At 36.5% G+C, this 144,179-nt stretch overlaps 1 protein-coding gene across 3 annotated transcripts; it reads left to right on the forward strand.

Annotated features, from left to right (window-relative positions):
• The first annotated feature begins 13,691 nt into the window (after nt 1–13,691).
• TFEC (transcription factor EC) lies at nt 13,692–121,094 on the forward strand. Of its 3 annotated transcripts, none has more exons than XM_040260141.1 (7): nt 13,692–13,822; nt 52,882–53,133; nt 98,402–98,516; nt 101,163–101,219; nt 113,025–113,100; nt 119,320–119,467; nt 120,348–121,094. In XM_040260141.1, the coding sequence occupies exons 2-7, from the start codon at nt 52,954–52,956 to the stop codon at nt 120,726–120,728; spliced, it is 957 nt and encodes a 318-aa protein (XP_040116075.1). In that variant the 5' UTR covers nt 13,692–13,822; nt 52,882–52,953; the 3' UTR covers nt 120,729–121,094. The 3 variants fall into 3 exon arrangements, with proteins under 3 accessions (XP_040116075.1, XP_040116077.1, XP_040116078.1); XM_040260143.1 differs by having other exon boundaries at nt 13,692–13,790; XM_040260144.1 differs by lacking the exons at nt 13,692–13,822; nt 52,882–53,133 and adding an exon at nt 83,151–83,438.
• Nucleotides 121,095–144,179: the final 23,085 nt, after the last annotated feature.

Consider the following 144,179-nt stretch of genomic DNA (forward strand, 5'->3'; position numbering starts at 1 on the left):
ATACTTTTAGAAATTGTAGATTACAGTTTTATTTTGAGAAAATAATCAAGCATTATGTGGCACCTGAGGGTCCTGAAATTGGATGCTAGTGGTTTTATAGTTCATGTTCATAAGGAGGCCCCAAATAGCACTCAAAAGAGTTTTGTTTCATTGTGTCATGATTCCCACCTATATATTCTACTTCAAAGAACTCAGTAATGTTTAGTTCGTTTTATGAGCCTCAGTAGACTGAATATGCATTAGAAGTTGACCTTGGATTTGTCAGGGCATGAGTGAACCCACTGGTGACCTCTCATGACATTTTTAAAGTACAACATCTCAAATAGTCCTACTCTGTTAAATCATTTTCATATGGGTTTCTTTTCCTTCTTGTTCTTAACTATTACTTATAGGTAAAACTGTACTGTTTTTAATACTTTTTCTTTGAAAAATAAGAAATGGTTTATATTTAACACATTTTGATAAATGTAAATAGAAACCTCAAATTTAATCATAGATTGTTTAGCAAGATTTTCTAGGTAAGAGACCTTTATTTTTATTTAAACCTTTATGTACTATGACTCAGTTTTAACAATTCATGTTTAGACTACCATCTTCTCATAAGAATTTAATGAAGAATTTTTAAATGATTTTTACCATTCATAAACTTATTCTTCTTTGTATAACCTTCACTTATAGTGCATATAGTTTTTCAAAAACTTTGGTCCTCTGTTTGTAGAGTGTGAGGCATCTATTATTAATGAAATATTGGTAGATTTTCTTTCCCCTGAATTGTCTTGAGAGATGATGTTCTCTTACTCAGAAAAAAGTCCTTCAGAATGAGGTATTCTTACAAAAAAATCATTATATCCACATATGTTCATAAGACACACTATTAAATTTAGTAGTCCCATCACATGTAAGCTTCAGATATTGTTGCTTTAATGCATTCCCTCACTACTTTGATAAAAGCCTTAAGATGTTGCCACTAGTTCTTTGATGATTTCCTCTGATGTTACAGTATCTTTCTTTTTTTTCTCCAAAAAGTCTGTTTTGCATAAACATGAGAAGTCAAGGCAGTTTGAGTTAACGAGTAAAAAATTCAAGTTTTTGCAACAAAAGTACATATATTTGTACTTAGAGCCCTCTTTCTCAATGTAAGAGAAGTTTATTTTCTATTTCTAGAAAATATGAATCTTTAGGTTTAAGAGAAACCCAAATATGTTATTCAAGTTTATAATTTTGAGCTTTATTCAGCTATTTCCCCATTGAATTAATGAGATTTATTAATGGAATTAGAGGGGGAAGAGGTATATTGACCTAGATATTGACATAGTTGTTTTCCCCATCACCCTTGCCTCATTCCTGAATGAGTCCTGCGTTCTGTTGGATTCAGAGATGGATGAATTTGTTTTTAATGTTTAGTTCTAGCTTCCAAATAATTTTGTGGCAATTACATTTAATAAAATGCCACTTTTAATAGATTACTTATTACATCCATAATTAGGTTTAATAATCCTGTATGGATGCAATATTAACAAACTAATAATCAACTTGTTTGTCCATTTGAACAACAAAGTTCTGCTTTCAACTAGACTAGTTAATAACAAGGTATTGTATACTTGAAGTTTGCTGAGAGTAGATAAGTGTTCCCTGCATTTAAAAAAAGAGTTAACTGTCAGAGGCAATTGGATATGTTAATTCTTTTGATCATGGTGATCAATCCATAACGTATATGTATATCATATACATTTTTAAGAGCCAAGTATCATCTTGTGTGACTCTCTTCTATAAAAAAATACCATTCTACCAACTCTCAGTGGTACCTGTGAAATTTTATTCATCTCATTGTGCTAAGATGCCATTTTTTTCATTTTGCCCCCTATATTCTGTGACTTGATGGTATAAACATCTAAAATCTAAATTTTGCATCTGATACATTTACTTGTATTTTCTTTTCTTTAAAGTGACATTTACTAGGCACCACTTTAACTATTGTTTTTTCCTTGTCACACCTGTTGTATTTCTCTAATACCCAATCTGTTGCTTTATATGAACTTGTCAACAAAAGGTGAAGTTGTAGAATCTGCATATGGTTTGAGAGATGCATCTCTTGCGCTTTGCTTAAGGAACTGACTGATTATGAAGCTTTGTCTGAGGAGTAAGAGTCACCAACAGCCATGTTATTGTGTGCTCTTTGTTTCAGCACTGTCGTCCAACACAGGGAGTATATGTGTGAAAGTGCTACTTGCTCAGTTCTATCTGACTCTTTGCAACCCCTTGGACTGTAGCTTGCCAGGCTCCTCTGTCCATGGAATTTTCTAGGCAAGAATATTGAACTGTGTTGCCATTCCCTTCTCCAGGGGATCTGCCTGAACCAGGGATCGAACCCAGGTCCCCGGCATTGCAGGGGTATATTTTATGACTGAGCCATCAGGGAAGCCTAGAACCTGTGAAATCCCTGGGTTTTACTAAACTCAGCCCTTCCTGCTTTGAGTTGAAACCAGAAAATGAAGTACAGTTTTCTACATGATTAGCAAGATCCATACACAGGAGGTGGAGAAGGAAATGGCAATCCACTATTCTTGCCTAGAGAATCCCTTGGACACAGGAGCCTGGTGGGCTGCTATCCATGGGGTCGCACAGAGTTGGACACGACTGAAATGACATAGCATGCATGCATGCATTGGAGAAGGAAATGGCAACCCACTCTAGTATTCTTGCCTGGAGAATCCCAGGGACAGAGGAGCCTGGTGGGCTGATGTCTATGGGGTCGCACGGAGTCGGACACAACTGAAGCGACGCAGCAGCAGCAGCAGCATACATAGGAAGAAAAAAAAAAACAAACACTTCTCAGCATACTATTAGTTGTCATAGATTTTCAGAAATATTGATACAAGCATGATCACTGCCACTTATTAACTATCTTTTTCTCTTATTTAATGTAGGAGGTTTTCAAGGGGGTGAATTTTCCAATCTTCTAACTTTATAATTTCTGAAGTATGTGACCTTTTAAAAAACTTTTAAATCACTGTATTCCATATTCAAGTGAAAGAACCTAGCACATAACACATGTGACCCAAATTACTTGAATCTAGAACGAATATCTGAATAGAGTTGTATTTATATGTTGTAATACTTGGCCAACCTTCTGTAGCATTTCAGTTGGATTTGTTTTTCAGCTGCTCAGTCATGTCTGACTCTTTGCAAACCAGTGGACTGCAGCACACCAGGCTTCCCTGTCCTTCACTATCTCCCAGAGTTTTCTCAAACTCATGTCCATTGAGTCAATGATGCCATCCAACCATCTCATTCTGTTTCCCCTTTCTCTTCCTGCCCTAAATCTTTCCCAGCATCAGGATTTTTCCAATGAGTCAGCTCTTCACATCAGGCCAAAGTATTGGAGCTTCAGCTTTAGCATCAGTCCTTCCAATGAATATTCATGGTTGATTTCCTTTAGAATTGACTGGTTTGATCTCCTTGCTGTCCAAGACTCTTGAGAGTCTTCTCCAGCACTACAATTTGAAAGCATCAGTTCCTCAGTGCCCAGCTTTCTTTATGGTCCCACTTTCACATCCATACATGACTACTGGAAAAACCATATGTATATATGTATATATACATATATAATTTTCTACTTTTTCCTCATTAGTTATAGCAAGATTACCAGAAGCATTACCATATGGGAAATGTAATAAATACAAATGTTATATTGAAAGAGAAGGCAGCTGATATAGCTTACACACAGTGTAATTAGTATGTTTACATGCTAGTCTAGATATACTCAGTTATTTATGTTTCAGCAAACATTTCATTATATTTAACATATCCTTCTCATTTCAGTGTTACAACAGAAGAGAGATATTCAAGGATCCTGGGAAATTAAGTATTAACATTCCCTTGAAGGAAACCTCTACTTAAAAAAATATAAATTTTTTATATTTAAAAGTTTATATTTATATTTAATTTTATATTTCCATTTTAAATTTCCTAAGCCATGGCAGTATATTTAATTTATCCTAACATTTGAACTCTGACAAAATAAAAAGTGAACAGTGCAATGCGAATTCTTTAACATTTGGCATAAAAATCACATGCTCAGTCGTGTCCAACTCTTCACAGTCCCATGGACTTAGCCCAGCAGACTCCTCTGTCCATGGGATTATCCCACCAAGAATACTGGAGTGGATTGCCACTTCCTCCTCTAGGAGATCTTCCCAACCCAGGGATCAAACCCAGGTCTCCTGTGGTTCCTGCACCGGCAGGCGCATTCTTTACCACTGAGCCACCTGGCAAGTGTAAAAGTCACAATTCCTACAAGTGCAGAAGCCATGCACGGATTCTGGCACATCTGGGTTAATTCCCTAATGGCAAAGGTGGGGACGGGAATGTGGTATGGGAAGTGTAGGATGGTTTTCATTGGTCATGATGTTAGTGGCTCTGTGTTGTGAATGTATGACTGCACATTTGTGCTTGCCAGGTTCAGTGTCATCAGCTGAGGACCTCAGAGCTGACCATCACAATACTGTGCAATGTAAGCATAATCTGGGAAGAGAAAATAGGTAAAATTGAAGTACTTAAAACGCATTTGTAAAACAAAAATAGTATTAAAATATCAGGTCTTTCTATTTATAATTTCTATTTTATGTGCTCTGTAAAATTTGAAGGGGAAGGATATTTCCTTTGCTGACTTGTGAATTTAACTTGCTGTTTCTCTTCTGAGCCCAAATGAGATGAAAAAATCTTGTTAATACAGAATATTAATCCTCTCTCTCGTTCTTCAAATGTGCATGTCTTTCTCAACTTATGATGGGATTGTGTCCCAATAAACCCATTGTGTGTTGAAAGTATCACAAATCAAAAATTCATTTAATAACCTAACTTACTGGACATCATAGCCTCACCTAGCCTACCTTAAACATGTTCAGAACAATTACATTAGCCTACTTTGGGGCAAGATCACCAAACTCAAAGCCTAATTTATAATAAACTGTCAGATATCTCATGTTATCTATTGAATGCTGAACTAAAAGTGAAAAACAGAATGGTTTCAAGTGTATCAGTGTTTATCCTTGTGATCACGTGGCTGACTGAACTTTCTGACTAACTGATGCTACAATCATCTGGAGAGAGCAGCTTACCACACATAGCTAGCCCTGGCAAAGACCTGATCTCAAAATTTGAAGCACAGTTTCTACTGAATTTGTGTTACTTTTGCACTATGGTAAAGCTGAAAAATCATAAGTTTAACCATTGTAAGTTAGGGACCATCTGTATACATTAAAAAAAAAGCTTTAAATAAAAACAAATTATATGGCTAATTCCTAAAACGTTATCCATTAAATAAGACTATCACTTAATATCCATTCAAAAAGCCTATTCCTACCAGTGTCATCATTTTCTTGGCATTTGTTGACACCTTTATGGAAGTCCCATTAGTCTCATTTTCTTTTGTCTTATTCTCACATCATGATGCACCTACTGACCAAAGTGAATTTAAATACCACTGGCACTTCTTGTCCCCATGATTATGAATTATCCCCAAGAGAACATTTATACCTGGCTTCAATCTATTCTCTGTGTTTAGGTCACATCTAGATTTTGTAGATTATTTGAAAATTCCTGTCTTACTTGAGGAACAAGACAATCTTACTTCCCCTTTCCCACTTCTATTTCTTTTTCTTTTACTTTGTCAGGGTGTAGTTTTATCATAGTTAAAAATGTCAACCAAAAATTATAAGTTAAAATTAAAAGTATGCTTTGATGATTCTTTTTTTGGTATGCATGGGTATTTTTTCATGGGTAAAGGAATTTTAAAACCCCTCCAAATGAAAATAAGAAAAACATTTATATATGTATACTTTATTTCTGAGCTTATTATGTTTCCAGGTTCTATTCTTTTAAAATTTATAGTGTTGTTATAAGTATTACAGTTTCCTCAGGAAAACTTTATGTTTTTTTTTATAGCAAAATATGAAGTTACAGTGTCTCATATTTTTACACTCCTTTGAAAGATGACAGTTCTCTCCTTGAGGGTAGATTCTGGAAGGTGTTTTTGACATAGATCTTAAAAAATGTAATAATAATACTGATAAACACACATATATTCATACAGAAAGTTTTATTTTAGTTTTTATCTCCCCAAATCATGATAATCAAAATTATCATCTCCATCTTTCTGTCAATCCACTTCTTCCTTATTCCTTATTCCTGTAACTACTCTCTTTTCTTGTTTGTATTTATAATGAGTTTCAGAATATAGCTCATAGCTTTTGTTTGAAGGACTGGATTTAGTTCTTAGTGATATGATAGAAGGACTAAATTTTACTAAAGAGTGATTCCCTGGGAAAAAAATGTTGATAATTTGGTCTATTAGAAGAGTTTTATAGTCACTGGTCCTAATGACAAATATTCCAGTTCTCTCAATATATGGAAGGATTGCAAGTTAATTTCCTTTGAAGTAGACATGATCATTGACAGCTTTGGTCAATGAATGATAAACAGAAGTGATGGGTGTCACTTCCTGCAGAAGCTTTAAGACCGTGTATATGGTTCACTGCATACAGTTTGCCTGCCTCAGTGGTTTTGAAAGCATATATGGAGATGGAACCTCTATTATTCTTTTACCCCTATTACCCAGGGATTGAACCCAGGTTTCCCACATTGCAGGCAGATTCTTTACCAGCTGAGCCACAAGGGAAGCCCAAGCATACTGGAGTGGGTAGCCTATCTCTTCTCCAGTGGATCTTCCCAACCCAGGAATCGAACCGTGGTCTCCTGCATAGCAGGTGGACTCTTACCAACTGAGCTACCAGGGAAGCCCCTTGCATTATCCTGGGTTCCTAAGTAACTGTATGTAACAGAGTCCTCCTTCTTCACCCCCGCTCTTCCCTAAATCCACGTGCATACAAAGTTGCTTCAGTTGTGTCCTAGTCTTTGCGACCCCATGGACTGTAGCCTATCAGGCTACTCTGTCCACGGGATTCTTCAAGATTATCAGAGTGGGTTGCCATACCCACTCCAGCCTCAATCCACGGAGTATAAAATAATGTTTTGTTTTTAACACTCTGGAATTATTTGTTACCACAGAATATCTTTCCTCCCTTGTCTAGCAGAGAACAACTGTACAGTTTTTGCAGACTGTAAAAGAATTGTCGTTTCTCTTGTCTCTAGGGAGCTGTAGTGTCAATCATGGGAAATACCATCTCATTTGGAACTCCCTAACATTACAAAGGAAGAAGCTTTATACTTTTACTTATTTCATGGATAATAAATACATTGTCTTGTTTGAGTATAGATTAGATGGTAGCCTCCACGAAATATTTTTGATTTCTGGAATTTTATATATATTCTTCCCTTCCCAATTTTGAGTTTATCTTCCCTCTTTACCTTAAGGATTTATTACCTTCCAAATGCAAATATTTGGAGAAAGAAAATATTTTAAGTCTTATTAGTCATTTACACCTTGGTGGATAAAGTACATAATGAAATAAGAAGAGAGTTTCTTAAAAATAGTTTTAGATGGTGGCAAAGTAGGGAGATGATAAAGGATTATGGCACCTATCTGGCAAAAGGGAGAAAAGAGATTGCATGTTCAAGACAAATTTTGCCTACTTGATAATTTTTAGAAGAACTGGCTCTTGTTTAATGCTCTAGTGTATGCCAAGATTAAATATAAGCTCTAGAGAAATCTTAAAGCCCTTGGCATCATAGAAGAATTAAATTATATTACTGCCTTAAGTTTCTAGAGACTCCCTGTTCTTCAAAACTGATTTGTTGGGGACAGAAAAACTTGTGAAAGGCATTTGATTCTCCATTTCTCATGGAGCACTCATGCACTTCTGCTGACACTGTGGAATGATGAGTTAATGTTTCTAAAGTTCATTGAAGTAGAAGAAGAGTGTTTTAGAACTGAAAAAGCACTACTATTACAGTTGTATATTTATACTGATTTTACAATGTTTCACAACCCTTGTGCCTGGTGTGTTTCTTGTTAAGGACATCATAACTTTCATCGAATAAAACTTAAATGCAGTTTTAACAGATATATTAAAAATTTACATATACTACACATGCTAGTGTGCTAGTGAAGCAATAGAAATCTAGATACATTTCAGTGTTATATTTTAGTGGGATGAACGCCTATATGTTAGGTAGTCTGTAATTCTTCTATGATATTGGAATTTAAGATCAGCTTTGATATTTAGTGTTTATCTTAAAGTGCTATAAAGGCAAAGTTTGGAGTAATCACATAAAACCAGGGACCATTCACTTTCTAATTTATGCACTTCTCCAAACTGGTAATGAAACCTGACTTTCAAATAATCAATATGAATTATTTGGCAAATGACTTAATGATAATATTAGTCTCTGTAAAAGGAAATTTTCTATTCATGCTGCTGCGGCTGCTGCTGCTAAGTCGCTTCAGTTGTGTCTGACTCTGTGCGACCCCATAGGTGGCAGCCCACCAGGCTTTCCCATCCCTGGGATTCTCCAGGCAATGACACTGGAGTGGGTTGCCATTTGACATATAAATCCCAGTTTTATATACTCATATCTGATTTTGTTTGTTTATTTTCTATGGTAATATTGATTCTGAAAATTTTCACCAAACTTCTTAGGGGAGTTATATCTTTTCTATGAATTTAGCTTTCTAAAGGAGAAGTTAGATATCTTCAGGGTTTATCAGGCTGGAAGTTTTTCAAAAATTAATAGTTGTCTTAAACTAGGGTACTTGCTGGTAAGAAAAAAGACACTTGTGGGCATAATGGTGTATATGAATAAAATCAGTTGCCATTGAAAATAGTTTTTACCAATAATCTTTTATTTTTGAGACTTCTATGAAAGCAAGCTGAAGTTACAATGAATGCATTGTTTTCCCTTTTCCTTTTTGAAGAGCTAGTATGCTAACTTCTTGTCTGCTTTCTGCTTACCTGTAAAACTATTTTCTGAGTCCATTTCCAAAAAGTACATTAGCTGCCATTTGGCAAACAGCATTTTTTTCCCTCTATGATCTATTTATATGTTTTTAACTTAAATATTATTTATTTTAGATATTACCTATTACTTATTGCTACCCTAGAGCCCCCAAATATGTTTGATTTTAGAAACCAAGCATTCTCTACTTTTGTGGCATTTCTCATTTCAATATCCTGTTTCCTCACAAAATCAGGTATAAGAAAACAATCCATTTATTCTTTACATCATTTTTGTTTGCTATTTCATATATTGCTATTTTTCTGCCTTTAACTAATTTAAATAGTGGAGAGTTTATCTTCCAAATTCTATTTGATTTTTAGTCTCCTTGAGGATAAGGATCACAGCAGCTTGTCTGTGTAGCATACTGCCTGATACATGGTAGACAGTCTGCTGCTGCTGCTGCTAAGTTGCTTCAGTCGTGTCTGACTCTGTGTGACCCCATAGATGGCAGCCCACCAGGCTCCTCTGTCCCTGGGATTCTCCAGGCAAGAATACTGGAATGGTGGAATGGGTTGCCATTTCCTTCTCCAGGTAGATAGTCAGTAGAAGCTTATTAGTGACTAATAAACAAATATATAAAGTACTGATTTTGATGGAGAAGCTATTGTGAAGAACACAATATTCTTAGTACCTAACATATACTGTCTACAGGACTGTGTGACAGGACTAATTCTAAGTACTTAGAACATATGCTGTCCATGTTCTGTCTACACTTTCATATATTACTTATCATCTCAATCTTCCAACCATCTTCAAGGGAAGTTTGTCAGAAGGCTGCCCTCAGTATGACAGATTCTGCTTTGCTAAGGTGTAACTTGGGCAGGATATGCTTGGGATTTAATGTTCCCATGGAGGCAGCCTAAAATCAATGACTAATGGGTTTAGGGGTCTAAATATCCCAGGTCTTTTTTCCCTGCCCAGAATAAGTCTAAGCGTTTTACATAATTTTCAGTGTCATGAAACTAAGAATTACTAATCAAAGAAGAGAATATTATGATTCAATTCAGCAATATATTTTCAGGTAAGAAGATAAACATACTGATAACACAGTGTAACAATTACCTACATATTATATGATTAAAAACTATAGAAAAAAATCATATCCTCAGGTTTTTTTTTGTTAGTCATTAAAAAATATTTCTTTTTAAGAGAGGTTTTAATTTGTATGTGCTCAAATATATTAGACTTTCTTAATATTTTTCTCTACTTTATGGGTTAAAAATAGTCACATTTTGGAGGGTGATTTTTAAAGTTTTATGTTTGTATCTTTAAGATTTTGAAATTAAATTTTTGGTGTAGTAGAAGTATGGGTCTCTGTCTACTTCTGCCTCTTTCAACACTTTGTTAGCTGTTTACCCTTAAAATATTTATTGAGAAATATGTTTCCTACTGATGTGAAATGCAATCTTCAATATATACTAAATTTCTAAAAATTTAGGTTTGAGTTTTCTATCTACTATATGTTAGCAGCAAGCTGTTTTAATTAGTGTAGTTTTACAGTATGTTCAGTATCTCATTGGTCAAGTCCTTCTTCACAGTATTTTTTATTTTCAAAATATTTTGGCTATGTTTTTCATTTTTTTTAGTAAATAATAATAGAAATACCAATAGAATATAACTAGAATTTTGAAGGATATTATATTGAATTTTTAAATTTATTTGTAATTAAAATATACTGACTTTAATACTTATTATACTTAGATGTGTAAAGTTCCATCTTTTCACCCACTCAAGAGCATTTAACTCTTATGTTTCAAAGGAAGCCTATAGACAGGAGGTCAGATACAATCTAGACTTTGAAAAAAAGGAGAATCTTGCATTAGGACATTCTAAGCAGAAGGAATTCATAGAATTCTTAGTAGTAGGGCTTCCCTGGTAGCTCAGCTGGTAAAGAATCTGCCTGCAATGCAGGAGACCTGGGTTTGATCCCTGGGTTGGGAAGATCCCTTGGAGAAGGAAAAGGTTACCCACTCCAGTATTCTGGCCTGGAGAATTCCATGGGCTATACTATACAGTTCATGGAATTGCAGAGTCCAACAGGGTGACTTTCACTTTTACTTTCAAGTAGAAGGAAGGAAGGAAGGAAGGAAGTTTATGATGAAGCTTGAAATCCAGATTTAGATTTGGTTGTGAGGACTTTTATATACTATTCTAGAGGAATGGGAATCGTTTAGGCAGTAAGAAGTTTCTGATGTCTACCACTAAGGAGAATAAACTGATCAAATCTGTGATTTAGAAAGACTAATCAAAATCACTGCAGATGGTGACTGCAGCCATGAAATTAAAAAACGCTTACTCCTTGGAAGAAAAGTTATGACCAACCTAGACAGTATATTCAAAAGCAGAGACATTACTTTGCCAACTAAAGTCCGTCTAGTCAAGGCTATGGCTTTTCCTGTGGTCATGTATGAATGTGAGAGTTGGACTGTGAAGAAGGCTGAGCACTGAAGCATTCATGTTTTTGAACTGTGGTGTTGGAGAAGACTCTTGAGAGTCCCTTGGACTGCAAGGAGATCCACCAGTCCATTCTGAAGCAAATCAGTCCTGGGTGTTCTTTGGAAGGAATGATGCTAAAGCTGAAGCTCCAGTACTTTGGCCACCTCATGGGAAGAGTTGACTCATTGGAAAAGACTCTGATGCTGGGAGGGATTGGGGGCAGGAGGAGAAGGGGATGACAGAGGATGAGATGGCTGGATGGCATGAATGACTTGATGGACATGAGTCTGAGTGAACTCCGGGAGTTGGTGATGGACAGGGAGGCCTGGCGTGCTGCGATTCATGGGGTTGCAAAGAGTTGGACATGACTGAGCGACTGAACTGAACTGAACTGAATCACATGGTTGGGCTCCCCTGGTGGCTCAGAGGGTAAAGAATCCAACTGCAATGCAGGAGACCTGGATTCAATCCCTGGGTTGGAAAGATCCCCTGGAGGAGGGCATGGCAACCCATTCCAGTACTCTGGAGCATCCCCACTGACAGAGGCATCTGGCTACACTCCATGGGATCACAAAGAGCTGAACATGACACAGCAACTAAGCACAGTCATGTGGTTGGTTCCACTGAACACCAGTGCTCCTCCAGAAGCTATTTTGGGGACTGTGAAATCACCTCTTCAACATAAATTCATGTATGGTTGAAAGGGGCTTTTATGATTAACAAAAGGTGCTTCTCTCATCCCTGTTAGGAATTGTGAACCAGGAACCATGAATGAAGTCCAAATATTTATTTCTTATTCTAGCACAGTATCATACATAGTAGCATACTATCCCTAAATGTTTTGGTGCACAAATTATTTTTAAAATTAAAACTATATTTTAATATAAGTAACAAATATATTTCTTATATAAAGTATAGAAGCTATAGGTAAACAAAAAATTTTAAAATATCTTAAGTGTTCTACTGGAACACCATTAACATATAAGCACCATTAACACATTGGTGACTTTTGCTTCAGGTGTGTGTATCTATACATTTCTAACTTTTCAAAAACCAAAATGTATGCCTTTATAGTAATAGAGTTTCAGCGCTTATGAATCCCACAAATGTGTTTTAAATTATATTTCTATCTAAAGTAGTTTCTAATATGATAAAATCTCAGTGTTTCTCTTTCTTAAAAGTGTTTCTTAATTTCCAAAATTAATTTTATTCTGAAATAAGTATTTACTCCTTCCCATCACCTTAACAGATTTAAATGTATCAGAACATCATCAGAAATTGTAAAATGGCTCAAAAATTATTGATGATGAGAGAACTTTTAAAATTTTTACTCAATAGATTTGCAGTTCTTCATGGAAGACACAGTGTTGAGACATTGTTATATAGCCTTCACTGTTTGACAAACATAAATATCAATTTAATTGCATGATTTTTATAAAACACAAGGGTAGGAGGAATTTGAATGTAATCTTTGCATGCAACTTCAGTAATTATACTATATGTAATGATGTAACTATTATAACATAAATGCAAAATTTCATAGCACAAATTGTAGTGTAGGAACAAAGATGTATCGTTAGATTTTTACTTTCATGTAGGTAACTGATAAAGGAAATGAGACTTCTTTAGATGTTTCATTTATAAAAGGCAGTGAGTGAGTAACTGGTACTCATGCCCCTTAAAAATATAGATCACATTGGGATATTAATAATAATAATAATCTTGTAAGCTGAATTAAATATCTTCCATCCACACAGGGATATAAAATATTCCTGTACAAGATTAAAATTATCCTAGAATTTGAGGGCAAAATCATATGTAAGGAAAATGTGATTATATGAAATATGGGAAAATTGATGGCCTAAAGCAGAAACTCAAAATCTATTAATACTCTCAACAAAACTGCAATTCTTAAAAACTGGAAATCAGTGCAGGTCGGTTTGTTGAAGAAATATTAAATGTGAGACTTAATATGTTGCAATAAATATGGGATCTTAGTCTACTTTGATAACAACCATTTACTGCTTGTGCATATTCTGGGAAGAAATGTTGATTATGGGGCAATGGGATCAATGAGAGCTTTTATTCTAACCACATTACTGTGGAGTCCTTTTGTTGAAGTGCTGTTTCTCAAGTTGGTTGCATATTTCAGATAAAGAAAGGAAGTCCCCAGCGTGAAACTGCTGTGTCATTTCTTCTTCCTTAACTGAAATTCCAACCGAGGTTCAGGAAATGCCCTAATGAGCCACTTCTCTTTTCTCTTTCCTCAACTAAGTGGATTCCAACCAGCCCAAACTATTCATTATTCATGATTAGCTCGTTTACTTTGGTTGTCTCTTTTAGCATGGTGCTTATGTTATGAGAAGAGTGATTATAATTTGTTGCTGTTTCTAAAGGTAATAACACTAATAGAATTCAATCATTGCTGGTAGGTAACCAAACTGACAAGTTAATTTTCTGTACTTTAAACTGTGAAAGAGGAGTCTAATCAATACCTGCTTTACTTTGATATGTGTGGCTTACTGATAATTATAGTTTTATCTTGTATGATCACTGGGTATCAGGATGTTATAGTAGTTGAGCTGTGATTTTCTGTAATTTGGGTAAAATATATCTAAAACTCTATTAATGCCTTATTTTAATCAAGATGTAGAAATCACTGTTTTATTTCATAAGCAAAGCAATTTCTTCTTTCAGTTTAATATTCTAGAGTATTTACTAAATTGGAACATGATTTGACATTTTATTGCATCTTATATGTTATTTTATGAGTAAATGTTAATTTCTGTTTACATTTTAGCAATGTATATTTTATTGGCTTTTAAAGGTAAGAAAATATGAGTACTCTTCAGAGCAGAAATAATATCAGATAGTACTTTAGCATATGCTATTTTTCAAGCATCAAAAGTTATTCTGTTTTTTATTAAATTTGAATCTGAAAAATTTGTATAAGACATGTCAAATATCCCAAAGCAATAACTTTTTATTATAATAGTTTTCAATTACTTTATTAATCATAGTTTTTAATTGTAATAATTAGCAGAGTTGTAGTAGGGACTGGAAGATTATATATATATTTGTATATATATGCACACAAATACACATATATTTTGTACATATTTGTTTATATGAATTATAACCCATGCTTTTAGTAACATCGTAAAATGTTTAATTGGGAATAGACATTTTGAGAAGATAAACTTGAGATAATCTTTAATTCATTTTAGATAACTTTTTAGTAACTTATTTACTAGAAATTCATTTAAGTTAAGAGACTTTAAAATAACCTTCACAGTTCTTCCCTATTCAGGCTGTGTCAACAAAACAAAGTGAAACAGAATATGGAGTTCATTATCAAGATTTTTCAGACAATTCCGCTTCACTTCTATTTTAGGTGAATCTGTGTCTAGCTTTATACTTTCAAGTAAATTTTGAATTAATATTAAATTTTCTCCTTTTTTGGTAGAAGCTACCTTAAATAGGCCAAACTTTGTAATCTCCAGTTTGAGAATAAAAACTTTTTTTTAAATCTATAAACCAAATGGAATAGAGATAATTTTCATGTTGTATGTCTTTGGTTTGATTACCATTACTTTTCTTAAAAGATTTCTATTTCATTATGAAGGAGTAGAATATTTCAATGTATGTGTAATTTTGTTGAATTGGAAGTTGCAGCTCATGTCAAAAATGAAAAAAACTGAAAAAAGTTCATTCAAAATCAGCTTAATTTTAAAGACTGTGACACAAGGATTTATTATGTTTTAGATAACCAAAATAATATGAGATATTTAAATCTGATGGAAATTTCTCTTCAGTCCATGGAATAATCCAGACAAGAATATCTTAGCATTAGTGACATTTTCAGAAATTGTAGTAATTTTGAAAGTGGAAATCATTTTGAAAACAGTGGTTTGAATAGTTAGAAAGGAGAAATAAGAAAAGGGGAAACTGAAAGAAATAAAATATTCTTATACAATAGTTTCAAATAAAATAATGAAATATGATTCTAAAGAATAACTATGGATACTAATAAAGCAGTAAACATACATGTGGAAATATAGTGGATTCTTTATTAATCAATGTATAAATAAAATTCAATTTTATTTTTCTAAAAATAAATGTACAAAATGAAATTCACTCAACATGCCAGATTCTTCACAGAGGCAAATCTGATTAATTCTTTATAGTAAAAAATGTTAGATTAAGCAATGGAGTGATAACAGATCCACAGAAGTGATGTTTACAAATAGCAGATTGCAAAATTTACACTGTTGGCTAAAACAAAACAAATGAATAGTGCAAATGAATAATGCAAAATAGTTGCTGAAGTTTTATTGATTACATTTACCAAGATCAGGAAGAAGAGTCAGTGAAGCATGGATAGCCGAGAATATATGTGGAAATGTAAGAATCACAAGTGTTTTTGAAAACATAACCTGTGAGGGGAGACTTTAACAGTAGTTTTGTAGAAAAATGAATATTAATAATGTACAAAAGTATTCTTAATTTTGTGTAGATATGAATTTCCAGCCTGTTAAGGAAACTGTAAGTCAGTGTGTAGGTGTTTGGAGATATACGAAAATTTGCAGACATTATTTTGCTTGTGAGAACTTAGCTGATGATAGATAATTTTGCAATTCTATTAAGTTGTATCTATTGGAGCATGGAAATCTTGTCCCATTGCCTATCAGCAAATAAGAATGGTATGCAAATGTATTGTAGGTGGAGCTAGTGGTAAAGAACATGCCAGCCAATGCAGGAGACATGAGAGATGTGGGTTCGATCCCTGGGTCAGGAAGATCCCCTGAAGGAGGATATGGCAATCTGCTCCAGTGTTCTTGCCTGGAAAATCCCATGGACAGAGGCGTCTGGCAGGCTACAGTCCATAGTGTCACAAGGAGTCATACAAGACTGAAGCAACTTAGCACATCTGCTAAACATTAGGAAAATTGAGGGATCTGTGTTATTGAAAAGTGAAATAGTAAGATAGGTTGTAGAATTTCTTTAGATGACCAGTTTTAAGAACAGATTGGTTAAACAAAGTAAGTCCTAGGTTCTAATTTTGTTATTGTTCCTAGGATACAACAAGAGGTTGAGCTTAATGACCTTAAAGCCTATTAGGATGCTGTTTTTCTTTTTATCACTTTAAGTTTGAAAGAACATGTGGGTTTCAAAAATAGAACTAAAAAAGGCAATTGAAGGGAATGAGTCTGGGAAAGAGATTGAGTTTTAATTCGAATTCCCATGTCTCCTTACTTCATTCCCAAGAGTTACCATGGAAGAGTATTTCCAAATAATTTCTTGTCCTTCCTGAAACCCTCCTCCTTAGCCAGTGTACTGGAACAGATTGTGATTCACTTTCTAGCTTCTTCCACTGGGCCACAGAATCCTTCTGTTCCTCCCTTTCTTTATTCTTTCTTTTGCAAACATGTTTCTAATACAGAAGTTTATACATACACAAACAACTAATTTCTGAAAGATACTTAGCTTCCTTAGATGTATTTCCAAGTAAGAATTTGAGCCAGGGTTATCTGTTCAATCAGGCATTTGACTGTATCTCTTTTTACCTCCACTGGTGAAAACTGGTTCTATCAAACATCTTTCCATATGCTCCAAAAATCTAGACCACTACCTATTTGTCTTGAAAATCTGTCCATAGACAGGTGATGCTCTCAGCTAGTGCTTGCAGGGAATCCCTCAACAGCTAGGATTTTGACATTCTCTGCTACCTTTGATCTTGTGCAAATTCAAATAGATTTGAACTGAACTACTGAGGTCTGCAACAGAAGTTTGTCAGTAGAATTTTTACCATTAGATTTTAAGGTCTGATAAACTTTTAGCCTTCTCCATAGTTAGTCTTAGGCTAAGAAACATCTGATCCTCTAGTCATTCTCTCAAATGTTTCTCTCCATTTTGTCATTCACTTGTCCTCTTCTAAAGCTTCTGATTGCCCTGCATGTATGTAAGGTACTTTTCACATGATGGATGATTTGCTCTTTCCATCAGAGCAGAGATGTGAAAAGCATGAGATATTCAGAGGTCTTTGATTAGAGCTTGGAATCATTGTGGGGAATAACATAAAGAAGAGCTGGAGAATTAACATAGGAGCAGATCATAAGAGCTATGCTTTTAAGGGTTATATGATTTTAACAAGAGTAACTTGATCTGATTGTGTTTTAAGCAAGGTTATTTCTGGCCATTTGGAACATGGATTGGTGGGACGAAAGACCAAAGTCATAAGTTTTAGATTTTGTTTATAGCGTCCTCTTGTATTTTAAGCCAGCAAGGACAAGTGTGGAGGTAATACTTTGTAAAGTGGTTGATTGTACCTCTGGCAAGAACAGAAGACAAAATCTTTGCTAAAAATATGATAGAACGTACTTCATAAGAAAATCAAAGGTGATGAACTGTCATTTTCTACTGTGGAAGTTACCACTTAAACTGAACATGAATTAGCTCCCAAACAGTGGGCCAAGCAAATATTTGCGAATGATTCAGTGATTTCTTTGTGGTTGCTTGGTTTAGAGCTGATAGAACACACTGTAAAATAGGAAGTCAGACGTTCAGCATTTTTAGCTTGCTACTAACTTGCCATGTGACTTTGAATAAGTCTGTGTGTCTGGGAGTGGGGAGTGTTTGCTGAATGTTTTAAATTGAATTAACATGTAGCATGGAGAGTGAATGAAGGGCTGAGGCTGAGCTTGAGTGTGAAGGAAGAGGGGTCTGGTGGTGTTAAAGTTTAAATCTCCCATGCTTGAGAGATAGTTCTGAATTTATTCCAGGGATATCAAACTTAGATTGGTCAAGAGAGCTCTAAGATTGGAAATCTAGGTCACAACCCAAAGGGAGGACTTGTCTGCTTCTCCCTATGGGGTCCCTAATCTCACATTTATGACAGATTTATAGAGCACAAAACATAACCAGGGATTACTATCTCATATATCCTCTCCTATGAAAACAGCCTTGGAGGACTCTGCTTTAGGACAGAGCTCTCAGAGCAAAACAAAATAGAGAACAAAGCAACTCTGCATAATTTGGCTTTTCGTCATAGGTCATATCTTCTTTTCCATATTTTCCAAAAATATATTGTCAGTTCATTCTCATTTCTATTTGTTTCGAGACCCTTCACTAAGTAGTATCTAAATTCATTTAGATTCAGCCCCACTCAACATACCCAGTGAAATATATAACACAACCTTTAACCGATTACTTAAGATGTATTTTCTTTTTTTTGTTGTTTTCTTTCTTTTTGTTTAATTTTACAATACTGTATTGGTTTTGCCATACATCAACATGAATCCACCACGGGTGTACATGAGTTCCCAATCCTGAACCCTCCTCCCACCTCCCTCCCCATTCCATCTCTCTGGGTCATCCCAGTGCACCAGCCCCAAGCACCTGGTATCCTGCATCGAACCTAGACTGGCGATTCATTTCTTACATGACATTATACATGTTTCAATGCCATTCTCCCAAATCATCCCACCCTCTCCCTCTCCCTCAGAGTCCAAAAGTCTGTTCTATACATCTGCGTCTCTTTTGCTGTCTCGCATACAGGGTTATCATTACCATCTTTCTAAATTCCATATATATGTGTTAGTATACTGTATTGGTGTTTTTCTTTCTGGCTTACTTCACTGTGTAGAATAGGCTCCAGTTTCATCCACATTCAAATGTATTCTTTTTAATGGCTGAGTAATACTCCATTGTATATATGTACCACAGCTTTCTTATCCATTCATCTGCTGGTGGACATCTAGGTTGTTTCCATGTCCTGGCTATTATGAACAGTGCTGCGATGAACATTGGGGTACACATGTCTCTTTCAATTCTGGTTTCCTCAGTGTGTATGCCCAGCAGTGGGATTGCTGGGTCATAAGGCAGATCTATTTCTAGTTTTTTAAGGAATCTCCACACTGTTCTCCATAGTGGCTGTACTAGTTTGCTTTCCCACCAACAGTGTAAGAGGGTTCCCTTTTCTCCACACCCTCTCCAGCATTTATTGCTTGTAAACTTTTGAATAGCAGCTATTCTGACTGGTGTGAAATGGTACCTCATTGTGGTCTTGATTTGCATTTCTCTGATAATGAGTGATGTTGAGCATCTTTCCATGTGTTTGTTAGCCATCTGTATGTCTTCTTTGGAGAAATGTCTGTTTATTTCTTTGGCCCATTTTTTGATTGTGTCATTTATTTTTCTGGAATTGAGCTGCAGGAGTTGCTTGTATATTTTTGAGATTAGTTGTTTGTCAGTTGCTTCATTTGCTATTATTTTCTCCCATTCCAAAGGCTGTCTTTTCACCTTGCCTATAGTTTCCTTTGTTGTGCAGAAGCTTTTAATTGTAATTAGATCCCACTTGTTTATTTTTGCTTTTATTTCCAGTATTCTGGGAGGTGGGTCATAGAGGATCCTGCTGCGATTTATGTCAGAGAGTGTTTTGCCTAAGTTCTCCTCTAGGAGTTTTATAGTTTCTGGTCTTACGTTTAGATCTTTAATCCATTTTGAGTTTATTTTTGTGTGTGGTGTTAGAAAGTGTTCTAGTTTCATTCTTTTACAAGTGGTTGACCAGTTTTCCCAGCACCACTTGTTAAAGAGATTGGCTTTAATCCATTGTATATTCTTGCCTCCTTTGTCGAAGATAAGGTGTCCATAGGTGTGTAGATTTATCTCTGGGCTTTTTATTTTGTTCCATTGATCTATATTTCTGTCTTTGTGCCAGTACCATACTGTCTTGATGACTGTGGCTTTGTAGTAGAGCCTGAAGTCAGGCAGGTTGATTCCTCCAGTTCCATTCTTCTTTCTCAAGGTTGCTTTGGCTATTCGAGATTTTTTGTATTTCCATACAAATTGTGAAATTATTTCTTCTAGCTCTTTGAAAAATACCATTGGTAGCTTGATAGGGATTGCATTGAATCTAGATTGCTTTGGGTAGTATATTCATTTTCATTATATTGATTCTTCCGATCCATGAACATGGTATATTTCTCCATCTATTAGTGTCTTCTTTGATTTCTTTCACCAGAGTTTTATAGCTTGCTATATATAGGTCTTTAGTTTCTTTAGGTAGATATATTCCTAAGTATTTTATTCCTTTCGTTGCAATGGTGAATGGAATTGTTTCTTTAATTTCTTTTACTACTTTCTCATTATTAGTGTATAGGGATGCAAGGGATTTCTGTGTATTGATTTTATGTCCTGTGACTTTACTATATTCATTGATTAGCTCTAGTAATTTTCTGGTGGAGTCTTTAGGGTTTTCTATGTAGAGGATCATGTCATCTGCAAACAGTGAGAGTTTTACTTCTTCTTTTCCAATTTGGATTCCTTTTATTTCTTTTTCTGCTCTGATTGCTGTGGCCAAAACTTCCAGAACTATGTTGAATAGTGGCAGTGAAAGTGGGCACCTTTGTCTTGTTCCTGACTTTAGGGGAAATGCTTTCAAGTTTTCACCATTGAGGATAATGTTTGCTGTGGGTTTGTCATATATAGCTTTTATTATGTTGAGGTATGTTCCTTCTAGTCCTGCTTTCTGGAGAGTTTTATCATAAATAGATGTTGAATTTTGTCAAAGGCTTTCTCTGCATCTATTGAGATAATCATATGGCTTTTATTTTTCAATTTGTTAATGTGGTGAATTACATTGATTTATGGATATTGAAGAATCCTTGCATCCCTGGGATAAAGCCCACTTGGTCATGGTGTATGATCTTTTTAATGTGTTGTTGGATTCTGATTGCTAGAATTTTGTTAAGGGTTTTTGCATCTATGTTCATCAGTGATATTGGCCTGTAGTTTTCTTTTTTTGTGGCATCTTTGTCAGGTTTTGGTATTAGGGTGATGGTGGCCTCATAGAATGTGTTTGGAAGTTTACCTTCCTCTGCAATTTTCTGGAAGAGTTTGAGTAGGATAGGTGTTAGTTCTTCTCTAAAGTTTTGGTAGAATTCAGCTGTGAAGCCGTCTGGACCTGGGCTTTTGTTTGCTGGAAGATTTCTGATTTCAGTTTCAATTTCTGTGCTTGTGATGGGTTTGTTAAGATTTTCTATTTCTTCCTGGTTCAGTTTTGGAAAGTTGTACTTTTCTAAGAATTTGTCCATTTTTTCCACATTGTCCATTTTATTGGCATATAATTCCTGATAGTAGTCTCTTATGATCCTTTGTATTTCTGTGTTGTCTGTTGTGATCTCTCCATTTTCATTTCTAATTTTATTGATTTGATTTTTCTCCCTTTGTTTCTTGATGAGTCTAGCTAATGGTTTGTCAATTTTATTTATCCTTTCAAAGAACCAGCTTTTAGCTTTGTTGATTTTTTCTATGGTCTCTTTTGTTTCTTTTGCATTTATTTCTGCCTTAATTTTTAAGATGTCTTTCCTTCTACTAACCCTGGGGTTATCCATTTCTTCCTTTTCTAGTTGCTTTAGGTGTAGAGTTAGGTTGTTTATTTGACTTTTTTCTTGTTTCTTGAGGTATGCCTGTATTGATATGAACTTTCCCCTTAGCACTGCTTTTATAGTGTCCCACAGATTTTTGGTGGAGAAGGCAATGGCACCCCACTCCAGTACTCTTGCCTGGAAAATCCCATGGATGGAGGAGCATGGTGGGCTTCAGTCCATGGGGTCACTAAGAGTCAGACACGACTGAGTGACTTCACTTTCACTTTTCACTTTCATGCATTGGAGAAGGAAATGGCAACCCACTCCCATGTTCTTGCCTGGAGAATCCCAGGGACAGGGGAGCCTGGTGGGCTGCCATCTACGGGGTCGCACAGAATCGGACATGACTGAAGCGACTTAGCAGCAGCAGTAGCAGTAGCAGCATAGATTTTGGGTTGTTGTGTTTTCATTTTCATTCGTTTCTATGCATGTTTTGATTTCTTTTTTGATTTCTTCTGAGATTTGTTGGATATTCAGAAGTGTGTTGTTCAGCCTCCATATGTTGGAATTTTTAATAGTTTTTCTCCTGTAATTGAGATCTAATCTTACTGCATTATGGTCAGAAAAGATGCTTGGCATGATTTCAATTTTTTTTAATTTACCAAGGTTAGATTTATGGCCCAAGATGTGATCTATCTTGGAGAAGGTTCCATGTGCACTTGAGATAAACGTGAAATTCATTGTTTTGGGGTGAAATGTCCTATAGATATCAATTAGGTCTAACTGGTCTATTGTATCATTTAAAATTTATGTTTCTTTGTTAATTTTCTGTTTAGTTGATCTATCCATAAGTGTGAGTGGGGTATTAAAGTCTCCCACTATTATTGTGTTATTGTTAATTTCCCCTTTCATACTTGTTAGCATTTGTCTTACATATTGCAGTGCTCCTACGTTGGGTGCATATATATTTATAATTGTTATATCTTCTTCTTGGATTGATCCTTTGATCATTATGTAGTGTCCTTCTTTGTCTCTTTTCACAGCCTTTGTTTTAAAGTCTATTTTATCTGATATGAGTATTGCTACTCCTGCTTTCTTTTGGTCTCTATTTATGTGGAATATCTTTTTCCAGCCCTTCACTTTCAGTCTGTATGTGTCCTTTGTTTTGAGGTGGGTCTCTCGTAGACAATATATATAGGAGTCTTGTTTTTGTATCTATTCAGCCAGTCTTTGTCTTTTGGTTGGGGCATTCAACCCATTTACATTTAAGGTAATTATTGATAAGTATGATACCATTGCCATTTATTGTTTTGGGTTCGGGTTTATACACCCTTTTTGTGTTTCCTGTCTAGAGAATATCCTTTAGCAATTGTTGGAGAGCTGGTTTGGTGGTGCTGAATTCTCTCAGCTTTTGCTTGTCTGTAAAGCTTTTGATTTCTCCTTCATATTTGAATGAGATCCTTGCTGGGTACAGTAATCTGGGCTGTAGGTTATTTTCTTTCATCACTTTAAGTATGTCTTGCCATTCCCTCCTGGCCTGAAGAGTTTCTATTGAAAGATCAGCTGTTATCCTTATGGGAATCCCCTTGTGTGTTATTTGTTGTTTTTCCCTTGCTGCTTTTAATATTTGTTTGTTGTGTTTGATCTTTGTTAATATGTGTCTTGGGGTGTTTTGCCTTGGGTTTTTCTTGTTTGGGACTCTCTGGGTTTCTTGGACTTGGGTGATTATTTCCTTCCCCATTTTAGGGAAGTTTTCAACTATTATCTCCTCAAGTATTTTCTCATGGTCTTTCTTTTTGTCTTCTTCTGGGACTCCTATAATTCGAATGTTGGAGTGTTTCATATTGTCCTGGAGGTCTCTGAGATTGTCCTGATTTCTTTTAATTAGTTTTTCTTTTTTTCCTCTCTGAATCATTTATTTCTACCATTCTATCTTCTATTTCACTAATCCTATCTTCTGCCTTCCTTATTCTACTATTTGTTGCCTCCAGAGTGTTTCTGATCTCATTTATTGCATTATTCATTATATATTGACTCTTTTATTTCTTCTAAGTCCTTGTTAAACCTTTCTTGCATCTTCTCAATCCTTGTCTCCAGGCTATTTATCTGTGATTCCATTTTGATTTCAAGATTTTGGATCATTTTCATTATCATTATTTGGATTTCTTTATCAGGTAGAGTCCCTATCTCTTCCTCTTTTGTTTGGTTTGGTGGGCATTTATCCTGTTCCTTTAGCTGCTGGGCATTCCTCTTCCTCTTCATCTTGCTTATGTTGCTGAGTTTGGGGTGGCCTTTCTGTATTCTGGCAGATTGTGGAGTTCTCTTTATTATGGAGTTTCCTCGCTGTGGGTGGGGTTGTATCAGTGGCTTGGCAAGGTTTCTTGGTTAGGGAAGCTTGTGTCAGTGTTCTGGTGGGTGGAGCTGGATTTCTTCTCTCTGGAGTGCAATGAAGTGTCCAGTAATGAGTTATGAGATGTCAGTGGTTTTGGAGTAACTTTGAGCTGCCTGTATATTGAAGCTCAGGGGTGCGTTCCTGTGTTGCTGGAGAATTTGCGTGGTATGTCTTGCTCTGCAACTTGTTGGCTCGTGGGTGGTGCTTGGTTTCAGTGTAGGTATGGAGGTGTTTGATGAGCTCCTATCGATTAATGTTCCCTGGAGTCAGGAGTTCTCTGATGTTCTCAGGATTTGGACTTAAGCCTCCTGCTTCTGGTTTTCAGTTTTATTTTTACAGTAGTCTCAAGACTTCTCCTTCTATACTGCACCATTGATAAAACATCTAGGTTAAAGATGAAAAGTTTCTCCACATTGAGGGACACCCAGAGAGGTTTACAGAGTTACAGGGAGAAGAGAAGAGGGAGGGGGAAGTTAGAGGTGATCGGAATGAGATGAGGTGGAGTCAAAAGAGGAGAGAGCAAGCTAGCCAGTAATCACTTCCTTATGTGCGCTCCTCAGTCTGGACCACTCAGAGGTGTTCACGGAATTATACAGGGAAGAGGAGAGGGAGGAAGGAGACAGAGGTGGCCAGGAGGATAAAAGAGGGGAATGAAAAGGAGAAAGACAGATCCAGCCAGTAATCAGTTCCCTAAGTGTTCTCCACCATCTGGAACACACAGAGATTCACAGAGTTGGGTAGAGAAGAGAAGGGGGAGGGAGGAGACAGAGGCGACCTGGTGGAGAAAAAGGAGAGTCTAAAGGAGGAGAGAGCAGTCAAGCCAGTAATCTTGCTCTCAAGTAAAAATAGGTACTGAAGATTGGGTTTTTGAAGGTACAAAATTGATAACCAATACCAAAAAGCAAAGATTAAAAATCTAGAGTAGAGGTTGGATTTTCAAAAATACAATATTAAAGAAAAGAAGAAGAAGAAGAAGAAAAAAAACCAAAGTCACAAGAATTATTTAAAAAAAATATGAAGTTTGCTTTAAAAATAGGGTCTTTTTTTTAAAAAAAATAGGTTATAAAAATGAAAATTAAAGGAGAAATAGAGGACTTAAAAATTAAAAAATGTTAAAAAAAGAAAAACAAACAAACAAACAAAAAAGAATGACCATAAAAATAGTAAAGATATATCTAGGACTTTCTCTGGTTGTTGTGTGGGCAGTGTGGGGTCAGTTCATTTTTGGATAGTTCCTTGGTCTGGCTTATATTTCTCAAGATCTATAGGCCCCTTCTTATGTAGTTGGTACTAATGACAGGCTTTTAATCTATTGTACCTGTCACTTCCAAGGTGGTTCCCTCTGTTTTAGCTTCTTCTGTTTGCTGGTCTCTTCAGTGTCTGATTTCCACCCTGACACACGGGGGGCAGTGGTGGACACATTTTTTTAGGCTCACTTGTTCAGTAGCACTGTGGGGAGGGAGGGATGCTGCAAACAAATAACACTGGCGTGTGCTTGCAGTGTCTCATCCATCCTGGGCCTGCCCCCGCTCATGGCACACACAGCTCAGGCTCTAGGTTGCTCCGTCTGAGGCCAGTCCTCGGCTGCATGCACCTCCCAGGTATAAGCCGCTCAGGCTCAGGCACTCAGGTAGTCCTCAGAGGCACAGACTCGGTTGGGCCTGTGTTTTGTGCCCTTCCCAGGTCCAAATAGCTCAGGTGTTTGGCAAGTGCGGTTGCTGCGACTTATCGCCTCTCCCATCCCTGCTGCTCAGTTTTCTGGGTGTACAACTGGCGCACCTTCTCAGGTGGATGATGACTGTCCAGAACCCCAAGAAGTCTTAGTTAGCAAAGAAGCCTGTTTGCAGTTTGGTAGTTAATGTCTCTCTGGGGCTGCTATTGCCCCCTTCCAGCCCTTCTGGCTCTGGCTGCCTGTCACCGGAGGGGGATGGTCTGCAGTCAGCTAATTCTGTTCCGTCCTTTGTTCTGTGTGTGGTCCTGGCAGTGTCTTATGTTAGAGCTTTTTGCATGGTAGCTATCCCCCAGTCTGGTTTGCCAGCCCAAGTTAGATCGCTGTGGTTCCACTCGGGGCATTTGGGCCCAATCCTTAAAAAGCAATGCAGCCTGAGCCTCCCTGCCCAGCCCCCACTTGCTAGTGGTGGATGCAGGCATCTGCGCTGCTTCTCTGCTGGGGTAGTTACCACTGGACTCATAATCTGTAGGGTTTAATTATTTATTTTTCCTCCCTGTTATGTTGCCCTCTGTGCTTCCAAGGCTTGCCACAGACTTGGCAGTGAGTGTTTCCTGGTGTTTGGAAACTTCTTTCTTTTAAAGACTCCCTCCCCAGGACAGAGCTCCCTCCCTACCTCTTTTGTCTCTTTTTTTGTCTTTTATATTTTTTCCTACCTGTTTTTTAAGACAATGAGCTGCTTTTCTGGGTGCCTGATGTCCTCTGCCAGCATTCAGAAGTTGTTTTGTGGAATTTACTCAGCGTTGAAATGTTCTTTTGATGAATTTGTGGGGGAGAAAGTGGTCTCCCCATCTTATTCCTTTGCCATCTTAGGACCACCCCCAAGATGTATTTTCCAAAGACAAAACAAACAGCAACAAGGACAACATAACAAGTAAAATATCCCATAATATTATCACACTGCTTATTTAACTTATATGCAGAGTACGTCATGAGAAACGCTGGACTGGAAGAAACACAAGCTGGAATCAAGACTGCCAGGAGAAATCTCAATAACCTCAGATATGCAGATGACACCACCCTTATGGCAGAAAGTGAAGAGGAACTAAAAAGCCTCTTGATGAAAGTGAAAGTGGAGAGTGAAAAAGCTGGCCTAAAGCTCAACATTCAGAAAATGAAGATCATGGCATCTGGTCCCATCATTTCATGGGAAATAGATGAGGAAACAGTGGAAACAGTGTCAGACTTCATTTTTGGGGGCTCCAGAATCACTGTGGATGGTATTGCAGCCATGAAATTAAAAGACACTTACTCCTTGGAAGAAAAGTTATGACCAACCTAGATAGCATATTCAAAAGCAGAGACATTTCTTTGCCAACTAAGGTCCATCTAGTCAAGGCTATGGTTTTTCCTGTGGTCATGTATGGATGTGAGAGTTGGACTGTAAAGAAGGCTAAGCGCCAAAGAATTGATGCTTTTGAACTGTGCTGTTGAAGAAGACTCTTGAGAGCCCCTTGGACTGCAAGGAGATCCAACCAGTCCATTCTGAATGAGATCATCCTTGGGATTTCTTTGGAAGGAATGATGCTAAAGCTGAAACTCCAGTACTTTGGCCACCTCATGCGAAGAGTTGACTCATTGGAAAAGACTCCGATGCTGGGAGGGATTGGGGGCAGGAGGAGAAGGGGACAACAGAGGATGAGATGGCTGGATGGCGTCATGGACTCGATGGATGTGAGTCTGAGTGAACTCCGGGAGTTGGTGATGGACAGGGAGGCCTGGCGTGCTGCAATTCATGGGGTCACAAAGAGTCGGACATGACTGAGTGACTGAACTGAACTGAACTGATGCTAGAAGAAGGAAAGAATTTATAAAATAAATGCATAAGCTCAAATATTAAGACCTCTTCTGAGGGATAAAAGAAAGTAGAATATTAACTATGATACTGCTGCTTGTGTTCAGTCATTGTAGGAGTTTTAGTGAGTATCAAAATCAGATATTGTGCATGAAATCATCTCTTCTCTTCCCTAGAGTTATCATCCACTGAGCTTTCATCATATACTAAACACTTTATCACCTTATTTGAGCCTGACATGGTTTTAAGGCAAGTCTCACTCTCTCCATTGCTGAAAAAAGTGAGGCTTCTGAAGGATAGGTAACTTTCCCAAAGGGACCAGTGGGTAAGTGATGGGGCAGCGACCTGAATCTAATTCTGTATGGGTTTTGTGTGTGTTCGTTGCTCAGTGATGTCTGACTCTTTGCAACCCCATGGACTGTAGTCCACCAGGCTCCAATGTCCATGGGATTCACTAAGAAAGAATACTGGAGTGGGTAGCCATTCCCTTCTCCAGGGGATCTTCCCTAAGTAAATTCTATAGTCTTTTCTGGGGAACTTTAAAATTTAAACTTTATCTTTGTTGTTCTACTTTACTCATTTTGAACAAGTTCTGATCTTTATAGCAGAGAAGGGGAAACAGTTCAAAGGACAAGGATTGGGGGAAATCAGAAATCACAGCTATTTTAAAAGTGGTTTCTAGGCTTAAACATGGATAATGAGGTCTTTGACTGCATTAAATTTGCAAAAATACCAGTTGTAGAGGTAACAAGGGACCAGAATAGATGGCTCTATTTCATAAAAGAAAGGGGCAAAGTGAAGAGACTCATTAATGTTGAAGCAGTAGATGGATAACCAGTGACAAATATCAAGTAGATATGTTTCAGTTTGGTCAGAGAAAGGTCATTGATTATTTTTGGTTAAACTGGTTCGCAGAGGCCAGGTTTCCACTAAAAAAGGGAATTAATTGCTTCCATTTCCCACTAATTGCCTCAACATTTCCCTTTGCTTTGTCATTGGAGACTTGGTCAGAGAGGCAAAAAGTCAAAAGTCAGAGTTTGATGGAATCTACATAAAAAGGGAATCTGAGGAGACCAAATTATGGCATTTGGTGTAATAACTATAATGATATTTAGCATTTTTCCCTGGGAGTGCTGTGGATTTTTAGAGACCTTTTCAATCTTTAATCAGACCATAGGGCACATTTAAGAGAGTTCACTGTTTTTATTTCCATCTAGAGAATAAGGCATCACAGAGAGATGAAATGACCTAGGGCAAGTCTCTTGAGATGTTAATCCTGTATGTTGGATTACAATCTGTATGTTGAGTTTTAGCTGAAAGGCTGGGCTTTCCCCAGACATATCATTCATTCATGCTCCTTCAGAGTTTAGACTTTTTGTACATTATTCTCTGAGGTTACTATTTCTATCAATGACAGAAAAATTACCAAAGAATATGCCATGAAATAGTTTTGATTGCATAGACTTGCTTAGTTTTCAGGCAATTAATTGATTCTTGAGCCATCTTCAATTAATGAGATCTTCTACCTCCTATTTTCTTACTTAATGAATCTTTAAAATCCTTTCTAGCTCTAACTCTTTTGGAATCTGTGTTTTGTCTTCCAGACAGTTGAAATTTTTTTAAAAAAAATTTGGAACTCAAAGTGACAGTGTAGAAAGTGGGGGGAACATGAGATCTGGACATGCCAGGTCAGTGTTCAATCATCCTGATTCCTCTGTTGTTGTTCAGTTGCTAAGTCATGTCCAACTCTTTGCAACCTCATGGACTGTAGCATGCCAGGCTTCCCTGTCCTCCACCATTTCCCAGAGTTTACTCAAATTCATGTCCACTGAATCAGTGATGCTGTCTAACCATCTCATCTTCTGCTGCCCTCTTCTCCTTTTGCCTTCAACCTTACCCAAGATCAGTGCCTTTTCCAATGAATCAGCTCTTCACAACAGATGGCCAAAGTACTGGAGCTTCAGCTTCAGCATCAGTACTTCCAATGAACATTCAGGGTTGACTTCATTCAGGATTGACTGGTTTGATTTCTGGTTTACTTCAGAGGTCCAAGAGACAAATGTTTCTCTCTAGGAAGTCCCAAACCCACAATATCAGCTACTCTTCTTTTCCAGAAGAACCAGAAATATGTAATTACTAATGAGATATTTATTATACTATAAGTTCTTATAAAATGTTCTATTAGAATGAGCATAGGTTTTAAAGCAAAATGACTAGGTTTGAAAGCCAGCTTTGTCATAACTAGCTGTGTGATGTCAGACAGGTCATGTAATTTGACTGAAATTCAATTTCTTCATGTGTAAACCTGATACACCCCATTGTATTTCAGGATTATTAAGTGAGAAAGTAAAGGTAAATCACCCAGCTCAATGCCCACATAGAATGGGGACCTAGAGACTTTATCCATATACTTATTAACATTATTATTAGGAATTATAATGATTTTAAATGATAAAACTATTAATTGGGAAATGACTTTTAAAAAAGTAAAGCCCTAGTATAGAAGAAGTCTGCTGTGTACTTAGTCATTCAGTCATGTCTGATTCTTTGTGACCCCATGGACTATAGCTCTCCAGGCTCCTCTATCCATGGGGATTCTCCAGATAAGAATACTGGAGCAGGTTGCTATATCCTCCTCCAGGGGATCTTCCCAACCCAGGGATTGAACCCAGGTCTCTCACGTTGCAGATGGATTCTTTACCAGCTGAGCCACCAGGGAAGTCCAAGAATACTGAAGTGGGTAGCCTATCCCTTCTCAAGGGTATCTTCCTGACCCAGGAATCGAACCAGGGTCTCCTGAATTGCAGATAGATTCTTTACCAGCTGAACTAACTGGGAAGTCCATTAAAGTACTAAAAGAAGTCTAGTACTTTATAAAAATCCTTTATTTGAATAAGATGCTTTCACAGTTATGGTGAACTTGAGCTGGACCATCTTCTGTTCAGATGCTTCTCTACAACAAATTCTCCTTACCTTCCCCCATTGAAAGTGCTTTACTCACATTAAGTCATTTAGTAATCAGAATGATTCTGGAAATTGATTGAGCTTCGCTGGTGGCTCAGAAGGTAAAGAATCTGCCTGCAATGCAGGAGACCTGGGTTCGATCCCTGGGTTGGGAAGATCCCCTGGAGGAGGACATGGCAACCCACTCCATTATTCTTGCCTGGAGAATCCCCATGGACAGAGAAGCCTGGTGGGCTACAGTCCATTGGGTTGCAGAGTCGGACACAACTGAGTGACTAAGCACAGCACACTGTGCCCAGTGTATAGATAAGAATAGATCCTCTAAGGCATACAACTTATCAGCAGTTTTGAAATTAAGGAGGCTGATTCCAAAACTTATAATCCTAAAAGCTCCTCTAACACTGCTTTGGAGACATCAGACTGCAGTTCAAGGTTATCATTTGTGCAAGATGAAAAAGTAAATAACCCTCACCCTCATTTTTAAATTAAGGAGCTTCTTGTGTGTGTGTGTTAGTCGCTCAGTCATGTCCGACCCTTTGCAACCCCATGGACTATAGCTCTCTAGACTCCTCTGCCCATGGAATTCTCCAGGCAAGAATACTCTAGTGGGTTGCCATTCCCTTCTCCAGGAGACCTTCCCAGCCCAGGGAATGAACCCGAGTCTCTTGCATTGTAGGCAGATTCTTTACGAGATTCTTAAAGCCTATCTTTCATCCAACAGAAATGATTACTTACACCAAGAATCAAAAACTGTTGTCAATAGTGATACCTATGTCACCAAACCCTGCCTTGGATTCTTTCTAAGTGTTTTTATTTAATTTCAAAAGGTACAACCAGCCCATTCTCCTGTCAGAACACATCTCAGTCCTCTAACCAAGAAAGCTGGGCATATGGCTTCTTCCTGCTGCTATGGTGCTTTTCCCTTGTCTGCCCCTGCCCTTGCCACCCTCTGGAGCCCCCAGCAGGCCCATGAGCCTGTTTCTCCAGTGCTGATGTTGGGCTCCAACTCTGAGGAGAACCCTAATTGTCAAACTGGTTACTCACAACTTTTTTGACTTGTTTCTCTTAAACAATGTAGCTTGATAAAACTCTTCAAATATATAAACAGGGCACACTTACTAACACAGGAAGAGCTAAGACTGTGTTCACAGGGGAAAGCTGGTTTGACTGTTTTGATTAACTTGACTGCTCAAGTCAGTCAAAAAGTAATCACCAGTTAAGCAAACCATTTTGACAGATTTTTGGCCCACTATGACTGCTTATTTGACTGGCTTGCCTGTCATTTTGAAGTGGTCAGATTGACTGGAGACAGTCTAACTGGAAAATTTAACTTTGGAGTACGTGGGTGTCTGTACACCAGAATCTACTTTAAATAACTTTATTTGAAATCTGTACATATTTTCCTGGGACCAGTGAGAGAAGTTTGAAAGTGACACATTGCAGCATTTGACTTTCTAGAGTGAGATGTCTTGCCACTTGCACAGCCTGGCAATATATTTATAGGTTACAAAACAATCACATTTCCCCGATGCAACATAGAATTCAATAAGATTGAAACTCTCCCCTAACTTGGCCAAGTCCTAGTAAGGCATCATATTCTCTTACTCCTCTGAAGAGTTGGTGATAGATGTATGACAGCAAAAGACTTCTCAGGTATCAAGTTACCAATTCAGTCATTAGGGACTTGTCATAAAGCAAAGTTGACCTTGCCACTAATAGTAGCCCTTCTAAGAATTTATGAGAGACAGAAAAAAACAAAACACCAAACAAATCTTTGAAGAGAGGCAAGAGAATCTGGTTAACATTATTTGAGCTGCTTTTTAAAAAGCAAGCCCCTTTTTATCTATCTTATGTTCCTTTAGGAAATTTACTTTGAAATGAGCTCCCAGGTTTGGGCAAGACAAAAACAACACTATATGGAAGGAAATAATGATTTATTTTCACATTATCATGTGGGATTTTATGGGAGAACATAATGAGGTTATAGTCTACTGTAAGCAAAATGTTTTGAAGTCTGGTTTATATTGGTTGAACATCTTAATATATATTTTTCGAGAATTTGAAATATCCTGTTATCGTTTGAAAGACATTCATGTGCTTCTCTTCAGCACTCCTAAAAAAGATCTACTTTTTCTCATGGAAATGTTTTGTGAATGTTCTGGATGAAGGTGCTATCTCACATGCCTTTATTAAATAAGATCAGTGGTAAAATAGCAATGTCTCTGGCTCTTTCTGTTCAGTCATCCCTGTAGCATTTGACTCTGTTAACCACTTATTTTCCTTGAAATTCTATCCTACTTCAGCTTTGTTATATGACTCTACCCTAATTTTCATTATACTTGAGATTTCTCTAGTCTTTCCTGCCCATTACATGTTCCTCAGGGTCCTTTATCTGGCTTCTGTCTTTTTAATTCTAATTCTTTGTTTGGTGTGATTTTAAGTAAAACCCCAGTTCAGTGATTTATTCTGAGATGGCCACCGAGTCTGTTTTTGTAAATGAACACATCTAGCTGTTAACTAGGCCTTCCTCTTGGACATTTTACTGTTACTCTGATTTCATTATGTCTAACACTGAAGTTATCATCTTTCCTTCTAATTGTTTGCCTCCATGTTTATTCTTTATTTTGATAAGTGCCATCTTCTCCACAATTTCTCATTTCAAATGGAAGCATTTAGGTGAAGCATCAAGGTGAATCTTCCTTCTCCTTCACCACATGTATAAATCAATAAGAAATCCTGTACATATTTTTAAAATTGTATCCTTTGTATTATGGATAGTATTTGACCTATCTTTAAAATATCAAATTCTATTGCCATAACTTGGGTCCTCTAGTCTCCTCTCCTGGAATATTACTAAAAACTCCCAATTGTTCTCCTGTGTCCTGGTCTTTCAATAATCCAGTCTGCATATTTTTACCTAAGGGATTTTTATGAAATACTAATTGATTATCTTACTAGCCTGCTAAAAGTCCAGTATGGCACATCGGGGCTGTCAGTACAAAGCTCGGGGGGTGTTTGTTCCTTTTTATGAGGTGACTTCTGCCTAGTTTTCTATTTTCACCTGTTCTCACGTATATTAAAGCGACTTATCATGCACACATACTATATTCAGATCACATTGAGGAATAAAGACAGGAGGGGAGGAAGGGGGTAGGAATGCAACATTTTGCTTTTATAACTTCTGCTATTGGAGCATTTTAATGACATTGAGAGGTTAATTAAACATATTAGATTTGGGGAGTTCATGATCTGAGCCACAGTCAGCTCTTGGTCTTGTCTTTGCTGACTGTATAGAGTTTCTCCATCTTTGGCTGCAAAGAATATAATCAATCTGATTTTGGTGTTGACCATCTGGTGATGTTCATGTGTGGAGTCTTTTCGTGTGTTGTTGGAAGAGGGTGTTTGCTATGACCAGTGCATTTTCTTGGAAAAACTCTATTAGCTTTTGTCCTGCTTCATTCTGTACTCCAAGGCCAAATTTTCCTATTACTCCAGGTGTTTCTTGACTTCCTACTTTTGCATTCCAGTCCTCTATAATGAAAAGGACATCTTTTTTGGGTGTTAGTCCTAAAAGGTCTTGTAGGTCTTCATAGAATCATTCAACTTCAGCTTTTTCAGCATTTCTGGTTGGGGCATAGACTTGGATTACCTTGATATTGAATGATTTGCCTTGGAAATGAAGAGAGATCATTCTGTCGTTTTTGAGATTGCATCCAAGTACTGCATTTCGGACTCTTTTGTTGACTATAAGGGCTACTCCATTTCTTCTAAGGCATTCTTGCCCACAGTAGTAGATATAATGGTCATCTGAGTTAAATTCACCCATTCCAGTCCATTTTAGTTCGCTGATTCCTAAAGTGTCGACGTTCACTCTTGCCATCTCCTGTTTGACCACTTCCAATTTGGCTTGATTCATGGACCTGACATTCCAGGTTCCTATGCAATATTGCTCTTTACAGCATTGGACCTTTCTTCTATCACCAGTCACATCCACAACTGGGTGTTGTTTTTGCTTTGGCTCCATCTCTTCATTCTTTCTGGAGTTATTTCTCCACTGATCTCCAGTAGCATATTGGGCACCTACCGACCTGGAAAGATCATCTTTCAGCGTCCTACTGTTTTGCCTTTTCATACTGTTCGTGGGGTTCTCAAAGCAAGAATACTGAAGTGTTTTGACATTCCTTTCTCCAGTGGGCCATATTTTGTCAGAACTCTCCACCATGACCTGTGTGTCTTGGGTGGCCCTGCACGGCATGGCTCATAGTTTCATTGAGTTAGACAAGGTCTTGGTCCATGTGATTAGATTGGTTAGTTTCCTGTGATTGTGGTTTTCAGTCTGTCTGCCCTCTGATCAGTTCAGTTCAGTTCAGTGGCTTAGTACCGACTCTTTGAGACCCCATGAACAGCAGCAGGCCAGGCCTCCCTATTCATCACCAATTCCCAGAGTTCACTCAAACTCATACTCATTGAGTTGGTGATGCCATCTAACCATCTCATCCTCTGTCATCCCCTTCTCCTCCTGCCTTCAATCTTTCCCAACATCAAGGTCTTTTCAAATGGGTCAGCTCTTCGCATGAGGTGGCCAAAATATTGCAGCTTCAGCTTCAACATCAGTCCTTCCAATGAACACCCAGGACTGATTTCCTTTAGGATGGATTGGTTGGATCTCTTTGCAGTCCAAGGGACTCTGAAGAGTCTTCTCCAACACCACAGTTCAAAAGCATCAATTCTTTGGCACTCAGCTTTCTTTATAGTCCAACTCTCACAACCATACATGACCACTGGAAAAACCATAGCCTTGACTAGACGGACTTTTGTTGGCAAAGTAATATCTCTGCTTTTTAATATTCTGTCTAGGTTGGTCATAACTTTCCTTCCAAGGAGTAAGAGTCTTTTAATTTCATGGCTACAATCACCGTATGCAGTGATTTTGGAGCTCAAAAAAATAGTCAGCCACTGTTTCCACTGTTTCCCCATCTATTTGCCATGAAGTGATGGGACCAGATGCCATAATCTTAGTTTTCTGAATGTTGAACTTTAAGTCAACTTCTTCACTCTCCTATTTCACTTTCATCAAGAGGTTCTTTAGTTTTTCACTTTCTACCATAAGGTAGATAGATTTAAGGGACTAGATCTGACAGAAAGAGTGCCGGAGGAACTATGGACGGAGGTTCATGACATTGTACAGGAGACAGGGATCAAGACCATCCGAAATAAAAAGAAATGCAAAAAGCAAAATGGCTGTCTGAGGAGGCCTTACAAATAGCTGTGAAAAGAAGAGAAGTGAAAAGCAAAGGAGAAAAGGAGAGATATACTCATTTGAATGCAGAGTTCCAAAAAATAGCAAGGAGAGATAAGAAAGCCTTTTTCAGAGATCAATGCAAAGAAAGAGAGGAAAATAATAGAATCAGAAAGATTAGAGATCTCTTCAAGAAAATTAGAGATACCAAGGGAACATTTCATGCAAAGATGGGCACAATAAAGGAAGAAATAGTATGGACCTAACAGAAGCAGAAGATATTAAGAAGAGGTGGCAAGAATACACAGAACTATACAGAAGAGATCTTAATGACCTAGATAACCATAATGATCACTCACCTAGAGCCAGATGTCTTACAGTAGAGGGTCAAGTGGGCCTTAGGAAGTATCACTATGAACAAAGCTAGTGGAGGTAATGGAATTTCAGTTGAGCTATTTCAAATCAAGAAAGATGATACAGTGAAAGTGCTGCACTCAATATATCAGCAAATTTGGAAAACTCAGCAGTGGCCACAGGACTGGAAAGGTCAGTGTCCATTCCAATCCCAAAGAAAGGCAATGACAAAAAATGCTCACTACCGCACAATTGCACTCATCTCACACGCCAGTAAAGTAATGCTTAAAATTCTCCAAGCCAGGTTTCAGCAATACATGAATGATGAACTTCCAGATGTTCAATCTGGTTTTTAAAAAGGCAGAGGAACCAAAGATCAAATTGCCAACATCCGCTGGATCATCAAAAAATCAAGAAAGTTCCATAAAACATCTATTTCTGCTTTATTGACTATGCCAAAGCCTTTGACTGTGTGGATCACAATCAACTGTGGAAAATTCTGAAAGAGATGTGAATACCAGACCACCTGACCTGCCTCTTGAAAAACCTGTATGCAGGTCAGGAAGCAACAGTTAGAAGTGGACTTGGAACAACAGACTGGTTCCAAATAGGAAAAGGAGTATGTCAAGGCTGTATATCGTCACTCTGCTTATTTAACATCTATGCAGAATACATCATGAGAAATGCTGGACTGGAAGAAGCACAAACTGGAATCAAGATTGCCGGGGGAAATATCAATAACCTCAGATATGCAGATGACACCACCCTTATGGCAGAAAGTGAAGAGGAGCTAAAAAGCCTCTTGATGAAAGTGAAAGAGGAGAGTGAGAATGTTGGCTTAAAACTCAACATTCAGAAAACGAAGATCATGGCATCTGGTCCCATCACTTCATGGGAAATAGATGGGGAAACAGTGGAAACAGTGGCTGACTTTATTTTTTGGGGCTCCAAAATCACTGCAGATGGTGACTGCAGCCATGAAATTAAAAGACGCTTACTCCTTGGAAGGAAAATTGTGATCAACCTAGATAGTATATTCAAAAGCAGAGACATTACTTTGCCAACTAAGTTCTATCTAGTCAAGGCTATGGTTTTTCCAGTAGTCATGTATGGATGTGAGAGTTGGACTGTGAAGAAGGCTAAGCGCCGAATAATTGATGCTTTTGAACTGTGGTGTTGGAGAAGACTCTTGAGAGTCCCTTGGACTGCAAGGAGATCCAACCAGTCCATCCTAAAGGAGATCAGTCCCGGGTGTTCTTTGGAAAGAATGATGTTAAAGCTGAAACTCCAATACTTTGGCCACCCCATAGGAAGAGTTGACTCATTTGAAAAGACTCTGATGCTGGGAGAGATTGGCGGCAGGAGGAGAAGGGGACGACAGAGGATGAGATGGCTGGATGGTATCACCGACTCGATGGACATGAGTTTGAGTGAACTCCGGGAGTTGGTGATGGACAGGGAGGCTTGGTGTGCTGCAATTCATGGGGTCGCAAAGAGTCAGACATGACTGAGCAACTGAACTAAACAGAAAAGTGAATCAAGCTAACTCAACTAATCGTGAGGAAGCAACTCCAACAGATTTTCCTTTAGAGAGTAGAGTCTACTGATTCATATACAAATATGGGAAACATTTTTTTCTAATGCCGGGTGTGGAGTTTTACTATCTTTGTATGCTGATAATAAAAAAAACATGTAATTGAAAAAATACCCTCCTTGTAATCAAAAGATGTGAAGTCAAATTCATTTTTCTGCCTTGTGATTGTGAGCGAGTCTGATAACCTGTTTGAGCTTCTTTATCCATAAAATGAGGATCAGTTCAGTTGCTCAGTTATGTCTGACTCTGCAACTCCAAGGACTGCAGCATGCCAGGCTTCCCTGTCCATCATCAACTCCCAGAGATTACTCAAACTCTTGTCCATTGAGTCCGTGATGCATCCAACCATCTCATCCTCTGTTGTCCCCTTCTCCTCCCACCTTCAGTCTTTCCCAGCATCAGGGTCTTTTCCAGTAAGTCAGTTCTTTGCATCAAGTGGCCAAAGTATTGGAGTTCCAGCTTCAGCATCAGTCCTTCCAATGAATATTCAGGACTGATCTCCTTTAGGATGGACTGGTTGGATCTTCTTGCAGTCCTAGGAACTCTCAACAGTCTTCTCTAGCACTACAGTTCAAAAGCATCAATTCTTCTGTGCTTAGCTTTCTTTAAAGTACAACTCTCACATCTGTACATTACTACTGGAAAAACCATAGCTAGAGGGACCTTTGTAGGCATAGTAATGTCTCTGATTTTTAATATGCTGTCTAGGTTGGTCATAGCTTTTCTTTCAAGGAGTAAGCGTCTTTTAATTTGATGGCTACATTCACCTTCTGCAGTGGTTTTGGAGCCCAGGAAAATAAAGTTTCTCACTGTTTCCATTGTTTCCCCATCTATGTGCCATGAAGTGATGGGACCAGATGCCATGATCTTATTTTTCTGAATGTTGAGTTTTAAGCCAACCTTTTCACTCTCTTCTTTCCCTTTCATCAAGATAAGGGTCTTTAATCAAATTATTGGTTTGATTCAACTTGTCTGATTCAACTTGTGACTGTGGCTACTATTATTTTGCATTCTGCAGCTTTCAACTAGTCTATGAGGTCCTGTGATCAGTCTTCTCAACAAATTAGTATTTCGTGGCTATATACTTACTGTAACAAAAAAATTTAAGTTGGAATTATATTTTTTTGATTCTAAAGGAGAACTGTTCTTCAGTGACAAAGAGAAAATAAAACTACAACTTTGTTTGAAGGTCTTTCATACATGAGAACACATTTACTTGGGGAATTTGTTTTATGTAAATAATGTAGTAACAGGTGCCTTTAAACCAGAGAGTCAAAAATAATTCTATGTACTAGTTAGGTAAAACAAATACAAGATAAATTTTACTTTTTTTTCCCCTCCAGAAATACTAGTAGTATCTGCAAAAGTTGAATGATGAAATGTACTTATGAAACAGAGCCATTTTCTGCCATTTGTCAATCATAATGAGTAATTTTAAAGTCTCATTTTCAATTAGATTATTTTAATATTTAACAACCTAAAATGCCCCAATCATATTCTTTAGAAAATGGTTAAGCTGGAATACTGCAGTTCTAATGATGACATTTTATTATGATAAAAATGACTTCATTAATTGATGACCATATATCAACTCATAAAGTAGATAAGGGATATAAAAAGTTTTCAAGCCTAAGACAATATAAACCAGTCTGAATTATTTAAGTTTTTTTTTTAGAAATAAGCATTTGTGGTCTTTTTATTTTTACAAAAATACATTTATTTATTGTAAATTAATCTAAAAAACTAAGTGGCTTGTGAATTTCTTTTGTAAGGTCTGCATAAGTTGGCAATATATTGATGTTATCCCAAATTGTACCATTAACATATACTAAAAATAAAAAATATATAATGCATTGTAGCAGAATGATACAAGAGATAACAAGTATTATAGGGAAGTTTGGATTTTTGTTCCAGATATTTCTATTTATAACTTTGGATCTATTTTAGAACATGTAAAATGTTTTTTTAAAAAACGAATTGATGACATTCCAAAATATTTGAAATACAGCCTTTGAAAGAAATCAGTCTTGTTTCTGTTTTATTTTCTGCATCCTTGAAAGAATATCCATAATTTCATAATGAAAATGATATCAAAATGTCACTATACAGAGGATGAAAAATAGTACATTTAAGCATTACATGAGAGCTTTAAGTTGAAAGTAACTGTGAAGTATAAAGCTTCATCTAAACACAATGGTTGATTTCTGAAGAAAAATGTCTTTTGTTTTATAACAGCTTTATTAATGTATATCAATGTTTAGGCCTTAATGAATTTAAAATTTTTTTTTTAGAATTTAAAACTTATTTTAGTGAATCTAGCTTAAATAATTAATTTGTATATTTTCACATTTACATGAAAAAAATTTAATTGCATGAGAAACTTTATAAACTGGAGTATTGACTTACTTAAATTTAGCCATAAACACTAAACCTAAATGTCTAATAGTATCAAAATAAAATTTTATAACTGAAAAGTTCTTTCATATTAAGGGAAGAATACATCTTTCATTTATTCAGTTGGTTTATTGAATTGGAAAGAACATTTCTTCACCTATTATTTCCCCAAGAGAGAATATGCTTAATTTTAATTTATGATACACTGTAATTTCTGAAAATAAAATAGTTAAATATTGTACTGAAGTTTTAGAAAATAATTGCAAAGGCCCAACTGAGTATTTATTTATGATACTATATTCTACCACAGCCTCCAGAATCCAAAACAGCATCCCATAATCAAACACTACTGTACCTTCAACTGTGCATATGGATATCTACTGTTAGAGGGCTAAAGAAGGGTTATAGCCTTGTTTCATTTCAGGTTTGATTTTGCCACCAAATGAGTTTGTGCCAAACTTAAATTAAAAAAACTCCCACTTTTAGAACTTTTTGGATTTTGGAATTGTAGTTAAGAGATATTAGAATTGCAGTGCTATTGGACTAGGAAAGTAGCTCTGTATTTACATTAAGAGATTGAATGCATAATTTTGGAAATAGGGCAAACTAATAACTATTTTGTTAAAGAGGATTTACCCGACAATGTAACACACAAAAACTTCAAATAAGCATTTTGCAAAATGTGAAGAAGAAATTAATGGAACCCAGGGGAAAAATAAAAGTTTAGAATCAGAATAGATTTCCCTATGTGTAATTAGAACTTGTGAGTTTACCACCTTTGACACTAGGCTGTCTTTTATCTTCTCTTCTGTACATCCTGCAAAGATCATCTTGGTTATCACTTAAGCATAAATGTTTTGTAAACTTTATTCACAACCCATACCTTACGTCTGAATTCCAGACCCATATATGCAGCTGTATACTTCACATACCCTCTTGGGTACCTTCTAAACATCACAAACTCAGTGTGTTCAAAACTAAACTTATGATTCTTTGTTGCCCTCAAAATACCCAGTCTTCTCTGTGAAGAGCATCACTATCTATTCAGTCACTTAAGTCAGAACCTCAGATGTTATTTCTTAATCCATTTCTAAACATCTCTTGACTCCATATATTTGTTTCCATGTGACTGACAACCCTTATTACATGACCCTAATTCAAGCAGCCCTTTTTTCTCTTCTAGATTCTCATATTTTGCCCCTCTAAAATTCATCCCACTTAACTGTTACTGCCATCATTCTTGTGATAAAGAAAATAAGATTTCTTTGTATACTGAAAATATTGCATGAATTGATGAATTGGCCCTACTGATCTTCCCAGCATTATAGCACACTCTGGTCTAGTTGTGTCATCTCCTTTCAGTGCATTTTTCTCATCTTATTTCTTCCCACCAGGGTCTTCCCACATGCTTCTTTATCTCCATGGAATGTTTTTATCCTATACTCTTCCTCTCCTTCCTTCTTACTCATCCTCCAGATCCAACCCTACCATTCCTTCTTTAGGGAAAATGCCCCTAACTTCTGTCTAGATGATCTTTTTCTACAGGATCATAGTCATGTGTATCTCTCCTGTCCCTCACTTGTAATACTTGAAAGTACAGATTAAAATCTGTCTCTTCCACCTGTTCATAAACTTCCCCATTGTTCCCACACAACTGGCTCTCTATACAGGCATATACATATTTATTAAGTGAATGAATCAGTGAAATTAATAGCAGAAACTATCATTTGAATGATTTATTCCCATTTTATCTAGGCCTTTCTGCTTGATTTTGTGACAACTTTTACTTTCATAGGGTTTATCACATTGTGTTATGATTATATTTTAGTTATCTATCTCTTCTAGTAGACTGTGAACTCTGAATACTAGGTTGTACCTATTTTGTTCATAATTACATCCCCAGGGCTTATCACAGTAGTGTAAAAGCTGATGTGTAGTAGGCACTCAAATATTTGTAGAATTAATGAATGCTAAGCCTGTAAATGCAATGTCATATATATTTTAAAGCATTATCACTTAAGTTATCTGCATTTTTCATATTAACTTGTTTCAGTTAGTGATGATATTGCAAGGTGACTTTAATGTGTGTGTGTGGCTGTTGTGTCATTTTGAAGTCAGTGGGAAGTGGTCAGTGTCTGATGTGATTCTTAGTTGATACTTATTGCTCTCAATTTCTAAATACACATATTCTTAAAAGACAGACAAACCACAGTCCTTTCTGGCATTTGTTCTAATTCTTTTAAAGATGTATGCATGTGTGCCTGCTGAGTCGCTTCAGTCATTTCCAACTCATTGCAACCCTGTGGGCTTAGCTCACCAGGCTTCCCTGTCCATTTGTATTCTCCAGGCAAGAGCACTGAAGTGGGTTGCCATTCCCTCCTCCAGGGGATCTTCTGTACTCAAGGACTGAACCTGAGGCTCTTATGTCTCTTGCATTGGCAGGAGGATTCTTTACCACTAGTGCCAGCTGGGATACAAAATGTAATTTTCCTGAGACGGTAACATAAAGTAAATCAGTGCAAGTATAGGTGGAGCTAGACGGAGTTGTTAGGGAAACTAACACTTAAAAAATATGAGGGCTTGTGGAGTGCAAGCATTTTTCCTGCTAGAATACTATTGAATTAGGAAAACTCTGCTTAATAATATTCATGCTTCTTTAAAGTCTCTTAAGTGTGGGCCTCTTCTAAAGACACGCCATTGGAATTATCCAAATTCAAATGATTGGGAGTGAAAGAATATGTTACAATCACATTTTATATTATTATCCATTAAATAGCTTTGGATTATATAATGTTCAGCTGAAATATGCTGACAGCTATTTAGAAATCTAAGTAAAACTTTTGATGAACCCGGCCTACTTTGTTCAGTAGTTATATCTCAATCAGACAAGCTCGACTGTATAATTTTAGGTTTAGTCAAGATGAGATTTATGGGTATATCATATCCAAAGACTGCTGTGAAGAAAGTAAGATTTGAAGAAATGAGTTATTAATCTTTGCTACAGAATATTAACAAATGTCATGTGGCTTTTATGAGTAGGTATCTGGAGGTAGTAGATTCATAAGCTCCCCAAAATAGATTTCTTCTTATATACCTCTGCTACTGGGAACATAATTAATAGTTACCTATTACTCATGAAATCCAAGCTTTTACTTCATTTATTAAACTCAACCTTAGTACAAAATTAGCAAAATTAAATAAGGACTGTCATGTTGTAGTGAATGAGATTGTCTGTCTTGCTTTTTTCTGTGTGTATATACATGCTTGTGTGTGTGTGTGGTGGTAGTACAAGTGTTTTTATTTACTATGACCAAATAGTAAATATGTATAAAATAAATATTTTTCTTGCTGAGCATGTTTCTGTTTCTGTTTTTGAAGATAGTCATGCCTGATTGGGTTTTTTTGGCGAGTCAAATTAATTATGATAAAATGCCTTGTTATTCAGACAATTGCTTGTGCGATGTTTGCCACCATTTTTTAGTTTTGATTTTCAAAAGGCCAGTACCCAGAAGGTGTTTCATCTCCTCCCAGGTTCTGTGCCCTCAGTTAAGATAAGTGGTCTCCAGGTGGATGGTGACACATAGGTCACAGACCTGCTTTCTGGAAAGGAATGATTTTCCCTTGGGACTAGCTTTAACACACAGTGCACTCTCATTGCTGAGTGAATGTTGAAAGAATTAGCTGATGGCTTTTATAATTATCTTATGATTTCTCTGTTAAAAGGTAACTTTTTAAAGAGGCTATCTTATATATATTTGCATAAATATGAATTATGTTTAAAAGTTTTTATATGATTTGTACCAATACTTAAGAATATATGATAAAAGTAGACAATATCATAGACAGAGAATCACAGGGTTGGTGAAGTCCTTCACAGTTTTTGTTTTTTTGTACAGCCACCCAACCAATTGTTTCTAAAATTTTCTCCCACAAAATACCCTTCCTGTTGCTATCCACTAGATAGGATCTGAAACTCATTGGAGGACTAAGTGAAAAGGTTATAGTGTGGCACAATGAAATGTAAATTGGGATAATTCATGTAGCAACCCACTCCAGTACTCTTGCCTGGAAAATTCCATGGACAGAGGAGCCTGGTAGGCTACAGTCCATGGGGTTGCAAAGAGTCGGACATGACCGAGCGGTTTCACTTCACTTCACTTCACTTCACGTGAGAATAAGAATGCCTCCTCATGGGAACTTCTAGCCAGAACTGCTTGCCTGGCCTGTATTACTCCACAGCTCTACTACCTACCAGGAGATTTTAAATACAAACATAAATAGGGCTGCATAACACTTTGTTAGTTTTAATTTCTAAGTTAATATTTATTGATTTATGTAGGTGAAACTATCCAAGACTGATCTAAACCTTGGAATTTAAAATAAACCTCAGGTATCAGATATTCTTAATCATCTTCTGCTGTGTCAGAGAATATCTGACTTTTTGTCTGTAGTATTGGCCGGCTTGCTCATGGATTTCTATCATTCTCTCAATAAACAGAATTTTCCTGCACCTATTCTAGTCTAAAAATAGGAATAGAAATTAAAAAAAAATAAACACATATAGTTTGCATTTGTGATTCTCCAGTGATTATGTTTTCTACAACCAGAATAATGCTTTTTTTTTTCTCTTCTTGACCAAATTCTGTAGCCTCTTGTACTTGTAGGAATTTGTGTATTTCTAATTAAAAAAGAATTCTTCAATGGACCCATTAAGTACATTCCCTCTGTTATCTTATTAATGAATGTAAGCATTTTTATAGCATATCAACACATGCATTTTTACTTTTTAAAAAGATCCACATCTCTCTATTAGATTATGAGAGCTTAACTACATTTGAAACACATTAAAAAATAATTGGATGTTTTAAGCTGTTTCATTTTTGTAACTCCAAATAATGGAACTTCTGAAAAAAAACATAATTTCTATCAAAGCTTGAGATAACTGATATTGGGTTTAGGATCTAATGAGCTGATCCTCTAGGTTCAATAGTTCAGTTCAGTTCAGTTTAGTTGCTCAGTCATGTCCGACTCTTTGCGACCCCATGAATCGCAGCACGCCAGGCCTCCCTATCCATCACCAACTCCTAGAGTTCACTCAGACTCACGTTCATCGAGTCAGTGATGCCATCCTGCCATCTCATCCTCTGTCGTCCCCTTCTTCTCCTGCCCCCAATCCCTCCCAGCATCAGAGTCTTTTCCAATGAGTCAACTCTTCACATGATGTGGCCAAAGTACTGGAGTTTCAGCTTTAGCATCATTCCTTCCAAAGAAATCCCAGGGCTGATCTCCTTTAGAATGGACTGGTTGGATCTCTTTGCAATCCAAGGGACTCTCAAGAGTCTTCTCCAAAACCACAGTTCAAAAGCATCAATTCTTCAGCGCTCAGCTTTCTTCACAGTCCAACTCTCACATCCATACATGACCACTGGAAAAACCATAGCCTTGACTAGATGGACCTTTGTTGGCAAAGTAATGTCTCTGCTTTTGAATATGCTGTCTATGTTGGTCATAACTTTCCTTCAAAGGAGTAAGCGTCTTTTTATTTCATGGCTGCAATCACCATCTGCAGTGATTCTGGAGCCCCCCAAATAAAGTCTGACACTGTTTCCACTGTTTTCCCATCTATTTGCCATGAAGTGATGGGACCAGATCCATGATCTTCGTTTTCTGAATATTGAGCTTTAAGTCAACTTTTTCACTCTCCTCTTTTACTTTCATCAAGAGGCTTTTTAGTTCCTCTTCACTTTCTGCCATAAGGGTGGTGTCATCTGCTTATCTGAGGTTATTGATATTTCTTCCAGGAATCTTGATTCCAGCTTGTGCTTCTTCCAGCCCAGGGTTTCTCATGATGTACCCTGCATAGAAGTTAAATAAGCAGGGTGACAATATACAGCCTTGATGTACTCCTTTTCCTATTTAGAACCAGTCTGTTCTGCTGTATAAAGTGGTTTGGAAAACATTGTTCCCCCTGCTCTAAGTGTGGTCTCTGGTATCTAAGGGTCAAGTCAGATTAGTATAAAGTTTTATGTTTGGGCGTTCACTTGAGCTGATTCATATTATGCTTTGGGCTTTTGATCAAGAATAAATGTGGTGGATGCTATGGTGCTTGGCCAACATTATCCCCTTCATGACTGAATTACACTTGCTTCCATCTGATCCTGCTTCCCTCATTCTACTGTCGAACTGGTTTTGAGAGCAGCCCCCAGTAAACCTCCCATAGTCAAGTTTCAGATTGTTCCTGGATGACTCAGTTTAAGATAATAAATAAATATATATATGTACATGTACATATATATATATATATATAAATCTGAGAATGTAAAGAATTTCACTGTACATATTACAAATCTGCTACTAGAATTTTATCAATTATGTCTTTTATGAAAAAATCTAGTTTATAAATTCTTGGATATTTTTCTGAAAAATATATGTCTTTCCTCAAAGCTGGTATCATTTAATTACTTTTAAGAAATATACATTAGGTTGAATTATAACTGTGGAAATTTCTCTAAGAGATAGGAATACCAGACCACCTTATCTGCCTCCTGAGAAACCTGTATGCAGGTCAAGAAGCCACAGTTAGAACCAGACATGGAACAATGGACTGGTTCAAAATTGGGAAAGGAGTATGTCAAGGCTGTATATTGTCACCCTACTTATTTAACTTATATGAAAAGTCAGTTTGGTTCAGTCGCTCAGTCGTTCCGACTCTTTGCGACCCCATGAATGGCAGCACTCCAGGCCTCCCTGTCCATCACCAACTCCCAGAGTTCACTCAGATTCACGTCCATAGAGTCAGTGATGCCATCCAGCCATCTCATCCTCTGTCGTCCCCTTCTCCTCCTGCCCCCAATCCCTCCCAGCATCAAAGCATGTGAAATTCCCAGCTGGATGAAGTGCAAGCTGGAATCAAGAATGATGGAGGAAATATCAATAACGTCAGATATGCAGATTACACCACCCTTATGGCAGAAAGCAAGAGGAACTAAGGAGCCTCTTGACAAAAGTGAAAAGTTGGCTTAAAACTCAACACTCAGAAAATGGAGATCGTGGCATCTGGTCCCATCACTTCATGGTGAATAGATGGGGAAATGATGGAAACAGTGACAGAATTTATTTTCTTGGGCTCCAAAATCACTGCAGGTGGTGACTGCAGCCATGAAATTAAAAGATGCTTGCTCTTTGGTAGAAAAGCTATGACAAAGCTAGACAACATATTAAAACGCAGAGACATTACTTTGCCTACAAAAATCTGTGTAGTCAAAGCTATGGTTTTTCCAGTAGTCATGTATGGATATGAGAGCTGGACAATAAAAAAGGCTGAGTGCTGAAGAATTGATGCTTTTGAACTGTGGTGTTGGAGAAGATTCTTAAGAGTCCCTTGAACTGCAAGGAGATCAAACCAGTCAATCCGAAAGCAAATCAATCCTGAATATCATTGAAGGGACTAGTGCTAAAACTGAAACTCCAATACTTTGGCCACCTGAGGCAAAGAACTGACTCATTGGAAAAGGCCCTGGTGCCTGAAAGATTGAAGGCAGGAGGAAAAGGGGATGACAAAGGACAAGGTGGTTGGATGGCATCACCAACTCAATGGACATGAGTTTGATCAAGCTCTGGGAGATGGTGAAGGACAGGGAAGCCTGGTGTGCTGCAGTCCATGGGATTGCAAAGAGCTGGAAACAACTGCGTGACTGAAAAACAATATGGAACTGACATTTTGTAGATCAAAATGGTCAAGTATCTGTGATTGCAGAAGGTTCCACCTAATATGTTTTAATAATTTTCCTTTTTCCTTTGTTGTCAGGATGCTCATGGGTAAATTTGGTACTCAGTTGCAATATTAATCTTCAGCCTGCATCTAATGGTGTAAATACTTTTCACCACATTTACATGTGTGTGTGCTCAGTTGCTCAGTCATGTCCAACCCTTTGTGAACCCATGGACTGTAGTCCACAAGGCTCCTCTGGCCATAGAATTTTCCAGACAAGAATACTGGAGTGGGGTATCTTTCTCTACTCCACACCACATTTACAGCTCATAGTTATTTATAATGTTTTGGAAAATAAGGAGAATAAAAGTAAATAAATCCTTTTAAATGAAATAAAATGATTTTTGCACATAGACAAAGTCTTGAACTTAAGCTGATCATCATTTTTAGTTGCAGTAACAGCATTCCAGAGAGATAATGTTGAGACATAATTCAGAGATTATGAAAACAATAATAATTATTATTATTATTTGAGTAATTCAGAGTTCAAGAGATGTGTTTTACTTATTATTTTTAATAGCAAAACTTCCTTACATCTGAGTGGTCTTAATCTCTTTGATAATCTAAAGAACCAATTCACAATCTGCAACTGCTCTGGCCGTATAGGTGAAGACTTTGAAACTCTGATTATGGTTTACCTCCCAGGTGGCTCAGTGGTAAAGAATCTGCCTGCCAAGTGGGAGACATGGGTTCAACCTTGGGCCTGGAAGATCCCCTGAAGAAGAAAATGGCAACCTACTTCAGTATTTTTGCCTGGGAAATCCCATGGACTGAGGAACTTGGAAGGCTACAGTCCATGGGATCGCAAAAGAGTCAGACTTAGCAAGTAAACAACAATGATAATACATTTCTCAGCTTTTTACTTTGTGTTCCAGTAATTTCAATCAGGAACCAATATCCTGTAGTGCTTAGGAAGCCAGGCCCTGTACTCCCACTCCTTTGCTTGCCAGTGGAATGATGACAGCCATGCCATTTAACCTAAGTTCTAGTGTCTTCAATTATATAGTGTAATGTAGATATTATTGATATCTATATCCTAAGATTGTAACAAGAAGCAAATGAAATAATATGTATAAAATGCTTAGCACAGTACTTGATACTTGTTGCATATTTCTATATTTATCATTATTGTCATTTTTGCTGTAGTTGGTATTAATATTGCCCAAGTATATTGTAAATTTCTAAAGCCCTAGGGTCGCAACCATGACTTCCCATGGACACTTGATGTAACACATACTGCAATAAGTACTCTGATGATGTTTTTAGCATCAATGAATGAATAGTGAAAAATAAATTAGTTAATGAAAGTTGTATATTCTGATTCAACATACTTTTCTTAGAAAAATATACAGTGTTCTTTAGCATTCATTTACATTGTGTGAAAATCAATCAGATTTGTGAATCTGAAAATGCTATTTATAATGTATGTTTTGTAGATGTATGTGTATTAAGAAGGATTAATTTAAAACTGTAGAATAATCTAAATAGCTACCCTAAAAAATTACCACTGGCATTTTAATGAAATGTTATTTTACAACTTAAAGCTCATAGCAATATAATTAGTAATATGTGTAATCTTTATTACCAATCTTAATCTTTTTTATATGACTGAAAAATTATTTTATGGTAGTACGATTAAAATAATGCTAAAAATGTCAGCATAACAGAATTAAACTGAAGTAACTACTACAATATTGTAACCCAAACCAGCTAATTTAAATGCAAAATCCTTTGTAAAGGCTATTTATCTGAGCTAATGCATGTTAAGGGATTTAAGGAGTAGATTGTGAAACTGAAATAAAAGGAAAAATAAGCACTGTACAGCAATCTTTACTATTGTTTAACATGAGGGAAATATTAAATAGGATTATATATAGGCCACTTGAGGAAAATGTATTAGAAGCCATATTGCAGCACAGTAAATATAACGGGGACTGGTGGGCAGTCCTATTTTCAGAGGCTTTTAAAGGGAAAGCTTAGAATACTTAAAGTTGTCCTTATACAAATAATTGTATATCATTAACCATGATAATTAGACTGAAGATGCCCAGAATTTTAAGTCTATGTTTTGAAAGAGGAATTTCAAAATACTGGATAGTTGCTTAGTTGGCACATGACACTAGTTTTTTCTCTGAATTTTTCTTTCTGTCAATTAATTCATAATAACTTTAATAAAGTATTGTTATTATAAAGTGAGAATACAGAAGTGTTTAAAATTAAGATTTTTTAAAGCTGAAAATGAACTTAGTATCAAAACCTTGAAAATACAGAAAATTGAAAAAAAATCACCTAGGTTTTCATCACCCATAAAGTATCAGACAATATTTAGTATATTTATTTCTAGTCTCTGTTCCTTCATGGATAATTTTTTAAACTTTTAATTAAAAATAATTATAATTATATTCAATATAATATTTATATGTAATACAAAGGAATCTAGGAGATATATATTATATAAAAATCCCTAATAATAGTGAATTAGCTGTATATTCCTTTTATTATTTTAGTCATTCTTATCAAATCCTCAAAAAGTTTTGCTGCCTATATATTTATTCCAGGTTTGGTACCAGTTGCATGTTATTTTAATGGCTATTCTTAAACAGTTGGTTAACATTTAAAATATTTTCAGTTCAGCTCAGTTGCTCAGTCAGGTCCGACTATTTGCGACCCCATGGACTGAAGCATGCCAGGCCTCCCCGTCCATCAACTCCCAGAGTTTACTGAAACTCATGTCCATCAAGTTGGTGATGCCATCGAACGATCTCATCCTCTGTCGTTCCCTTCTCCCGCCTTCAATCTTTCCCAGCATCGGGGTCTTTTCCAATGAATCAGTTCTTCACATCAGGTGGCCAAAGTATTGGAGTTTCAGCATCAGGATCAGTCCTTCCTATGAATAGTTAGGACTGATTTCTTTTAGGATTGACTGGCTTGATCTTGCAGTCCAAGGGACTCTCAAGAGTCTTCTCCAACACGACAGTTCAAAAGCCTCAGTTCTTCGGTGTTCAGCTTTCTTTATAGTCCAACTCTCACATCCATACATAACTACTGGAAAAACCAAAGCTTTGACTAGACGAACATTTGTTGGTAAAGTAATGTCTCTGCTTTTTAATATGCTGTCTAGGTTGGTCACAGTTTTTCTTCCAAGGAGCAAGTATCTCTGAAATTCATGGCTGCAGTCACCATCTGCAGTGATAGTCTCCAAAATAGTCTCTCACTGTTGCCATTGTTTCCCCATCTGTTTGCCATGAAGTGATGGGACAGGATAACATGACCTTTGTTTTTGAATGTTGAATATTAAGCCAACTTTTTCACTCTCCTCTTTCACCTTCATCAAGAGGCTCTTTAGTCCTCCTTTGCTTTCTGCCATAAGATGGTGTCATCTGCATATCTGAGGTTGTTGATATTTCTCCTGGCAATCTCAATTCCAGCTTGTGCTTCATCCAGTCCAGCATTCCTCATGATGTATTCTGCATATAAGTTAAATAAGCAGGGTGACAATATGTAGCCTTGACATACTCCTTTCCCAATTTGAAACCAGTCTGTTGTTCCATGTCCAGTTCTAACTGTTGCTTCTTGACCTGCATATAGGTTTCTCAGGAGGCGGGTCAGGTGGTCTGGTATTCCCATCTCTTGAAGAATGTTCCACATCTTGTGGTGATCCACACAGTCAAAGGCTTCTGCATAGTCAATGAAGCAGAAGTAGATATTTTTCTGGAACTCTCTCACTTTTTCGACGATCCAACAGATGTTACCAATTTGATCTCTGGTTCCTCTGGCTTTTCTAAATCCAGCTTGAACATATGGAAGTTCACGGTTCACGTACTGCTGAAGCCTGGGTTGGAGAATTTTGAGCATTACTTTGCTAGTGTGTGAGATGAGTGCAACTGTGTGGTAGTTTGAACATTCTTTGGCATTGCTTTTCTTCGAGATTGGAATGAAAACTGACCTTTTCCAGTCCTGTGGCCACTGCTGAGCTTTCCAGATTTTCTGGCATATTGAGTGCAGCACTTTCACAGCATCAGCTTTTAGGATTTGAAGTAACTCAACTGGAATTCCATCACCTCCCTAGCTTTATTTGTAGTGATGTTTCCTAAGGCCCACCTGACTTCGCATTCAAGGATGTCTGATCACACCATCATGATTATCTGGGTCGTAAAGATCATATTTGTATAGTTCTTCTGTGTATTGTTGCCAACTCTTCTTAATATCTTCTGTTTCTGTTAGGTCCATACCATTTCTGTCCTTTATTGAGCCCATCTTTGCATGAAATGTTCCCTTGGTATCTCTAATTTTCTTGAAGAGATCTTTAGACTCTTCTATTCTATTGTTTTCCTCTATTTCTTTGTACTGATCACTGAGGAAGGCTTTCTTATCTCTTCTTGCTATTTTTTGGAACTCTGCATTCAAATGGGTATATCTTTCTTTTTCTCCTTTGCCTGTCACTTCTCTTCTATTTCTCTTATCTTCTATCTTTTCACTTCTCTTCACTTCACAGCTATTTGTAAGGCCTCCTCAGACAACCATTTTTCCTTTTTGCATTTCTTTTCCTTGGGGATGGTCTTGATCCCTGCCTCCTGTACAGAGTCACAAACCTCCATCCATAGTTCATCAGGTACTCTGTCTATCAGATCTAATCCCTTGAATCTAATCCCTGTCTATCAGACCTAATCCCTTGAATATTTACTAAAATATTCTAGTAAAGTTTAAATTATTCCTTAAAACTATAATCCATTAATATCTTATGTAGATTATGACAGAGGTATAGATCATAAATAAGAAAGAAACTGGCCATTATAGTGTTTACTGTCATAATTCAGTTGTCAAAAGTGGAACTTCTTTACCAGATGATGCTACACATTGCATATGTTTGGTGTCTATTTGGTAGGTCCCAGCACACTTGGAAAGTCCTGCAAGGACTCAGCTACAGAAGGTTCAGCGACAGCAAGTAAAACCCTTCATGACCCTTGACCACCAGATTCTCAACCAAAGTTTTAAAAGGTCACATCCTCCCACGCCAAGCAGTGAACTTCTGGTGCAGCATGGACACCCATCTCCTGAGAGTGACACTGGTCTCCCTGGAAATCCACTCGCCAAGTTGCTAACTCTTGGCAAAGAAGATGACAATACGGAATGGCATGTATGTCTAATGACTGATTTATGAAAGTAGATAGTTTTTTGAAAAAAAAAAAAAAAAACACTTCAAGAAATTGAAGTCAATATTTTTATAGTAAACATGCTATATGCAAATTCATTAAACAAAAAGGATATCTTAATTTATTAATTTTTAATAATTAGTTATTTTCATAAGAATTGTTATGCATAAAATATAACAATTCATTTTTAAATTTTTATTTCAGTTTGTATCAATGTGAGTCAAAATAAGTTCTATTAGTAATTTATGTTAAGAAAATTTAGCTTGTATTGTACTGGTTTCCTGATAGCTTTAGTTAAAACATTTATCAACACTTACATTTGCTGAAGTACCCATTAAGATGAAACAAGTGGAATTTAAATAACAGTAAAAATTTACTCTAGAAATGTTTATCAGAATGAGACTAATAGTCTTCTTGCACTTAATATTTTATAGTATTGTATCTGAGTTTTTAATTACTGATTATTCATTCCTTTCTATTTTCAACAAATACTTGTTTTCCATTTACTAAGAGAAAATTTGAGGTGCTGAAGATATAAAATGAATGAGTGTTTAGCTTTGTGGAGTTCGTAATTATTGTGGCTTGCTTGTAAATGGACCTTAAAAAAATCCTGAAAAATCAATAGAAGTGGAAAAGAACTTGAACTGGGAAAAAGACTTCCTTTAATATTGCAATGTAGAAAACCTACATCCATAACTGAGTTTTCTATTCTTTTCTTTTTTTTTCCATTTGATTAGTTAGATGAAGCCGTGGTCCTATTTGCTCTTAGATTTAATCTCCCAGTCTACATTCCTGGTGACTTTTACTGAATTCAGGTTACTGGTTTTAAGGGAAGTCTATAGTCTCCAAGTGCAAAAGAATAATACTCAATATCTAAGTATTTAAATTCCAAATGACAGAGGAAAATTTTCTTTTGCAAATTTTATGTTAGTCTAGAAAAGAGAAAAGAGGAAGGATCTAGTAGATTGTTTAATAAAATATAAAGCAATCACAAAACATGGCTAGTTAAAATCCAAAACTGAATTTAAATCTCTATGTGTATATTTACTTAAACTTTTCAGTAACAAATATATAAAGAATTTTCCAAAAAAAAAAAAGTGTACAACTAGATTCTCTGTTCACTCTATGATGGTCATAAAAATATATGTTAGATGAGAATCATCTGTTCATCTGTACAGTAAATATTAGAATTCACCCAACACAATTTGTCTCTAACCACCTTCTTTCAAAGTTTTCCCTTGTGTGGAAGTTTGATTTACAAAGGAAAAAACAAATTCCAAAAGATATGCGTATGCCTGTCAATTCTAGGCAAAACCCAGAAAATGATGAGTATGTATCTTATGAAATATGATGCTGTGATCGTAAGTACTCTGTGTTGTGAAATATGTTTTCTAAGAAATGAGAAAGGATGAGTAACATATGTTAATTTTCTTAGTAAGCAGTTTTATTTCTTAGAAACACAGCTTTCCTTTTATTTTATAATAAGGTTGTACATTATAAGAGAAATTTACCTGATCTTAGAGGTCCTTTAGGTGGTGTCAGTCAAAAGAAGTTGCATGGCTGGGAAGGGTTGAGAGCTTCAATATGTGCAATGGTCTAGGGACAACAAGCACGCTGGCTGCAGATGAACATTTTCTAAAATTTTAACCATTTTTCTTTAAGCTGTGTATTAAAAGGCTCTTCTGTCATTAATGTCCAGTTAATCATCATTTTATTTCATCTGTTATAGTTTTAACATGTGTGTTTTTGAATTTAACTTATCATAGACACATTTTCACATACTACCATCAATTCCAGTTTTGCTGTCTTTAGTAGCTAAGATACATCCTACTTTTTTGCCATTTCCTGATATTCTTTGATTAGTTCTAGGAGTCCTTGTCACAAAGCAGGAAGTGTGCATTCTTTAGAGTCAGACAGCATGAGGTTAAAACCACCGCTTACTAGTTGTGGGGTCTCAATCCTTAACCTCTCTTACTAACGTTTCTACAGCTTGAAGAGTTCTTTTGATACTTATTCTGGGTGGGTTGTAGGGAACTTCTGTGATCTTTTACTTTTATGATTACTTTAAATTGTTTTTTATTGAGGAATGATTGACATAATAACTGTATACATTTGAGGCATATAGCATGATGATTTAATTTGCATATATTGTGAAATGATTACCACAATAAATTCAGTAAACATCTATCTTGTCATGTAGACACAATAAAAGAAAAAGAGGAGAAAAGAAGAAAAAAAATTTCCTCTTGAAAACTTCCCTGTATATCATATAACATTGTTAAATATAGTTGTTACATTGTAGTACATTATACCCCTAGTAGTTATTTATCCTATAATTTTAGTTTGTATCTTGTGACCACCTTTCTCCAATTCCATACCACATTACCCCACCCCACTCCTGGTAGCTACAAGTCTGATATCTTTTTCTATGAGTTTTTTTGTTTTTGTTTTATAATCCATATATAAGTGAGATCACACACTATTTGTCTTTCTCTGTCTGACTTATTTCACTTGGCATAATGCCCTCAAGGTCTATTCATGTTGTTGCCAATGATAGGATTTCTTTGTTTTTTCATGCTTAAATAGCATTCTTATTTATATATTTCACAGTTTCTTTAGCCATTCACTGATGGATGGACACAGGTTGCTTTCCTATCTTGGTTTTATAAATACTATGAACATGGGGCTGCAGATATCTTTTCAAGGTATTGTTTTTATTAGCTTTGGGTATATTCCCAAGAGTGGAATTTTGGTATCATAAGGTAATTCTATTTTTAATTTTTTTGAGGATCCTGAATACTGTTTTCTACAGTAGCTGTATCAATTTACAATCTCACCAATATCATAAAAGGGTTATCTTTTTTCCACATCCTTGCCAGCATTATTATCTTATCTTTTTGTGATTGCTGTTCTCACAGGTATAAGGTGATATCTCATTGTGGTTTGAATTTGCATTCCCCTAATAACTAATGACGTTAAGGATCTTGTCATGTACCTGTTGCTCTTTTGTTTATTTTCTTTGGAGAAATATGTATTCAGGTCCTTCTCTCAGTTTTTCAATTGCATTTTTATTGTTGTTGTAGGATCTTTTCTATAGGTCTTGGTTATTAACTCCTTATCAGATGTATGGTTTGCAAACATTTTTTTTCCCTTTCCATAGATTGATCACTGGTGAATTATGCTTTTCATATGTGCTGAGTTTAATTTGCTACTATCTTATTGAGAACTTTTGCATCTATATTCATCAAGGATATTGGCCTGTAGCTTTCTTTTTTAGTAATCTCCTTTTCTGATTTTAGTATCAAGATAATGCTGGCCTCATAAAATCAGTTAGAGAGTGTTCCCTCCTCTTTGATTTTTTGGGAAGACTTTGAGAAGGATCGGTGTTAATTCTTCTTGAAATGTTTGGTAAAATTCACCAGTGAACCCATCTCATTGGGGGATTTTTTTTATTACTAATTTAATTCAATCTCCACTAGTAATTGGTATATTCAAATTTTCTACTTCTTGATTCAGTCTTAATAAGTTTTATGCTTCTAAGAATTTTTCCATTTCTTCTAGGTTTCACAGTTTTTTGAAAAACATAGTTGTTCTGTGTTGCCCTTTATGATCCTTTGAGTTTGTTCAAATCTACCGTTTCCGTATTGATTCTCTGTGTGGATAATCTATCCATTGTTGAGAGTGGTAAAAAGTCTTCAAATATTATTGTTTATAATTATTATACTGTTTATTTTTCTCATTAGCTCTGTTAGCTGTTGCTTTATATATTTATATGCTCTGATGTTGGGCTCATAAATTGTTATATCAGTTTGTTGTATTGACTGCTTTACCTTTATATAATGACTTTCCTTGTTTCTTTCTCTCTCTCTCTCTTTTTTTTTTTTTTTGCCATTTTTAGTTTTGTCTGTTTTTTCTGATGTAATCAATGTAAACTATTCCTACTTTCTTTTAGTTACCATTGTTTGAAATGTCTTTTTCCATCCCTTTACTTTCAATCTCTGTCCTTACAGTCAAAGTGAGTCTCCTAGAGACAGTGGTTGTTGAATCTTTTTTTTTTTTCATCCACTCATTGACACTATGTCTTTGAATTGGATAATTTAATCTGTTTATATTTAAAACAATTACTGATAGGTAAGGGCTTGTGTGTGCTTGTGCTCAGTCATGTCTGACTCTTTGCAACCCCATGGACTGTAGCCCACCAGGTTCCTCTGTCCATGGAATTTTCCAGGCAAGAATACTGGAGTGAATTGCCATTTTCTACACTCAGGGATCTTTCTGACCCAGGGATCAAACCTGTGTCTCTTGCATCTACTGCCTTGGCAGGCAGATGTTTTACCACTGAACCACCTAGGAAGCTGTAAGGGCTTACTACAACAAAATATTATTAGTTGCTTTCTGGTTGTTTGGTAGCTTCAACAATCTCTGTTTCATATCCCGCTTTTTGTTCTGTTTTGTTTTGTCTTTGGAATCAACATACTTTGACTTCTTTATCAAGTTCTTTTGTGTAATTAATGTAAGATTTTCCCTGTGTTTTCCATGTGCTCAGTTGCTTCAGTCTCTTGCAACAATCAACTGTAGTGCACCAGGTATGGGATTCTTCAGGCAAGATGCTGGAGTGTGTGGCCATGCCCTTCTCCAGGGGATCTTCCCAATTCAGACATTGAACCCCTGTCTCTTATGTCTTCTGCATTGGCAGATGGGTTCTTTACCTCTAGCACCACCTGCAGTGTTTTCCATGAGAATTACATAAAATTTGTTTATTGTCCAGTCTCTCAGGTGTGTCTGACTCTTTGCAACCGCATGGACTGCAGCACACCAGGCTTCCCTGTCCTTTCCCATCTCCCATAGTTTGGTCAAACTCATTTCCATTGAGTCATCCAACCAACTTGTCCTCTGTCATCCACTTCTCCTCCTGCCTTCAATCTTTCCCAGCATCAGGGTTTTTTCAAATGAGTCAGCTCTTCCCATCAGGTGGCCAAAGTATTGGAGCTTCAGTTTCAGCACCAGTCTTTCCAATGAATATTCAGGACTGATTTCCTTTAGGATTGACTGTTTTGATCTCCCTGAAGTCCAAGGGACTCTCAAGAGTCTTCTCCAACACCACAGTTCAAAAACAAGAATCCTTTGGCTCTCAGCCTTCTTTATGGTCCAACTCTCACATCCATACATGACTACTGGAAAAAACATAGCTTTGACTAGATGGAACTTTGTTGGCAAAGTAATGTCTCTGCTTCTTAATATGTTATCTAGCTTTGTCATAACTTTTCTTCCAAGGAGCAAACATCTTTTAATTTCATGGCTGCAATCACCATCTACAGTGATTTTGGACCCCAAGAAAATAAAGTCTGTCACTGTTTCCATTGTTTCCCCATCTATTTGCCATGAAGTGATGGAACTGGATGCCATGATCTTTGTTTTCTGAATGCTGAGTTTTAAGCCAACTTTTCCATTCTCCTCTTTCACTTTCATCAAGAGGCTCTTTAGTTCCTCTTCACTTTCTGCCATGACGGTGGTGTCATCTGCATATCTGAAGTTATTTATATTTCTCCCAGCAATCTTGATTCCTGTTTGTGCTTTGTGTGGGCATTTTGTGTGATGTACTCTGCATAGAAGTTAAATAAGCAGGGTGATAATATACAGCCTTGACGTATTCCTTTCCCAATTTTGAACCAGTCCATTGTTCCATGTCCAGTTTTAATGGTTGCTTTTTGACCTGCATACAGGTTTCGCAGGAGGCAGGTAAGGTGGTCTGGTATTCCCATCTGTTTAAGAATTTTCCAGTTTGTTTGATCCACACAGTCAAAGGCTTTAGCATAGTCAGTGAATCAGAAGTAGATGTTCTTCTGCAATTCTCTTGTTTTGTCTATGATCCAAGAGATGTTGGCATTTTGATCTCTGGTCTTTTCTAAATCCAGCTTGTAACACCCTATATTAAATTAATAGCAAGTAACTTCATAGAATTTGTATTCTTTGTACTTCTCCTCAGTTATTGCTATTACAATTTATATGTTTTATATCAGATTATTAATAATAGATTATTATATTTCTTAATTTTGTTTCAGTATTGACCATCTGGTGATGTCCATGTGTAGAGTCTTCTCTGGTGTTGTTGGAAGAGGGTGTTTGCTGTGACCAGTGCGTTTTCTTGGCAAAACTCTGTTAGCCTTTGACCTGCCTGTTTTGTACTCCAAGGCCAAATTTGCCTGTTACTCCAGGTATCTTGACTTCCTACTTTTGCATTCCAGTGCTCTATAATAAAAAAAGACATCAATTTTTTTTTCATGTAGGTTACTAAACTTCCTTAAAAGGATTATTCTGAATTCTTTATTGATTTATCAGACAGTTCACAGATCTCCATTTATTTAGACTTAGTTATCTGAGTTTTATTAGTTTCCTTTGGTGGTATCATATTTACCTGACTTTTTGTGATCCTTAGTTCCTTGTGTTGATTTCTGTGCATATGATTAATAGGGCTGCCCTTGCAGACTTTACAGGCTTGCTTTGTCAGTGACAGTTCTTCACCAGGCTGCTCAGTTTTGGTTTCTGGGTGAGTCTGCCACTAAAGTCTTTGTGCAGGTAATTCCTGTTATTATGATCTACTTGTGCCAGGCAACTGAGGACATGGATTGCGGGTTGTGCCACCAGCTGAGAGCAGCTGGATAGGACTGCTATCTTTGTTCCTTACACAAGTGAGGATGTTGAATGGGCTCCATAGTTGCTTGAATTCTTTGATCAGGCCTACAACAAAGGTCCATCTAGTCAAGGCTATGGTTTTTCCAGTGGTCATGTATGGATGTGAGAGTTGGACTATAAAGAAAGCTGAGCACAGAAGAATTGATGCTTTTGAACTGTGGTGTTGGAGAAGACTCTTGAGAGTCCCTTGGACTGCAAGGAGATCCAACCAGTCCATCCTAAAGGAGATCAGTCCTGGGTGTTCATTGGAAGGACTGATGTTGAAGCTGAAACTCCAATACTTTGGCGACCTGATGTGAAGAACTGACTCATTTGAAAAGACCCTGATGCTGAGAAAGATTAAGGGCAGCAGAAGGGGATGACAGAGGATGAGATGGTTGGATGGCATCACCGACTCAACGCACATGGGTTTGGGTGGACTCCAGGAGTTGGTGATGGACAGGGAGGCCTGGTGTGCTGCAGTTCATGGGGTCACAGAGTCAGAAACGACTGAGCGACTGAACTGAACTGAACTGAACTAGATAGTTGGGACTTAATGTAGCAGATATAGCAGATGGGGCTATGAATTAGTTTCCCTCTCCTGGCAGAGAAACAGGCCAGGGCCCTGGATGTATGCAGTTCATTGGGTGCCTGAATAAGGCCTGAGTATGCACTGAATTCCCTGGTTGGGTGAGGCCACTGATTTTGCTCTACACGGGAAGTTACGGGTTGTGTTCTCTGTTCAAGTGCCACTGTATGTGGGGCTATTGCATGGGCCATGTACCTTCCCCTGTGCTCTTGTTAAGTTCCCTGGAAGGATGGGTTGAGGCTGTATTCAATGATGAGCAAGACTATTAATTAGATTCCCTGCCCAGACAGTAAGAGAAGCTGCTCTAAAACCAGTAAAGCTCTCGTGATCTTAACTCAATCTGACCCACACCCAAGTTCCTTGGCTAAACAGTGCCACTGGCTTTGCTCTCCAGTTCTGTTTGCTTTTTGCTCAGCTTGAGTGTGTCTGTGCTGTACAGCTTTCAGGTAATTTTGCTAGCCCTTCTGATTCAGTTGGAGTCAGAGGACACTATTCACAGTGGGTGAAACTATGTTTCAGCCCCTATGCCTGGGAGGGAGGGGGTTGGGCCTCTTCAGGCTATTTTCAATTTTCCAAAGAGGTTGTCAGGTTAGAGAGAGACCAGGAGCTACCCTCAGCCTTGGCTATGAATTAATCTTCTTGTCTGTGCCTGCAGGGGAAGATCCCATGACTGGTATTGGCTTTGCTCTGGGGTTGATCTGCTCTGCTTGTCCACCTGCCTCTTGGCTTGAGCACCACTGTACCACAGCTTCCAGGAGCTGTCCCTAGCTGTTCTGGTCAGATGAGGCTGCCAGGGGCCTCTGACTCACCATCTTGCCTGGGTATGGGCAAATGGGCTCTACAACTGATAAAACTCCTTGAGGATCTGAATCAGTCAAATCTGCACCCCCTCCAACTAATTATCTGGTCAGAGTGTACCCCTGATTTGGTTCTGCTGACAAGTGAAGCTGCTGGTTGGGGTTGCTCCTCAGGCATTAAAGGACTATCTGCCAAGATCTGTGTTTTGGTGTTACAAGCCCTCCCTCCTTCTCTGTTATAGTCAAATTCTCAGCGACTGGATCCCATAGATTCCTCTCAATTCCCATGGTAAGAAATCAAAGTAGGGGCTCCCACAAAGCAGCTTCCCAATGTTGAAGGTGACTGATTTTCCTCGCTGGGTTCTCTTTTCCCACTGGAGCAACCAGGGGTCAGGGACCTCTGTGTATAATGTTGTACTGTCTTAGTGAAACCAATAGGTGTCGTTTCCAGAACTCCAAAGAGTTCTGGCACCACAGTATTTTATGTGTCAATGCAAAGAGTCCAGCAAAAATGAAGTGGTAGGTGAGAAGAGACTTACTAGAATAGGATGCTTTTGAGACTTACAAGTTGGTGAGTGAGAAATGCTACACCTTGAGAACCTAGTGGGCTATAGTTTTATAACCAAAGGAAAAGTGGGGCATGGAAGATCTTCTTTGTCTTTCTTGAGTAGACATCTTGTTTCCATCATTAGTTCTTCCCTCACACAGGGCAGTGGACTTTACTTGTCCCTTCCTATATGGTTAGGGCGGGACTGTCATAGCACTTTGGGAAAATATTTTCAAGTCTCAGTACAATGAGGGTCTTTCATTTTGAAAAGTCACCTTCCCATAAATGACTGTTGTGTTCACAGAGCCTGTGTGTGGGGGGGTCATTAACTTATTGAGCTTATTGGGAAGGATGTGGGTCTCATGCCACCATTGTTTTATTGTCTGGGGACATGACTCGTGTTTCTGCTGCATGGTTTTGTTGCTAAGCAAGCCGGCTTGGTTTTATGGTTAAGCAAACCTGCTTTCTCTAGTAATGCTTAATTTACAGGAGTTTTCCATCTTTTTCTACCTATATTCCCCTAGTGGGATTAACTGTTTAATCACCTATTTTGTCCCTTCATTCTGTCCCTATCATTAGGGGAGGGTCATTGAGATCAACATGCAGCTGCTTCTCTCAGCTTCTAATGCAATTTGCCTTGATCTCTGAGGTTCAGGGGGGTATTTCAGCCTCACCTCCATGGTCTAGGATTCTCTTAGTGCTGTTTTCTTTCTGAATAGACATTAATTGTTCTTCTCAAGAGGTGGATTGAATTCAGGAACTATCTGTGTTTCCATCTTAGATGTCACTTACATTTTAAAAGTTTCCAACACAAGGGCAGTGTGAATGCTCAGGAGATGGCGGCTGCCAATTTTTGGTATTTCTTTCTTCTATGCTTATCCTCCTGTGACATCAGGGAACACACCATTAATTCAAATAAAACCCCGGAAATCAAAGCTACCACAGAATAAATCTGTGAGAGCATCCATAGATTCAAGATTTAGGAGTTGGAATTAAGAGTAATTTGATGATTAAAGGTAAGACAATCAAATATAAAGTCAAATAAGCATTTTATAGCCTGGGTCTTTACAGGATAAAATTCAAATTTGAATTCATGGGGACACAGGACTCTTTCGTATTTAATCCTTGCCACCTGACCCAAACTTATCATTTCACACTTGCATGGAGCTCTGTTATTCAACTATGTGGTCCTCGTGTGACTTTCACAGTGGCCAGGTTCTCCCTCCTTACAACCTTTCTTTACCAACTACTCATTCAGTCTCCACTTATAATTCCAACTGACTCTTCAGAATTCATTTCAGGTTTCTTCTTTCCCTGGGGATACTCTATGTGGATTAGGTGCTTAATTCTCTGAGTTTTCATAGTACCAGCTATGTCATATGGATAAAAATTGCTCTTATCATAGCATCTTTATAGTACATGCTGAAAGTGAAAGTGAAGTCACTCAGTCGTGTCCAACTCTTTGTGACCCCATGGACTGTAGCCCACCAGGCTCCTCCATCAATGGAATTTTCTAGGCAAGAGTACTGGAGTGGGTTGCCATTTATTATTCCTTGTCTTGTTTTTCTTATCCTCTATACTTTCTAAAAGCTCTAAGTTGAAGGGAAGAGAAAAAAATGAAACAAATATACTATTATGTAGAAAGGACAATGGTATATGTAGGAGTGTAGAAGTACTGTTCCGATTTGGAGGTCTGTCAAGTAGACTTAGATGAAAATGACTAGTGGTGCAATTTATCTAAGTAAGATTGTACAAGCAAAGAAACAGCATGAAGTGGGGAGAAAATGAGAGGCAAAATTGACAGAAGGTGATACCAGAGAACTGGGCAATAGACAAATCACAGAAAGGCTGGTACTCCATGTTAAGTAATTCCAAATACTTGAAACACTCAAATGTGGGGACTATGGCGACATAATCGGATTTGACTTTAATATCACTCTGTCAGCAGTAGGAGAAGAAGCCTGGGGTGAGAGAGGGACCAGTGGGGAGGTTATTTCCATAGCACAGTGAGAAATGAGGCCTTATATTCAGTTCAGTTCAGTTGAGTTCAGTCGCTCAGTCTTGTCTGACTCTACGACCCCATAGACTTCAGCATACCAAGTTTCCCTGTCCATCACCAACTCCGGGAGTTTACTCAAACTGTTGTCCATCCAATTATCTCATCCTCCATCGTCCCCTTCTCCTTCTGCCCTCAATCTTTCCCAGCATTGAGGTCTTTTCAAATGAGCCAGTTCTTCGCATCAGGTGGCCAAAGTATTGGACTTTCAGCTTCAGCATCAGTCCTTCCAATGAATAGTCAGAACTGATTTCCTTTAGAATGGACTGGATGGATCTTCTTGCTGTCCAGTGGACTCTCAAGAGTCTTCTACAACAACACGGTTCAAAAGCATAAATTCTTTGGTGCTCAGCTTTCTTTATAGTCCAACTCTCATATCCATACATGATTATTGGAAAAACCATAGCTTTGACTAGATGGACATTTTTTGGCAAAGTGATGTCTCTGCTTTTTAATATGCTGTCTAGGTTGGTCATAACTTTTCTTCCAAGGAGTTAGCATCTTTTAATTTGATTGCTGCAGTCACCATCTGCTGCAATTTTGGAGTCTGCCAATTTGTGTCTGGCAAAGTAAAGTCAGCCACTGTTTCCACTGTTTCCCCATCCATTTGCCATGAAGTGATGGGACCAGATGCCATGATCTTAGTTTTCTGAATGTGGAGTTTTAAGCTAACTTTTTCACTCTCCTCTTTCTCTTTCATCAAGAGGCTCTTTAGTTCTTTGATTTCTGCCATAAGTGTGGTATATCTCCATATCTGAGGTTATTGATATTTCTCCTGGCAATCTTGATTCCAGCTTGTGCTTCATCCAGTCCATCATTTCTCATGATGTACTTTGCATATAAGTTAAATAAACAAGGTAGCAATATACAGCCTTGACATACTCCTTTCCTGATTTGGAACCAGTTTGTTGTTCCACATACGGTTCTAACTGTTGCTTTTTGACCCTCATACAGATTGCTCAGGAGGCCTTATATTAGAACATGTTAGAACTGTGTATCTGTGAGACCATCAAGCAGAAATGATAGTGAGAGCTAGATATACAAGTTTGCTTTGAGGAGGAATAATCTAGAGGGGGAAAGAGATTTAACAATCTTCAGCCTGTAAGTAGTACTTGAAAATTTGAATGAGAAAGAAAGTTCCTAGAGAACAGGAATACAATAAGAGTAGTAAACCAAGGTTGGGAATGAGGGGATCACCAACATTTAAGGAGTGGTGAGAGTCTTCTGCTGCTGCTACTAAGTCGCTTCAGTTGTGTCCGACTCTATGTGACCCCAGAGATGGCAGCCCACCAGGCTCCCCTGTCCCTGGGGTTCTCCAGGCAAGAACACTGGAGTGGGTTGCCATTTCCTTCTCCAATGCATGAAAGTGGAAAGTGAAAGTGAAGTTGCTCAGTCGTGTCCGACTCCTAGCTACCCCATGGACTGCAGCCTACCAGGCTCCTCCGTCCATAGGATTTTCCAGGCGAGAGAACTGGAGTGGGTTGCCATTGCTTTCTCCCCATAGAGAGTCTAGATTGGACTAAATGGAATACTGCATTTAATGAGTAAGATAATGGAATTAAAGATTTCAGAAGTGTTGTGATATAGAGGATGACAGGAACCAGATATGGCCTATAGAATAGGTGAAGAGAAAGTTTAATTCAGGTTTATGATTTGAAGAGGGGTGAACTAAAGTATTCAACTACAATTATTGATTTTTTTCATAGATTTCTGACAGATGTTGCTATAGATTTTTTTCTTTTAGGTACATATGTATTCATGGTCACTTGGTATTATTTTTCCTTCAATGTTTTACCTTGAGTTTTATATAGTCTAATATTAACATTCCTACTGTTGCTTCCCTTTGGTCATCTTTGTAGTACACCTTTGCACTTTAATTTCAGCTTTCCCCATTGTTTTATTTTAAATTAATCCCTTATAGACAAAACATTAAAATACCTTTGAAAAAAATCCAGTTTGAATAATAATTTCTCCAGCAGTATGTTAACTTTTTGTTGTTTTTGTTGTTCAGTCCTTAAGTGGTCTCCAACTCTTTTCGACCCCATGAACTGCAGCATGCCAGGCTCCTCTGTCCTCCACTATCTCCCGGAGTTCACTCAAATCCATGTCCATTGATCAGTGATGCTATCTAACTGTCTCATCCTCTGCTGCTCCCTTTTCCTCTTGCCTTCAGTCTTTCTCATCATCAGGGTCTTTTCCGATGACTGGCTCTTTGCATCAGGTGGCCAAAGTATTGGATCTTCAGCTTCAGCATCAGTCCTTTCAATGAATGTTCAGGGTTGATTATCTTTAATTTTGACTGGTTTGATCTCTTTGCAGTCCAGGGGACTCTTGAGTCTTCTCCAGCACTTAAAATTTGAAAGCATCAGTTCTTCAGTGTTTCACCTTCTTTATCGTCCAACTCTTACATTTGTACATGACTACTAGAAAAACCATAGCTTTGACTATCCCTTTGTCAGCAATGTGATGTCTTTGCTTTTTAATATGCTGTCTAGGTTTGTCATAGCTTTCCTTCCAAGGAACAAATGTCTTTTGATTTCATAGCTGCAATCACTATCAACAGTGGTTTTGGAACCCCTCCAAAAAATAGAATCTGTCACTGTTTCCACTTTCCCCCCATCAATTTGCCATGAAGTGATGAGTCCTGATGCAATGATCTTAGCTTTTTTGAATGTTGAGTTGTAAGCCAGCTTTTTCATTCTCCTCTTTCAGCCTCATCAAGAGACTCTTTAGTTCCTCTTCACTTCTTGCCATTAAGTGGTATCATCTGCATATCTGAGATTGTTGATAATTCTCCCAGCAATCTTGATCCAGCTTATGATTCATCCAGCCTGGCATTTTGCATATAAGTTAAATAAGCAGGGTGACAATATACAGCCTTCTTGTACTCCTTTTTCAATTTTGAACTTGTCAGTTCTTCCATGTCTGGTTCTAACTGCTGCTTCTTGACCTGCTTATAGATGTCTCACTTTCTCAGGAGACAGGTAAGTTGGTCTGGTACTTCCATCTCTTTAAGAATTTCCCACAATTTGTTATGATCCACAGTCAAAAGCTTTAGTGTAGTCAATAAAGGAAAAGTAGATGTTTCTCAGAAACTCCCTTGCTTTCTCCATGATCCAATGAATGGTGGCCATTTGATCTCTGGCTCCTCTGCCTCTTCAAAACCCAACTGGTACATCTGGAAGTTCTTGGTTCATGTATTGTTGAAGCCTAACTTGAAGAAGTTTGAGCATAACTTTGCTAGCATGTGAAATGAGTGCAATTGTCTGATATTTTGAGCATTTTTTTGACGTTGGTCTTCTTTGGAACTGGAATGAAAACTGACATTTTCTAGTCTTATGACCACTGCTGAGTTTTCCAAATTTGCTGACACATTGAGTGTCAGCATCATCTTTTAGCTTTGTTCATAATAATGCTTCCTAAGGCCCACTTTACTTACACTCCAGGATGTCTGGCTCTAGGTGAATGACCACAGCATCATGGTTATATGGGTAATTGCGACCTTTTTTTGTATAGTTCTTCTGTGTATTCTTGCCACCTCTTCTTAATATCTTCAGCTTCTGTTAGGTCCTTACCATTTCTGTTCTTTATTGAATGAAATATTTATCCTTGAAATATCCTTGAATGAAATGTTTCTTTGATATCTCCAAGTTTCTTAAAGAATTTCTAGTCTTTCCTCTTCTATTGTTTTCCTCTATTTCTTTGCATTGTTCATTAAGAAAGCCTTCTTATCCTTGCTATTTTCTGGAATTAATTCACTTTAGCATATCTTTCCCTTTCTCCCTTGCTTTTTGCTTCTTTTCTTTCCTCAGTTATTTGTAATCCTCCTAAGAAAACCATTTTTCCTTCTTGCATTTCTTTTTCTTTTGGTTACTTTTGATCACTGCTTTTGTACAATGTTACAAGCTTCATCCATAGTTCTTCAGGCACTCTTTCTACCAGATGGAATCCCTTGAATCTATTTGTCACTTCCATTGTATAATCATAAAGGAAATGATTTAGGTCATGGCCTACTGGTTTTCCCTACTTTCTTCAATTTAAGCCTGAATTTTGCATTAAGAAGTTCATAATCTGTACCACAGTCAGCTCTATGTTTTGCTTTTGCTGACTTTCTTATAGAGCTTCTGCATGTTTGTCTGCAAATTTCATAATCAATCTAATTTTGGTATTGACTATCTGTGATGTTGGAAAAGGGTATTTGCTATGACAAGCATGTTCTCTTGACAAAACTCTGTTAGCTTTTGCCCTCCTACATTTTGTACTCCAAGTCCAAATTTGCCTGTTATTCCTGGTATCTCTCAACTTCCTACTGTTGCATTCCAATCCCCTATGATGAAAATGACATCTTTTTGGTCTTAGTTCTAGAAGGTGTTGTAGGGCTTTATAGTACTGGTCAACTTCAGCTTCTTTGGCATCAATGATTGAGGCATAGACTTGGATTACTGTGATACTGAATGGTTTGCCTTGGAAAGAAACCAAGATCACTCTGCTGTTTTTGAGGTTGCCCAAAGTACTGCATTTGGGGCTTTTTTGTTGCCTATGAGGACTACTCCATTTCTTCTAAGGGATTCTTGCCCATGATAGTAGATGTAATGATCATCTGAATCAAATTTGCCCATTCCCATCCACTTTAGTTCACCAATTCCTGGATGTTGATGTTCATTCTTGCCATCTCCTACTTGACTATATCCAATTTACCTTGATTCATGGGCCTAGCATGCCAAGTTCTTATGCAATATTGTTCTTTACAGCATCAGACTTTACTTTCATCAACAGACACATCCACAACTGAGCATTGTTTCTGCTTAATAGAGGTGTTATTGTCCTCTGCTCTTCCCCAGTACTTTATTGGACACATTCCTACCTGGGGGACTCACCTTCTGGTGTCATATCTTTTTGCCTTTTTATGCTGTCATTTACATTCTTATAGTTACTTTACCATTAGTATTTAATCATTATCATTTTTCACATTTTTATTTACTGTGCTTTCTGTTTCCTTATTTGCAATCTTTTTTCTATCCGCCATTGGCTAAGGTTTTCTTTTTTTGTTACTCCTAACTTAAGACACATAGTTATATATTTTCTTTATCTGTATCACTGTTTAGCAATATCTGTGTTATATCTATAGGTAAACAGTTCGCTGAGTTTGCTCTTATCTCCTCCCTCTTCTCACCTATCTTTCTGAATTGATATTTTTAGAATAAATTTTATATATTCAAATATTAATATATATACACATACACACATTTTTCTTATTTAGATCAAAAACATTTTACTGATACTTGGGCTTCCCAAGTGGCTCAGTCATAAAGGATCTGTCTGCCAATGCCAGAGACACAAGAGATGTGGGTTTGAATCCTGGCTTGGGAAAATCTCTGGAGGAGGAAAGGGCCACCCACTCCAGTATTCTTGTCTGGATAATCCCATAGACAGGAGCCAGGTGGACTACAGTCCATGGGGTAACAAACAGTTGGACACAATGAGCACTCATTCTTATATTTTGTAGTGATTTCATAGTTTATTATATGACTAGTGCATTTTCTAAAAGAGTGTTTTCCAAAAGTTTTTTTGCTCTAAAAGTTCTGGGTTTTCATGTCTAAGAAAAATTTTATCTTATGCGCATATTTAAAGAATATTTTATTGGTTATAAATGTCTAGGTTCAAAAGTCTTTATCTTTAACACTTCAAATGTTATCCTTCTGTTTTCCTGCTCCCAGAATTGTTGAAAAGCTTAATTCTTGGTCTTTTGTAGGTCTTTACTTTTAATCTTTCAAATCTTATAAATCTCTTCCTTTGTCCTTGAGTCTCATTTTTCCATGCCTATTGTCACCATTTTTACTTTAGCCAAAATATTTTGTGGTTCCTTTGTATTTTATCACCTTCATTTATTACTTTTATGATGCTTATTTTGCTGATTTCTTATATCTAATCTGTTAACTCTGTTTCATCTGATTTAAAAAAATGTTGTGTTTGTTGCCTTTCTTAAAATAACAATTGGATTCCAAGGTGATTAGTTATGAAGATTCCTGGAAGGTGTGAAACAATGCTTTGGATTAGACTTTAAAGTCAGTTTAGGATAATAGAAGAGCCAGCGTGTCCAATAAGCCAGCATCTCCAATAAGCCAGCATCACTAGGTGAAATAATAGTCATGTTGGTGGATGACAGAAATGAGGAATAGAGGTGTTATTAAAGGCAACAGCAGAGTCTTCAAGAAAGATGAACTTTGATATGTACAAAAGAAGGGTTTCTATCTAGAATAGAATAAATGATCATGTTTATAGACAAGAGGGAAAAATTATAGATGTAAGCATGCGTGTGTGCTAGGTCACTTCAGTTGTGTCCAACTCTTTGTGACCCTGTGGACTGTAGCCCACCAGGCTCCTCTGTCCATGGGATTCTCCAGGCAGGAATTGCAATGGAGGCAAGGTTGCCATGCCCTCCTCCAGGGGATCTTCCTGACACAGGGATTGAACCCACATCTCTTATGTCTCCTGCATTGATAGCAGGGTTCTTTTTTTTTTTTCTTTAACCACAAGAGCCACCTGGGAAGCCCCACTAATGTAAGAGATGGATCATTTATATTGTAATCTTCCAGAAAGAAAGGGATAATTTATTTGAGTAATTTTTAGTGAAACTATAAGTACTCCAAAGTTAAACCATATACCATGAATTGTGTTTAGCATCCTTCTTTCCTCAGGTCTTTTCCACATCTATTCAAATACAAATTTGTTGTCCATTTAATGGTGGAATATTAATAAAAAAAAATATCATAAAACTGAAATTTGAGGTTGGTAACAATCAATAATATACTTGAAAACTTTTAGAGAGTAGACTAACCAAAGGAAACAAAGCATGCATATTTATTTTCCTAGATACTTTAAAGATCACTCAGTGCACATGGAACACATCTAAAGTTCAAAATAGGGCCGAGAGCTGCACTCTGGTATGGTACCCAACGGACACGTGTTTTTGTTTGTTTGTTTGTTTTTAAAGTTCATTCAAATTCAATGTAATCTTTAAAAATTGAATAAAATTTAAACTTCAGTTCCTTAGTAACATTGGCCACATTTCAAGTGCTTATAGCCATATGTATTTGCTACTATATTGGACAGTGCAGGTATAGCACATTCCCACTGCTGCAGAAATTTATGCTGGACTCTGGATTCTACAACGTAAATTTCTTACCTACGTTTCATCTTTATCTCAACTCTTTCTTCCTCTTGCTCACTCTTTTCTATTCCCCATGGCTCCTCACTCTTACTCAAAGACATGAGCTTGTTTCTACCTTTAGTTCTTCTTTTATGCTTTCTTTCAAAGTACTACCATTTCCTCATGTTTTTCTTGTCTTTGTTCAAATATCAGTAAATCCTTGCCTCATTCATATAGTAACATTCACTATTATCAACTCTATTTCTATCTTACTTTAATATCTTCATACCACTGTTTGTTATTAAACTGTTTCTTGTCTGTTTCTTCAGTAGTTTGAGTTCTATGAAGGCAGATACATTGTGCTCTTTGCTTTTATAGCATGTACTAAACCAAGGTCTTGAAGTAAATATTGTTTAATAAATATTGGTTCAGTTCAGTTCAGTCACTCAGTCATGTCCGACTCTTTGCGACCCCATGAATTGCAGCATGCTAGGCCTCCCTGTCCATCACCAACTCCCAGAGTTCACTCAGACTCACACCCATGGAGTCCGTGATGCCATCCAGCCATCTCATCCTTGGTCGTCCCCTTCTCCTCCTGCCCCCAATCCCTCCCAGCATCAGACTCTTTTCCAATGAGTCAACTCGTCTCATGAGGTGGCCAGAGTACTGGAGTTTCAGCTTTAGCGTCATTCCTTCCAAAGAAATCCCAGGGTTGATCTCCTTCAGAATGGACTGGTTGGATCTCCTTGCAGTCCAAGGGACTCTCAAGAGTCTTCTCCAACAGCACAGTTCAAAAGCATCAATTCTTCGCCACTCAGCCTTCTTCACAGTCCAACTCTCACATCTATACATGACTACTGAAAAAATTATAGCCTTGACTAGACGGACCTTTGTTGGCAAAGTAATATCTCTGCTTTTCAGTATGCTATCTAGGTTGGTCACAACTTTCTTTCCAAGGAGTAAGCGTCTTTTAATTTCATGGCTGCAATCATCATCTGCAGTGATTTTGGAGCCCCCCAAAATAAAGTCTGACACTGTTTCCACTGTTTCCCCATCTATTTCCCATGAAGTGATGGGACCAGATGCCATGATCTTCGTTTTCTGAATGTTGAGCTTTAAGCCAACTTTTTCACTCTCCTCTCTCACTTTCATCAAGAGGCTTTTTAGCTCCTCTTCACTTTCTGCCATAAGGGTGGTGTCATCTGCATATCTGAGGTTATTGATATTTCTCCTGGCAATATGTGTTTCTTCCAGTCCAGCGTTTTGCATGATGGACTCTGCATAGAAGTTAAATAAGCAGGGTGACAATATACAGCCTTGACATACTCCTTTTCCTATTTGGAACCAGTCTGTTGTTCCATGTCCAGTTCTAACTGTTGCTTCTTGACCTGCATACAGATTTCTCAAGAGGCAGGTCAGGGGGTCTGGTATTCCCATCTCTTTCAGAATTTTCCACAGTTTATTGTGATCCACACAGTCAAAGGCTTTGGCATAGTCAATAAAGCAGAAATAGATGTTTTTCTGGAACTCTCTTTTTCCATGATCCAGCGGACGTTGGCAATTTGATCTCTGGTTCCTCTGCCTTTTCTAAAACCAGCTTGAACATCAGGGAGCTCGCGGTTCACGTATTGCTGAAGCCTGGCTTGGAGAATTTTGAACCTTACTTTACTAGCATGTGAGATGAGTGCAATGGTGCGGTAGTTTGAGCATTCTTTTGCATTTCCTTTCTTTGGAATTGGAATGAAAATTGACCTTTTCCAGTCCTGTGGCCACTGCTGAGTTTTCCAAATCTGCTGGCATATTGAGTGCAACACTTTCACAGCATCATCTTTCAGGCTTGAAACAGCTCAACTGGAATTCCATCACCTCCACTAGCTTTGTTCGTAGTGATGCTTTCTAAGGCCCACTTGACTTCACTTTCCAGGATGTCTGGCTCTAGATTAGTGATCACATCATCATGATTATCTGGGTCGTTAAGATCTTTTTTGTACAGTTCTTCTGTGTATTCTTGCCACCTCTTCTTAATATCTTCTGCTTCTGTTAGGTCCATACCATTTCTGTCCTTTATCGAGCCCATCTTTGCATGAAATGTTCCCTTGGTATCTAATTTTCTTGAAGAGATCTCTAGTCTTTCTTTCCCATTCTGTTGTTTTCCTCTATTTCTTTGCATTGATCACTGAAGAAGGCTTTCTTATCTCTTCTTGCTATTCTTTGGACCTCTGCATTCAGATGCTTATATCTTTCCTTTTCTCCTTTCCTTTTCGCTTCTCTTCTTTTCACAGCTATTTGTAAGGCCTCCCCAGACAGCCATTTTGCTTTTTTGCATTTCTTTTCCATGGGGATGGTCTTGATCCCTGTCTCCTGCACAGTGTCACTAACTTCATTCCATAGTTCATCAGGCACTCTATCTATCAGATCTAGGCCCTTAAATCTATTTCTCACTTCCACTGTATAATCATAAGGTATTTGATTTAGGTCATACCTGAATGGTCTAGCGGTTTTCCCTACTTTCTTCAATTTAAGTCTGAAATTGGTAATAAGGAGTTCATGATCTGAGGCACAGTCAGCTCCTGGTCTTGTTTTTGTTGACTGTATAGAGCTTCTCCATCTTTGGCTGCAGAGAATATAATCAATCTGATTTCGGTGTTGACCATCTGGTGATATCCATGTGTAGAGTCTTCTCTTGTGTTGTTGGAAGAAGGTGTTTGCTATGACCAGTGCATTTTCTTGGCAAAACTCTATTAGTCTTTGCCCTGCTTCATTCTGCATTCCAAGGCCAAATTTGCCTGTTACTCCAGGTGTTTCTTGACTTCCTACTTTTGCCTTCCAGTCCCCTATAATGAAACGGATATCTTTTTTGGGTGTTAGTTCTAAAAGGTCTTGTAGGTCTTCATAAAACCATTCAACTTCAGCTTTTTCAGTGTTACTGGTTGGGGCATAGACTTGGATTACTGTGATATTGAATGGTTTGCCTTGGAGACGAACAGAGATCATTCTGTCGTTTTTGAGATTGCATCCAACTACTGCATTTCGGTCTCTTTTGTTGACCATGATGGCTACTCCATTTCTTCTGAGGGATTCCTGCCCACAGTAGTAGATATAATGGTCATCTGAGTTAAATTCACCCATTCCAGTCCATTTTAGTTCGCTGATTCCTAGAATGTCGACGTTCACCCTTGCCATCTCTTGTTTGACCACTTCCAATTTGGCTTGATTCATGGACCTGACATTCCAGGTTCCTATGCAATATTGCTCTTTACAGCATCGGACCTTGCTTTTATCACCAGTCACATCCACAGCTGGATATTATTTTTGCTTTGGCTCCATCCCTTCATTCTTTCTGGAGTTATTTCTCCACTGATCTCCAGTGTGTTGGGCACCTATTGACCTGGGGAGTTCCTCTTTCAGTATCCTATCATTTTGCCTTTTCATACTGTTCATGGGGTTCTCAAGACAAGAATACTGAAGTGGCTTGCCATTCCCTTCTCTAGTGGACCACGCTCTGTCAGACCTCTCCACAATGACCCACCCGTCTTGGGTTGCCCCACAGGCGTGGCTTGTTTTCATTGAATTAGACAAGACTGTGGTCCTAGTGTGATTAGACTGACTAGTTTTCTGTGAGTATGGTTTCAGTGTGTCTGCCCTCTGATGCCCTCTTGCAACACCTACCATTTTACTTGGGTTTCTCTTACCTTGGGCGTGGGGTATCTCTTCACGGCTGCTCCAGCAAAGCATAGCCGCTGCTCCTTACCTTGGACCAGGGGTATCTCTGTACTGCTGCCGTTCCTGACCTTCAACGTGGGATAGCTCCTCTAGGCCTTCCTGCGCCTGCGCAGCCACAAATATAAATAATATTCCAATTTTTTGGCATATCACCTTTGGGAGTATCTTAGTAGATGTTTGTGAAGTTTTGATTCTCTAAGGTCCTCAGAAATCTTGCTTAGAGGATAACATTAACAAAAAAAAAAAAATATTTTTTATATCTCCTGGAGTTTATTTTGAGTTGTTTCTGCACAAGTCATGGGAAATTTATAGTATTACAGTTACATAAATCCACATTCTTATTATCTCTGCACCTACATTATATTTTAAAATTTCACTAAAGATAATAAATATAATGCCCAAGAGGAGAGCTAAAGCTGTAGGGGGATAGAGACAGTGAGAGAGAAAGTGATGGTGTTTTTTAAAATATAACCTTTAATATTCCCTCCAGCTGAAGTACAGAAGAAAAGGAAGGTTGTTTTAGAAAGGAATTGAGAAAGGAAATGAAAAACTAATTTAAGTTAGGACTGTAGAATCAGATTTCTAGATTTCAATTCTGCCTTTGTCACTCTTTAGCTATATAATCTGAAACAGGTTACTGAATTTCTTTCCTCATGTATACAGTGAGGACAGTGACAGTGTATACTTCATATTGTCATTGTGAAGATAAATGAGCTGATGTGTGCAAAGCATTTAGAGCAGCTCCAGCTGCATCATATGTGTTAGTTAATATTATGGTGTCTACAATTATTATTGTTGTTGATAGTATCATAGTTATTATTATTAGTGATCATTAGAGAAAGCTGGATAATACATTTCCATGTAGTTTCTATTCATGTGGACTAATTGGATGAAGTTGGAATATCCACCTATAAGATGCTATCAAAATATTTTAAAAGTAAATAAAATTTGTAGGTGGTCATCTCTCTGCAAATGAAGTATATAAGCTCTGGCTCAAGGATTTCATGATAACTACTCTGTTTATGCAGATACTGGAGTAGCTAAGGGTGATTTGTTTAGTCATCACCAGCCAGTAGGTGGAAGCGAATGAAGGAAAAGCAACACAGATCACAGTGTTAGGATTACTTCAAATTCTAAAACATTCTGCATTTTGATACATATATAACCTTAATTTAATATTCTAAAATTTACTTTTAAAGCTTGCTAAAATCTTTCTCTCTGAATTCAGACTGAAGAGCAACTTTTATCATTATGCCTAAATGCATTATATTTTGCTAGATGGAGGACATTATTGAGGATATAATCAGTATGGACCCAAGTTTTAAAGAGGAAGGAACAGATTCTCCTCTGCTAATGCAAAGAACAGTAAGTGTTTCCAGACCTGAGGAGGTCAGTGAGATTAAAATCAATAATAGCACCTGATGACAAAAAAGAAATTTCATTTGATTAGCAAATGGTGTTTTCTTCTGCCCTTTTGAAGCTGGTGCAGAATAGATAAACATTTAAAAAAATATTTATTGGTGCAGAAAAAATGCATAATTTTACAGGGCTTATACTGTTCTATCTATCTACCTAATCTCTATAAACATCCATCTAATTACATATCTTATCTGCTATAGCATTTTCTGTGAAATCTTCAGATTTCCCACTTGAAGCATGACATATAATAATACCGTCATGAGTTCATGGCTAAATTTTAACTGTTTTACCATTACTAACAGCTACCAGATTAAGAGGGTCTATACCTTATAGAGAAAGGAAAAAATTATAACACAATATAACTTTACTTTTGAGCCAAAAATCAAAGGTTAAAGATGAAGTGAAGAAAGGTAGAAGAGGCCTCGCCCTACTTTAAGGCATTTAGACAGACTTCTGTGTTGAAATCACAAATTCCTGGAATAAAAAGCAGGGAAGAGATAAGATAATATCTCTTTGATTGCTGTTGCCTTCTCATTGTTCATTTATTAATCTCTAGAATCTGTAAAGGGTGTCCAAGCTCTTTCTACACATTTTGAAGGGGTTGTTTTTGGTTCATTTATGGTTTTAGAGCTTTTAGAAAATGAGAGAAATTATGAAAGATTTTGATTTTTTACTTTAAACATTTCATTTAAAGAAAGTGAATTCTGATTGTATTGTGTAGTGTGGATACTGTTCATCAGTAAATCAGTGGGCTGAGTTGTGTAAATGTTAATAATGGACATTTTAAACCTAAAACTTTAAGAAAAGTTTGGAGAAAGCATCCCTCTTCTATTTATTAATTCCCAAATAGACTACAAAAAAAGAGAATTCTATCTTTCCTTCTTTTCTCTGGTACAAAAGACTTCCACTTTATAACAACTCACTAACACCAGTATTATCAGACAAAGATCAAATGAGGTTAAAAATCTAGCTTTTTAATTGAAAGTTTATTTTTTTGTGAGTGTTTTGCTTGTTGTTTGAATGATGTGACAATTCTTTTTATCTCTTCTGTTTTCAGATTTCAAGAAGTATATTGACAACAAATTTGACTAATTCTCTACATAATATGTTCTTTATACTAATTTTCTCCATCTAATCCCACAGCATAAGGTCACTATTTTCTTAATCATTATTCAACTTTTGGGTTTGAGGAAATGATACTAATTTCTTTCAACCTTCTCTTCCTTGTATGTGGTACTTATTTCATTGGAATTGTATGCTGAAACATTCTCTTTATCAAATTACCTTACTTGTTTTGTAGTGGTTGCATAGATTGTTTATTCAGTGCAAACTGGTGACAATGGTTATTGGGAATTTGTTTTTTGTAAACAGAATGTGGATTCCCCAGGTGGTACAGTGGTAGAGAACCCACCTACTAATGCAGGAGACACAGATTTGATCCCTGGGTTGGAAAGATCCCCTGGAGGAGGGCACAACAACCCACTCCAGGACTCTTGTCTGGAGAATTCCATGGGAAGAAGGAGCCTGGTGGGCTACAGTCCATAGGGTCGCAAAGAGTTGGACATGACTGAGTGACTTAGCACAGCTCAGCGCAGCGTACGGAATGTACTTCTAAAAAGATAGATACGACTGGCCTATGTGTATTCTTATCAAGAAGTATCTGCTGGTGGCCAACCAACAATTTTTGATAAATCAAGAAACAAGACATAAAACCAAACACTCCAGTTAACCAAAAAATTATTCAATACTTGTTGTATGCAAAGCATGATACATGTGCTATAGGAAACTAAAAGTTGAGTGAGACACTGTTGAAGAGACCACATGGTGGTGAGTCAGTGAGGTGAGGCACACCCGAGAGGCAGTGAGGGAAAGAATACGGATCTCGGTATTAACCCAAGTTGTCATCTAGGTTTTGTATAAGTCACTTAACCTTTCTTTAATTTCTTCTGTGTTATGAGTCACTTAACCTTTCTTTACTTTCTTCTGTGTTATGAGAATAATTAAAAATATTTATTGCCAATACTGTTTTTATATTAAATCTTAGTAGAGACACACACACACACACACATATATGTATATATATATTTAATGCTAGTCAGAGTGTCGCCCTGGAGTTTGAGTGAAGCAGAAACCTTGCTAAATTGAGACATTTCTGAAAGACTTTAGGAAAAGATGACATTTGAAATACAGTTATGAAGGAAAGTTAAAATTTTAAGAGGTAGACATGAAGGCAGCAAAGTAGCAAGAAAAGAGGACAGCATAAGAAAAGGCAAGAAGTGAGAAAAAAGAGAATGTATAAGAATAGCTGGTAGAACAGAGATCGGAAATTCTGAAAGATTTTTATAGTTCATGTGGGTAAAAATAGAGACCTGTTAGATTCAGAGGAATGCTTTGAGTAAGCATTTTAGCCAGTGAACTTTTGGTTTTAGATGATAGAACCTGGCTTATATGGGGTGTAAGTATGAAAGGAATTTGTTGGCTCATCTCATCCATAAATTCCTAAGTAATATTGCATGTGAACATCCCTCCATAAGTTTGTCTTTGTTCTATACTGGCTTTATTCTCAGCTATTGAACAGACAATCTCACAGCTTATTCCTAGCCATGCACACAGTTTGTCCTTGCTAACCCAGCTGATTTTTTTAGACATCCACTCTTTGACAAGGAAGAGGAAGTTTCTGATTAATTTAAGCTAACCCTGGTGGCCCCATTTCCTTAGCCAGAGATTGTTTTAAGAATGAGCTTGTGTTGCAGTTCTGGAGCTTTAGCAGGTTACTGGAGTCTTCTAGGAATTTACTTCAGTCTTTAAAGGAGACCCACCAAACAGAAGGTTTTGTCTCTTTATGATGTTGTAAGACAATGTGACTTATGTGGCCATTTGATTGCCCAGAAGATAAATAAACTGAGGAAAAACAAAAGGTACAGAGAGGAAAATCCAAGAGGAATGCAAATAAAAACTGCTTATATGCCCCTGGAGAATTCTTTACCTATGGATTGCACATATCATGTAAGATTTTTTTCCTTTATTTTGTAAGCTAATTGTGTCAGGATTTTATGATTGTCATAACCAAATGTACACTGATAGATACATTCAGTCAGACTTAAAAACTTAAAAAAGGAGAGCTCCTTTTTTCTTTAGTTCTAGTTAAATCTCTGAGATAATTATTTTGGGAGCAATTTTTGTCACTTTTCTATCTCTCAGACAATTTTTCTGGGTCTTGGGCCTACCCTAGAGTGACTTAGCAGCAGCAGCAGCCAAAATAAATTATCTAGATTAAGACTGAAACTAGGAGTATAGGAATTATTACCATAATTCAATACAAATTATTATTTTTAAAAAATAATTATTCTTTATGTCTCACCTATTATACCACAGGCACATTGCCAGTTATTTTACATATAATCTCTAGTTGTCATAGAGACTGCAAAGTCCAAGGGGCAATCAAGGATTCCCTGGTAGCTCAGATGGTAAAGAATCCGCTCGCAAGGCAGGAGAGTGGGGTTCAATCCCTGGATCAGTCAGATCCCCTAGAGAAGGAAATGGCAACTCCCTCCAGTATTCTTGCATGGGAAATTCCAAGGACAGAGGAACCTGGCAGGCTGCAGTCCATGGGGTCTCAAAAGAATCAGACACAACTTAGTGACTAAACGGCAACTGGGGCACTCTATTGACTGTGTTATTAGTTACACAGAAAATCTTGAGTGTCACTTAGCCAAGATTTATCTCAGGACCACTGCATAGAGTAAGATTAACTAAAATGAGTTAACATGAGTTAACTCATATTCTAATTTCTGTTGGTGGAAAGCTTGGAAGCTGCTCTGGGGTAGCTTGGACCAATTATGGTGGTCCTTCAGATTTCCCCAGATTGAATGGAACAGTTCAGGGTTTTCACAGTTCAACTTAGTCCAAGCATTTCTGACACAGAAATGAATATTGTGTGATTAGTGACTAGACTCAGAATAGTTAAGGAGAAGTTTTTTATTTAATTTTTTATTTAAACAAGAGAGCTAGCTACTTGCCAATTAGTTCTTACTGCAACAGTTGTGTAAATTGGACTGAAAAGACCCAAAGTGCAAGAAACATTCAGCCAAGTCAGCTGTGCTTTCATCAACATCAAACCTCTCAGTTTCTCAGTCTTCTTGGGGTCAGTGGTATTTCTCTCCTCACTGTCCAGCCATCCTTCACATGATGATATCCCAGATCTCAATGTGTATTTTTCTATTCAAAAGCATTTTTCTTTCATATTTTTTGACCATTATGTTCCATTTTTTTTTCAGTGCACCTAGTCTAATTTCTTACTTCAACAATTGCTTAAGCTTGTGGAGACTCCAAGTTAATTGACTCTATCACTCTTTTCAGTAGCTATTATTTCCCACTCATGACATTTTGAAAATTTCTTCCTTAACCTATTCTTGGTTAAGCACTATACTCATTTCTTTTGCAAACACTCTTAACATATCCCCATTTTTCTTCATTTTCTTTTCCTGACAAAAGCCCAACCCTGACTAAACTTATTTTTCATCTTATCCCACATCTTTACCTGAGCAGGAGAATGGATAAAATTTCACTACATTGCTCATAGTACTCACCTCCAATACATCACCAAAATTTCATAGGGGCTCTCTTTACTACCAGACAATACTACAGCTATACCTTGGTTAAAATTCTCATTAAATGAGACAACATTAATCTACTTTCTCTTCCACAACATATTTCAGAGAGAAAATATATAAAATCAGATTAGGACTTACTTGTTAGCTTTGTATCACAAATTCTACAAAACCACCAGTATCTTTTGATTTTCTCTGCCATCCCTTCTATTTGAATCAAATTGGCCCAGCTCATAACCTAAAGCTAGTCCAACTACTTGTGTCCTAGATCCCAGTAATTCTTACCATTGCAAATGCTTCCCTCTTTAAATACCAGCTCCTCCTATATCATTAGTCTATTATGATGTATTGGATTACAAGTATCAGCATTACACTTGCCTTTATTAAGATTCCTCAAAAATAAACCAAATCAAAGGATTGCATTTGAATACAGTTCCTCTCTGGCTACCACACTATTTCATGATTCCACTACCTCCCTCCCAAATGTCTCTGCTCCCATTTTCACCCTGATTCCATTTCCTCACCTCCCCTTCTCTACTGTCCAGTACAGCTATGTCCCTTATAATTCCAAAAGAGCTCTTAAAACCAACCAATATTGAAGCCAATAGTAAATTCTCCATTCTCACCAAACTTGAATTCTTTGTGGCCTTTGCCATGGTTGACCACTCTCTCCTTCTTGAAGTATTAACTGGAATTCTGTGGCATCGTATTTTTTGCCTTTTCATCCACCTTGCTGGTTCTTTCTCTTCTAATAGACTTCTAGATGCTAAAGTGCTCCTAGGCTCAGAATTTAATCTTCTTTTCTCGTGTACCTGTATGTTCCATCGGTAATCTCAACCCTTCTCTGGCCTAACTCTCTCCCCTAATGCTAGGTTCACATGTCTTACTACTATCCTAACATCTTTTGTTCTTCCAACAGAGATCTCAAACTTAATATGACTGAAAAGAAGTTTTTGTTTCCCTCCCTACCTATCTAGAACTATCCTCCCTCAAAAAAGTCATTCTCCTTCATTCTCTTACTCCCACATCTCCACATTTATCAGTATGCTGTTCTAATCAGGATCCAAGATTTCCTGAATCTCACAACTTAGTAGCTGCTCTACAGAAACACTTTTCCAGGCTAACATAGTCTCTTACTTGAATGTCAGAAACTGACTCCAACCTAATTTCTCTGCTACTTCTGACCCCTGTACAGCTATGGATCACACAGCAGCCAGAATGATCTTCACACAGCAAAAATCAGATCCTGTTTCTCCTTGCTTAACTTTTTGCTAACTTCCTGAAATCCTCAGAGTATAACCAAGACACTTCATAGTCAGCACTTCCCTTTAACTTTAGGCCCTGGTCTTGATAGCCTTTTTCCTGCTCACTGAATGTGACATGCATGTTATCATTTTAGGACTATTGAACTTCCTTTTTTAGGCTTGGAATGGTTTTGTCCCAGATCTTTGCATGACTGTCTTTTTATGCCTCAGATCTTAAGTCAATATCAACTTGTCAGAGAGGCCTTCCGCAATAACCCTAGCAGAAAGACCCCATCCCACACATCTTACATCAGTATCTTATTTAATTCCCTCTGATGGTTAGGATTAGAGTTACAAAAATTATTTGGTTTATTATATTATTTACCCATTTATTGTCTATTCCCACCCCTGGAATGTGAACTCCTTGAAGTTGGTGATTTTGTCTGCCTTATTCATTGCTGTGTCCCTAAAGCTGAGAGAGTAACCTGTTCACTAGTTTATTCTCAGCACCCAGTACAATGCCTAGCAAATGATAGGTGCTCAGCAAATACATATGAAATAAATATTTTAAAATTCACACATAATATTTTTTAAAGTTGTTTCCATTATGCATTACCATTTAGAAATTTTTTTAATGGGCATAAGCAGCAATAAGGATAACAGTTGTAATGATAGCTACTATGCCTTGGGTACTTGCTGTGGGACAAGATTTGTATAAAATACTTTTCATGAAAATTCAATTACTACAACAAGCATGTGAGATAGAAACTATTACTTATTAGCATTTTGCAAATAAGAAAAGAAGCTTAGAGAAGTTCAGTAACTGACTCAAGCTCATACAGTTAGTGAATGTCAGGGTAGGGGTTTGAATCCAATCCTGTATGATACCAGATGCAATAATCTTACGCACTCTGCTGCACTAGTAGCTTCAGAAGGAAGTCATTTCATAGAACTGTAAGAATCTTAGGATCTGAAGGGACCTTAGCCTGATCTGACCCTCTGCCACATTCCAGCCAAAGAATTGTTAGCTTCTGAGTTTAAACCTGTCTCTCTATAACTGCTACCCTTTGGTCTTCATTTCACCTCTTCCTTTCAAAGTTGGTTGTGCATAGTAACTTATTTATTTTATCATAGATGGGTATTTTTCAATCATAGCTTTGTAAATGCTGGTGGCACTTGGCAATCTCAGTAAACTATTATAGTTCAAGACTATTTCAGAGACAGAGATTGAGTAAATATTAACAACCCCCTGTGCTTGGTTGGAACTTGAAAGGACTGTGTAACACCAGCAAGCAAGCTTTTGTCAATCACAATCTAGACTAGATTAGACTTAAAGTCCAAGGAAGAACCAAAGTTCACCTTAGAAGTTTCTACACAGCTCTCCCAGTTATTGTTTGCAAGTGTAAGGAAAAGAAAATGATGAAGGAGAAAGAGAAAACCATTGCTATTGTGAAGGTTATAGACACTTCAAAGTTAAAACTGGTGAGCAAGTGCATTTTGGAATTCTTTCAATGTTTGGAGATGAAACCACCTTAAATACTGAATTTAAACTTTATAAACTAATAGTCAATAAAAGAAGGTATGTAGAAGTTGAGCTTTGAAAGTGTAATTTATAATCTGCTGTTTGACAAGCTTGTTTTCTTACAAGATAGTTTTTTAATGCTCTGGCTATAGTAAAAATATTTTGTAGTCTAGTTAAAAATTGTTTAAAATGCTCTTTTATTTGAACTTTTTTTTCAAAAAGTGAGGGTTCCATTAATTATTTGTTGTAGTGTTTACGTTAAATTACTGTTCTCATTAATTTAGTACTAAGTAGATTATGTATATATATAAAAAATAGATTTCCTATACATAAGAAATATATGATGCAAAAGCAGTTTCTGTGTTACCATTCTCTATTTTGTATTTTATCTTTTCTATTTGTGTTTTGAGCCAGCTGGTCAAGGACAGGAATCTCCCACTCCCGCCCAACAGATTATTTTTATTCACTTATAATAGAACAAAAAAATAATAACTCAGTGGGACTTCTCTTTTCAATGTTTATCATTCAAACCTCATAGCCCTGCTTCAACAAAGAAAATAAAGTCAGAGAAAGATCAATTGTGAGTGTCCTAAAACTGGAAAAATCTAGTTTACCATGTTTAAATGAATAAACACACAAAAGGAAATAAAATAATCTTTTAAGTGCCAGTTTTTATGTGTGCTTACATTGTGTGATATATACGGTCCTACAGTGCTCACTCTTTATTCCTGAAGTTTATCTTCTTTCTATGCCTACAGTTATTCTATCTAATAGTCTAATGTTCAGTTTTGCCATTTTGCATTCACAATAAATGTCTTCAGAGAAAAGCAAAATAGGGAATACAAACAACTTAAAATTTCCCCTCACTTTCCCATGAAACCCCACTAAATATTTGATATAGATATAGAAATATAGATATCACACATGCACATCTATGTATGGGTTTATAAGTTTTTTTCTTTTTGTATTTATTCTGAAAAATTATCTGGAAATGTAATAGGTAAGTATATAGATGATTTTCTTTCTTTTTCTGTATTTATAATGGGATTATCTGGGAAACAGATACATGATACACACAACATACACACACATATATAATATATAATACATATATGCATATTGTGTATGTGTGTATATATATGTATCTATACACACACAAACACACATGTATATATCTCCAGAAAATTATCGGTTTTAGATAAATAATCAATTTTCAGAAACATGAGTATGTACTATGATACCCTCTCCCTTGCTGAGTGATTATAAATGAAGAGGGGTGAAACAATAAAAACAAATTAAGTTATTAAATTTGTGGTAAAGTTTTCCAGTACTATAGTGTTTTGGTGAAGAAAAATAATAAACCAGGATGCCATAAGGGAGAGTGTTAGAGATGGCTTGAATCTTAAGTTGAGCCTGTAGATTGTATTTTGATATTTAAAGAAGGTATGAGGACATGTGAAGTGCAGAAAATAGCAGTGGCAAAGAATAATACTGAGATAAATATTCTCCAATGGCTTCCAACATTTTGTTTTCAAAGTACTTTTTACAATTAAAAATGTTAAGGCAGGGTCCCTTCCATAATTGGATAGGTAGTAAAGAATCTAGCCTCTGTGTTAGACCTAAATTTTAACCCCAAGTCTTCTATTTATTACAACTATATGATCTTGAGATAATTACTTATTATTTCAGACTTTTAATTATTTATATTTAACATGGGAACTATGAGACTTCACTCATAAATTTGTTATAAAGATTACTTGAAAAAAAAAAGATTACTTGAAATTCTGCTATTTGTTATTACTATAAGACATGCTTAGCTGAATATCAGGCATATAATAAAAACTCAACTATCTATGACTTTGCATATATATGTTATGATAATGCTTGTATTTTATCTTTAAAAAATTCTTCATATATGGATTCATAGGTTCCATTTGACAACATTCTATCCTCTTTCTTCCTCCCTCCCACTGGAGTGGAAAAATCTATTTTTGGACATAGTCTACATTTTTGTATGTGGTTATGAGAAATCTTTCAGAACTTGTTAGTAGTAGTAAATAATATTGACTAGATAATGTGGGACCATTGAATGAGGTTTTTGAAAACTAGACATAAGAGTTTGAGCTTAATATATGAGCTAAAGGGGAAAGACTTAGATTTCATGCCTTTTGAGCTAGGAGAGATCAGAAGAGAGTTGTATTTCAAAACATGTTTGTCTGAGAGGAGCATTTGGGAACTAATTGAGAGGAATGCTGGAAGGAAGGACAGAATTTAGGCTGAAGGCCTTGAGGATCTTGAGATGTGAGAGTATGGAAGAAAATTTAAACTGACCAATGATTTAATCAGTCAGTACTAAAGAAAATCAACTTTGAATATTCATTGGAAGGACTGCTGCTGAAGCTCCAATACTTTGACTGCCTGATGTGAAGAGCCAACTCATTGGAAAAGACCCTGATGCTGGGAAAGATTGAAAGCAAAAGGAGCAGGGGGTGGCAGAGGATGAGATGATTAGGTAGCATCACCCACTCAATAAACATGAATTTGAGCAAACTCCAGGAGTTAGTGTCTTTCATAGCTCAATCGGTAAAGAATCCGCCTAGAATGCAGGAGACCCCGGTTCAATTCCTGGGTCTGGAAGATCCACTGGAGAAGGAAGCTACCCACTCCCGTGTTCTTGGGCTTCCCTTGTGGCTCATCTGGTAAAGAATCGGCCTGCAATGCAGGAGACCTGGGTTTGATCCCAGGGTTGGGAAGATCCCTTGGAGAAGGGAAAGGCTACACTCTCCAGTATTCTGGCCTGGAGAATTCCATGGACTGTAGTCCATGGGGTCACGGATTGGGACACAACTGAGCGACTTTCACTTTTCAGGAGTTAGTGTAGGACAGAGAAGCCTGGTGTGCTGCAGTCCATGGGGTTGCAAAGAGTCAGACACAACTTAGTGACTGAACAACAATGAACAAAATAACTTAAAAGAAAAAAAATATCATAACTAGGTAATCAGTTCAGTTCAGTTCAGTCGCTCAGTCGTGTCTGACTCTTTGCAACCCCATGAATCGCAGCACGCCAGGCCTCCCTGTCCATCACCAGCTCCCGGAGTTCACTCAGACTCACGTCCATCGAGTCAGTGATGCCATCCAGCCATCTCATCCTCTGTTGTCCCCTTCTCCTCCTGCCCCCAATCCCTCCCAGGAGAGGAAAGAAGCCAAACTGAAAAAAACATATGTGGAATTTAGGTCAGATCATATATGTTGTCTTTTATTGTATTTGGCCTGATGAGTGTAAATGGATATATGAACAATTAATTCTCATAGGGAAGTACTGATTTTAAACAGGCAAAGAAATATTTTTCTATAATTGAAAGTTGATGCCTTCTCACAAACTAATAATTTTTAAAAAATGGGATTGAATTTTATCAGATAGTTTTTTAAGTCTATTGAGATGATCATATGGTTTCTTTTTCTCTCTTAACATCATAAAATATATTTATGGGAAACCCAATTTGATTATGGTAATTTACCTTGTTTATATTCTCTTGAATTTAAATAAGTAATAATATTTTGCTTAAGATTTATAGTAATGAATAAAACGTTTCTGTAATATTTTTTCTTATAATGTTTTCATCTGGTTTCAGTCTCAATGAATTGGAACATATTCTGTCTTGTCTCTATTGTCTGGAAATGTTTGTACAAAATTGAGATGGCATGTTTCCTGAAAATGTGACAGTCTTGCCCATAAAACTGTCTAATCCAGATATTTTCTTGTGTAATATATTTAAAGTATTTTTTTTATTTCTTCAGTAATCATAAGACTATTCAAGTTCAAGATGCTATTAATTATTATGTAGTCAGTTCTACTAAATAATGTTTTTCTAGAAATTTATGTATTTCACCTAAGCATTCACAGTTATTAGAAAATTATTGTTGGTAATCTCTCTTATCTTTTTTTATTATGGTAAAATATGTTTAACATAAAATTTGCCATCCTAAACATTTTAAAGTGTACAATTCAGTGGCATAACATAGATTCACAATGTTGTGCAACCATTATCACTATACACTCCCAGAGATTTTTCATTCTTCCAAACAGAAAACATTAAAAAAAGTCACCAATTGAATAATAACTCCTTATTTTCCTTATGTCCAGACTTTAATAACCTTTATTCTCCTTTCTATCTGTATAAATTTGCCTATTCTAGGTATCTCATGTAAGTGGAATCATATTTGTCCTTTTCTATCAGCTTATTTCACTTAGCATAATGTTTTCAAGATTCATTAATATCATAACAAGTATTGGTACTTCATTTTCTTTTATGGCTGAGTAATATAACATAATACGTATGGTATATTTCATTTATCCACTATCCACATTTCATTTATCCATTATTCATTCATCCATTGATGGGCATTAGGATTGTTACTACCCTTTGGCTGTTTTAATGCTTCTACGAACATTTGTGTGCAAGTATCTGTTTGAGACTCTACTTTTGACTGTTACTGGTAATACTTAGAGGTGAGAAATTAATAATAAGCTAATTTATGTTTAAATTTTGAAGAACTGTCATACTATTTTCCACAGTGGCTGCACCATTTCACATTCTCAGCCGCAAGGCACAAGGGTAACAGTTTCTCTGCGTCCCCACCAAAACTTGTTTTCCTTTCTTTTCCTAACAGTCATCATGTTAATGAGGATGAAGTGGTAAAACATTGTGGGTTTGATTTACATTTCCCTAATGACTAATGATGTTGAGTATATTTCAGTGTCCTTATTGACCATTTAGAAGTCTTTTTTGGAGAAATGTCTATTTAAGTTCTTTGCTCATTTTTTTAAATTGGAATGTTTTTGTTGCTGTTTCTGTGAGTCATTGGAGTTTATGTAGCTAGATATTAATCTCTTAAAAGACAAATGATTTGTAAATAATCTCTCCCATTTTGTGGGTTTTCCCTTCACTCTCTTGATAGTGTCCTTTAATGTGCAAAATTTTTAAATTTTATGAAATCTAGTTTATCTGTTTTTGGTTGTTGCTGTTGCCTGTGATTTTGATATTATACCAAAAAAATCATCACCAAACCAAATTTTTTATGAAGATTTTTCCCTTATCTTTCCTTCTAGGAAAGTTATAGCCTTAACTCATATGTTTAAATTGTTGATCCATTTAGAGTAAATTTTGTTCATGGTCTAAGAGTCCAACTTCCTTCTGCATATGGCTCTCTAGTTTTTTCAAGATTATTTGTTGAAGACTTTGTCCTTTCCCCGTTGAATAGCCTTGGTACCCTTACCAAAAATCATCTGACCATATACTTGAGTAATAATTTATGGACTTTCTATCCCACTCTCTATATGTCTAACTTTATGTCAGTGCCACCCTGTTTTGATTACAATTGTTTTGTAATAAACATTTTGCTTTGAAATATGGAAATTTAAGCCCTCCAACTTTGTTCTTTTCAAGATATTTTTTACTATTCAGGGTCCCATGAGACTTCATATGAATTTTAGTGTGGGTTTTTATATTTTTGCAAAAACCACTGTTAGGATTTTAATATGGATTGGAGGCATTTGTTGATTGCTCTGGATAGTACTGCCCTCTTACTGATACTAAGTCTTCTCATCAAAAAACATGAGATATCTTTCCATTTCTTTATGTCTTCTTTAATTTCTTTAAGCAATGTATTTTTTTAGTTTTTGGTATCTAAGTCTTTTCCTCCTTGGTTAAATTTATTCCCAAGTATTTTATTCTTTTTGATGTTATTGTTCATGAAATTGATTTCTTAATATCCTTTCCAGGTTGTTCATTGTTAGTGTATAAAGATGCAACATATTTTTGCATGCTGAGTTTTTATTCTGCCACTTTGCTGAATTCATGTATTAGCTTTCATACTGTTGTGTGTGTATGTGTATGTATGAATCTCATGATTTTCTAAATGTAAGATCATGTCATCTGTGAACAAAGATATTTTTACTTATACCTTTTCAGTTTGGATGACTTTCTTTTCCTTGATTAATTGTTGTGGCTAGGGCTTCCAATACTATGTTAAAAAGAAATGGTGAAAGCAGGTATCCCAGTCTTGTTTGTTCCTGATCCTTCAGGAAAAAACATAAATCTAAGTTTTACTATGGTTATATCCCTCTTTGATTTAAAATATCATTTGTTTAGACTTTATTCCTTTAGTTAGTCTTACAAGAGGCCTGTCAAGTTTGCTAACTGAAAAAAAACAAAACAAAAATTTGTCTTTTGCATTGTTTTGTTTTTCACTGATTTATGATCTTATATTACTATCTTTTTTACTTGCTTTAGGTATTGTTTTTTGGCGATTTTTCTGACTTCTTGAAAAATATACTGTCTATCAAATTTCAAAATTTTATCTATTTTTTCTCATATTTAAGGGCATAAATTTCTTTCAAAACATTACTTTGCCATATTCCAAAAGTTTCCTTACATGTGTTTTCTGTATCTTTCATTTATTTTTGAATTCCAGTGCGATTTTGTCTTTATTCTTGAATCATTAAAAATTTTTTAAATATTTAGGTAATCAAGGACTCAATGAAATTTTTGAAGTTTTTCATTTTTTTTGTTTTTGTTTTTGGTGATCAATACTTATATATGTTCTGTATGTACTTGGAAAATATTGTGTTTTCTGTAATTTTTAGATACAGAACTATAAACATGTCTACTAGGACAGGATTTCACTTTTATTGTTCAAAACTAGAACATTACTGATTATTTTTGTCTACTTGACCTTTCAAAAATAGGAAGAAATGTCTTAAAATCTTTCACTACTTTGATGGATTTATTCATTTTTCCTTGTAGTTTAAACATTCTGCCTCATATTTGCTTCCCATACTATGTTTCCCTATTGTCTCTACTGTCTGGAAATATTAGTACAAAATTCAGATGGTGTGTTTCCTGAAAATGTTACAGTCTTCCCTATTTTATTAGGTACACATCTGCTTATAATTGCTGTGCCTTTCTAGAGAACTGAATTCTTTATTTTTAGATAGTGACTATCTCTATTCCTAATAATTTTTCTAATTTTAGTCTATTTTCTCTGATATTAATAGAGCTGCATCAGCTTCCTATGGTTATAATTTGCTGGGCATATCTTTTCCCATCTTTTAAATTTCAACCTTGTGTGTCCTTTTGTAATGCAGCTGTGTCTCTTGTAAGCTACATAGATCTAAACACTATCTTTTACCTGAACTGTTTAACTTTTAGCTGAGAAATTTGACCTATTTACATTTATTATCACTATTGATATTTTTCACCTGTTTTTCTCATTTTAAAAAATTATGTATGTCACATATTTCAATATGTTTGTCTTTAGTACTTTTTCCCTTTTTACCACTTTTACATTCATTCACTTCCTTACCACTCCAACCCTATCATATGATATTATCTAGATTTAATATGGAGTTATACGGTCATATCAGTTCAGTTCAGTCACTCAGTCATGTCCGACTCTTTGTGACACCATGCACTGCAGCACGCCAGGCCTCACCGTCCATCGCCAGATCCCTGAGTTTAGTCAAACTCATATCCATTGAGTCCATGATGCCATCCAACCATCTCATCCTTTGTCATCCCCTTCTCCTCCCGCCTTCAATCTTTCCCAGCATCAGGGTCTTTTCCAATGAGTCAGTTCTTCACATCAGGTGGCCAGAGTATTGGAGTTTCAGCTTCAGCGTCAGTCCTTCCAATGAATATTCAGGACTAATTTCCTTTAGGATGGACTGGTTGGAGCTCCTTGCAGTATAAGGGACTCTCAAGAGTTCTACAACATAATTCAAAAACATCAATTCTTTGGTGCTCAGCTCTCTTTATAGTCCAACTCTCACATCCATACATAACTACTGGAAAAACTATAGCTTTGACTAGACGGACCTTTGTTGGTAATGTCTCTGCTTTTTAATATGCTGTCTAGATTGGTCATAACTTTTCTTCCAAGGAGCAAAGATCTATTAATTTGATGGCTGCAGTCACCATCTGCAGTCATTTTGGAGCCCCCAAAAGTAACATCTGTCACTTTTTCCATTGTTTCCCCATCTATTTGTCATGAAGTGATGGGACCAGATGCCACGATCTTACTTTTCTTAATGTTGAGCTTTAAGCCAACTTTTTCACTCTCCTCTTTCACTTTCATCAAGAAGCTCTTTAGTTCTTCTCTTTCTGCTATAAAGTGAAAGTGAAATTGAAGTCGCTCAGTCGTGTCCAACTCTTTGTGATCTCATGGACTGTAGCCTACCAGGCTCCTCCATCCATGGGATTTTCCAGGCAAGAATACTGGAGTGGGTTGCCATTTCCTTCTCTAGGAGATCTTCCTAACCCAGGGATTGAACCTGGGTCTCTCACACTATAAGCAGATGCTTTACCGTCTGAGCCACCAGAGAAGTCCAGGGTGGTGTCAACTGCATATCTGAGGTTATTGATATGTCTCCCAGCAATCTCGATTCCAGTTTGTGCTTCATCCAGCCCAGCATTTCTCATGATGTACTCCGCATATAAGTTAAATAAGCAGCGTGACAACTCCTTTCCCTATTTGGAACCAGTCTGTTGTTCCATGTCCAGTTCTAACTATTGCTTCCTGACCTACATATAGATTTCTCAAGAGGCAGTTCAGGTGGTTATATAGTTTATTTTATTTTTTATCTTGATTCTCCTATTCTCTTTTAGACTACAGCCAATTTACCAAGATGTTTAATATTCTGTTTATAATATTTTATTTATTTATATCATATTTACTTCATCCCAAACTGTCTTCAGTGTTTGTATTTGTGGGTAAGCATTCTTAAGCATTTTATATTTTTCAGAATATTTTTTATCATGACCTCACATATAGATGATATTGGGCTGGATATAAAACTCTGTGTTTTAAGATCTTTTTATTCACTTTCTTTTTTCATTTGTTTTGCTATTTAAAATGTTTATGTTAATAAGATTCTTATTTCTTTGAACATAATCTCTTCTTACTATTATGCTTCTATGTTTTCTCTTTGTCATTGTACATTCCTAAGTTTAACTGTAATGCATCAGGATGTAGGTTTTTCTCCTTTGATATTCTATAGGCCCTTTGATTTTTAAGTCAAAATGAAACAACAAAATAAGACGAGATTAAAGACAATAGTTTCATCTTTGATTTAGTGTTAATTCTGGAATGCATATCTATTCTTTCTTATTTTCTTCCTTACAATTTTTATTTTTTTTCTCCCTGACTCTCCTAATACCTATCTATATTTTAGTTCTAATAATTCTGTCCTTCATACTAATTAGATTTTATTTTATATGTTTGGTTTCTTGGTCCTTCATCCTTCTGAGAGATTAATTTGGTTTTTATAATTTACTAATTCCTTTATTTCTTTCTCAGTTTATGTATTATGCTATTTTTCCATTTTATAGTTTTCTTCTTTTTTCAGGTATTATATTTTCATGTCTCCTATTTCTTCATGATCACGTTGGCCATTTTTATGTTTACTTGTTCTTATTTTAGCTTGTTATTGTTGTTGTTTAGTCACTCAGCAGTGTTTGACACTTTTGTGACCCCATGGACTGTGGCCCACCAGGTTTCTCTGTCCATGGGATTTCTTAGGCAAGAGTACTAGAGTGGGTTGCCATTTCCTTCTCCAGGGAATCTTCCCAATTTGGGGATCAAACCCACATTTCCTGAACTAGGAGGCAGATGCTTTACCACAAAGCCACCAGGGAAGCTCCATTTTAGATTATAAATTATTGCAAACATCATCCTTTATTTCTTTAGAGTATGTATTAGATCAATTTTTAAAACTTGGTTTCATGTAATCTTTTTTTTTATTTCTAAAACTTTTGCTTTTGATGTTATTTCTAACATTACATGTTGCTTAACTTTTAAAATAATCATTTTTCTTGAATGCTTTGATATTTTGGCCTGTAAGCTCATTTTCTTTAGGGAATATTGGCCACTGTGAAAGGTAGTGTTTGTATGGGCAGACCAGTTCCCAGTTCATTTCAGTCTCTATGACCTTAGTAGGGAGATGTGAAAAATCCAGGGTAGAGAATTTTTGACACCAGGAATCACTTTTGGTTACTTCTCACTTCAAAACAGTTTCTTAGATCAAGCACTCACTTTTTTCTACAAGAAACAATTGTCTAAGAAAAGACAAGTTATGTTCTACTTTGCTGAAAATATTTTATAATAAATTCTTTAATAGATGTTTTTAAAATTTGTGAGTTGTTTCTAATAATTATATTAGCTTATTGCTATGTCAATGATTTTGCTTTTCTGAAAAAAGTAATGATTTTTAACCAGAATAATAAATATTTCTTTATAAAATATCTATCCAGTTGCCTACTAGTCTGTAAGATAAAGCCAAGACTTAAACTTTAATACCTAAGTAGATTATAACTTTGTTTTGTAGGCCTTTTCTGATATGTATGTAATCTTTAAATTTTCACTAACAGTTTACTCATATCTTTGAATGGAGAAAAGGCTCTTTAGATTATGTGAAATATATTACATATTTTGAATTTGAAAATTGTCTAATGATATTTAAAAAGTAACTAGCCATTCACATGAAATAGAGTAGTTCCTACAACATAAAATTAAATAGGATATTAATCATTATGCTTCAGGGCATAAATTAGACAATAACCAAGGTCATGGCAAACACCCTCTTTTAACAACACATGAGATGACTCTAACATGGACATCACCAGATGGTCAATATCGAAATTAGATTGATTATATTCTTTGAGTGGAAGATAGAGAAGCTCTATACAGTAAAAGCAAAACTGGGAGCTGACTGTGGCTCAAATCATGAACTCCTTATTGCAAAATTCAGACTGAAATTGAAGAAAGTAGGGAAAACCACTAAGCCATTCAGGTATGACCTAAATCAAATCCCTTACAGTTATACAGTGGAAATGACCAATAAATTCAAGGGATTACATCTGATAGAACAGAGTGCCTGAAGGACTATGGACAGAGGTTTGTAACATTGTATAGGAGACAGTGACCAAAACCATCCCCAAGAAAAAGAAATGCAAAATGACAAAATGGTTGCCTGATAAGGCCTTACAAATAGCTGGGGAAAGAAGACAAATGAAAGGCAAAGGAGAAAAAGAAAGATATACCCATTTGAATGCAGAGTTTCAAAGAATAGCAAGGAGAGACAAGAAAGCCTTCCTCAGTGATCAATGAAAGAAATAGAGGAAAACAATAGAATGGGAAAGACTAGAGATCTCTTCAAGAAAATTAGAGATATCAAGGGAATATTTCATACCAAGATGGGCACAATAAAGGTATAATAAAGATATGGTAATAAAGAAATAAAGAATAAAGAAATGATATGGACCTAACAGAAGCAGAAGATATTAAGAAGAGGTAGCAAGAATACACAGAACTATACAAAAGAGTTATTAATGATCTAGATAACCACGATGGTGTGATCACTCACCTAGATCCAGACATCCTGGAGTGGGAAGTCAAGTGAGCCTTAGGAAGCATCACTATGAACAAAGCTTGTGGAGGTGATGGAATTCCAGCTGAGCTATTGCAAATCCTGAAAGATGATGCTATGAAAGTGCTGCACTCAATATGCCAACAAATTGGGAAAGCTCAGCAGTGGCCATAGGACTGGAAAAGGTCAGTTTTAATTTCAATCCCAAAGAAGGACAATGTCAAAGAATGTTCAAACTACTGCACAATTGCACTTATTTCACACATTAGCAAAGTAATGCTCAAAATTCTCCAAGCGAGCCTTTCAACAGTAAGTGAACTGAGAACTTCCAGAAGTTCAAGCTGAATTTTGAAAAGGCAGAGGAACGAGAGATCAAATTGCCAACATCCATTAGATCATCGGAGAAAAAGCAAGAGAATTTCAGAAAAACATCTACTTCTGCTTCATTGACTATGCTAAAGCCTTTGACTGTGTGGATCACAACAAACTGTGGAAAATTCTTAAGGAGATAGGAATACCAGACCACCTTATCTGCCTCCTGAGAAACCTGTATGCAGTTTAAGAAGTAGCAGTTAGAACTGGACATGGAACAACGACTGGTTCAAAATTGGGAAAGGAATACATCAAGGCTGTATATTGTCACTTGGCTTACTTAACTTATATGCAGAGTACATCATGCAAAATGCCAGGCTGGATGAAACACAAGCTGGAATCAAGATTGCAGGGAGAAATATCAATAACCTCGTATATGCAGATGACACTACCTTTATGGCAGGAAGTGAAGAGGAACTAAGTGCCTCTTGATGAAAGTGAAAGAGGAGAGTGAAAAAGGACTTAAAACTCAACATTCAAAAAACTAAAATCATGGCATGCAGTCTCATCTTTTCATGGCAAATGGAGAAATAATGGAAACAGTGAGAGACTTTATTTTCTTGGGCTGTAAAATCACTACAGATGGTGACTGCAGCCATGAAATTAGAAGACACTTGCTTCTTGGAAGGAAAGTTATGACCAACCTGGACAGTGTATTAAAAAGCAGAGACATTATTTTGCCGTCAAAGCTATGGTTTTTCCAGTAGTCGTGTGTTGATGTGAGAATTGGACCATGAAGAAGGCTGAGCACCAAAGAATTATGCTTTTGAACTGTGGTGTTGGAGAAGACTCTTGAGAGTTCCTTGGACTGCAAGAAACCAAACCAGTCAATCCTAAAGGAAATCAATCCTGAATGTTTATTGGAAGGATTGATGGTGAACCTGAAGCTCCAATGCTTTGGCCACCTGATTCAAAGAAGTGACTCACTGGAAAATATCCTGATGCTGGGAAAGATAGAAGGCATGAGGAGAAGGAGATGACAGAGGATGAGATGTTTGGATGGCATCACTGACTCAATGGACATGAGTCTGATCAACTTCAGGACATGAGGAAGGGCAGAAAAGCCTGGCATGCTGCAATCCACAGGGTTGCCGAGTCAGACACTAGTGGAGCAACTGAAGAACAACCGAAGGTCAGGAAAAGATGTAATAGACCCACAGTTAAGCAGGATTGAATTCATTATCAGAACTCTAGCCCCATTTCTACAGAAAGATGTACTGGGTACAGTCTGACCAAGTAATATTAACCCAGTGCAATGTTTTAGCTAGGAACCTATCACTTTATTGCTGCAGTGCAAATGTAATATGGCTCCTCTTAAACATTTCTACTGTTTGCTACTGCTGCATTGAATCTATCTGACTTCAAGCTCTTTAGAGAAAAATGCCCTTTTCCTAGTTCTTTCTCCCTTCTTTCTCTCTCACTCCCTGTCTTTTTGTTCAGCATGTCATTATGCTTCTCAAAGGCACAGTGCAAATGTACAATTCAGGTTGGTGATGCCTCCACTTATAACCAACAGGGTTTTCAAAAAAGACCTGGAAGCTTTAAAATTCTACATATATAGCTAAATGACTCACATGTTAGGGAAATGTGTGCTTTTAGAATTTCTTTCTAATTGCATTATTCTGATACTTACACTCATCATTTATCCAATTTGATAGGTTTTCTTGTCCCTATTTTTCAGATAAGGAAATTGAGAGGGAATAAATATCTCAGTAGCTCAGTTCTAATATCCAAGATGCAAAAACACATTTTAAAACGATGTTGTTGTTGTCATATCCAACTGTTTGCAACCCTGTGGAATGCAGCACAACAGACTTCCCTGTCCTTCATTGTTATATAATCAATGAATTTATACAAAATAAAGATGAGGAGTCCTGACACAGTAAATAATGAAAAGAACCAATATATGAAAACATGCATCATAACACCATATGCAATCTGTAATGTTCTTGTTGATATGCATATACACTTGCATATTAGCCTGATTTGCACTGTATTTTCCAAGTATTTTTCCCTCAGAAATATACAATATTAATCACATAATTTAGTAGATTATTATTCCAAAAACTAATTTTTGTCTTCATGTGTCCTTTCTTCATGATTATTTTCAGTCTGATTTTATAAGTATTAAAAAAATTTCCTTCTGCTTGGAGTTCTACAAAAAATGGGAATAAAGAGTTAGAGTCTCCACAATAATCTGAATATAGCTTTGTTTGATGATTTCTTAAAGGGAAGAAAACAGGTACTGCTTATTTGGCTCTTGATTGACTTCCTAGAAATGAAATAAAGATAATTAGAATGGAAATATTTTAAGTGTTCAAATCTTGCATTTTAAATGTAGGTTGTTCTGGAATAATAAATATTAACTTGAGTTATGAATATTATTTAAATTTAATTTTCTTAGGAGATCAATCAATAAGCACATTTTCAATAACAATTTTGAATTGTGTATAAAGCATGTTAGCTTTCTGGAAAATTGCTCCCAAGGAGCACTTTAAGAATTGCAGTGTTGTTATCATTAGATATACCCTATATCCACTTGAGGCAAAGCAGTTTTAGGCTACTTTTGGTTACCAGCTGGATATTTATAATAATCTAGAACATTAAGTGTACAATGAGAAAAAGTATGCCTTCCAGGAAGGAAAGTTTCTCAATTAACAGTATAAAACACTTCTTGACTGTGAATTGCTGGTAGTACTGATAGTATTAATGTTTCCAAAATATTCAACTATTATGCCTAATTCATGATATGTAACGAATTTTCAAGCTTTACTAATATGTATATTGATTTTTGTCTAAAGTGATATTTTTAATCTTATTCATTTATAACCAGGTAATGTGCTGGATCAAACTCCTATAACTTTGTAAATATTAATAAAAATTTTTCTTCATGAGTGAACTAATTTCTCCTTTTTCTTAAGCACAAATAGCTTTTTTCAACATATCTTATCCATGAGCATTCCCCAAAGATTTTACAAAGTTAATGCATATTCATTTTTGTTTAAAATTAAAAATGCTATATATTGCAAGTTTCTATTAATGATTGGTCAATTTAAGATAATACAACTAAATATATCAATATTCACCAAAGATTTGATTGATCTTTTCTACCTTTTTCCTTTAAAGGTATCTGGAAGTATTTTGGATGTGTATAGTGGTGAGCAGGAAATTTCACCAGTTAATATGGGCCTTACAAGTGCTTCTTGTCCAAGTAGTCTACCAATGAAAAGAGAAATTACAGGTAATTGCTTTTATAGTTTTCTTTAAAAAAAAAAAACAAAACAGCTCTGTAAGTCATGAGTGACATATAATTCCAATCTAAAGACAACTTTTGAAATATTATCAAAATAGTTATATGAACCTTCAAATTGCAAACTATCAAAGATGTGAACGTGTGTTTGCATGTTCAATCATGTAAGTTAGTTCACTTGTCTGGCATACATTGTCACAAGCATGCATCCTTTTCAAGTGGTTGTGCTTTTGTGTACTTTACTGTACAGTACTATATAGAGGACAGTAGTACAGTATCTTTATTTCAAGTCCAGGATGTCTGAAAAAAAGTGTAAAAGGAATGTGATTTAGCTGATACTGCTAAGAATTGCCAGTTATTGTACTGTACTACTGTATTTTCTAAGGTGCTGTACTATAAGATTAGAAATGTTTTTTGTGTGTATTGTTTATGTGAAAAGTATTATTAAACTATTACAGTACAGTACTATATGGCTGATTGTGTTAGTTGGGTACCGAGGCTAAAAAAACAAATTGGAACTTTTGAATGCACACTTGGAAAGGAACTCATTCATAGGTAGGAGACTTACTGTAGTTAAAATGGGAAACATTTCAAGAGTAAATCCACCTTTTTTTTTCTTTATAACAACCAAGCAACAAGTTAGTTTAACTTACAGTTCAACTCAGTGATTTTAGGAACTGGACAAATACGAATAGACACATGTAACCTCTAGTCATATGTATACAACAGTTTGACTAAGTTCCACTTTCACTTTGGGCTTCATGGTGGATCAGACGGTAAAGAGTCTACCTGCAGTGTGAGAGACTCAGGTTCGATCGCTGGGTCAGGAAGATCCCCTGGAGAATGAAATGGCAACCCACTTCAATATTCTTGCCTGGAAAATCCCACGGATGGAGAAGCCTGGCAGACTACAGTCCATGGGGTTGCAAAGAGTTGGATATGACTGAACGACTTAACTTAGCTAACTTTCACTTAATATAGATTAATTTTGATATTGCAAATATTTAATTTATTAGCATGTTTGCAAAATAACAGATTAATATATTAGGAAAAAATAGATTTTCTTCTTTTCAACTTGTTTCACAGATTTCAATGATTCACATTTAACTTTCTCAAGTGTGTAAAACCCCCTCTATTTTCACTAACAAATTTCAAAATTGTTACAACTTAAAGGAATTACAGGGGCACTTTCAAGTTAATTCAATAGGTAGGTGAGGAAATAGTCAGAGGAGTTATTTCCCAATGGTACACATCTGATTAGAAGCAGAAGTCAATCAAAATAAGGATCTCCTGACTTACAAGTCTAGTGTTAGTTTCTCCATAAAATAAAATAAAATTTAATAGAAATTTCTGTAACATGTTTTTAGTTCGTGATTCAAACATTTATCTTTAAATATTTTTCTTTAGTTAATATCAGCATTTTTAATAAATACAATATTTCTATTCTTGGAATCTAACAAATGATTCAAAAATATCTATGCATTCAAATTATTTAGAGTAAAATCAATTAATTTAATCTTAAATAATCAAAATTTAATAAATATATTTTTCTATTTCTATTTTAAAACTAGAATAATTCAAAGAACATTGTATTAATTCTCTATTGCTGTATAACAAAGTACCCCAAACTTAACAGGTTGAAATAATAAATGTTAATTATCTCATACAGTCCCTATATTTCAGAAATCCAGGGGTGATTTATAAAATTGCTTCTAGCTCAGAGCCTTGCATAAGGTTGCAGTCAAGATGTTAGCCAGAGATACAGATATTTGCCACTTGACAGGCTGGAGGATGCACTCCCAAGATGGTTCACTCACACATCTTCCTAGTCAGTGCCGCTTGGTTCTTTACCATGTAGAACTCTCCACAGGGCTGCTCAAGTGTCCTCATGATCTGACAAGTAGTGATTCAAGGAACACCCAAGGGGGAAGCTGAAAATGTCTTTTATGACCTAGTCTTGAAAGCCACACTAATCATTTTCACAATATTATATCAGGTTCACAGATCAATCCTATTCAGTATGGAAGGGAACCATCAAAAGTATGACTGTCATGAATGAGAATCATGGTGGGCCATTTTGGAGTCTGGCTATCACAAGTGCTTACAACCACATAGCACATAAAGTGTCTGTCACTTAAAGTATGGATTTGTTTGATAGGTATTTGAGAAATGTAGTTAGTTCCAATTCTTTGAATTTAGAAATCATATTTATAAAAAATGAAGGTTGTGAAAATTTAGATTGAAATAATTTTGAATAATCTTAAAGTTCTGAGAATAATTATAATAAAAATGATTAAGAAGGTTAATATTTACTGTATGCTCTACTTCTATTAATCATAACAATGATATTTAGTAGGTATCATACCAACTTCACAGATGAGAACTTAGGTAGAGACCCCAAGGCTACTAAATGGAGGGCCAGAATACAAATTCAGGTTTTACTATTTAAATTCCATAGGTTTTGCCACTGCCTTCTTACTAATATGTTGTTTCAAATTTCTAAATATTTGCAAAAACTTTTGTTATACCACTTGGAGTAAGTAATATTATATTTTCACTTGTATTTCTGAATTTTTTTGACTGGAAGGATTGCAAGGTAGAAATAAGTACTGTTTCAATTATTTTCCTTTTGATCAGAAACAGATACTCGAGCTTTGGCCAAGGAGAGACAAAAAAAGGACAACCACAACCTCAGTGAGTATATTTTCTTTTTTCTAAGCAAAATGAATCAATGCAAGAGGAAATGCAAGGAGGTTAAAATATGTGGTGTTTTATTGCCATCCATATATATTTTGAAGTCAGATGACCAAAATTAAGTGTGCATGCTCATTAGTAGAGCTATTTTGAGGCAATTTAGACAATGCAGACTCTCAGAAAAGTGAGAAATTTTTATGAAGTGAAACATCTCAAGTTCTCTCCTTGATCATTTTCTCTCTCTGAAGAATACTAATGAGGGAGATGAGTGCTCTGAATTACATTTGAACTCAATTGACTCCAAAGTTTAAAGAGATAAAAGTGACTTTAGAAAAAGGATGCCATTCAGCCAAAAGTCACACCAAACCCATAGACACCTCAAAACTCACTACTGGACACTTCATTGCACTCTAGACAGAAGAGATCCAGCTCCACCCCCCAGAACAGTGACACAAGCTTCTCTAACTGGGAAACCTTGACAAGCCACTAGTCCAACCCCACCCACAGGGAGCAACCTTCACAATAAAGGGAACCACAAACTTCCAGCATAAAGAAAGGCCACCCCAAACACAGCAATCTAAACAAAATGAAAAGGCAGAGAAATATTCAGCAGGTAAAGAAGCATGATAAATGCCCACCAAACCAAACAAAAGAGGAGGAGATAGGGAGTCTACCTGAAAAGTAATTGAGAATAGTGATAGCAAAGATGATTCAAAATCTTGAAAACAAATGGAGTTACAGACAAATAGACTGGAGATAAGGATTGAGAAGATGCAAGAAAGTTTTAATAAGGACCTAGAAGAAATAAAGAAGAGTAAGTCAATAATGAATAATGCAATAATTGAGATCAAAAGCACTCTGGAGGGAACCAACAGTAGAATAACTGAGGTAGCTGATAACTGAGGTGAAAGATAGAATGGTGGAAATAACTGAAGCAGAGAGGAAAAAAGAAAAAAGAATTAAAAGAAATGAGGACAACCTCAGAGACCTCTGGGACAATATTAAATGCCCCAACATTTGAATCATAGGAGTCCCAGAAGAATGAGACAAAAAGAAAGGCCATGAGAAAATACTTGAGGAGATAATAGTTGAAAACTTCCCTAAAATGGGGGAGGAAATAGCCACCCAAGTCCAAGAAACCCAGAGAGTCCCAAACAGGATAAATCCAAGGCAAAACACCCCAAAACACATATTAATCAAATTAACAAAAATCAAACACAAAGAACAAATATTAAAAGCAGCAAGGGAAAAGCAACAAATAACACACAAGGGGATTCCCATAAGGATAACAGCTGATCTTTTGACAGAAACTCCTCAGGCCAGAAGGGAATGGCAAGACATACTTAAAGTGATGAAAGAGAAAAACCTACAACCCAGATTACTGTACCCAGCAAGGATCTCGTTCAAATATGAAGGAGAAATCAAAAGCTTTACAGACAAGCAAAAGCTGAGAGAATTCAGCACCACCAAACCAGCTCTTCAACAAATGCTAAAGGATCTTCTCTAGACAGGAAACACAGAAAAGTTTTATAAACTCGAATCCAAAACAACAAAGTAAATGACAATGGGATCATACTTATCAATAATTACCTTAAATGTAAATGGGTTGAATGCCCCAACCAAAAGACAAAAAGACTGGCTGAATAGATACAAAAACAATACCCCTATATATGCTGTCTACAAGAGACCCACCTAAAAACATACAGACTGAAAATGAAGGGCTGGAAAAAGATATTTCATGCAAATGGAGACCAAAAGAAAGCAGGACTAGCAATACTCATATCAGATAAAATAGACTTTGAAATAAAGGCCATGAAAAAGACAAAGAAGGAGACTACCTAATGATCAAAGGATCAATCCAAGAAGAAGATATAACAATTATAAATATATATGCACCCAACATAGGAGCACTGCAATATGTAAGGCAAAAGCTAGCGAGTATGAAAGGGGAAATTAACAGTAACACAATAATAGTGGGAGACTTTAATACTCCACTCACACCTATGGACAGATCAACTAAACAGAAAATTAGCAAGGAAGCACAAGCTCTAAATGATACAATGGACCAGTTAGACCTAATTGATATCTATAGGACATTTCACCCCCAAACAATGAATTTCACCTTTTTCTCAAGTGCACACAGAACTTTCTCCAGGATAGATCACATCCTGGGCCATAAATCTAGCCTTGGTAAATTCAAAAAATTGAAATCATTTCAATGCCGTAAGATTAGATGTCAACTATGGGAAAAAAACTATTAAAAATACAAACATATGGAGGCTAAACAACATGCTTCTGAACCAACAAATCACAGAAGAAATAAAAAAAGAAATAAAAATATTCATAGAAATGAAAGAAAATGAAAACATGACAACCCAAAGCCTAAGAGATTCAGTAAAAGCAGTGCTAAGGGGAAGGTTCATAGCAATACAAGCTTACCTCAAGAAACAAGAGAAAAATCAAATAAATAACCTAACTTTACACCTAAAGCAACTAGAAAAAGAAGAAATGAAAAACCCCAGGTTAATAGAAGAAAAGAAATCATAAAAATTAGGGCAGAAATAAGTGAAAAAGAAACAAAGGAGACTATAGAAAAAATCAACAAAACTAAAAGCTGGTTCTTTGAGAAGATAAATAAAATAGACAAACCATTAGACAGACTCATCAAGAAAAAAAAAAGGAGAAGAATCAAATCAACAAAATTAGAAATGAAAATGGAAAAATCACAACAGATAACACAGAAATACAAAGGATCATAAGAGACTACTACCAGTAGTATAGTTATATGCCAATAAAATAGACAACCTGGAAGAAATGGACAAATTCTTAGAAAAGTATAACCTTCCAAAACTGCACCAGGAAGAAATAGAAAATGTTAAAAGACCCATCACAAGCATGGAAATTGAAACTGTAGTGAAAGTTCTTCCAACAAACAGAAGACCAGGACCAGATGGCTTCACAGGTAAATTATACCAAAAATTTAGAGAAGAGCTAACATCTATCCTACTCAAAATCTTCCAGAAAATTGCAGAGGAAGATAAACTTCCAAACTCATTCTGTGACACTACCATCACCCTAAAACCAAAACCAGACAAAGATGCCACAAAAAAAGAAAACTACAGGCCAATATCACTGATGAACATAGATCCAAAAATCCTTAACAAAATCCTAGCAAACAGAATCCAACAACATATTAAAAAGATCATACATCATGACCAAGTGGGTTTTATCCCAGGGATGCAAGGATTCTTCAATATTCACAAATCAATCAATGTGATACACCACATTAACAAATTGAAAAATAAAAACCATATGATTATCTCAATAGATGCAGAGAAAGCCTTTGACAAAATTCAACATCCATTTATGATAAAAACCCTCCAGAAAGCAGGCATAGAAGGAACATACCTCAACATAATAAAAGCCATATATGATAAACCATGCCAAATGTTATTCTCAATGGTGAAAAATTGAAAGCATTTCCCCTAAGGTCAGGAACAAGACAAGGGTGCCCACTCTCACCACTACTATTCAGCATAGTTTTGGAAGTTTTAGCCATAGCAATCAGAGAAGAAAAAGAAATAAAATGAATCCAGACTGGAAAAAAAGAAGTAAAACTCTCACTGTTTGCAGATGACATGATCCTCTACACAGAAAACCCTAAAGACACCACCAGAAAATTGCTAGAGCTAATCAATGAATATAGTAAAGTCACAGGATATAAAATTAACACACAGAAATCCCTTGCATTCCTATATACTAACAATCAGAAAACAGAAAAAGAAATTAAGGAAACAATTCCATTCACTATTGCAGTGAAAAGAATAAAATACTTAGGAATAAATCTATCTAAAGAAACAAAAGACCTATATATAGAAAACTATAAAACACTGATGAAAGAAATCAAAGATGATACAAATAGAAGGATAAATATACCATGTTAATGGATCAGAAGAATCAGTATAGTGAAAATGAGTATATTACCCAAAGCAATCTATAGATTCAATGCAATCCCTATCAAGCTACCAGCAGTATTTTTCACAGAGCTAGAACAAATAATTTCACAATTTGTATGGAAATATAAAAAAACTTGTATAGCCAAAGCAATCTTGAGAAAGAAGAATGGAACTGGAGGAATCAATCTTCTTGACTTCAGACTATATTACAAAGCTACAGTCATCAAGACAGTATGGTACTGGCACAAAGACAGAAATATAGATCAATGGAACAAAACAGAAAGCCCAGAGATAAATCCACACACCTTTGGACACCTTATTTTTGACAAAGTAGTCAAGAATATACAATGGAGAAAAGATAATCTCTTTAACAAGCAGTGCTGGGAAAACTGGTCAACTGCTTGTAAAAGAATGAAACTAGAACACTTTCTAACACCATACACAAAAATAAACTCAAAATGGATTAAAGATCTAAATGTAAGACCAGAAACTCTAAAATTCCTAGAGGAAAACAGCTAAAACACTCTCTGACATAAATCACAGCAGGATCCTCTATGACCCACCTCCCAGAGTAATGGAAATAAAAGCAAAAATAAACAAATGGGACCTAATTGAACTTAAAAGCTTTTCCACAAGGTGAAAAGACACCCTTCAGAATGGGAGAAAGTAGCAAGCTAAGCAACTGACAAAGAATTAATCTCAAAAATATACAAGCAGCTTATGCAGTTCAATTCCAGAAAAATAAATGACACAATCAAAAAATGGGCCAAAGAACTAAACAGACATTTCTCCAAAGAAGACATACAGATAGCTAACAAACACATGAAAAGATGCTCAACATCACTCATTATCAGAGAAATGCAAATCAAAATCACAGTGAGGTACCATCTCATGCCAGTCAGAATGGCTGCTATCAAAAAATCTACAAACAATAAATGCTGAAGAGGGTGCAGATAAAAGTAACTCTCTTACACTGTTGATAGGAATGCAAAGTAGTACAGCCACTATGGAGAATAGTGTGGAGATTCCTTAAAAAACTGGAAATAGAACTGCCATACAACTCAGCAATCCAGCTGCAGTACATATACACCAAGGAAACCAGAAATGAAAGAGACACGTGTACCCCAATGTTCATTTACAATAGCTAGGACATGGAAGCAACCTAGATACTCATTGGCAGACTAATGGATAAGAAAGCAGTGGTACATATACACAATGGAATATTACTCAGCTATTAAAAAGATTACATTTGAATCAGTACTAATGAGGTGGATGAAACTGGAGCCTATTATACAGAGTGAAGTAAGTCAGAAAGAAAAACACCAGTACAGTTTATTAATGCACACATATGGAATTTAGAAAGATGGTAATGATGACCCTATATGTGAGACAGCAAAAGAGACACAGATGTAAAGAACAGACTTTTGTACTCTGGGAGAAGGCAAGGGTGGGATGATTTGAGAGAATAGCATTGAAACATGTATATTATTATACATGAAATAGATTGCTAGTCCAGATTTGATGCATGAGACAAGGTGCTCAGGGCTGGTGCACTGGGATGACCCTGAGGGATGGGATGGGGAGGGAGGTAGGAGAGGGGTTCAGGATGGGGAACACATGTACACCCATGGCTGATTCATGTCAATGTATGGCAAAAACCACTACAATATTGTAAAGTAATTAGCCTCCAATTAAAATTAATTAATTAATTAAAAAAAGAAAATGTACATCATTTAAATAGCTAGAAATGTAACACCAGGTTCTTATCTTTCTGTGTCAATCTATTCCTCCTTTCCTAATGATAAGTTATTTTAAAATACTACTTATGTTGCACTGCTGAATTCTACTACTGTCACAAAAAATGTGGAGGCCGGGGCTCTGATGCCTTCCTGAAGTCCATTTGCCTTCAGTAATGATCACATGAGATGAGTAAATGCATTCAAGGGAAGTTGTTTAGGGGCAGGGTGAGCTTTAAAGTGCTTTTTCATGTCTCTTAAAATAGTGCTTAACTATCTTAAGTCAGCTTGACTAGTTGAGTGTGAAGCATTTTTGTTCTGAGAACCAGCTAAAAAAATGAGAAAAGATTGCAATGAAAATAAATAAAATCTTTAAAGCTCTAAAACCAGGAATTTCTTTACATGTCGTTAGCTGAAATTGATGCTACATGTACCAGCAAATTTAGAAAACTAACAGCACTGGAAAAGATCAGTTTTCATTCCAATCCCAAAGAAAGGTAATGTCAAAGAATGCTGAAACTATCACACAATAGCACTCATCTCACATGCTAGCGAAGTAATTCTCAAAATTCTCCAAGCTAGGCTTCAACAGTACCTGAACCATGAACTTGCAGATGCTGAAGCTGGATTTAGAAAAGGCAGAGGAACCAGAGATCAAATTGCCAACATCCGTTGGATCATCAAAAAAACAAGAGAGTTTCAGAAAAACATCTACTTCTGCTTTATTGACTATGCCAAAGCCTTTGACTGTGTGGACCACAACAAACTGGAAAATTCTTAGAGATGGGAATACCAGACCACCTGACCTGTCTCCTGAGAGATCTGTATGCAGTTCAGGAAGCAACAATTAGAACTGGACATGGAACAACAGACTGGTTCCAAATAGGAAAAGGAGTACATCAAGGCTATATAGTGTCACCCTGCTTATTTAACTTATATGCAGAATACAACATGAGAAATGCTGGGCTGGATGAAACATAAACTCGAATCAAGATTGCCGGGAGAAATATCATAACCTCAGATATGCAGATGACACCACCCTTATGGCAGAAAGTGAAGAAGAAGTAAAAAACCTCTTGATGAAAGTGAAAGAGGAGAGTGAAAAAGTTGGCTTAAATCTCAACATTCAGAAAACGAAGATCTTGGTATCCTATCCCATCACTTCATGGCAAATAGATGGGGGAAACGATGGAAATAGTGGCTTTAGTTTGGGGGGCTCCAAAATCACTGCAGATGGTGACTGCAGTCATGAAATTAAAAGATACTTACTCCTTGGAGTAAAAGTTTTGACCAACGTAGACAGCTGGATCATGGAAAAAGCAAGAGAGTTCCAGAAAAACATCTATTTCTGCTTTATTGACTATGCCAAAGCCTTTGACTGCAGATCACAGTAAACTGTGGAAAATTCTTAAAGAGATGGGAATACCAGACCACCTGACCTGCCTCTTGAGAAATTTGTATGCAGGCCAGGAAGCAACAGTTAGAACTGGACATGGAACAACAGGCTGGTTCCAAATAGGAAAAGGAGTATTTCAAGGCTGTATATTGTCACCCTGCTTATTTAATTTCTATGCAGAGTACATCATGAGAAACGCTGGACTGGAAGAAACACAAGCTGGAAACAAGATTGCCGGCAGGAATATCAATAACCTCAGATATGCTGATGACACCACCCTTATGGCAGAAAGTGAAGAGGAACTAAAAAGCCTCTTGATGAAAGTAAAAGAGGAGAGTGAAGAATTTGGCTTAAAGTTCAACATTCAGAAAATGAAGATCATGGCATCTGGTCCCATCACTTCATGGGAAATAGATAGGGAAACAGTGGAAACAGTGTCAGACTTTATTTTCGGGGGCTCCAAAAATCACTGCAGATGGTGATTGCAGTCATGAAATTAAAAGACACTTACTCCTTGGAAGAAAAGTTATGACCAACCTAGATAGCATATTCAAAAGCAGAGACATTACTTTGCCAACTAAGTTCTGTCTAGTCAAGGCTATGGTTTTTCCAGTAGTCATGTATGGATGTGAGATTTGGACTGTGAAGAAGGCTGAGCACCGAAGAATTGATGCTTTTGAACTGTGGTGTTGGAGAAGATTCTGGAGAGTCCCTTGGACTGCAAGGAGATCCAACCAGTCCATTCTGAAGGAGACCAACCCTGGGATTTCTTTGGAAAGAATGATGCTAAAGCTGAAACTCCAGTACTTTGGCCACTTCATGCAAAGAGTTGACTCATTGGAAAAGACTTTGATGCTGGGAGGGATTGGGGGCAGGAGGAAAAGGGGACAACCGAGGATGAGATGGCTGGATAGCATCACTGACTCGATGGACGCGAGTCTGAGTGAACTCTGGGAGTTGGTGATGGACAGGGAGGCCTGGCGTGCTGCGATTCATGGGGTCGCAAAGAGTCGGACATGACTGAGCAACTGAACTGAACTGAACTGAGACAGCATATTAAAAAGCAGAGACATTACTTTACCAACAAAGGTTTGTCTAGTCAAAGCTATGGTTTTTCCAGTAGTTATGTATGGATGTGAGAGTTGAACTATAAAGAAAGCTGAGTGCCAAAGAATTGATGCTTTTGAACTCTTGAGAGTCTTTTGGATTGCAAGGAGATTTAACCAGTCCATCCTAATGGAAATTAGTCCTGAGTAATCATGGGAAGGACTGATGCTAAGTTGAAACTCCAATACTTTGGCCACCTGATGTGAAGAACTAACTCATTAGAAAAGACTTTGATGCTGGGAAAGATTGAAGGCAGGAGGAGAAGGGGAGGACAGAACGAGATGGTTGGATGGCATCACAAACTCAGGGGACATGAGTTTGAGTAAACTCAGGGATTTGGCAATGGACAGGGAGGCCTGGCGTGCTGCAGTCCATGGTGTCTCAAAGAGTTGGACATGACTGAGCGACTGAACTGAACTGAACTGTAACTGTGAAACCTGCATCTATCTGTTCATAAAGCACCCATTTTCATGAGAGGGTAGGCTGACTATATGAAGGAGGAGAAGACCAACCTATGGTTATGACAGTCCTTAGAGTAGTTGTGGAAAGGGAAATGATTTGCTTTTCATCACATAGTGGCAGAGCAGACAAGCACTGGTGAATTTTGTGAGACAAGAACCTGAAAGACAGAACTAGTTGTTTACAGAAAGAAGTAACACATCAAGGAACTAAAGCCTTCTCTCTCAGTTTTAAGGCCGCTATTACCTTCCTTTCTCCTTACTTCTCTCCTCTATGTTTGCACTTTAAATAACAGGCCATTTAGTGTTAAGTATGATAGGTGCCTGGTATGATCATTATAGATGTCTCAATGGTAAAGAATCCACCCTCACTATAGGAGGCACAGAAGACATGGTTTCAATCCCTGGGTTGGGAAATTCCCCTGGAGGAGGAGATGGCACCCTACTCCAGTATTCTTGCCTGGAAAATATCATGGGCAGAGGAGCCTGGCAGACTGCAGTCCATAGGGTTGCAAAGAGTCAGACACAGAGTGACTGAGCTCACACATGCACATTATTGAAGTATAGAAGTATTTTCTACTAATCTGGATTACTTGGTGATCTTACTTTTTGCAGCTATCAATGTTACCAAAAATTAATATCACATTTTAAGTATGAATCTAAATATACCCTAACATTTGAGAGGATCATGGCTAGAGGACAAATAAGGTCCCACTTAACAGATGTCTAAATACTTAAAAGCTATAACTCAAGCTAGAAATACTAAATTATGTTCTATTCTTCCTAAAGATAGGAAGGCCAGGTTTGAAATATGAGTTCTCAGATCCTCAGAATTTTGTATAAGTACTGCACCACTAACAGACTGGGCCACTAATGGAACTCCACTTGATGGAATTTCGAGTGGGAAGTCATGGTGGGGCAATGTGAGCCCTTACTCAGTGCCCCTTTCACTTCTCTTTCTATGCCCTATTACATGCTATGGTGCATATGACCTCAAACATGACTATGAACCCCTCATCTTGTATATTCAAGTTCCATACCTATCTGCAAACAATTGACCCTTGTCTGCATCTTGGGCCTGGGGTGAGCACCTTGGTGTCATGATCTTCCTTCAGGAGGATGAACCTCGGACATAGCCGGCACAGGCTCAGGGCATTTGGGAGAATATTCCTGGTGTAAATTACCTGGAGTGTAGTTTAGAAGGGAGATCCCTTTGCCCTGTGGCTGCCTTGCTCAGTGAGGAGGGATGTGGTAAGAGAAAGCAAAGAGGGCCCTCAAGTATGCAGTCTGGGAAAGAAGCATCTGTTGCCTGTTTCTAAGGACAGGAATGAATGAATATATCAAAAACTTTGTAAAGAGTGAAATCACATATAACATGAAGTGATTTAGTAATTTCTTAAAGCTTGACTCCTTTACAAACAACTAGTACTGGATATGAAAACAGTGGGAAAACAAACTTCTCATTATAATTAACCATTAAAATTTTATGAGCACAATCTTATAAGGTTAGTGTAGGAATTTCTGATATTTTACATAAGGTACATTTAAATAATAGATTTTGATAAAACATTATAGGACTACACCAGTCTCCTATTTTGAGATAAAAATGTGAACATCCGTCATAGCTGATCTTCATCTTATATTTGAGTCTGTTTTATAATATGAGAGTATGTGTGAACATAGAATTATTAATAAATTCTCACTATAAAATATAAATGTATTTCTATCAGCTTTGCCTTTGTTTATTTTCTTTTCAGTTTTTTATATGGTGTCAGTTTTTTCAATTACTTGCACAGAGAAAACAAAACTGGCAAAGAAGGAAAATAATCTCTCCCAAGAATCAATTATATATCCTAAATTATATCCTAATTTCAGAGGAATCCCAGTGTATTATTCCAGAAGGTCAAGTTCATTCATGATTAATTGCTTCATAGAGTAGATTTACCAAGACAATTGATTTTTTTAGGACTTTCTTTGTTCCCAGCAGCAGTTTGTATTTTTCAAACATGTATTGTTTAATGTTTCGACATACGGTTTTTTTCTTTTTTGTGACTTTTTACTTCTTTCATTTCCCTGAAAAGCTTTAAAAATGTTACCTACTGAAAAAGGATTATATGTAAATCTTGATTCCTGATCCTGCAAGTATAGAGTAGATTATGCGACTATTCTGTGCTCTATAAGACTGGTTTTAGGTAAGGGTCAATATAGAAAGCTATGCTTATTTGTACACTTGACATTTATTGAACATTTATTAGATGCATATCCATTGTCATAGGCAATGGATGCATGGGAATATAAACAGAAATAATAATTTCTGAATTATTTCTGAATAATAATTTCTGAATAAAAACCTATATCAGTCATTCTCAAAGTGTGGGCCCTCAACAAGAAGCATCAGCAACACCTGGGAATTTGTTAGAAATGCAGATTTTTGGGTCCCAACTTAATCCTACTAAAATCAGAATTTCTAGGTGCAGAGTACAAATTTATTTTTATTTATTTGAAAGTCCTTCCAATGTATCTGATGCATGCCAAAGCTTAAGAATCACTGTTCCATGTATTATTGGAAATCGTTAAATTAGAAAAGTATATTTATGGTCTAATCAACATACATTTATTTAACACTTCTTATATGCCAAGCCCTCTGGGTATATAGAATGAAGTAAGAAATGGTCCCTGCCCTCAAAGAGATCAGTCTATTTGGGCACACAAAGCTACCATGAGCCAAGCTTTGTGTTAGCTTTTCAGTGGACTATATGAGAAGAAAAAGTGTATATATACATACACACATATGTGTGTATGTATATATACATACACACACATATATATACCCACCCTGATATATATATACGTATATCAGTATGAGTAAATATAGCATTTCAAAGAATGATAAAAATGTTATTTTTGAGAGAAAATGTTCCAAAATGATTTAAAATCATTGTGAACCATAGAATCACAATTCTAATATTGTTATTTTTTACTTTTAGAATAAAATATATTTGAATTTTTATTTTATTGTTGAGAAGTACACTTGTGACTAAATGGAAATTTTTTGCTCATTGTTTTTCAAAGATTATTAAGGAGGTTTACAGTTGACCAAAAGTGAATTGTGTTTTAATGAGAATAATCAATAATATTTCTTTTTTTAATAGTTGAAAGAAGAAGAAGATATAATATTAACTACCGAATCAAGGAGCTTGGCACACTTATTCCAAAGTCTAATGATCCGTGAGTTCAATAATCATTTCTTAATAATGTTATGGTTTCAGTACTACACAAAACAGGTGGGAGGGAAGGGGTGGAGGTGTGAACCAATGCTGAGTAAAGTAAGCAGCTTATGGTGAAGACAAGGCTGCTACTGGTGTCATTTTAAAATATCTATTCAAGGCTGATAATTACTGAACATCAGACATCAAAATTGTTACTAACACTTATCCTATTGAGCTTTAGAAAATAAGTAAATTATTTCTTCTTAGTACATAACAAATCTTTCTGTATGGCACCAATATTTACAGATTTAGTGATAGTAACATACTTTCATGATATCAACTGGAATCCTCAATTTATAGTTATAGCAATTCTTCCAATTTAAGATTTATGTATACATGAAAATTGGAATGTTGAATTCTCAGAGGTTCCAAAATTCAAGCAAAAAATATACAAGCAAAAAATAAGAATTGTATAAACATGCTTATTGATATTAGTCAATAATTTGTTATTGTAATTAAATTTTCAGCTAGGTTTTGATGCCATATAGTCGCAAAGTCAGTTGAACTAGATGTTTGGGGTTGTAAATTTCAAGAAATAGTTGATTAATCAAAATGTCAATTTACCATGTTTCTCTAAAACCATGAAAACATTGTAGCATTAATAAGGACTTTAAAAAAATGTTTTGGTCAGACAGAACTGGACTCTCCAAACACTGGCATTATCCATTATTCAGAAATGATGAGGTTTGATACAGTGGTTTTTGTGAAAAGTGAAAGTATTCTTTCCCTAAATGAAAATGTGTTAATTCACTTGGACGATTCAATCATTTGTAATGGAGGAAATGCCATGTATTTATTCTTATGGGCATAGTAGATAATGAAGGCTTCTTGAGTAGAATGGCAGAAAGAACACTGCATGGGGAGTCTGAAGAGCTTAATCTTGGCTAGGATCTACCACTAACTTTTCAAATCTTTTGAAGTCTCTCAGCATGCAACTCTTTCTATTAGTAGAACAGAACACCCATTTTCCAGATAAAACTTGAAACACTTAAAACATAAATGTGCATTTATTGGCCAAACATTTGATATAAGGTCAAGACTTTGTTGTTTGAATATGTGTTTCAATTTTCTGTCTTACATAAACTGCACAAATATGTATAGTCTATTTTAATTTCTTATAGATAAAACAAAAACCTAAGTATAGATGGATTTTTTAAATGATTACACCCTAATTTGTAACAGCAAATTACACCTAATTTGTAACAGCATATTTTTAGCAAACTGTCTTACTGACATTTTAATTTATTTTTTCTGAGGCTTTTGATATACTTTTCCTTAAAAAGAAGAGCTGTTTTTATAAATGCTTTTTTTAATTTTGTACTCATATTTTATTAGTTACCATATATAATTTAATTATACTGTCACAATAATAAGTACAGTGGGCATTCATTTAACACTCTGTCAGTAAGCACTGTCACCAGAAGGATAATAGAAGTACCTGGGTGTCTCAGAAGGTAGCCTAGTGGCCTCTATTATCTACTTTGTTCTGACAACAGTCAGTGACCATCACAAAGGGAATGGAGATCATTAATTAATCCTGAAAGTGATCAGATAAAAGTAAGTTAAGAGAGCTTCTCTTGTAACTGATAGAGCTAACCCACAGTGCCTGGGCCAGGTTATATGCAGAAAACAAACAATAAGACTGTCAGATTAAACTATGAAGCCTGACTGAACATCTTTCCATATCACCATGCCTATAAAGCACCAATTATGGATGGAGTTTTATAAAAATAAAATAAAATAATATGTATAACCTCAAAAATGATAAAACTTATGTGAGGGGTAATTATTACTCTATACTTTTATTGAATAGCTATGGCTATAAAATGGCTCCTCTCTGGCTCTAATTCATTGTCAAGAACAGGAATGGCAAAATTTTCATTGTCAAGACCAAAGGATGGCAAACTTTTCCTTTAAAGAGTCTGATAGTAATTATTTCAAGCTTTGTGAGCATAAAATCAGACGATTATTCAACTCTGCCATTGTAGCATGAAAGCAGACATAGACATTATGTATATGAAAGAGGGTGACTGCACCTGATGAAACTTTATTGACAAAAGCAGGCTTTGGGCTGATAGAATAAGGAAAATCAGTTTATCCATAATCACATCTGAAAGGGACCATAGTTGAGGAAGCTTCATTGTAAGCCTTCTTAAGTGGTTTTCTCTTCTTTGTAGATTTCAGAAAGGAGAATTAGTAATTGTTTTAATTCTATTATATTGTATCATATGTAGGCACTGGAAATATAAAAGTATTATATATTATACATATTTTCTAGGCAAGAGTACTGGAGTGGGTTGCCATTTCCTTCTCCAATTATACATATTAGGAGGATAGTAATACCTCATGAAAACTTTGTTGCAGTTTTATGTATAAAGAATGCACTAGGTCACAATAGAAAACACATTTCTTACAGCAGATGCATTTGAAAGAGTGGGAAAGCCACAAATTTGCAAAAACAGTGTTAAATAGAGAGAGGAGACCTAGGGCCCAACTTCTAAACACATGTGTTTGGGCAAGCAGAAAGAACTCTGAAGCTTTGTTTCTATTGGGTCAGTTCTTCGCTTCTTGTCTTGTTGTACACTCTCCAGACGTGAGAGTAGACCAGCCCCTGTAGCAGTGGTCTAGACCTGGCTCAGTTTCCCTCTTTATATCTTTTGTTACTTTCTCTTTGGTAGTTCTGGGGGCTTGATTGGTTGTGCTTCATGCCAATGAGGCATGAACCAGATACCAGTCAGGGAAGGGGGTAAGAAGAGGACATTATGCAAATGAAGCGTGACCTTGGGATCGAATCAGGGAAAGGAGTGTCAGTATGTTCTCCCATAACTGTTTTTGACCACTATTTTGGACTGCCGTTTTGGGCCCCGTTTCCCTCTTCTAACTTGCCAGCAGTTCTAAAAAGGCTCTGAATGTCTTTCCAGCTCATGACTGCAATAAACTTAGGATTTGGTCTAGGAAAGGCTTCCCTTGTGGCTCAGCTGGTAAAGAATCTGCCTGCAATGGGGGAGACCTCGGTTTGATCCCTGGGTTGGGAAGATCTCCTGGAGAAGGGAAAGGCTACCCACTCCAGTATTCTAGCCTGGAGAATTCCATGGACTCTGTAGTCCATGGAGTCGCAAAGAGTTGGACATGACTGAGTGACTTTCTGGAGAAGGCAATGGCATCCCACTCCAGTACTCTTGCCTGGAAAATCCCACAGATGGAGGAGCCTGGTGGGCTTCCGTCTATGAGGTCGCACAGAGTCAGACATGACTAAAGCGACTTCCCTTTCACTTTTCACTTTCATGCATTGGAGAAGGAAATGGCAACCCACTCCAGTGTTCTTGCCTGGAGAATCCCAGGGATGGGGGAGCCTGGTGGGCTGCCGTCTATGGGGTCGCACAGAGTTGGACACGACTGAAGCGACTTAGCAACAGCAGCAGCAGAGTGACTTTCACTTTCACTTGGTTTAGGAAATGAAACCTAATACCTGAAGGAGTTTTGAATTCTATGAAGTTGCCATTTTTGTGTATCAAAAACTTTCAGAAATTTGTACTTCTTTCTTCTTTGCTGGATCAAAATAGTATGGTCAGAGGGAAAACAAATAGTAAACAGTTATAGTTGAGATAAATATGTTGAGAAAATGAAATGAAAAACACACTACCAGAGAATGATAATATCTTAACCATTAGTGAAAAATACAAACAGAACGAAAAAATAAGAAGGTGAAACATTTCTACATATGTGTGGTAGTGATCTACTTCATATGTGCTTTTTATTAATCATATTTACAAAAATCATATTTGTAAATATAAAAATGCTAGCAGAACATGCATTGTGCTATCAAATTATTATTTTTTCTACTTTTTTTTTTAAACTACGTTTTCTACTTTTTGTTTTACTACTTTTTCTACTTTTTAAGATATAAACCTAAGGGGTTTTTTTTTTTTTCTACTAAACTGATTTTTTTTATCTTCTACACTCAAAACTTTCTTCTGCTTTCGTGTAAGAATGGCAGTTGAAGTAATAAATGAGACCTAACAAGACTTTCTAAATCAGAAGTTATAAAATGTTGATCAAAGGAAGAAGAATCAGACCTCTCATGATGTTTGCTTTCTTTTCTCTTTTGTAATACTTTTAAGTGGATGTATACTCCTAAGGTGACAACAGATCGTACATTTCCAAAGTTTTGCCTGGCGGCATTCCTATTCTAACTTACATATGTCTAATACCTGCTTTAGCCCTACAGACATTCAAGGTTTTAACTTCCCTAAAGATTTAAGTTCTTCAAACTAAATTATTTTGTAGAAAATGATAAGCCACTATGAACATTCACTCCTTAGGCAAGCCTTTGTATGTGTTAGTGTTTATAGTATACTGTCATATATAATGTTTTTAATGCCTAACTGCTTGAAATTATCTTGGGAGATATAATTAATATATCTCCTTAATATATTTGGTAAACAAAATATTTTAGGATGAAATCTCATACATTAAAGTGGCTTTAAAATAGAGTGAACTTTTAAAAATTTAGTGAAATGACAACAAATAGATATTGTAGGAAAACCCTTTGGGTGTTTTCCTTTTTAAAAAAATATTGATTGATTGATTTGGGTGTTCTCAGTGGCTCAGTGGTAAAGAATACACCTGCAAAGAAGGAGACACAAGAAATGTGGGTTTGATATCTGGGTTGGGAAAATCCCCTGGAGGAGTGCGTGGCAACCCACTCCAATATTCTTGCCTGGAGAATCCCATGGACAGACAGGCCACAGTTCATCGGGTTGCAAAGATTCGAACACGACAGAAGCAACTGATCACACTTATTGATTTGGCTGTATCAGGTCTCTGTTGTGCTGTGTGGAACTTAGTTGCCCCACAGAATGTGGGATCTTAGTTTCTTGACCAGAGATTGAACCCGTATCATTGGAAGGTGACTGCTTATCCTCTGGACCACCAAGGAAGTCCCCATTGGGTGTTTTCTATCAAAACTTCGAGTATTTATTTTAGACCTAAATAAACAGTACCTTAAATTTCAAAGCTGACTAGGATATTGTTTTCATCATATTCCTTCTGTCCTTCTAATTTTTTCTTTCCATGAGAAGAAATGAAACAAAATTATGAGGCATATACCAGTCAGATTTTTCAAACTATATTTTTCTACTTCTGAGTACTTAGTAATATACATATTAAGTTGCATATATTTCAAGTAGATCACATAAACTAAAATCACATGCAGTGTAATGTCTTTTAAAAAGTTCCCTACAAGCTTACTTTCTGTTGTATCAAAACAAATCTCATTATTTTAAGTTGAAAATTCACCTAGATTTTTCAACTGTTCTGATTAACTTTTAGCAATTAGCTTGGCCTTATTCTCCATACATATTACCAATTGTCAGGTAGTATTAAATTGATTGATATATGTTTCTAGACATTAAAATAAGTAGCCAGTTCTATAATTCTGGATTTGTCATTTTTCTTGTTTAAAAATGTTTTAATAAAATATTTTTCTATGCTATTGCCTGAAGATTATCAGCAATATTTAATTGTATTTACTTATCATAAACTTACTTAAAATAGATATATAGCTTTTTATAAAAAAATGTGTTGATGCTTTGTGTGGGAAAATTTGCCTTATGAATCTAGAAAGTTTTGCTTTATTGCATAAAGTTGCCAAAATGATTTGTTTCACAATTACTCAGGATCACCATTCACGACAGACATGGGACCTTATTTTTTTTCCCTAGAAGCATAAAAGCAACCTTATAGAAAGTAGGTTAAAAGATTGGTACATATGAAATGATCTTAAAAAATTTAGGCTTAAGTCTTCAGTAATGTACATTTCCTAGTTCATTAATGCAGAAATACTGCACATAGATTTTAATCTCAGAGTTAATAATAAAAGCAATTTTCACTAAAAATATAAAAACTGTAATGGTAGAATCATGATATTGCATTTAGCTCTCCCACAAAAAGTCACTTTATTACTTTCTTTTGACACTTATTTTCATTCTGGGATTAATTTTACTATATAAGGGCTTCTTAACTATTCTATTAAAATTTCTATTCAGAAGCAATAATATCTAAGAGTGAATAATAGTCATGTAAATCATTATTTCATATTAATGTAAAAGATTTTGTAAGTTCTTATGAATTCTGCTGACATGCACAATTGTGAAAAGGTTATCTCTCCATTCTACAGTGATATGCGCTGGAACAAAGGAACCATTCTAAAAGCATCAGTGGAGTACATCAAGTGGCTACAAAAAGAACAACAGAGAGCTCAAGAATTAGAACACAGACAGAAGAAATTAGAGCAGGCTAACAGGCGCCTTCTACTCCGCATTCAGGTTTTCATAAGAACGTTGCCCTGAACCATGTACCTTACATATGACTTACCCATCATCAGTTCTATTCACTGGTCTTGTTTGTTTTTTTTTTCTTACTAACAATTGTTTTTTTCCTTCTCAAGGATAATTTTTATTGCCTTTTAGAAGTTCACGAATTAGATTCAATTAGGTTTTGATTAGAAATCTAGGATCAAGCTGGCTTTGAAAATATATAAGGAATGACAATAACTAATTGCAAAATGCATAAAATAGAACCAATTTTATAAACATACAAATATTATCCCAGTCAAAAAATAATAGTAAATAGGATCTTTGTTTCTTTGGATAATATTGGACATTAAATTTTCCTCTCTCTCTTTTATTTGTTTAGTAACACTGCCACGGATTTTGTAGCCTTAAGGCATATTGTGCTAGTTTATATTAAGTCACTCCTCATCTTCTTATGTGACACAAATACTCAAAATATAGGTTTTCATAACTCTCAAGATTTTTTCTTTAATATGTGAACAAGCTTATTGCCAGGTAAAATACTTGTTTCCATAAAATGGTCTTATATTGAGAAATTAATCAGGAAGAATGACTGAAAGATTTCCACTATCTCCAAATAGTTGTCTTGTAGTCTGAGCCACTGTGAGACCATTATATGTCATGTATTCTTTTAACGAAAAAATGGGGGAGGAATTTTTAAGAAATCAGAGTGTTTTCCTCAAGATTATTTTTCAGGCATTAGAAACATACCACACTCTGTTATTTGCAAAGAATATTTCTAATTTGTACTACTCTTCATGTTGAGTGCTTGTTAGATCTATTTCTGACTTACTATCTAGAGTTGAGTTTACTATCAAAGTCATTATTTAACTATTCTTGTTTGATATTGCAGGAACTAGAAATACAGGCTCGTGCTCATGGTCTGCCAACCCTGGCTTCACTTGTCACAGTTGATTTAGGTGCTCACATCACCAAACAACAGACCCATCTAGAGCAGAGTTCAGGAGACTATTGCCAACAATTGGTTCTGTCTCAGGGGACAAGCCCCGAACTCTGTGATCAAGCTATGGCCTTCTCCGATCCTTTGTCACACTTCACAGATTTATCATTTAGTGCAGCTTTGAAAGAGGAACAAAGATTGGAGAACATGCTGCTGGATGACACAGTATCTCCGTTTGGAACAGATCCTCTGCTCTCTGCCACTTCTCCTGCCGTTTCGAAAGAGAGCAGTAGAAGAAGTAGCTTTAGCTCAGAAGATGGTGATGAGTTATAAAAAAATAAACAGGCTCAACTGATCAACTAGGAAGAACTTGTGTGCTGGTGCTATGCAATTACATTCTTGTTTCATACATTTCTCTGGCTTAATTTTTCGGAAAGGAATATATTGGTCATGAAACACTGATTGGTTAGAAACAGCAGAATTTACAGGAAGGACAAACACGGTGTTGAAGAATTACTGTCAGAAAAAAAGTTTTTTTTTTTCCCTCTTTGACCACTAAGTCCAAATCTACTTAAATTTTGTTTTTCTGGAAAGAGGCACAACATGAGAAATAGCTCTCTACTGATGTTTTAAAAGTAGTCACTTGATGATGTACTATTGGAACTAAACAGACTGCAGGAATAAACCTTCTGAAACATACAAATGTTTTCTTCCTTTTGAAACAGGCAAACATTTTCTCACTTACTTCCATCTCTTTCCTATTCAAGCTCTGACTACATTAGTTTTCAAGAATCAAGATCAACAATCTGGTGGTTCATTGCTTTTCTCCATTGTCTGGTGGATATGTTGTCTAAAGTTCAAGCCTTGTAGAGCAACTAAATAAAAGATAGATTATCTACCACTTATAATTGAAGAGTAAATCTATAATAAAGTCTAGAATTTTCCACAGTAAAACACAGAAATTTATAAAAACTTTGGATTCTAAAGACTCAAATTCCCTTTGTCAGTTCAATTACACAAATTCTAAAATCTTCTTTGCATATTTATAGAGAAGACACACACAGTCCAGAAAAGGAACATATTGAATTTTTTCCTCAAGAATACTGGCTGGAATTGTATCATATCACTTCACACAAATGTACTCCCCCAAACAGGTACAAAATGGAGGAAATATATGTTCTTTATTCCCCTTCATTCTTCCGATTTTCTAATCAGCATCTGAAATTACATACTAAATCGTTTTTGCTTCATCAAGAAGAGATATTGGATAATCAGTCTCAGCAAATAAAATATTGAAAATCCACCTAAAAGGACAGTTTGTTAATTTGTTAAATAACACCTATCACTGTTTCAAAACTGGATTTAAATTAATTAGTCGATACAGTTTTCCTTTGAATTCAAGAAATATTGAAAATTGGATTGCCAACTGACAAAATAATTAGTAAAACAGAAAAGCTTTCTTATTACATTCAGCTCTGAGTAGAAGATATAGTGCTATCCCTATAAGTACTTAAAGTACCTTATGATCTTTGTTAGCATTTATTAAGAACATTTATACCTATGGTGATTTACTCAATTTTTTCTCTCTTGAGCTTCTTCAAAGCTTTGGGAATTGACTTACCAGGAGTATTGCTCTGTGTTAGGCCCGCATGAACAATCATCCGATCAATGAGCATTTAGGGAGAGATATCGAAAACTGCAATAAGTTTTATGAAAAAGTAGAACAGAAGAGCAAGATATGGTCTTACTCCTCAGGGAGTTAACGAGACTGCATAAGAAACCACAACAAAAGATAGAAGACTTTTAAAATTAAAGTCTACATGGTGCGGTATAAACTGCAAATACCGAAGTTCAGAAAAAATAAATTTGAAGGCTGGAGAATCCCAAAAGTGTGTGGGAAGAGCAGAATTTAAAACTTCTTTTAAAAAGCATACGTTTGGTGGAGGCGAGGCTATACGGGAGAATAATATCAACTAAATGATAAAATGAGAATAAATTGGGAAAGTATCTTCATGAGACATCCATTAGAGAGATCTAGAAGACGTCTGTTGGGAATCCTGAAAACTATTGACAACAACTTATGAAAGTCTCTTTGAAAACCAAGATGAAATAATGTGGTAGAAATATATATATATTTTAACCAGGAAGAATAAGTCTAAAAATTAAAATGCTGCTGTGTATTACTACGATTGAGATGTAGTTGTTCATGAATACTAAATTTGGGATAAATTTTTGAATTTTTGAATTGTTTCATGTGAGGTTTTACTCACATGAAAAATATGTCATCACAAAATTTGAGACTTATTGCTAATTAAAATGGACAAATACTAAATCCTTATGGTGTATTAATTATCTCAGGCTTGGTTTATAGCGTCAATTCAGAGTTTGGAGATTTGAAATAATTTTCTTTTTGACATGAAAAAACTCTAAATTATAGGAATAGTCATCAAAGCCAGGTGGATAAATTCCTCTGAAATACGTCACATGAAAGAAAGAATAAGATACATTTCCTCAAGAATTTGAGAACATTATATTGCTCAATTGCTAAGTCATGTCCGACTCTTTGTCACCTCATGGACTGCAGCAAGCCAGGCTCCCCTGCCCTTCACTATCTCCCAGAGTTTGCTCAAACTTATGTCCATTAAATTGGTGATGACATTATATACTTTACTGCAAAATTCTACTTTATTATCTGAGTTGATAATTTAACATTGCAAATCATAGAGAAAGAATATATCTTAGAGTCAATGAAAAGCACATCATTCTAGACAGAGGCTAATTTCTGTATAATTTTATATGTTATTCTAATTTCTTCATATTCTAGAAAAATCACACTATTGATGTCGTTAATTTGTCATCATTTTCCATTCTGCTAAAATACTACTACTCAGCCCTGAAAGCCATTTCTCATAATCTCAGCGAGTGAATGACTTGACACAAGATGGTAGAGTCTGGATGAGAGAGATCTGGTAGAGGAAATATTTGCTGCAAAAGGTAATATTTGCTGCTACTTGCAGATTATAATAGCTATTAGAGGATTGTGAAATAGGTAATGGAATTTTAAAGACAGAGTAAAAGATAGTGTTTTGTAACAGTCAACTGAAGTAGATTAAAAAATTAATTTTAGTTCTTGACTTTTGAAGGCGTTGAGAATTTATGGAAAGTTATAGACCTTCTCCCCAGAAAAATATAGAGTTCAAATATGCAGCCCTAAATTTATATGCACTAAGAGTTTTGTGGGACCTCCTGTATATCTCCTTGGATCCCAGATGAAAAATTCTCACATCAAGAGCAAAGTGTACAGTTAATGTCATATGTAATGAGGGAAGACGGAGCCTTAGTTATCTGAATATCATTATCCATGCTCCAGAAATGATAAAGTTGCATTGGTAAGTGAAAGTGTACCGAACACTAGCTGCTCTCAAAAAAAGTTGTGAATAGACCCTTTCTAACAACCCCTGTTATATATATGCCTCTGTCATATATTTACACATTTATGGCTCAGTTTCTCTGTGATAATTAGATGTTGCAAGTATCTGACAATGATATTTTAAAGTTATATATATGTATATATTTATCAAAGTAGAGATAATATAAATCCACAGGCAAATTATTTGACTATCTAAGAATCAAAAATTATCCTTGGGAAAATTGATGCCTATAATATTTTTGCAGAAATGAGATGTACAATAGGACATCTGATTTAGGAGAAGTGAAGTTGTTTCGTTGTGTGCCACCTCTTTGCAATCCCATGGACTGTAGTCTACCAGGCTTCTCCATCCATGGAATTTTCCAGGCAAGACTACTGGAGTGGTTTGCCATTTCCTTCTCCAGGGCATCTTCCCTACCAGGTCTCCTAAACTGCAGGCAGACCCTTTACCTCTGAGCCACCAGGGAAGCCCACGTACAACAGTAAAATAGATATATTGTCTAAAATAATTTTATCACAATAAACATCAGCTATCACTGGACTATTAATACAGAATTTAACCAAGTCTTGTTCATGCAAATAATTATATAATTGCTATCATAATAAAAAAAACTTTGCTAAAATGAAATAAAACAATTTTTAAATTATTTTTATTTATTTTTCAAGATAAGGTCCCATGCAATGTTTTTTCTCTGAAGTATTGGCTTCCTTTCCCTGGATTCACATTAAACAGCCCTTCAAACTCCTAATTGTCTTAAAATAACAAGGACTGCTTACAAGTAGATGTAGCTTTTTGTATGTGTTTTCTTTTTAGTGTTCTTTCCTCTTGAATTTTCCCCATAATTCGAGAATATATATACAGATAATATTTCCTCAGTTTACAGATGTGAAGTCAGTGAATATGGCTTTCTATGTGTGAGTGCAAAAGTTCTAAGTAATAATTAGCCAGATGGACTGGGAACATTGAGAAACAGCCTTCCTCTACTTTTTAAACTCATTCTTTGCCACTCGCATCACTGTAAATAAAATATTTAGTAGCTCTTTCTTTAAAAAATAAACACAATGAGTTTTTTGATTTGGTATGCTCATTTACCTTCATGTCAAGGGAGAAGTTAGATTATACAAGGTAAAATATAATTTATTTTTTCTTTGTTTTGATAGATTGAGGCATCCTGGAATTTTCTTATACTTCAAACTATCATGAAAATATTTTTTACTCTTATGATATTATGAAATTTTGATATTTTATAATGTCTCTAGGTTGATATTTACCTACCTTATAAGGTCTAAGATGTAGATGAAAACTGGAATCAATTAATCATTTTGCTATGTTATCAACACCAGATCAGCCATCTGGGTCTCTTGAAAATACCTGAAGAACTGAATTTTGCTACAGTATTAATTATGGTACATCCTATATCTGTTACATGGAATTACATCATTTGCCCTTCTGATGCCCTGCTTGTTAATAAGTACATGTCAATTTGATTTAGTGTAAATTACATATACAGTGATTTCATTACATTTACTTAATAAATACTTAACACAAAATTTAGAGTGTTGCATATCTAATGCATCTTACAACTTTCCTGTAATCGTTATTCATTGTATACATCAATATTTTATCATTTGTATGATTTCTAATTTGTATATGAAGTATTTAAAACCTGATAAAAATAATTTTCTTAAAATTTCTCTGTGCTACATTTGTTTTCTGTGAGAGTCATAGAGTATTTTAGTATGTAAGAGATTATCCAAAAATAATTATTTTCATTAAAAAACTTCCCACTGGATTCAACCAGTATAATGATGAAATACTTTATCTGCTGCTTTATACATAAAAGGGAATTTTTTATCTTTTTGTTGTAAAGGGATTTGTGTAGGTATTTCTACATATTCAAATTTCTATTGTGTTTTCTACTGATGAAATCTTCAGTTACATGTCTTTTTTCCCTACATTTATCTAACTTGCTTCAAGAATAAAGTTAAAGACTTTTGTGTTTCCAATTCTACCTCTCCTATTCCTGCACTACCATTTTATTTCAGAAAATTCTGTATTCTCATGCTGCTTTTTCCACAGAAATAAATTTTATTTGTATGACATTTAAAGCTGGTGATTATATAAAACAGATAAAATAGAAAATATGCAAAATGTGCTGGAAGAATTATATGCAACCAGTTATATTATTCTTTATTACATGAATACTGAAGTTTAAAAGCTAACTATAAGAGCATTGAAGTTGCTTATGGCATAAAATGCTAAAATTAATTCAGCTATTTAATCTTAATAATAACAATGTAGTTAAAAATCTTTGACTTTAATAGGATTTTGTATATTTGAATAACTGAAATAATATTCCTATAAGTTTGATCTAACGTTGGTTATATCAAGAAAACATTGTTAGTATAATAAGACTGTAGAATTTATAACTATTGCTATTTTTCATTTTTAATAGCAAAGTAATATGTCTTATTTTCTAAGAAAATAGCACTGGTGTTCTCTGATAAGTACATGAATCTTTGTACACATACTGTAAAAAATGAACCAATATTTTCTTTGCACATATATATATATATATATATATAAAATGAAAGCATAGAATTGTTAAATGCTTTAATATACTTTTTGTTCTGACTTTGTACATAAACTGCACTGGAAAATACAGAATGTGGGGTAATCATCTAAAAGGATACTTAGCAGCCATGAGACTTCGCAACTGGCAACTGCTTACTTGATAGTCCATGCTGAAAACAGTAAGCCAACATTTCCTTATTAATGAAAGCAATTGTTACATTTTTCAATATAGTTTCCTACCATCTGCTTCTTCATGCTGTTATGGTTTTGATTTACAGAAAATATTTATCAAAATGTTGCAAAATTGCTAGCAGGCATAATTGCAGCAATGAAATTACTAAGAAACTCTGCAAAATCTTTTAATATACTAGATAGTCCCCAGACAATCTAGGATAAATAGAATACTGTACTTTAATATGTAAAACATTTTAAAACTGCTAATTGGTATTGACTAGACCTATCCCTTGATAATGAAATTAATAAGAAATTCAGTTAAATGTTAAGACTTCTAATATTTAATACCATGTTTATGAATTTTTCTGCATACCTGCCTAAAAAATAATATAACAGTATGGCTCTGAGTTGAATATAAAAATGCTATTCTATGTTCAAATATAGATTCATTGATGTTTTAAAAAATGATAAATTTTTTATAATGCATTATTAATGCTAAAAATACTGATCAAAAGTATAATAATTTATGTGTAGAAAGTAATAACCAACCTAATGAGGTAAAGATAATTTAGGATGATCTTTTGACACTGTACAGACTGAAAAAAGGATAACTGAATGGGTTCTATACCTGACTGTTTATTGTATGTATACATACATATGCAATGTATTTGAGTATAAGTGCATCTCTGCCTATGTAGGAGCTTATAAAAAAGTTTTCTAATCTCTTGATATTAGGAATGACTCCACATATAAGAACGTTTTATTCTTCTGTGTGTGTGTGTGTGTGTGTGTGTGTGTGTGTGCGCTCAGTTGTGACTGACTCTCTGTGGCCCTACCAGACTCCTCTGTCCATGGAATTTTCCAGGTAAGAATACTGGAATGGGTTGTCATTATTCCAGGTTGCTGCTGCTGCTAAGTCGCTTCAGTCATGTCCAACTCTGTGCAACCCTATGGACAGCAGCCCTCCAGGCTCCTCTGTTTACAGGATTCTCTAGGCAAGAATACTGGAGTGGGTTGCCATTTCCTTCTCCAGGGGATCTTCCCAATCCAGGGATTGAAGCTTCTTAAGTCTCCTGCCTTGGCAGATGGGTTCTTTATCACTAGCCCCTTGTTACTTTTTATTGGAGCCTACAGCTAGGCAACAGCTGAGAGAGAGAAGAGAAGTAGTGCAACTCAGTTATGTCTGACTCTTTTGGAACCACATGGACTGCAGCCCACCAGGCTCCTCGGTCCACGGAATTTTCCAGACAAGAATTCTGGAGTGGGTTGCTATTTCCTCCTCCAGGGGATCATTCTGACCCAGGGACGAACCCATGTCTCCTGCATTGGTAGGCAAATTCTTTACCACTGCACCATCTGGGAAGCCCCCCAGATTTCTTCTTCTTGAAAGGGATGTATACACACACACACACATTCCTTATTCAGAGTTATGTCAAAAAGATGGAAAAGATGAAGAAAAGTTGTAACATGTTTTAACATTTTTGTTAAGTGAGATATGCAGCTGCAAACAACTTAGATATAATACAAGCATTGATTTTGTTGACCACCAAAAAGAATATTGAAACCCACCTAAAAAGTTATTATTATTATCACCTGTGGAGTTCTAGCTGTGGGGTGGTTAAGTGGTAAAATACAATAAGGTTTATTGGTTAAGCACTCGATACACATCATGGTAAATATATATTGGTTTCATTAATTGGCAAGACCATTAAGACAAGAGTACATTTTAGATGGTGATGATTTTGATAGGATCGACCACAATGTGGTTAAGTGTATAATTCATGTAATAACAAAATGGTGCCTGCAGGCTATTGTTCCTAGCATGGATTAAAATTTACATATTGCTTCTCCTTATGTCAAAACATCTGGTGCCTGCAAATGCTAACATTTCTTTAAAAAGTTTCACAGGCCAAGAAAACCAGATTGGAAACATTGCATGTGACTCATTCAAGCATTATAATAGAATAAGAGCTATATTCAGAAAAAATTAAATTGCTGCAAACAATACCATAGTCAAGATTATAATTTATTTGCTTACACAAGTGAAAGGTGGTTCTGTGTGTTTCTGAGGAGAAAAATAGTATTTGAGTTATATGATTATTCTTCAAAAATACTTATTTCATATAATTACATAGAACAAGTAGGTTTCTAAGTCCTTTAAGACTTTATAATCACTCTATGTTAGAAGTAATATGTAGTTGTATAAAACCCATTTTAATATTCCTAAGGACAGGAAGACAGGCCCCCTGAGACTTTATTCATTCTGGCATTAAATTTCTACTTATTCATTGGTAGATATAAAAAGCAGATACATATGAATTAACTTTTCTTTTTTTTTTTTTTTTTGAGTACATGAATTCCTTTTCTACCCAGGCCCTCAAATCAATAAAGTTAGTTCTTCCAACTTCTATAGCATCACCTTTCTCTTGTGTTAGCAAATAAATTATAATCTTGGCTATGGCATTGTTTGCAGCAAGGTTTTCCTACTTCAAGAGTTTTTCTCACCACCTCAATCAACCGTTACCATTGTCCTGGTCCTTGCTGGCTATAGCAGCTAGCTGCTACTTAAAATCTATCTTTGTATTGCTGCTTTTCTTCGCCATGTGTATATTACTTTTTTCAGCAGATGAATGGGCATTGAAAGCAAAAATTATACCTTAGCTTTCTCTGTATCTCACATTATTTAAAACAGTGTCTTGCTTATCATGCTGTTTCATTAATAAATGATTAAGTGATGGTTAACTGTAGGTAAAGAAAGTGTGCAAGTGTCAGATTTTTCAGATAACGATATGGTACTCACTCAAAGCTGTGACCATTCATTGAAATGCATCTTTTCTGATCTCTCTTTGTCAGTTCTTTCAATTTCAGAGAGGTAAGTATGTGTCTTCTTTCAGTTTATTTAAAAAATGAGTTCCAGAAGTGAAAATAATATAAAAACCTACAACAATGGATACAGAGAAATGTTCTACTCTAGAATCCATCCACTTACTCATTCACTCTTTGTTTAATAAATATCTCACCAAAGAACAATGGTTGTTGATAAGGGGACTATAAAAGATGATCTTTCAGTAAGGTGTAGTATGTGCTGTGCTGGCAAGATTAAGTGTGCTATGGAAGTTCAGTTCAGTTCAGTTCAGTCGCTCAGTTGTGTCTGACTATTTGCAACCCCATGCTTTCAGGGTATCTGGACCAGCCTCAGGAAACCTGAGATCTAAAGGCAATATAGGGGCTGGCCTTGTTCAAGAAGAGGAAGTGAGAAAAAGAAGGGGGAGGATTCTTTTAAGTAGATGCAATCAGTCAGACTCCTATGATTAGTTAGAGAACTCATGAATGCTTTTGGTATAACTCTTCAAGGTTAGAAAATTTAGATTTATTTGGAGTAATTAGCCTTAAAATCTTACTTCTTTATCAAGCAGGACACAAGTTATTCAGGCACTTGGTCAGAGGGCTTTTCCTCTGCCCAAAATAAGAAAGTACTTACTGTGTGTCTATGTGAAGAGGAGGTGTAGGAGGAAGAAGTATACTGAGATGGTAAACTGAGGCATACTGCATACTGTTCTCAAATAGCTTCCAGAGGGATCTTTTTCTTGTTAGTATTAAACATATAGTAGCCCCTATGTTTACCTTTTTAATACTTTTTCCATACTGTCTATGAATGCCCAACAATCCACAATAACACTATGCCTCTTTCTATTAATTTGTGTGTGTGTGTGCTCAGTCACTTCTGTTGTGTCTGATTCTTTGCAACCCCAGGGACTGTAGCCCACATGGGTCCTCTGTCCATGGAATTCCCCGGCAAGAATACTAGAGTGGATTGCCATTTCCTTCTCCAGGGGATCTTCCCAACCCAGGGATCACACCCTTGTCTCCTGCATTTCAGGTGGACTCTTTACCACTGAGCCACTGGGGAAGCCTCTAATACCCTTAATACTCTGTACATTTTATTTAAGAAGCCTAGTGCACAAACTATTGACACATAAGTAGGAAGGTATACTATATCCTTGAATAGGACGCCTCAATTTAATAACGTTTTCAATTCTCCCCAAACAAATTTATAAAATTTCATCAAACCAAATAGGTTTTTGTTAACCAAGCAAGTTGATATTAAACTTTATAAGATAAATAAATAAGAAAAAAGGGAAACAGCTGAAAAAAAGAGCAATGAGGGAAGACAATGGCTATCAGATATTAAAACATATCTTTCAGTCTGATTATTTAAAATTCTGTGGTCTGGGACCTGAGTAAACAGACAATCCAAAGCATAGAAATAAGCCTAAGTACATATTGGAATTACATATAAAGGAAACAGTTTTTACTTAGTAATATATATGTGCGTGTGTATTATATACATATTGCATGTGTAGAAATGTTCTCCTTTAGGTGATAAAGAGAAAGATAGGAATATGTATTTATATTTGCTGTATATGTGAAAATAAACTGTTAAAGAACATACAAGAACCGAATGCCTGTGTTAAAGGTGGAGCAGCTCTGGGGGTACTTTCACTACATATCTTTTTATTATTTTTTCCTAAACTTTGAAACATATAAATGCATTTAGTCAACAATTTAAGACATGTGGTATGTTTATATTAAAAGTTTATTGGCCCGGTTGTCTCTATTTTCATTCTCTTCATTCACCCATAGTACTGTTGGCAATCTTGGTTTTTACCGGTGTCCAGCCCTGGTTGGATCCAGGGTATCTGAAGCATGGACAGCGAGGCGAGAGAGGTATATAGATATAGATTTATAGACTTAGAGATATATATAGAATAAGAAAGCAGTTAAGAAAATAGAGGAGAGAAAGAGGCTGATATTCCTTGGTTTACACAAAAAGCTAATAAAGTCTTAAGACAAGAAACTTGCACCGTCTATGTAGGCCACAGGCGCCTACTTGAATAGTGGAGGGTGCCCCGCCTTGGGCTCCCTCTTACGTGGGTCTTAGAAGCCTGGGCAAATAAGTAGACATGGCAAGCCTCTGTGTTCCAAGGGATCAGCCTGAAAAACAGAGGGAGGGAGAGGGAGAAAGAGAGAGAGAAAGAATTGACATGAGGGAGGCCAAGCTTGTGCAAAACACTTTATAACTTTATTTTCAAAAGGTGCTTATATACCCTGTTTTACATAATGGAGGGTGCAGAGTCACGCAGGGGCAGCAGTCCTGACCCTTATCAATATCAGGATTTCTTTCTGCATATCTTTCCGTATACAAAAGGTCTTAGGTGATTTACATTATCTTCTGGCCAGGAGGCCTATTAACATTTTATGGCTCTTTTCCTTGATGAACGTTAATCAACCAAAAAACTCATTTTCCCTTGAAGTGTTTTTCTTTAATCTCCATCACCCTCAAAGTACTAAATAAAGTTACATTCTTATAGAACAGAGGTGCAGTGGGTTACAACAAAGAAAGTACTTAACTCAAAGATCTAGTGTTGCTACTTGTTTTTTCTATATACCAACTATATTAATTAATGCACTCCCGTGTACACAACAAATAAAGGATATGAAAACTTGGCAGCAAGTATTGGCTCAGCAATGAAACCCTTAACCAGTTCTATTCTAATGATTTTTAACTCCTCAAAAGGCTCTACATTCCTAGAATTTTTAAGCTTCCTGTGCCTCTCGAGGTTGGTTGGGAGGCTGTAAACAATCATATGCGTAGTTGTAAAAAGTCCGGATAAACCTGTCCGGCAAATTAGAAAGCTATCAGAGGGGTTTGAATTGAAACACTCTGATTATGCCCAGGAGACTTATTAACCAAAGCTCTAAGTTGATTTTCTTCAGAGCAAGTTGGCCAGAGATAGCCCCCCGTTAATGTCAGAGGTGTTGGTGAGAGACTTGAAATAATAAAACAGACAGATTCTGGTTTCGGGGTAGATGCTTGGGCAGAGGACCCCTTGAGACCTGACCGCCTTGCCCTGTCAGGCTCTTCCGCATGACCTTGTCATGGGTGGGATCTCCCGTGCTGGCTCCCAGCAGGTTTTCAAATCCCTTTGGCCAGTGACAGTCCTTACTCTCCTGTTTGAAGGCAAGAAAGGCCAAATGAAGCAAAACAGAAGTAGATATGTATACTTATTTGGAGGGATATTCTCAGAAGTAATTAGATCTCCATCCTGATATAAACATTAGCTAAGACTCCTGCAGTAGGCAGAATAATGGCTCACTCTGGCACTTTCTAAGTGGATCCAGATTAGTTATCAGTTCAGTTCGGTTCAGTCGCTCAGTCGTGTCCAACTCTTTGCAACCCCATGAATCACAGCACGCCAGGCCTCCCTGTCCATCACCAACTCCCAGAGTTCACTTAAACCAGAGAAACTTTCCAAGATATGGTCAGAAGGAGATGAAACTTCATCATTTTCTTGACAGACAGTGCTTAACTGAGATAGAAGTTGTGTTACCAGTCACCATCACAGAACTAAATGTAGGGTTAGAATCCCAGGTCAGTTGATTTCAGACCAATGTGCTATTACTCATATTGTAGAATCCCAGTCTAGCTACAGGAGAAACTGATAAAATGCTTGCAATACAATTATTTCCTCAATAAAGATTTACTGGATGAATATGACTTGAAATTTGTCAATACATGAAGGCATACACAGTAAAGAATTAGTTCTAGCTTTTACATTTTAAAAATGAGGAAAATAATAATAGCTATGTAAACTGGGATTTTACAGGTGTCCAACTTACAGTGGTGTGAGCAGTATGGATAGATCACTAGTGAGTACAGTGGAATAGGTATAGTTTCTGTAGATCACTGAAGAGAGCATCAAGGAGGTGAAGACTTTTTGTAGTGGACTTGATATTCAAAGTTATGAGTTTGAGTGTGGTCTCAGAAAAAGGAAAAAGAGAAAAGAAGGATGGAAGAGCTAAAAGTAAAAGGAAGTAAAAGAGGACGGAGAAAGAAGAGGGAAGGCCAAGGAGAAGGGGAAAGAGGGAGAGGAAGAAGACAAGGATAAAGAAGAGATGAAGATGTATCATTTCAATAAAAAACAAAGACTATCTATTTTCATTTAAATTACTCAGAAGAGGAAAGAAAGAAGGTTGAGGTTTTTTTATTTTAATTAATTTTTTTATTGAAGGATAATTGCTTTACAGAATTTTGTTGTTTTCTGTCAAACCTTGGCATGAATCAGCCATAGGTGTATATATATATATATATATATATATCCCCTTTCTTTTCAACCTCCCTCCCAGCTCCCTCCCCATCCCACCCTTCTAGATTGATACAGACCCCTGTTTAAGTTTGCTGAGCCATACAGCAAATTCCAGTTGGTTATCTATTTTACACATAGTAATATGTTTCCATGTTACTCTTTCCATACATCTTCCCCTCTCCTCCACTCTCCCCATGTCCATAAGTCTATTCTCTACATCTGTTTCTCCACTGCTGCCCTGTATATAAATTCTTCAGTACTGTTTTTTTAGATTCTGTATATGTGTTAGAATATGATATTTATCTTTCTCTTTCTGAGTCACTTCACTCTGTATAATAGGTTCTAGGTTCATCCACCTCATCAGAATTGACTCAAATGTGTTCCTTTTTATGGCTGAGTAATATTCCATTGTGTATATGTACCACAATTTCTTTATCCATTCATTTGTCAATGGGCATCTAGGTTGCTTCCATATTCTAGCTATTGTAAATAGTGCTGCAGTGAACAATGGGATACATGTGTCTTTTTCAGTTTTGGTTTCCTCAGGGAATATGCCTAGGAGTGGTGTTGCTGGGTCATATGGTGGTTTTATTCCTGGCTTTTGAAGGAATCTCCATACCATCTTCGATAGTGGCTGTATCCATTTACATTTCCACCAACAGTGCAAGAGTGTTCCTTTTTCTCCACACCCTCTCCAGCATTTATTGTTTGTAGACTTTTTGATGATGGCCATTTTGACAGGTATGAGGTGATATCTCATTACAGTTTTGATTTGCATTTCCCTAATAATGAGCGATGTTGCGCACCTTTTCCTGTGTTTGTTAGCCATCTGTATGTCTTCTTTGGAGAAATGTCTGTTTAAGTCTTTTTCCCACTTTTTGATTGGGTTGTTTGTTTCTCTGCAGTTGAGTTGTATGAGCTGCTTGTTTGTTTTGGAAATTAATCCTTTGTCAGTTGTTTCATTTGCTATTATTATCCCCATTCTGAGGGTTGCCTTTTCACCTTGCTTATAGTTTCCTTTACTGTGCAAAAACTTTTAAGTTTAATCATGCCTCACTTGTTTTCTTTTGTTTTTATTTCCATTATTCTCAGAGGTGGGTCATAGACGATCTTGCTTTTATTTATGTCATCAAGTGTTCTGCCTATATTTTCCTCTAAGTTTCTGGTCTTACATTTAGGTCTTTAATCCATTTTGAGTTTATCTTTGTGTGTGGTGTTAGGAAGTGTTCTAGTTTCATTCTTTTATATGTAGCTGTCCAATTTTCCCAGAACGATTTATTGAAGAGGCTGTCTTTGCCCCATTGTATATACTTGCCTCCTTTGTAAAAAATAAGGTACCCATAGGTGTATGGATTTATTTCTGGGCTTTCTATCTTGTTCCATTGGTCTATATTTCTGTTTTTGTGCCAGTATCATACTGTCTTGATGACTGTAGCTTTGTAGTATAATCTGAAGTCAGGAAGATTGATTCCTCCAGCTCCATTCTTCTTTTCAGGAATGTTTTTGTTATTTGGTGTTTTTGTGTTTCTATATGAATTGTGAAATTTTTGTTCTAGTTCTGTGAAAAATCCCATTGATAATTTGATAGAGATCATGTTGAATCTGTAGATTGCATTTGGTAGACTAGTCATTTTCACAATATTGATTCTTTCTACCCAGGAATATGGAATATCTCTCCATCTGCTTATGTTATCTTTGACTTCTTTCATTAATGTCTTATAATTTTCTATGTATAGTTTTTATCTCCTTCAGTTCAGTTCAGTCGATCAGTTGTGTCTGACTCTTTGTGACCCCATGAATTGCAGCATGCCAGACCTCCCTGTCCATCACCAACTACTGGGGTCTGCTCAAACTCATGTCCATCGAGTCAGTGATGCCATCCAGTCATCTCATCCTTGGTCGTCCCCTTCTGTTCCTGCCCCCAATCCTTCCCAGCTTCAGAGTCTTTCCCAATGAGTCAACTCTTTGCATGAGGTGACCAAAGTATTGGAGTTTCAGCTTTAGCATCAGTCCTTCCACTGAACACCCAGGACTGATCTCCTTTAGGATGGACTGGTTGGATCTCCTTGCAGTCCAATGGACTTAAGAGTCTTCTCCAACACCACAGTTCAAAAGCATCAATTCTTCGGTGCTCAGCCTTCTTCACAGTCTAACTCTCACATCCATACATGACCACAGGAAAAACAACAGCCTTGACTAGACAGACCTTAGTCAGCAAAGTAATGTCTCTGCTTTTGAGTATACTATCTAGGTTGGTCATAACTTTCCTTCCAAGGAGTAAGTATCTTTTAATTTCATGGCTGCAATCACCATCTGCAGTGATTTTGGAGCCCCCCAAAATAAAGTCTGACACTGTTTCCACTGTTTCCCCATCTATTTCCCATGAAGTGATGGGACCAGATGCCATGATCTTAGTTTTCTGAATATTGAGCTTTAAGGCAACTTTTTCACTCTCCTCTTTCACTTTCATCAAGAGGCTTTTTAGTTCCTCTTCACTTTCTGCCATAAGGGTGGTGTCATCTGCATAATTGAGGTTATTGATATTTTTCCCAGTAATCTGGATTCCAGCTTGTGCTTCTTCCAGCCCAGTGTTTCTCATGAGGTACTCTGCATATAAGTTAAATAAGCAGGGTTACAACATACAGCCTTGACGTACTCCTTTTCTTATTTGGAACCAGTCTGTTGTTCCATGTCCAATTCTAACTGTTGCTTTCTGACCTGCATATAGGTTTCACAAGAGGCAGGTCAGGTTTGTCTCCTTAGGTAAGCTTATTCCTAGATACTTAATTCTTTTTGTTGCAATGGTGAATGGGATTGATTCCTTAATTTCTCTTTCTGATTTTTCATTGTTAGTATATAGAAATGCACGTGATTTCGGTGTATTGATTTTGTGTCCTGCAACTTTGCTAAATTCACTGATTAGCTCTAGTAATTTTCTGATACTATCTTTAGGGTTTTCTGTGTATAGTATCAAGTAATCTGCAGTGAGAGCTTTACTGCTTTTCTGATCTGGATTCCTTTTATTTCTTTTGCTTTTCTGATTGCTGTAGCTAGGACTTCCAGAACTATGTTGAATAATAGTGGTGAAAGTGGACACCCTTGTCTTGTTCCTGACCTTAGGGGAAATGCTTTCAGTTTTTCACCATTGAGAATAATGTTTGCTGTAGGTTTATCATATATGGCCTTTGTTATGTTGAGGTAGCTTCCTTCTATGCCCATTTTTTGAGGAATTTTAATCATAAATGGGTGCTAAATTTTGTCAAAGATTTTCCAGCATCTGTTGACATGATCATATGGTTTTTATCTTTCAGTTTGTTAATATGCTATATCACATTGATTTATTTGTGCATAATGAAGAATCCTTGTATTCCTGGAATAAACCCAACTTGATCATGGTGTATGAGCTTTTTGATGTATCACTGAATTCTGTTTGCTAAAATTTTGTTGAGGATTTTTGCTTCTATGTTCATCAGTGATATTGGCCTGTAGTTTTCTTTTTTTGTGCTGTCTTTGGTTTTGGTATCAGGGTGACAGTGGCCTTGTTGAATGAGTTTGGAAGTGTTCCTTCCTCTGCAATATTTTGAATGAATTTTAGAAGGATAGCCATTAGCTCTTCTCTAAAAGTTTGATAGAATTCTCCTGTGAAGCCATCTGGTCCTGGGCTTTTGTTTTGGGGGAGATTTCTGATCACAGTTTCCATTTCAGTGCTTGTAATTGGGTTGTTCATAGTTTCTATGTCTTCTTGGTTCAATCTTGGAAGATTGAACTTTTCTAAGAATCTGTCCATTTCTTCCAGGTTACCCATTTATTGCCATATAGTTGTTCATAATAGTTTCATAATCCTTTGTATTTTGCATTGTCTGTTGTAACCTCTCCTCTTTCATTTCTAATTTTGTTGATTTGATTCTTCTCTTTTTCTCTTGATGGGTCTGGCTAAAGTCTTGTCAATTTTGTTTATCTTTTCAAAGAACCAGCTTTTAGTTTTATTAATCTTTACTATTATTTCCTTCATTTCTTTTTATTTCTGCTCTAATATTTATGATATCTTTCCTTCTACTAATTTTGGGGGATTTTTGTTCATCTTTTTCCAGTTGTTTTAGGTGTAAGGTTATCTATTCGATGTTTTTCTTGTTTCTTGAGGTAGGATTGTATTGCTGTAAACTTCCCTCTTAGAACTGCTTTTGCTGCATTCCATAGGTTTTGAATTGTTGTGTTTTCATTGTCATTTGTTTTTAGAAAGTTTTTGATTTCCCTTTTGATTCCTTCAGTAACCTGATGGTTATTTGGAAACCTGTTGTTTAATTTCCATGTGTTTGTGTTTCTTACGGTTTTTTCTTGTAATTGATATCTAGTCTCATAACGTTGTGGTCAGAGAAGATGCTTCATATGATTTCAATTTTATTAAATTTACTGAGGTTTGATTTGTGACCCAGCATGTGGTCTATCCTGGAGAATGTTCCATGCACACTTGAAGAGAAGGTGTATTCTTCTGCATTTGGATGGAATATCCTGAAGATATCAATGAGATCCATCTCATCTAATGTATCATTTAAGACTTGTGTTTCCTTATTAATTTTCCATTTTGATGATCTGTCCATTGGTGTGAGTGGGGTGTTAAAGTATCCAACTACTGTTGTTTTACTGTCAATTTATCTTTTTATATCTGTTAGTGTTTGTCTTATGTATTGAGGTACTCCTATGTTGGCTGCATCAGTTCAGTTCAGTTCAGTCGCTCAGTAGTGTCTGACTTTTTGTGACCCCATGAATCGCAGCACGCCAGGCCTCCCTGTCCATCACCAACTCCTGGAGTTCACTCAGACTCACGTCCATTGAGTCAGTGATGCCATCCAGCCATCTCATCCTCTGTCGTCCCCTTCTCCTCCTGCCCCCAATCCCTCCCAGCATCAGAGTCTTTTCCAATGAGTCAATTCTTCCCATGAGGTGGCCAAAGTACTGGAGCTTCAGCTTTAGCATCATTCCTTCCAAAGAAATCCCAGGGCTGATCTCCTTCAGAATGGACTGGTTGGATCTCCTTGCAGTCCAAGGGACTCTCAAGAACCTTCTCCAACACCATAGTTCAAAAGCATCAATTCTTCGGTGCTCAGCCTTCTTCACAGTCCAACTCTCACATCCATACATGACCACTGGAAAAACCATAGCCTTGACTAGACGGACCTTAGTTGGCAAAGTAATGTCTCTGCTTTTGAATATGCTATCTAGGTTGGTCATAACTTTTCTTCCAAGGTGTAAGAGTCTTTTAATTTCATGGCTGCAATAACCATCTGCAGTGATTTTGGAGCCTCAAAAAATAAAGTTTGACACTGTTTCCCCATCTATTTCCCATGAAGTGATGGGACCAGATGCCATGATCTTCATTTTCTGAATGTTGAGCTTTAGGCCAACTTTTTCACTCTCCACTTTCACTTTCATCAAGAGGCTTTTTAGTTCCTCTTCACTTTCTGCCATAAGGGTGGTGTCATCTGCATATCTGAGGTGATTAATATTTCTCCCGGCAATCTTGTTTCCAGCTTGTGTTTCTTCCAGTCCAGCATTTCTCATGAGGTACTCTGCATAGAAGTTAAATAAGTAGGGTGACAATATACAGCTTTGACATACTCCTTTTCCTATTTGGAACCAGTCTGTTGTTCCATGTCCAGTTCTAACTGCTGCTTCCTGACCTGCATACAGATTTGATACCTACAATTATTATGTCTTCCTCTTGGATTGATCCCTTGATCATTATGTAGTGTCCCTCCTTATCTCTGGTAATCTTTATTTTAAGGTCTGTTTTGTCTGATATGAGGATTGCTATTCCAGCTTTCTTTTGCTTCCAATTTGCTTGGAGTATAGTTTTGCATCCTCTCACTTTCAGTCTATACCTGTCTTGAGGTCTGAAGTAGATTTCTTGTAGACAGCATATATATGGGTCTTGTTTTTGTATTCATTCAGCCAGTCTGTGTCTTTTGGTAGGAGCATTTAACCCATTTACATTTAAAGTAATTATTGATATATATGTTCATACTACCATTTTCTTAATTGTTGGGGGTTGATTTTGTAGATCTTTTTCTTCTCTTGTATTTCTTGACTATATAAGTCCCTTTAACATTTGTTGTAAAGCTGGTTTGGTGGTACTGAATTATCTTCACTTTTGCTTATCTGAAAAGCTTTTTGTTTCTCCATCAATTTTGAATGAGATCATTGCTGGGTACTGTAATCTTGGTGGTAGATTTTCCCCTTTCAATACTTTAAATATATCCACACTCCATTCTGGCCTGCAGAGTTTCTGCTGAAAGATCAGCTGTTAAGTGTATGGGGTTTCCCTTGTATGTTACTTGTTTCTTCTCCCTTGCTGCTTTTAATATTCTTTCTTAGTGTTTAGTCTTTTTTGGTTTGATTAGTATGTGTCTTGGTGTGTTTCTCCTTGGGTTTATCCTGTATGAGACTCTTTGTGTCTCTTGGACTTGATTGAATTTTTCCTTTTCCATGCTGGGGAAAATTTCAACTATAATCGTTTCAAAAATTTTCTCATACCCTTTCTTTGTCTCTTCTTCTTCTTGGAGCCCTATAATTCGAATGTTGGTACGTTTGATATTGTCCCTTAGGTCTGAGACAATCCTCAGTTCTTTTCATTCTTTTTACTTTATTCTAGCCTACAGAAGTTATTTCCACCATTTTATCTTCCAGTTCAATGACCTGTTCTTCTGCTTCAGATATTTTGCTATTGATTCCTTCTAGAGTATTTTTAGTTTCAGTAATTGTGTTGTTTGTCTCTGTATGTTTATTCTTCAATTCTTCTAGGTCTTTGTTAATTGATTCTTGCATTTTCTCCATTTTGGTTTCAAGATTTTTGATCATCTTTACTATCATTATTCTGAATTCTTTTTCAGGTAGCTTGCCTATTTCCTCTTCATTTATTTGGATTTCCATGTTTCTAGCTTGTTTTTTCATTTGTGTAGTATATCTGTATCTTTTCATTATTTTTTTTTAACTTATTGTGTTTTAGGTGTCCTTTTCCCAAGCTTCAAGGTTGAATTCTTTCTTTCTTTTGGTTTCTGCCCTCCTAAGGTTGGTCCAGTGGTTTGTGTAAGCTCCATATAGGGTGAGATTTGTGCTGAGTTTTTGTTTCTTTGTTTGTTTTTCCTTTGATGGGAAAGGCTGAGTGAGGTGGTAATCCTGTCTGCTGATGATTGGGCTTGTATTTTTGTTTTGTTTGTTGTTTAGATGAGGAGTCCTGCACAGGGTGCAACTGGTGGTTGGGTGATGTCAGGTCTTGTATTCAAGTTGTTTCCTTTGTGTGAGTTCTCACTATTTGATACTCCCTACGGTTAGTTCTCTGGTAGTTAGGGTCTTGGAGTCAGTGCTCCCAATCTAAAGGCTCAGGGTTTGATCTCTGGTCAGGAACAAAGATTCTACAAGTGGTTTGTTATGGCATTGCGTGAGATTACAACAAATATCCAAAAATGAGAAACCAAAGATGAACCCCAAACAAATGGCAGTTACAAAATCTGGCAAATAATAATTAAATAATGGAATATACACATATACATATACACCCATGAGCAAAGTGAAAACAGTCCAACAAAAATAAAGTACAGTAGATTAACCTGGTGAACAAAGCAAATCTAAAATTATATTTATCAGTTAAGAACAAAACTAACTAAAGCACAAACTGCAAAACAAAACTAGAGCAAGGTGCCAATTGGGGAATACAACAATGAAAATAAAAGTAACAAATATGTTGAGAGGAAAGGAAATAAAGAAAATAAATAAAGAATAGATATGCAAAGTTAAATAGAGGTAGATAAAGAAGATTTATATATATTTAAGATTAACTACAATGAGAAAAGAACAGTAGGGAACAAAAACAAAGGAATAAATGTAGAAAAAATAATAATAGGTTTAAAAATTAAAACTAAAAAAAGAGAGAGAGAGAGAGAGAAATAAAAGGAAAACTCCACAGAACTGTAAAAGCCCAACATAGAGATAGAGTTTTATAACAGCAATAAAAAAAAATGTGACTGAGGAAAAAAAAAACTCAAAAGCTTAATTAGATTTCACAGTGCCAATAAAATTGACAACTATAACAGAGGAAGGAAAAAAAGAAAAAAAAAAAAGAAAAAAAATCCAAAAGAATCTACAGAGCAAGTGAAAACATAAGAATAATAAATGTTTTCTTGAGTCACTGCTGTCAGAGTCTTTTCCCTTGCTGGGAGTCACTGTCCACCTCACCTCCCTAGGATGCCCTCCAACACTGTGCTGATCTCTGCAGCCACTGTGGGGGCAGCTCAGATTCTAATCTGGTCCTACTCCTCTGTGTTCTTGCCTCCAATGTCCACAGCTATCAGAATTAGTGTTTTTTTCTTTTGTGGGAGCTCTCAGTGACCTTTTTATATTCCATAGACACAGAATCTGCCTAGCTGATCGTGTGGATTTAATCTGCAGCTTGTACAGCTGGTGGAAAGGTTTTGGGTCTTTTTCCTTAGCCACACTTCTCCTGGGTTTCAATTATGGTTTTATTTCCACCTCTGCATGTGGATTGTCCACCGGGGTTTACTCCTGAGGCTACCCTGGAGGACTTGATCTGCCCCTGTGAGGGCCAGGTGTGGAGGTGGTGCAGCTGTTTGGGTCGCAGGGGTTCTGGCAGCACCAGGCAACTGAGGGGAGTTGGCAGCTAGGGCAGCAGGAAATATAGTGCTCTAGAAGGGTATGGCAACCAGTATCGGCCCATACGCTCCAGTATTCTTGCCTGGAGAACCCCCCTCCCTTACAGAGAAGCCTGCCAGGCCACAGTCTACAGGGTTGCAAAGAGTTGGACACTACTGAAGCCTGTGTGCATAGATGCAAAACTTTTTTTGACTGTGGCAGCTCTGCCCCAGTGAGAGTTGAGCATGAAGGTGGTGCAGCTGCTTAGTTTGCAGAGACCCTGCCGGCACCAAGTGTGCAGGGGCACGGACTGCTTCCACCACAGGAATTATGGCCCTATCAGAGTCTTTTTCCAAGCCTCTTGTAGCTAACAGTCAGAAGGACTCTTTGGCCAGTCTTTCTCTGCTGCTCTGCCCATTCAGGCACTTAGAGGGCCCCCTTGACTGGGGTCCTTCTCTGTTGTTTGGCGTGTCAGGCACATAGAGCCGCCCCTGCTGGGGTCCTGCTCTGTAGATCCTCAAGTCAGGCAATTAAAGGAGCACCCTGGGTGGGGTCCTGCTCTGTAGTTCAGTGCCTGGGGTGTTTAATGGGCCAGACTCTCTATTGTTCAGCTGCTGGTGCTGGCGTGTGGGGCGAGAGAAGCTATGGTGATGGCTTCACCTCTTACGTGTGACTCAGCAGTATCACCTTGCTTTCAAGGCTGCCCGGCTTTCTTCTACAGGCATTTCCCATCAGTCTCCTCCCTCACCTCCCCTCGATCTGTCTCTCTGCAGTCAACAGCAATACTCGCCCTGGGATCGCTCCACACTCCCAAAACTCCGGCTCCCAGCTGCTGTGCCTTTCTGGGGACCCTGTTGGGGGTATGTATGGCTGCCGCAAGGACTGTCTGATTCTCATTCTATTTAGGCTGTCGTAGATCAGCTGTTTCACTCTCAGCCTTAAATGTTTCTCCTCTGACTCAGACAATTGCCCTGATGTGGGGATCGGATCTCTGCTTTTGTTCCCCCACCCACCGAGGGCAGGTCCAGTCCTACTAACGCTCCTGTTTCCCCCCACACACACACACACAGTTCCTTCATCCTACCCAGTTTTTCGTGGTTCTATATATTCCTTTCCTCTGGTCAGGAACTTCTGTGCACTCTCAGCTGGTGTTCTGCAGGCACTTCTGTGTCTGAAGGTGTATTCCTGATGTATCTGTGGAGAGAGATATACTCCACATCCACCTACTCCTCTGCCATTTTCAGGTTGAGGTTTTGAATGACTTTTTACTTTTCAATTTGTATTCTCCACACTAGATCCTATTGTTTTCAGCAACTCTTTTGAGTAACCCTAGTCACTTTAAGTGGGTGCTTCCCTGTTGGTTCAGTGGTAAAGAATCTGCCTGCTAAGCAGGAGACGTGGGTTTGATCCCTTGGTCAGAAAGGATCCCCTGGAGAAGGAAATGGCAACCCACTCCCATATTCTTGCCTAGGAAATCCCAGGGAGGGAGATCTTGGCATGCTACAGTCCATGGAGTTGCAAAGAGTCGAACATGACTTGGTGACTGAGCACATGGTCAGTCACGTTAGGTATTTTTCCAGACAGGTTACATTCATCAAGTAGAGAAGAAAATGAGAAGGGTCTTAGAGAATCTCCTTCTCCTTCTGCCTCTGTAACTCAGCTTGCCCCTTGCAAAGTCTAGATCACGTAGGTCAGTAGTCTCAGAAAGTGGAGACTTGCAATACTAGGCACTGGAGTTTATCTCACTCACCCTTGTCCTACTCTTTGCAATTGCCCAGCCCCTGCAAACCTGCTTAATCATGCCTGTCCAGGCC

This window comes from Oryx dammah, unplaced genomic scaffold (genome assembly GCF_014754425.2).
Source record: "Oryx dammah isolate SB20612 unplaced genomic scaffold, SCBI_Odam_1.1 HiC_scaffold_18, whole genome shotgun sequence".
In the NCBI taxonomy this organism is placed as follows: Eukaryota; Metazoa; Chordata; class Mammalia; order Artiodactyla; family Bovidae; genus Oryx; species Oryx dammah.

What these genes read in the sequence shown, in the direction of transcription:
- TFEC (XM_040260141.1), top strand. Translation starts at nt 52,954, where the DNA reads ATGACCCTTGACCACCAGATTCTCAACCAAAGTTTTAAAAGGTCACAT. An exon ending in ATGACAATACGGAATGGCAT is followed by an intron (nt 53,134 to 98,401) that starts GTATGTCTAATG and finishes TTTCCTTTAAAG; the next exon opens with GTATCTGGAAGTATTTTGGA. An exon ending in AAAGGACAACCACAACCTCA is followed by an intron (nt 101,220 to 113,024) that starts GTGAGTATATTT and finishes TTTTTTTAATAG; the next exon opens with TTGAAAGAAGAAGAAGATAT.